Below are 140,997 nucleotides of genomic sequence, written 5' to 3'. Positions count from 1 at the left end.
GAGCTCTGCAGAGGGACCTTGACAGGCTGGACAGATGGGCAGAGTCCAACAGGATGGCATTCAACAAGTCCAGGTGCCAGGGGCTGCACTTTGGCCACAACAACCCCATGCAGAGCTACAGGCTGGGGTCAGAGTGGCTGAGAGCAGCCAGGCAGAGAGGGACCTGGGGGTAGTGGTTGATAGTAGGCTGAACATGAGCCTGCAGTGTGCCCAGGTGGACAAGAAGGCCAAGGGCATCCTGGCCTGCATCAGGAACAGTGTGGCCAGCAGGAGCAGGGAAGTCATTCTGCCCCTGTACACTGCACTGGTTAGGCCACACCTTGAGTCCTGTGTCCAGTTCTGGGCCCCTCAGGTTAGGAAAGATGTTGAGCTGCTGGAAGGTGTCCAGAGAAGGGCAACAAAGCTGGGGAGGGGCTTGGAACACAGCCCTGTGAGGAGAGGCTGAGGGAGCTGGGGTTGCTTAGCCTGGAGAAGAGGAGGCTCAGGGGAGACCTTATTGCTGTCTACAACTACCTGAAGGGAGGTTGTAGCCAGGTGGGGGTTGGTCTCTTCTCCCAGGCAAGCAGCACCAGAACAAGAGGACACAGTCTCAAGCTGTGCCAGGGGAGGTTTAGGCTGGAGGTTAGGAAGAAGTTCTTCCCAGCAAGAGAGATTGGCCATTGGAATGTGCTGCCCAGGGAGGTGGTGGAGTCCCCATCCCTGGAGGTGTTCAAGAGGGGATTGGATGTGGCACTTGGTGCCATGGTTTAGTAGTCATGAGGTGTTGGGTGACAGGTTGGACTTGATGATCTCTGAGATCTTTTCCAACCTTATTGATCCTATGATCCTATGATTCTCTCTGTCCCAGCCAATTCAGCAGATGATTGAAGCACTCAGGAGCAGGAGCAGGCCCACAGGAGGCCATGAAGAACACCTCTCATGTGAGGTTGTACAGAATGGAGAAGAGAAGGCTCCAGAGAGACCTTCTGGTGGCCTTTCATGTGAGTGGTGGGAGAACAGGACTAAGAGCAGGACTCTGCCTGGTGCCCAGGCAGCAGCCCACCCATTTTTAACCACTTTCCCTCATCATCTCCTTTCCCTCACTTTAGCTTCTTTGGATTTTGCCCTCTCCATCAACCAAGTTGTCTTTACCTCTCCTATTTCATTCCTGTTTCACAGAATGGTTTGGGTGGGAAGGGACCTTGAGGATCATCTAGCTCCAACTTAAAGATGTAAATTAAAGCCCAGCTAGTTCCAAAGCCCTGCAGTGGGGAGGGACATCTGCAACCAGAGCAGGCTGCTCAGAGCCCCACACAGCCTGACCCACAATGGTTGCAGGGATGGGAGCATCTACCACCTCACTGGGCAACCTCAGTGGCAAACATTTCCTCCTTCTCTCCAGCCTGAATCTCCCTCTTTCAGCTCAAACCATCAACCCTTGTCCTGTCACAAGAGGCCCTGCTCAAAAGTCTGTCCCCAGCAAACCTTGTGAGGAGAGGGGAGAAGCTGCTCCTGCATCCAGCTGCTGGTGCTGCTGCAACCTGCAAGGAGTTCATGGCCCAGGAATGTGCCTGCCAGGAGGTCATGGCCAGGCAGGGAGCCTGGAGGTGGCTGAGAGCTCTCAGCTGCCATGGATGTGGGGAGCTGTTGCCTATCTGAAGAGGGCAGTGAAGCTGGGGAAGAGTCTGGAGAGCAAACCTTGTGAGGAGCAGCTGAGGGAGCTGGGGTGGTTTAGTCTGGAGAAGGGGAAGCTGAGGGGAGGAATCATTGCTGTACAGAGCTCCCTGAAAGGAGGTTGGAGCCAGGTGGGGGTTGGTCTGTTCTCCCCTAGTATCAGGTGATGGGATGAGAGGAAATCCTGGAATGGTTTGGTTGGGAGGGACCTTAAAGATGAAAACCTCTTGCCATGGGCAGGGACACCTTCCCCTAGGCCAGAGTGCTCAGGGCTCATCCAGCCTGACCTTGAACACCTCCAAGGAGGTGGCATCCACAACCTCCCTGGCCAGCCTGTTGCAGTGTCTCCCCACTTTCAGTGGCAAACATTTCCTCCTTCTCTCCAGCCTGAATCTCCCTCTTTTAGCTCAAACCATCACCCCTTCTCCTGTCACTGCAGGCCCTGCTCTAAAGTCAGTCCCCAGCTTTCTGCTCAGCCCTTTGAGCACTGCCAGGCCACCAGAAGGTCTCCCTGCAGCCTTCTCTTCTCCAGGCTGAACAAGCCCAACTCCCTCAGCCTGGCCTCACAGCAGAGGGCTTCCTCTGATCATTTTCCACTGAGTTTCTACAGGAACTTCTCGCTTCCAAGCCCTTATCTCTGCTTTCCCCCCCTTCCCTATGGCAAGCTTAGCAGGCAAACTCAAAATGAAAGCCATTGTGTGAGGATTGCCAATTGCAGCCAGGTTCTGCCATCCTGTTTTGAGAGGGTTTGCATTTGTCTTCAGAGGTTTCTGCCAAGAGAGCAGAGCAGCACTTCAGCAGACAACCTGCAAGCAGCCCCAGCATTAACTCTGCAGCAGAGGTTGCTGTAAGGCAAACCAAGGCACAAAGCAGCAAGGCAGCAGTTTCCAACCCCCCAGCACATATTCCTGCAAGCTGGAAAGACTCCTTCCTGCAGTCCTAGGGGGGAGAGAGAGGGAGGTTGTTCTCCTTTTTGGTTTTTTTTCAGTCAGGAAGCTTGGTCAAGCCCCACTAACCCCCCCAGCAGAGACACTGGGAGGAGAGTCAGAGCCACCTAGAACCATACCCCCAGAAAAGCCACATTTTAGCCCTCTATTTAGACTGGAGATTAGGAAGGAAGTCTTTCCAGGGAGGCTGGGGAGACACTGGAACAGGTTGCCCAGGGAGGCTGTGGATGCCCCCATCCCTGGAGGTGTTCAAGGCCAGGTTGGATGAGGCCTTGAGCAGCCTGGGTTGGTGGAAGGCATCCCTGCCCACGGCAGGGGGGTTGGAACTGGATGAGCTTTAAAGGTTCCTTCCAACCCAAACTATTCTATGATTGTGTTCCTCTTCTCTCTGGACATTTTTGCAGCTCTTGTGGGCTGGGCAGCTTGGGGATGAGGAAAAACCCAAAGGCTGGGGGGCAGAGGACACAGGAGGATGGGCAGAGGGCACAGAAGGATGGGCAGGGGACACAGGAGGACGGGCAGGGGACACAGGAGGATGATCAGAGGACACAGAAGGACGGGCAGGGGACACAGGAGGATGGGCAGGGGACACAGGAGGACGGGCAGGGGACGCAGGAGGATGGCCACCACCCAGCTGCCAGCACCCACATCAGTGGCACAGCTCACAGATGGCATTTTCCTTTGCCTCACACAAAGGATGCCCAGGATGCAAGGCCAAAGCTTGCTTTGTCCGAGCTGCTGCTGCTCTGGCAGCCTTCCCTCAGCTCCTCTCTGCTTCTGGCTATTTTTAAACAGCTGCAAAACCTTCACCCATCTCTCACTCCAGCACCACCAGCACAAAGCTCGGTGGTGAAGCTTCTCTTTCACGTAGAGTTCAAGCTGCTCAGGATGGGTTTGGTTTGGGTTTGGTTTGGGGTTTCTTTTGGGAGCCACACTGAAGTTTGAAGCTCTAACTTAGACAATTAAAGGGCTGGTTTCCAAATTTGGCATGGAAAATAATGGATGTGGAGGCTCTAAAGCTCTTCAAGAGCCACCTTAAATGTGCCAGTCCAACCTCCCCCTTATCAGGCTGGTCACACAAAGCAGTTGGAGGGGTCACCCTGGTGACCAGATAATTGCTTACCAGGCTAATTGGACGTCATTCAATTAACTGCCTGGACTTGTGACAGCAGGAAACAACCAGGGCTAGCTGGGGAGCAGCAGAACTGGGATGCCAGCTGGCTGCTCAGAAAGGAAAGCCCTGCACAGCACCCACCCTGAGGGCTGGGCACCCACAACGCTTGCTGAGCCTCTCTTGGAGGGCCGGGTGCCCATGTCTCCTTGCAGAGCACCCACTTCGAGAGCTGGGCACCCACATACCTTTCTGAGCACCCACCCCAAGGGCTGGGCACCCACATACCCTCCAGAGCACCCACCTGAAGGGCTGGGCACCCACATACCCTCCAGAGCACCCACCTGAAGGGCTGGGCACCCACATACCCTCCAGAGCGCCCACCCCAAGGGCAGAGCACCCTAATCCCCTGCAGAGCACCCACCCTGCAGCCTGGGCAACCATCCTGAGGACAGAGCACCCACATGCCCTGCAAAGTACCCACCCTGAGAACTGGGCACCCACATACCCTCCAGAGCACCCACCTGAAGGGCTGAGCACCCATATAACTTTCTGAGCACCCACCCCAAGGGCTGGGCACCCACATACCCTCCAGAGCACCCACCTCAAGGGCTGGGCACCCACATACCCTCCAGAGCACCCACCTCAAGGGCTGGGCACCCACATACCCTCCAGAGCACCCACCTCAAGGGCTGGGCACCCTAATCCCCTGCAGAGCATCCATCACGAGGGCAAGGCACCCACCCCAAAGCCAGGGCACGCACATCCCCTTGCCACAGCACCCAACCTTGAGGGCTGGGCACCCACATCCCTTGCAGACCACCCCCTCCAGAGGGCAGAGCAGCCACCCTGAAGGCAGGACACCCACATGCCTGGATACATCAAACATCAGCCAAGCCGTCCCCTTCCAACCCCTCCACATTTAGTCCAGCTCCCCTACGGCTACGTGGGGGATGTGTGGCAAGATCTCCAACCAAGCCCCAGCTCCCCCCCTCGAAATCCAGAGCCATCAGCCGGAGTTTGAAACATCTGCCCCGCGGCATCCTGCTTCCCGTGAAGCTCACGCACTGGATCGCTAAAGTTCTGCCCGGGTGGCCCCACCGTCGCCCCCTCCCCCCCAAAAAAAAAGCCCAGAAATCATAGCCTGGGAGAATTGTTAGGGCTTGGAAAAGAGCTCCGAGATCATCCCGAGCCACCACCAACCGGAGAGCTTCCTTTCCAAATGCAGCCTGGGGGGAATCCAAGCTGCAAAGTATTGATGCCTCGGAGAGATCTGGTGCTTTCTAGCACCATGGAAGCGTAAACCCAGGGCGGGATGTGAAGGGTTCCCCTCCAAAGCTGCTGCTGAATCAGAGGGTTGAGCATAAATCCGGCGCCCCACGGCAGAGCTCGGGGACATGCAGGGAGCCCCAGGCAGGAGGGAGGGGTGGTGAAGGGTGCTCAAAGGGGCTGACAGCAGAGCTGGGGATCATGGAAGCATCGTAGAATCACAGAACGCTTTGGGTTGGAAGGGACCGCAGACATCTAGTTCCAACCCCCACGCCATGGGAATGGACTTTAAACACCGTCCAGTTCCAATCCCCCAGCCACAGGCAGGGACCCCTTCCACCAGCCCAGGCTGCTCAAGGCCACATCTAACCTGGCCCTTGAGCACCTCCTGGGAGGGGGCAGCCACAACCTCCCTGGGCAACCCGTTCCAGCGTCTCCCCAGCCTCCCTGGCGAGAAAGAAGGAAGGATGAGGACCGGGCCAGCAGGGGATGCGTTCCTCTGTGACCTGGGCTAGACTGCACGGTCCTGCTCTGGCAGGGGTGGGGGGGTTGGCCTCGACGATGCCTTTGGGTCCCTTCCGACCCCTGTCACGACCCTGTGATGTCCCGGGGAGCGGGCGGCGGCGGCGGCGGGACCCGGACTTACTTTGAGCAGCTTGCAGCGGATCTGCGCGGAGACCATGTGGCTGTTGCGGAGGTTGCCCACCCGGAACATGAGGGTCAGCTTGCCGTCCCGCATGGAGATGGCGGCGTGCTCGCTGAACATCAGCGTCTCAGCCCTCTTCTTGGGCTGGGACATCTTGATGAACATGCAGCCGATGAGGAAGGCATCCACGATGGAGCCCAGGATGGACTGGAAGAGGAAGAGGATGATGCCCTCGGGGCATTTGTCCGTGATGTAGCGGTAGCCGTAGCCGATGGTGGCTTCGGTCTCTATGAAGAAGAGGAAGGCGGAGGGGAAGTTGTAGACGTTGGCCACACAGGGGGTGTAGCTGTCATCGTGCGCCTTGTTGAGGTCCCCTCGCATGTAGGCGATCACCCACCACATGGAGGCCATGAAGAGCCAGGCCACGGTGTAGGTGAGGATGAAGATGAAGAGGTTCCAACGCCACTTGAGATCCACCAAGGTGGTGAAGAGATCCGAGAGGTAGCGGCTGGTCTCTCCGCCCAGGTTGCCGTGCTGCACGTTACACCGCCCGTTCTTGTCCACGAACCGCTGCCTCTTCCCCCGCGGGGCCGCCCGCGGCGGCGGCAGCCCCCCGCCGCTGGCCGAGGTGCTCACTACCTGGTAGTCATCCCCCAGCTTCCTCCTCAGAGCCGACATGCTCCGTCCCGCGACGCTCCGCCGAGCCCGGGCCCGGCGGCCCCGGCCCCGGCCCCGCCGCCGCCGCCTCTCTGCGGGCGCGGAGGCTCCGCTCTGCGCGGCCGCCACCCACGCGGAGCCCGGCGGCAGGGGCGGTGCGGCCCCGGGCAGGGCGACCCCGGCTCCGCCCTGCGATCAGCCCACACAGCCACCCCCGATCCGCCCCTCGATCCGCCCCGGATCCGCCTCCTCGCCGGCCCATCTCTGTGTACCCCCCGCCCCTCTTCCCCCCTCCCACCGCCCCCCCCCCGTGTCCTCTGCGCCCTCCGGGCGGGCGCCATTTTCTGTACCCTCCTCCGCGGGGGTACAGCCGCGGGGGCTTCTCGGGGGGGACAAGTAGACGCCCGCTGGGTGGAAGAGACCCTTTAAGATCGAGCCCGACCACGATCTGAATAACAAACAAAGCCCCTCTCCTGCTCACCCCTGTGCCTCAGCACCACCTTCCCGCGGCTCGCAAAAACCTCCGGGGATGGAGGGGTTTGAACCACCTCCCCGAGCAGCCTGTGCCAGGCGTTCAGAAGGGTCTCCTGCTGCCCAGTTCAAGCCTCCCCTGGTGGTGCAGCTGGAGGCTGTTTGCTCCTAACCCATCTCTAGTTCCCTGGGAGAGGTGTTTAGGAAGAGCCTGGCTGAGGCACTTGGTGCCATGGTTGAGTTGATGAGGTGGTGTTGGGTGATAGGTTGGACTCCATGATCTCAAAGGTCTCTTCCAACATGGTTCATTCCTATTCTATTCTATTCTATTCTATTCTATTCTATTCTATTCTATTCTATTCTATTCTATTCTATTCCATTCCATTCCATTCCATTCCATTCCATTCCATTCCATTCCATTCCATTCCATTCCATTCTATCCTATCCTATCCTATCCTATCCTATCCTATCCTATCCTATCCTATCCTATCCTATCTTATCCTATCTTATCCTATCCCCTACCTGGCTCCAGCCTCCTTGCAAGGAGCTGTAGAGAGCAATGAGGTCTCCCCACAGCCTTATCTTCCCCAGGCTGAACACCCCCCAGCTCCCTCAGCTGCTCCTCACCAGCCCTGTTCTCCAGACCCTTCCCCAGCTTCATCGCCCTTCTCTGGACCTGATCCAGTCTCTCAATGTCCTTCTTGGAGTGAGAGGCCCAAATCTGAACCCAGTACTGCAGGTGTAGTCTCACCAGTTCCCCTCACAGGGGCACAATCCCTGCCCTACTCCTGCTGGCCACACCATTGCTGATCCAGGCCAGGATGCTGGTTGTCTTCTAGGCCACCTGGGCACACTGCTGGGGCATCTTCAGCTGCTGTCAACCAGCACCACCAGGTCCTTTTCCACCAGGTGCCAGGTGGGGGTTGGTCTCTTCTCCCAGGCAACCAGCACCAGAACAAGAGGACACAGTCTCAAGCTGTGCCGGGGAGGTTCAGGCTGGATGTTAGGAAGAAGTTCTTCCCAGCAAGAGAGATTGGCCATTGGGATGTGCTGCCCAGGGAGGTGGTGGAGTCACCATCCCTGGAGGTGTTTAGGAAGAGCCTGGCTGAGGCACTTGGTGCCATGGTTTAGTTGGTGAGATGGTGTTGGGTGATAGGTTGGACTTGATGATCTCAAAGGTCCAACCTGGTTAATTTCTATTCTATTCTATTCTATTCTATTCTATTCTATTCTATTCTATTCTATTCTATTCTATTCTATTCCATTCCATTCCATTCCATTCCATTCCATTCCATTCCATTCCATTCCATTCCATTCTGTGATTCTGTGAGTGATGGAGTGGTCTTGGTGACATAAACCCTTGCTTGCTCTCCAGGAGAACCTTGTCTTGGTGTCAAGGGCTTGCTCTCCACAAAGCCCTGAGAAAAGTTCTTTCCTCCCAGCCAGGAGCCCCACGCTGCTGGAACTTCCTGCTCAGTTATTTGTTCTAACTGTGGGACAAAGTGAAGCCATCCAGAAACCAGCTGTCTCTTCACTTCCAGTGCCTCTTGATGTCCTGTCTGCTTCTCAGTTCACCCTAGCCCTCAGCAGCTACAGCACCCAGCAGGAAAAGCCCAGAACACTCTTCCCCATCCAAACCAGCAGCTGATTGATTTGCTTTGGCTCAGCAATTAGGTGTGCCACCAGGACAGGGAGGAAGTGAGGATGCCTGGTGGTGGAATGAATCCCTCCTTTGGATGCAAAGGCACTCAGGAAACCCATGTGGGGAGTTCCAATTCAAATTCAAATGGGGCTGCTGAACGTCCTCGGGTGGCAGAACAGCAAATTCCACCGTGAATCAGCACATCAGTTCATAAGCAAATGCAGCCCAAAATGAGGAGCACAGCTAACACACTGCTCACATGCCTGACTTCCTCTGGCCCAGGTGGCTTCTTTGGCCACACCTCAGGGCAGCCACAGAGGGATGGGACTGACCTCCATGTCCTCCCATGGCACCAGTTACGGTGGAGTTCAGCGTTAGTGGTGTTGGTGGCCAGCTCTCATGCTGTCAGAGCCGTGATGGCTCTGTGAATCACTGCCACCCACACTGGGATGCCACCAGCAAGAGAGAGATGGAACACAGTGTCACAGAGTCATTGAATCCCAGGCTGGAATGGGGCTCAAGAATCTGGCAGTGAGGAGAAAGTTCTTCCCAGAGAGAGTTGTTTAGCCATTGGGATGTGCTGCCCAGGGAGGTGGTGGAGTCCCCATCCCTGGAGGGGTTCAAGCAACCTGGGTGGGGTTGGGCTGATGGTTGGACCTGATGGTCTTAGAGATCTCTTCCAACCTAAACAATGCTGGGTTGCAGATGAGGGTGCCTTAAATGCTGCTCTGCCACCAGAGATAGAGAATGTTGTTCCCTCACCCATGAGCTGTCTCAGAAGGGTGTCAGGAGGGGGGCTGAGCTCTGCACACTGAGTTTCAAGCACAAAGAGTTCTACAGCTGGTGAAGGTTTCATAGAGGGGATTGGTTGTGGCACTTGGAGCCATGGTTTAGTAGCCATGAGGTGTGGGGTGACAGGTTGGACTTGATGATCTTTGAGGTCTTTTCCAAACTTATTGATCCTATAATTCTATGCTTCTATCTGGTTCAGCCTTTCTTGGCAAAGCCTGGTCTAGACAATATGACTGTCCAGCTGTGTCTTCAAAGTGCCCAGTGATGGGAAGCTCCACCATTTCCCAGTGCAGATTCCAGTGGCTGATTGTTCTCATCATGAAGCATAGACAGCAGGGCCAGGGAGGTGATTCTCCCCCTCCAAACTGCTCTGCTGAGACCCCACCTGGAGCACTGTGTCCAGTTCTGGAGCCCCAAGCACAGGAAGGATCTGGAGGTGCTGGAGGGTGTCCAGAGAAGGCCATGAGGATGAGCAGAGGGCTGGAGATGCTCTGCTATGAGGACAGACTGAGGGAGTTGGGGCTGTTCAGTCTGGAGAAGAGAAGGCTCCAAGGAGACCTCATTGTGGCCTTCCAGGATCTGAAGGGGGCTCCAAGAAAGCTGGGGAGGGACTTTTGAGGGTGTCAGCGAGTGATAGGACTGGGGGGAATGGAACAAAACAAGAAATGGGTAGATTGAGATTGGATGTTAGGAAGAAGTTGTTCCCCATGAGGGTGGTGAGAGCCTGGCACAGGTTGCCCAGGGAGGTGGTGGAAGCCTCCTGCCTGGAGGTGTTTGCAGCCAGGCTGGATGTGGCTGTGAGCAAGCTGCTGTAGTGTGAGGTGTCCCTGGCCATGGCAGGGGGTTTGGAACTGGCTGAGCCTTGAGGTCCCTTCCCACCCTGACAGTTCTGTGATTTGTGAGGTTTAAGGAGGCACAAGTGGGAGACAATGGCTTTAGAGAGTGCTTGGACTCATGGTCTTAAAGGTCTTTCCCCACCAAAAGGATTCTATGATTGAAGCTATGGAGCAGGCTGCCCAGGGAGGTGGTGGAGTCCCCAGCCCTGGAGGTGTTCAAGAAACCTGTGGCCATGGTACTTTGGGCCATGGTTTGATGGCCATGGTGGTGCTGGGTTGGAGGTTGTGATCCAACTCAGTTCTACAGAATCACTGCAGGACTTTTGGTAGCTCCATCCTTCATGGGAATTGGAGCTGTTGTGTCTGGGGTAAGCTCATCCTACCTCTGCTCCAAGGCCCCACAGGCCTGGGTTGCACAACTGAAAGCCTGCAGGGCTGTTTCTCCTTCTTTCCCCTTAGTTCTGTTTGGAGATAGGTGAGGAGAGGCTGAGGGCACTGGGGTCCCTGGGGAAAGGGAGGCTGAGGGGAGACCTCCTTGCTCTCTACAGCTCCCTGAAAGGAGGTTGGAGTGGGGTGGGGGTTGGTCTCTTCTTCCAAGCATCAAACAACAGGGCCAGAGGAAATGGCCTCATGTTGCCCCAGGTGGGAGGTTTAGGTTGGAGATGAAGAACAGTTTCTTCCACCAAATGTGTCAGGATGAGTTTCCTCCATGGAGAGGGCAGCAGCATTTGGCTGGAGGAAGCATTAAGGTTGCCTTCAGTCCATCACCAGAGCTATTGATTTGATTGCAGTGCCTGCACTGCCACTTGGGAACCTCTGCTCTGCTGATCAATGCTCATTTGCTGCTCTGATCTCACCACTCTCCAAAGGTGGGGGTGGGGGAGGGATTGGAAATGAAGCCCAAAGTGATTCTCCACAAACCTTTCCTCTCTGTGGGACTCCTCAGAAGGAGCTGAAATACATCTGGGTTAAATAAGTAGCAGGGGAACTTCAATGAAGAGCTCTTCCTGGAGGAGTGGGCACAGAAGTCATCTCCAATCACTGCTCCAAGGCAGAAGGGCTGGAGGTTCTGTCACCTTTTGGTGATTCATAAGAATCATGGAATGGTTGGGGTCAGAAGGTGTTCAGCAGGAGGCATAGCCTGAAACTACTACAGAAGGGACCTTTAAAGCCCATCCAGTCCAACCCCCCTGCACTCAGCAGGGACACAGAGTCATAGAGTCACAGAATTTCCTCTTGTCCTGTTGCTTGTTCCTTGGGAGAAGACACCAACCCCCACCTCACTCCAACCTCCTTGCAGGGAGCTGTAGAGAGCAAGGAGGTCTCCCCTCAGCCTCCTCTTCTCCAGGCTCAACTCCCCCAGTTCCCTCAGCTGCTCCCCACCAGCCCTGTTCTCCAGACCCTTCCCCAGCTTGGTTGCCCTTCTCTGGACCTGCTTCAGCCTCTCAATGTCCATCTTGGAGTGAGGGGCCCAAAACTGAAGCCCAGACTCGAGCTGTGGCTTCACCAGTGTGGAGCAGAGGAGGACAATCATAAATCAAGCAGCATCCTGAAGCATTGCTGTCAAGCAGGTTTTGAAGCATTATCTCTTCTAGGTTAAATAAATAAATTAAAAAGGCTTTTTTTTTGTTACTTAGCAGGCACTTAGAATCAGAGAATCACAGAATCAATACGGTTGGAAGAGACCTCAAAGATCATCAAGTCCAACCTGTCACCCAATACCTCATGACTACTAGACCATAGCACCAAGTGCCACATCCAATCCCCTCTTGAACCCCTCCAGGGATGGTGACTCCACCACCTCCCTGGGCAGCACATTCCAATGGCCAATCTCTCTTGCTGGGAAGAACTTCTTCCTAAGCTCCAGCCTGAACCTCCCCTGGCACAGCTTGAGACTGTGTCCTCTTGTTCTGGTGCTGGTTACCTTGGAGAAGAGACCAACCCCCACCTGCCTGCAACCTCCCTTCAGGGAGTTGTAGAGAGCAAGAAGGTCTCCCCTGAGCCTCCTCTTCTCCAGGCTGCACAACCCCAGCTCCCTCAGCCTCTCCTCACAGGGCTGTGCTCAAGGCCTGAGCCCTACGAGGGACATCTGCAACGGGAGCAGGTTGCTCAGAGCCCCACACAACCTGACCTGGAGTGGTTGCAGGGCTGGAGCATCTCCCACCTCTGCCTGCTTTTATTCCTTTTGTTAGGTGTGAGCCACTTTTGAACCCTTTCCATCAGTGACAGCAGCACCCACCTGCTCCTGCACTGCTTCACCTCCCCAGGCTCTGTGAGGTTCATTTGTGTTCTGCTCCTCACCCTGCCTCATAGAATGGTAGAGGTTGGAAGGGACCTCCAGAGGTCGCGTCCAACATCCCCTGGCAAAGCAGCAGCATCACCTTAGGCAGCTCACACAGGAATGCATCCGGACAGGTCTTGGGAGTCCCTAGAGGAGGGGACTGCACAACCTCTCTGGGCACCTGGAAGGACACATCCTGCTGCAGGGGCTTTTGCTTTCAGTGTGCAGGTGAGATGCCTCCAGTCTGGCAGTTCAGTGACAAGAGTCAAATAGAGAGGGCTGAGCATTCCCCCAGAATGCTGCATCAAGATGGGTTAGCTTGCAGAAGAGGAGGCTGGGAGGAGACCTCATTGCTCCCTACAGCTACCTGAAGGGAGGTTAGAGTGGGGCCACTGTTGGCCTCTTCCCCCAGGTAACTAATAACAGCACAAGAGAAAATGGCCTCAAGCACCAGGGGAGGTTTGGGTTGGAGATCAGGAAGAATTTCTTTGCTGCAAGAGTGGACAGGCACTGGACCAGGCTGTCCAGAGAGGTGGTGGAGTCACCATCCATGGAGGTGCTCAAGAAATTTGAGGACATGGCACTCTGGGACATGGTTTAATGGCCATGGTGGGGTTGGGTTGATGGTTGGACACAGTGATCTTAGAGGTCTCTTCCAACCCAACCAATTCTGTGATTATCTGATCACACCCAGCAGCCTCCAACAGCTCAGGCCATGAACATCAGGCTGGATTCTCATTTCCTTCTCTTCCTATGAAAGGATTGTGGGGACATGTTTTAAAGGCCATGGTGGTGTTGGGTTGATGGTTGGACTCCATGATCTTGGAGGTCTTTCTCAACCCAAACAGTTCCATGATTCTCTGATCACACCCAGCAGCCTCCAACAGCTCAGGCCATGAACATCAGGTTGGATTCTCTTTTCCTTCTCTTGCCATGGAAGGATTTTGGGGCCATGTTTTAAAGGCCATGGTGGTGTTGTGTTGATGGTTGGACACAGTGACCTTGGAGGTCTTTTCCAACCCAGGCAATTCTGTTATTCTCTGATCACACCCAGCAGCCTCCAGCAGCTCAGGCCATGAACATCAGGCTGGATTCTCTTTTCCTTCTTTTGCTATGAAAGGATTTTAGAGCCATGTTTTAAAGGCCATGGTGGTGGTGGTTTGAAGGTTGGACTCCATGATCTTAGAGGTCTCTTCCAACCCAACCAATTCTCTATGATTCTCTGATCACACCCAGCAGCCTCCAGCAGCTCAGGCCATGAACACCAGGCTGGATTCTCATTTCCTTCTCTTGCTATGACAAGATTGTGGGGACATGGTTAGGTGGCCATGGTGGTGTTGGGTTGAAGGTTGGACTCAGAGGTCTTTTCCAACCTTAATGACTCTGATCTTTTTAAGGTTCCTTCCCACCCAGCCCAGGTTTGTTGTGTTCCATGAGATAAACCTGGTTTGCATGGAGTTGGGGTTTGGGTTGGGTTTGCTGTGCAGACAGCTGGGTGATGAAGGAGAGAATCCCATCTGCTGTTATTCCATCTTCCAGCCCTGCTTTGAAGTCAGTGGCTGCCCCAAATTATCTCTAGGCTTGACCCAGGTCCTTTTGTGGGCTTGCTGAACAGTAATTCCCTATTGTAGCCCCCATCTGCTCAATGGGATCAGGCCAGCAGCAGCCAGCTGCAGGGATGAGGAGGGGGCTCTCACCTCCATTTGCATGAGATTAAATATGATTGGAATGTTGCAAAGCCCTGCTGAGAAGAGGGAATTACAAGAGCTTGCATTGCATTAAAGAGAGTGACCTCCACAAATACCATCACCCTCTGCTGCTGCAACATGGGTAATAGCCTGCAGCAGAGCCAGACTAACACCCACCCCTGCCTGGGATGGCTTCATGGAATCACAGAGTGTCAGGGCTGGAAGGGACCTCAAGGATCAGCCAGTTCCAACCCCCTGCCTGGGATGGGTTCATGGAATCACAGAGTGTCAGGGTTGGAAGGGACTTCAAGGATCAGCCAGTTCCAGCCCCCCTGCCATGGGCAGGGACACCTCACACTACAGCAGCTTGCTCACAGCCACATCCAGCCTGGCTGCAAACACCTCCAGGCAGGAGGCTTCCACCACCTCCCTGGGCAACCTGTGCCAGACTCTCACCACCCTCATGGGGAACAACTTCTTCCTAACATCCAATCTCAATCTAGCCATTGCTAGTTTGGTTCCATTCCCCCCAGTCCTATCACTGCCTGACACCCTAGAAGTCCCTCACCCATCCCATTTTCCCCCTTTTCCCCTCAAACCCAGAGCACCTGGGCTCCATTGGAGTCTCCTCCCACCTCAGCTGTGGCCACTTTGCCCTCCCCAGACTCTCCCCTATTTAATCGTGGCCAGGCAGGGCAGCAGCCCCAAGCTGAGCCCATCTGGGCTGAGGATCCTCCTCTCATCACTGGTGAGTGCCCATGGTGCACACTGGGTGATGGTGGTGGTGACTACAAAGGCCGGGGGGCCTGGTGGCCCCCCGGTTGTTAGGGCCAACATTGATTGCTGCTCCAATATTGATTGCTGCTCCAATCTCACCCACGGGTGCTGGCTGGGGCTGAGCTCCTCTGGGTGGTGTCTTGGCTGGCTGAGGGTCTTGCCCCTGCCTCTGGGAGGGGTGCAAAAGTGGCCTAGAGGAGCAGGAGCTGTTCAGTCCTATGATGTTATTCTAATTACACTGTTTTTACCTGGAGGCCCCTGGAGTCTGCTCTCATCATTCAACAAATCTCTGGACCTCCCAGGACAGCCTCAAGCAGATGAACCTTAATAAAAATAAAGAAATTCATAGAACTGTCAGGGTTGGAAGGGACCTCAAGGCTCAGCCAGTTCCAACCCCCCTGCCATGGCCAGGGACACCTCACACTACAGCAGGTTGCTCACAGCCACATCCAGCCTGGCTGCAAACACCTCCAGGGATGAGGCTTCCACCACCTCCCTGGGCAACCTGTGCCAGGCTCTCACCACCCTCATGGGGAACAACTTCTTCCTCACATCCAATCTCAATCTACCCATTTCTAGTTTGGTTCCATTCCCCCCAGTCCTATCACTCCCTGACACCCTCAAAAGTCCCTCCCCAGCTTTTTGTAGCCCCCTTCAGACACTGAAAGGCCACAATAAGGTCTCCTTGGAGCCTTCTCCTCTCCAGACTGAACAGCCCCAACTCCCTCAGTCTGTCCTCACAGGAGAGGAGCTCCAGAGAGAGGCTCCACCACCTCCTGAATGGCACAGTGGGATGAAGAGCACCTTCAGCAGGTTTGCAGGTGACAGCAAGGTGAATGGTGTCAGTGGCTTGCCTGAGGGAGGGGATCCCCCCAGAAGGATCTGGAAAAGCTTGAGGAGTGGGTCCAGGTGGACTTCATGAGGTTTAACAAGGCAACGTGCAAGGTCCTGCACCTGGATCAGGGTGAGCCCTGGTAGCAGTCCAGGGATGAAGAGATGGAGAGCAGCCCTGTGGTGGAGAACTTGGGGTACTGGTGGGTGAAAAGCTGGACTAGGGGAGGAACAACCCCCTGCACCAGTATACGTGAGGAGGTGACCTGCTGGCAGGCAGCTCTGTGGAAAAGGACCTGGGACTGCTGGTGGACACAAGTTCCCCATCAGCCAGCAACATGGCCTCATGGCCAAGAAGGCCAAGGGTCCCCTGGGGAGTGTGCAGATGAGTGTGGGCAGCAGGTCCAGGGAGTTATCCCCCAGGCTGAGCCACCTCTGTGCCCTCCCTCTTTGAATTCAAGTCCAGGCAGCAGAACCAGCCCAGCAGATAGCAGCAGCAGGCTGTGAAGGCTGTTGGCTTTGATCTGCTTGTCATCAACTCAGCTCCTGCTCTCCCTTCACCCTTCCACCACTCCTCTGTGCCTTACAGATATCAGGAGGTGACCTCTCGCAGCATGACAATGATTCACACAGGCTAAAAGATAATAGAGTTAACCAGGTTGGAAAAGACTTCAGAGATCATCAAGACCAACCTATCACCCAACACCATCTCATCAACTCAACCATGGCACCAAGGGCCCTGGACAGCCTGACATGGAATGGAATGAGAATGGAACAGAATAGAATAGAGTAATCCAGGTTGGAAGAGACCTTTAAGATCATCAAGTCCAACCTATCACCCAGCAGCATCTCATCAACTAAACCATGGCACCAAGTGCCTCAGCCAGGCTCTTCCTAAACACCTCCAGGGATGGGGACTCCACCACCTCCCTGGGCAGCACATCCCAATGGCCAATCTCTCTTGCTGGGAAGAATTTCTTCCTAACATCCAGCCTGAACCTCCCCTGGCACAGCCTGAGACTGTGTCCTCTTGTTCTGGTGCTGGTTGCCTGGGAGAAGAGACCAACCCCCATCTGGCTACAACCTCCCTTCAGGGAGCTGGAGAGAGCAAGAAGGTCTCCCCTGAGCCTCCTCCAGGCTAAGCAACCCCAGCTCCCTCAGCCTCTCCTTACAGGGCTGTGCTCCAAACCCCTCCCCAGCTTTGTTGCCTTTCTCTGGACACCTTCCAGCAACTCATTTCTAACCTGTGGGCCCCAGAACTGGACACAGCACTCAAGAGCCAGGCAAGCATCTGTCCTTGCACCTCTGTCTCCCTTTCCAAAGCTCTGGTGTCAGGGAAGCCAACCCAGGGTCACCTGGAGGCTTTTTGGGAACCTCTGCTGTGAAGTCTCAGATCACTCAGTTCTTGCCCCAGATAACCCCAGCAGCTCCTGCAAACACCCAGTTCTGTTTTCTGCTTGGAAGGCTTGGCACCTAAAAATAAACCCAATCACTTCTGCCTGAGATGGCAGCACAGACATGTCTGGGAATGACTCCCTTCCCCCACCACCTCCTAAATAACTCTGTGACACCACAGTGTCTGGAATAAAGTAGACCAGGTCTCCTGCAGCAGGGAAGTTCTCTCTGCTCCTGAAGCCTGGGAGAGAAGTGGATGGGAGCCCAGCTAGGGGGAAGGCTCCTCTGGGAAGCCTGAAGGGAGGAGGACACCTGGGAGTGCAGGTGGGCAGCAAGTTCTGCATGGGTCAGCAGTGTGCCCTGGGGGCCAAGAAAGGCCAATGGGATCCTGGGGTGCATCCAGAGGAGTGTCACACACACAGCATCACCAAGGTTGGAAGAGACTTCAAAGGTCATCAAGTCCAACCTGTCACCCAACACCTCATGACTACTAAACCATGGCACCAAGTGCCACATCCAATCCCCTCTTGAACACCTCCAGGGATGGGGACTCCACCACCTCCCTGGGCAGCACATTCCAATGGCTAACAACACTTTCTAGGAAGAACTTTCTCCTCACCTCCAGCCTAAACTTCCCCTGGTGCAGCTTGAGACTGTGTACTTTTGTTCTGGTGCAGGTTGCCCAGCAGATCCAGGGAGGTTCTCCTCCCCCTCCATCCTGCCCTGCTGAGACCTCACCTGGAGTATTGTGTCCAGTTCTGGGCTCCCCAGTTCAAGAGGGACAGGGATCTGCTGGGGTGAGTCCAACAGAGAGCTACCAGGATGCTGAAGGGACTGCAGCACTGCCCTGTGAGGAGAGGCTGAGAGCCCTGGGGCTGTTCAGTCTGGAGAGGAGAAGGCTGAGAGGGGATTTAATCAATGGTTATCAATATCTGAGGGCTGGGGGTCAGGAGGGAGGGGACAGGCTCTGCTCACTTGCACCCTGGGATAGGACAAGGGGCAATGGATAGAAACTCCAGCACAGGAGGTTCCACCTCAACATGAGGAGGATCTTCTGCACTGGGAGGGTCACAGAGCACTGGAACAGGCTGCCCAGAGGGGTTGTGGAGTCTCCTTCTCTGGAGCCTTTCCAGCCCCATCTGGATGTGTTGCTGTGTGACCTGTGCTGGATTCTATGCTCCTGCTCTGGCAGGGGGTTGGACTCAAAGATCTCTTTGGGTCCCTTCCAACCCCTGACATCCTGTGAGGAGGGTAAAAGAAGAAAAACCAAAAACCACAACAAAAAGCAGCTCAGCCTTAGCTTTGTCCTGAAGATAAGGACTTGGAAATGCTGGTGGAAGAGAAGCTCAGCAGGACCCAACCATATCCTGGGCTGATCCCCAGCAGTGTGGGCAGCAGGGGCAGGGAGGGGATTCTGCCCCTCTGCTGTGCTCTGCTGAGACCCCACCTGCAGGGAAGAAATTGTTCAACCTAAAGCTCCCCTGGTGCAACTTGAGGCCATCTCCTCTCATTCTATCACCTGATACTAGGGAAAAGACCCCAACCCCCACCTGGCTCCAACCTCCTTTCAGAGAGCAATGAGGTTTCCCCTCAGCCTCCTTCAGGCTGAACACCCCCAGTACTCTCAGCTGCTCCTCACCAGCCCTGTTCTCCAGACCCTTCCCCAGCTTGGTTGCCCTTCTCTGGACCTCCTCCAGTGTCCTTCTTGGAGTGAGGCTCAAAACTGGACAAAGCACTCCAGGTATGTCCTCACCAGTGCTGAGGAGAGGAGGACAAGAAGGCTGGGGAGGGACTGCTCAGGATATCAGGACTAGGGGGAATGGAATGAAGCTGGAGGTGGGGAGATTGAGGCTGGAGGTGAGGAGGAAGTTCTTCCCCATGAGAGTGGTGAAGCCCTGGAATGGGTTGTCCAGGGAGGTGGTTGGGGCCCCATCCCTGGAGGTGTTTAAGCCCAGGCTGGATGAGGCTCTGGGCAGCCTGATCTAGTGTGGGGTGTCCCTGGCCATGGCAGGGGGGTTGGAACTAGCTGATCCTTGTGGTCCCTTCCAACCCTGACTGATACTATGATACTATGACAAACATTTCCTTCATCCACAAAGAGCTGGCTCCACAAAAGCCCTTAAAGGTACCTGGAAAAGACACACACCCACCCCCCAGCCAGCTTCGAAGGGAAAGGAGGGTTGCTCCCTCACTAATCCCAGCTCCCTAATCACTCCTAATGATTAACATTTCTGAGGAATGCAAAACTAAAGCTAAATACCTCGGTGCCTGCCTTCATTAGGCACAAAGAGATCATTTCAGCATCCATTTAAACCATTCCCATCCTATAATTACCACGAGCTCGGCAGCTAATTGCCTCTTTACCAAACAGTGGAATAATCAGAGGAGGAATCTGTCAGGGGGTTGAAGCACAGACAGGCTGCCAGCCATGTTTGCCCTCTGCTGCAGCCCCCTCAGGAGCAAACACCCCCCCCACACACACACCCCCAGGTTCTCCCAGGGCAACCTCAGTAAAAAACAATATTCATAGGATTGTCAGGGTTAGAAGGGACCTGAAGGCTCAGTCAGTTCCAACCCCCCTGCCATGGCCAGGGACACCTCACACTACAGCAGGTTGCTCACAGCCACATCCAGCCTGGCTGCAAACACCTCCAGGCAGGAGGCTTCCACCACCTCCCTGGGCAACCTGTGCCAGGCTCTCACCACCCTCATGGGGAACAACTTCTTCCTCACATCCAATCTCAATCTACCCATTGCTAGTTTGGTTCCATTCCCCCCACTCCTATCACTCCCTGACACCCTCAGAAGTCCCTCCCCAGCTTTCTTGGAGCCCCCTTCAGATACTGGAAGGCCACAATGAGGTCTCTTTGGAGCCTTCTCTTCTCCAGACTGAACAGCCCCAGCTCCCTCGGTCTGTCCTCATAGGAGAAAGCTTTTGGGGAAGCTTTTGGCTTTGTTGGCTTTTTTTCCCCACCATGGTTGCCCAGCATCACAATGTCCAGCTGGGTCTGGAAGCTCCCCACAGAATAGAATAGAGTTAACCAGGTTGGAAAAGACCTCAGAGACCATCAAGTCCAACCTATCACCCAACACCATCTCATCAACTAAACCATGGCACCAAGTGCCTCAGCCAGGCTCTTCCTAAACACCTCCAGGGATGGTGACTCCACCACCTCCCTGGGCAGCACACCCCAAGGGCCAATCTCTCTTGCTGGGAAGAACTTCTTCCTAACCTCCAGCCTAAACCTCCCCTGGCACAGCTTGAGACTGTGTCCTCTTGTTCTGGTGCTGGTTGCCTGGGAGAAGAGACCAACCCCCACCTGGCTACAACCTCCCTGCAGGTAGTTGTAGAGAGCAATGAGGTCTCCCCTGAGCCTCCTCTTCTCCAGGCTAAGCAATCCCAGCTCCCTCAGCCTCAGCAGGAGACTCCACAACCTCTCTGGGCAGCCTGCTCCAGGCCTCCAGCACCCTCAGACCAAACAACTTTTTCCTGATCCTCAGCTGGAACCTCCTGGCTCCCAGTTTGTGCCTGTTGCCTGTTTGGTCTTTTTTGTCTCCCCTATGGTTGATGGAATGGTTGGGGGTTGGAAGGGAACCTCTGGAGAGCAGGGAGTCCAACCCCATCTGGATGCAGCTTGCTCTGGGAGGATGGACTCTCACTAAAGAAGGCATAAAGAGGTGGTGCTGCTGTGAATTAGGTGATCAAAGGATGCCTGCAGTGCCTGGAGAGGTGAATTAAGGCATTAAAAGAGCTGTTATTAAACCTCTGCTACCATCCTCAGGGTTATCACTGCTTTGTCAGGAGCTGGGAAGTGATGCAGATAAAGGGGATGGAATCTCCTGTCACACACAAGCCCAGCGTGGTGGGGGCTGGAAGAGACCTCTGGAGATCATCCCTGCTAAAGCAGGGCACCCACAGCAGCTTGCCCAGCAGCACAATGCCCAGGGGGGTTGGAAGCTCTCCAGAGAAGGAGACTCCACAACCTCTCTGGGCAGCCTGCTCCAGGCCTCCAGCACCCTCACACCAAACAACTTTCTCCTCATCTTCAGATGCAACCTCCTGGCTCCTAGTCTGTGCCCATTGCCCCTTGTCCTGTCCCTGGGCACCACTGCCAAGAGTCTGGCCCCAGCCTCTTGCCCCCCACAGCTCCTTTAGCTCTTGCTGAGCATTGCTCAGATCCCCTCTGGGGCTGCTCTTCTCCAGGCTCCACAGCCCCAGGGCTCTCAGCCTTTCCTCCTCACAGAGCTGCTCCAGGCCCCTCAGCAGCTTTGGAGCCTCCCCTGGACTCTCTCCAGCAGTTCCCTGTCTCTCTTCATAGAATCAATAAGGTTGGAAAAGACCTCAGAGCTCATCAAGTCCAACCTATCACCCAACACCTCCTGACAACTAAACCATGGCACCAAGTGCCACATCCAATCCCCTCTTGAACACCTCCAGGGATGGTGACTCCACCACCTCCCTGGGCAGCACATTCCAAGGGCCAATCTCTCTTGCTGGGAGGAACTTCTGTCCTCACCTCCAGCCTAAACCTCCCCTGGCACAGCTTGAGACTGTGTCCTCTTGTTCCTCCTGACCTGGGAAGCCCAGAACTGGCGCCAGGACTCCAGCTGGGGCCTCCCTAGGACAGAGTTTCCTGCACTGGGGATGTTTTCCAGGGGCCACCTGGGAAATAAAGCCTCCAATCCCCCTGGGCTACCTTGTGGGTTCAACCAAAGGTGTCACCAGCCAGGGCTCAATCAGCCCCAACCCCAGCAGCTCTGCTGCCTCTTTCTGGAGCTGCTGCTGGGAAGAAAGGCTCTAAAGTGCCAGGAGGTGAGGTGGAAAGTCTGGGTGGGGTGGTGTTGATGGAAGAAAAAGTCCCAAGACAGCAGGAGAAAACTAAACCAGTTTATTTTGAGTCTACAAAAGTGTATAAATATCTGAATGTACAGCAAGGAGAAGCAGAAGACCTCCCAGGAGGACCTGTTCAGGACATCCAGAAGCTGTCATTCTTGATCTGCAACCTTCCTCTTCCCAGGTCAGCTGAAATGTGGGGTCCCAGCTCTGGAGGCAGGGTTCTGGCTGGGCCTGGTTCCAAGTGGAAAGCCCAGGAGCATGGGAGCAGGTTGCTGGTGGTAATCCAACAGCACTGGGCAGCCAGGACCTCCTGGTTGCTAGCAGGTGACACAGGGCTCAGCAGCTCTGTGAGGTGTGGGGACACTACCCCAAGCATCCCAATGGTCACACCTGGGCTGGGGCTGCAGTGGCTCTGCCCAGCTCCTCTTCATCTCCCCACACAGTCCCAGCTTAAGCAGAGAATTGCCAGGGCTGGAAGGGACCTCAAGGATCAGCCAGATCCAACCCTCCAACCCCCCAACACAGGACTGAGCAGGTTGGAAAAGACCTCAGAGATCCTCAAGTCCAACCTATCACCCAACACCATCTCATCAACTAAACCATGGCACCAAGTGCCTCAGCCAGGCTCTTCCTAAACACCTCCAGGGATGGTGACTCCACCACCTCCCTGGGCAGCACATTCCAGTGGCCAATCTCTCTTGCTGGGAAGAACTTCTTCCTAACACCCAGCCTGAACTGCAGAATTGGTTTAGACTCAGAGAATTGTCAGGGTTGGAAGGGACCTCAAGGCTCAGCCAGGTCCAACCCCCCTGCCATGGCCAGGGACACCTCACACTACAGCAGGTTGCTCACAGCCACATCCAGCCTGGCTGCAAACACCTCCAGGGATGAGGCTTCCACCACCTCCCTGGGCAACCTCTGCCAGTCTCTCACCACCCTCATGGGGAACAACTTCTTCCTCACATCCAATCTCAATCTACCCATTTCTTGTTTGGTTCCATTCCCCCCAGTCCTATCCCTCCCTGACACCCTCAAAAGTCCCTCCCCAGCTTTCCTGGAGCCCCCTTCAGATCCTGGAAGGCCACAATGAGGTCTCCTCAGAGCCTTCTCTTCTGCAGGCTGAACAGCCCCAACTCCCTCAGTCTGTCCTCATAGCAGAGCAGCTCCAGCCCTCTGCTCATCCTCATGGCCCTTCTCTGGACCTTGCACCTTTTAAGGTCAGCTCAGGTGAGACTCTGTCCAGCACCCCTGAGGTGCAGCCCAAGGGCAGAGGATCTGATGAGATTTCTGCTTTGATGGCATCTCTGAGTGGTGTGGGTTGGAGGAGACTTTCCAGCTTCTCCAGTCCAACCCTTCACCCAGCACTGCCAGCTCACCACTCAACCATGGCCCCCAGCACCACATCTCAACAGCTTTGAAACCCCTCCAGGGATGGAGACTCCACCACTGCCCTGGGCCAGGCTTTGACAAGCTCTTCAGGGGAGATATGGGTCCTCATGTCCAACCTCAACCTCCCCTGGTGCAACCTGAGGCTAAGTCCTCTCACTATATCACCTGATACTAGGGAGGAGAGACCAACTCCCACCTGGCTCTAACCTCCTTTCAGGGAGCTGTAGAGAGCAATGAGCTCTCCCCTCAGCCTCCTCTTCCCCAGGCTGAACACCCCCAGCTCCCTCAGCTGCTCCTCCCCAGCCCTGCTCTCCAGACCCTTCCCCAGCTCTGTTGCCCTTCTCTGGACCTCCTCCAGCCCCTCAGTGTCCTTCTTGGAGTGAGGGTCCCAGAACTGGACACAGTACTCCAGGTGTGTCCTCACCAGTGCCCAGCAGAGTGAGAAGTCTTAACAGCAGGCCTATGAAATGTGAGAGCCAGCAGCACCTTCCCAGTGCACCCAAGAGACCTTCACCAGCTGCAGAACTCTTTGTGCCTGAAACTCAGTGTGCAGAGCTCAGTCCCCCTCCTGACACCCTTCTGAGACAGCTCATGGGTGAGGGAACAACATTCTCCATCTCTGGTGGCAGAGCAGCATTTAAGGCACCCTCATCTGCATCCCAGAGTTGTTTAGGTTGGAAGAGACCTCTAAGGCCATGAGGTCCAACCATCAGCCCAACCCCACCATGGCCATCAACCCATGGCCCACAGTGCCATGGCCACAGGTTGCTTGAACCCCTCCAGGGGTGGTGACCCCACCACCTCCCAGGGCAGCCTGGTCCAGGGCCTGACCTCTCACCTCAGCTCTCCATGAATGAGGCTGTTCTGCATCCACCTTTCAAGCCTAGACAGCTGCACTCCCAGCTTTCCTCCTGGAGGCTGAGGGGTTTTGCCAGTGATGTCTGCAGGCTTGCTTTGGGCAGAATCCCCACCCTGGCCTGCTTTCACAGAGCCACAACATGGTGTGGGGTGGAAGGGACCTTAAAGATCACCCAGCTCCAGTCCCCTGCCATAGGCTGGGGCACCTTCTACCAGACCAGGTGTTGCTCAAGGCCTCATCTAACCTAGCCTTGAACACATCCAGGCTTGGAGCCTCCAAAACATCCCTGGGCAGCCCTGTTCCAGCACTCCCCAGCCCCATGGGGAAGGATTTCTTCCTCATGGTTCATCTAAATCCAGCTGCTTCCATTACCCCTTGGCCTGTCACCCCACACCTTTGCACAGAGGTAATTTCCAGCTCTCCTGGAGCCCACTTCAAAGCCTGGAAGGCTGTTCCAATGTCTCCTTAGAGCCTTCTCTTCTCCAGGCTGAACAAGCCCAACTCTCTCAGCCTGGCCTCACAGCAGAGGGCTTCCAGCCCTGCCAGCATTGCTGTGGCCTCCTCTGGCCCTGCTCCATCAGCTCCCTGTCTGTGCTGTGCTGAGGACTCCAGAGCTGGCCCCAGCCCTGCAGGTGGGGTCTCAGCAGAGCACAGCAGAGGGGCAGAATCCCCTCCCTGCCCCTGCTGCCCACACTGCTGGGGCTCAGCCCAGGGCACAGCTGGGGCTGTGCTGGCAGCTCTCAGTGTCAGCTCATACAGAATAGAACAGAATTAACCAGGTTGAAAGAGACCTTTGAGAGCATCAAGTCCAACCTCTCACCCAGCACCATCTGATCAACTCAACCATGGCACCAAGTGCCTCAGCCAGGCTCTTCCTAGACACCTCCAGGGATGGGGACTCCACCACCTCCCTGGGCACCTCCAGCTGTGCACCCAGCAGCAACCCCCCCAAGTCCTTCTCCTCAGGGCTGCTCTCCATCCACTCACTGCCCAGCCTGGATATGTGCTTGGGGGTGTCCAGACCCACATGTATGACCTGGCTTTGTGGAGCTTCCTGAGGCTGGCACTGGCCCCCCTCCCCAGCCTGCCCTGGCCCCTTCCCTCCAGCACGTTCCCCACAGCACCCAGCTGGGTGTCCTCAGCAGCCCTGGCTGAGGGTGCCCCCATCCCAGTGTCCACATGGATGTTTTGCCAGCTTTTAGGTGCTTTTGTGGTGGTCTGGAGCTGAGGACTGAGGTGTCTGCCTGTGGTGGTTTGGAGCCTGAAGTGGGATTGAAGAGCTCAGTGCCTCCTCTGAGCAGGAAGGTTGGCCTAGAACTTCCAAGCCAAGTTCATCCCCCGCCCCCAAGTCCAGCTCCCTGCAGGCACAGCCATGACTTTGGTCCACCTGCATCACCTTCTGCTCTGCATTTCATGAGGTGCCTCGAGGAGATCTGCTCTGTTAAACTGTAGGTACAGAGAGTGAATTTAGAGTAGGTACACAAGGAGCCCAGAGCAGCCAGGACATCTCCCCTGGACTGACCCAGGGCAGAACCAGACCTCATGAGGAGCTCTGAGTGAAGCCAGGGGGAGACCTTTGCACCCCTTCCCCGTGCTGAAGGCATCCCATGGGCTGCTGCCCTGTGCTTCAGGCCTCCTGCACCCTCCAGGCAAGGAGAGGTCACAAACCATTGCCCCAGGCCCAACCCAGCACACCACAGATGCCTTCTGGGGAGCCTATGCTGCTGGGGGGGGGTCACCAAAGGAGGTGCCACCAGTAGCCCCAGAAGATGCCACCAGTAGCCCCAGGACCCTCCCCCAGGCCTCAGTGTGGTTCCAGCTGGGTCCCTTCATGACCACACCAACAAAAGGATGAAGCCACAGAGTTATGACAAATATAACTAAGCATCTGGAAGCAAGAACATCTGGAACCAGGCCTTGGGAGGGCCAGCCAAGGTGTGGAGGTGATCCAGGGGTGAAGCTCTTGCCCTGTGCAGGTGGGAAGCTTGTGCTAATGCCCAAGGGTGGCAGCTAAGGGTCGACAGAGTCCAGACCACCTCTCGGTGGCCTTCAGTTTTGGAAGCTCCATCTGCAACCCCCTCACATCTCCCCAGGGGTCAGCTGCAGTTTTTCCTCTTCCCACTGCAGAGGACAATCCATCCATGCTGGTCTGAGGCACCCACCTGTGACCCTCCTCCTCCTCCTCCTCCCCACTGCTGCTGGATCTCTTTTTCTCCTTTGAGTTCAGCGCAGTTTCTGAGTCCTTGCTCAGTTCTGCTGCCTTTCCAAACACTGGATCTCATTCTTCTTCCCTGTGAAGCTTTGTCTCTCTCTCTCTCTGGTGACCTTGCTGCTCAGTGTGGTTCTTCACCAAGTGCCAGGAGCACACCCAGCAAGGATCTGCACACCACCTTGCCCAGAGAGGCCCAGCAGCACCACAGCCAGCTCAGGAGACGCCTGCCAGGATGCTTCCCAGGGTCATAAGGCATTTTGGTTTGGGTCACTCCTCCATGGTGACCCTCATCAAATGCCCTCCATCCCCACCTCTTGGATGCAGGGTTCATAGGGGCTTCTCTGGAACCATTTCTGAGCACACCTGGGCTGCTACCACCCCGAGCTTGGACACCTCAGGAGGCTCAGAGGAGCTTCTTTTGCCTCGGAGAGCCACCAGCCCCAGCAAAGCTCCATCCAGTGACCTTGCTCCCACAGCTGGGGTTTGGAGAGGGCTTTCAGCACCACTGGCCTCGGGAAGGAGGAGGGGATGAGGAGGAGGAGGAGCAGATTCCAGCCAAGGCAGAGCAGGCCTGCAGCAGGCTCAGGCACCCAGGGTCATGTTGCGCAGCAGCCACTGCTGGGAGCGGCTCTCGGCGCACTCCCGCATGGTGGGAACCATCCTGTCCTCCTCTGAGGGCTCATCCAGGCACTGGTTGCTGTTGACATGCCTCAGGGTGAGCTTCTGCAACAGAGAAGGAAGAGTCAGAGCTGCAGCAAGGCCAGGACTGCAAAGCCAGCACTGCCTTTTAGAACAGAACAGAATGAATCAGGTTGGAGAAGACCTCAGAGATCATCCAGTCCAACCTATCACCCAGCACCATCTCATCAACTAAACCATGGCACCAAGTGCCTCAGCCAGGCTCTTCCTAAACACCTCCAGGGATGGGGACTCCACCACCTCCCTGGGCAGCACATCCCAATGGCCAATCTCTCTTGCTGGGAAGAATTTCTTCCTAACATCCAGCCTAAACCTCCCCTGGCACAACTTGAGACTGTGTCCTCTTGTTCTGGTGCTGCTTTCCTGGGAGAAGAGACCAACCCCCACCTGGCTACAACCTCCCTTCAGGGAGTTGTAGACAGCAATGAGGTCTCCCCTGAGCCTCCTCTTCTCCAGGCTAAGCAACCCCAGCTCCCTCAGCCTCTCCTCACAGGGCTGTGCTCCAGACCCCTCCCCAGCTTTGTTGCCCTTCTCTGGACACCTTCCAGCAACTCAACATCTTTCCTGAACTGAGGGGCCCAGAACTGGACACAGGACTCAAGGTGTGGCCTAACCAGTGCAGTGTACAGGGGCAGAATGACCTCCCTGCTCCTGCTGGCCACACTGTTCCTGCTGCAGGCCAGGATGCCATTGGCCTTGGTGCCATGGATTAGTTGATGAGATGGTGCTGGGTGATAGGTTGGACTTGATGATCTCAAAGGTCTTTTCCAACTTGGTTTATTCCATTCCATTCTATTCCATTCCATTCCATTCCATTCCATTCCATTCCATTCCATTCCATTCCATTCCATTCCATTCCATTCCATTCCATTCCATTCCATTCCATTCCATTCCATTCCATTCCATTCCATTCCATTCCATTCCATTCCATTCCTACTCTACTCTACCCTACTTTGCTCTACCCTACTTTGCTCTACTCTACTCTACTCTACTCTACTCTACTCTACTCTACTCTACTCTACTCTACTCTACTCTATGCTTTCCTCCTTTCAATACCAACCTCCAAGCTGCTGTTACAGGAAATAGTCAGTGGGGCTGTAAAAAACCTTTCTAAAGACCTCCAGCCTGCTGTAGTTCCTCAGCATCCAGCTCTGCAAGGGGCTGCCATTGCAGGCCTCCACGGTGGGCCCATGGGTGCCATCCTCTATCCTGCTGATGGTCAGGCAGGACTGGGTGATGATGTGGAGGAAGGTGTGGGTCTGCACGACAGAGGAAGGCTCACAATCAGCAGAGTGTCAAGGCCAGGTGGGCCTTGAGCCCCCTGGGCTGCTGGGAGGTGTCCCTGCCCATAGCAGGGCTGGGTTGGAACTGGATGATCTTTAAGGTTCCTTCCAACCCAAACCACTCTAGGAGTCTATGAACCAGGCTAGACTAAGACAAAGACCAAGACAAAGACCAAAAGACCAAGACAAACACCAAGGCCAAGGCTAAGGCAAAGGCAGAGGTGAAAACAAAGACAAAGGCCAAGACCACGACAAACACCAAGGTCAAAGCCAAGGCCAAGATAAAGACCAAGACAAAAACAAAGGCAAAGATAAAGGCAAAGATAAAGACTAAGACACAGATTAAGACAAAGACTAAGACTAAGACAAAGACAAGGAGGGGGAAGGGCAGAGGGGCTGGCTAGACAGCCATGGACCAAGAGAAACACCAAGGCCAAAGTCAAAGCCAAGGCCAAGATGAAGACCAAGACAAAAACAAAGGCAAAGACAAAGGCAAAGACAAAGAGTAAGACAAAGATTAACACTAAGACAAAGACTAAGACTAAGATAAAGACTAAGATAAAGACTAAGACAAAGTCTAAGACTAAGACAAAGATAAAGACAAGGAGGGGGAAGCAGCAGAGGGGCTGGCTAGACAGCCATGGAGCAAGACAAACATCAAGGCCAAGGTCAAAGCCAAGGCCAAGATGAAGACCAAGACAAAAACAAAGGCAAAGACAAAGGCAAAGATAGAGAGCAAGACAAAGATTAACACTAAGACAAAGATTAAGACTAAGATAAAGACTAGGACAAAGTCTAAGACTAAGACAAAGATAAAGACAAGGAGGGGGAAGCAGCAGAGGGGTGGCTAGACAGCCATGGACCAAGAGAAACATCAAGGCCAAGGTCAAAGCTAAGGCCAAGACCAAGACGAAAACAAAGCAAAGGCAAAGATAAAGATAAAGTCTAAAACAAGGATTAAGACTAAGACAAAGACTAAGACTAAGACAACAATTAGTAAGACTAAGACAACGATTAAGACAAAGACTAAGACAAAGACTAAGACTATACTATGATACTAAGACTAAGACAAAGAGCAGGAGGGGGAGGCAGCAGAGGGGCGGTCTGGGCAGCCATGGCAGTGAAGCAGATGGAGAGGAAAGGATTGCTGCTGGCTAATGGTGCCTGCAGATACTCTGATGTCAAGCTGGGGGCAGGTTGTGCCAGCTGGCACCCACAGAACCCAGGAACATTCATGACCTAGGCTTTATCCCCACCAAAACCTCCAACCTCATTGCCCTGCTCAGAGGGAGGGCTCCATCTGAAACCCATTCATAGACTCATAGAGCCACAGAACTGGAGAGGTTGGAAGAGACCCTTGAGGTCAAGTCCAGCCACTCCCCTGGAGCTCCCAGTCCTACCACTGCTGCTAAGCCACTGCCCCTAAACCATGGCCCTCAGCACCAGGTCTCCATGGCTTTTAAATGCCTCCAGGGATGGTGACTCCACCACTTCCCTGGGCAACCTGTTCCAGTCTCTCCCCACCCTCACTGCAAAGAGTTTGTTCCTACTCTCCACTCTCAATCTCCCCTCTCCCAGCTCAAAGTCATTGCCCTCATCCTGTCACTCCAAGCCCTTGTCAAAAGTCCCTCCCCAGCTCCCCTGCAGCCCCCTTCAGGTACTGGAAGGCTGCCCTAAGGTCTCCCTGGAGCCTTCTCTTCTCCAACTCTCAGCCTGTCCCCACAGGGGAGGTTCTCCAGCCCTCTGACCATCCTCATGGCCTCCTCTGGACCCACTCCAACAGATCTGTGCCCTTCTTGTGCTGGGGGGGAGCAGAGCTGGATGCAGTGCTCCAGGTAGGGGCCTCACCAGAGATGCTGCAGGCACCAGCATGCCCCCATGGGCACCAACATCAGCATCTAAGCACTTTGCTGGCATGAGAGCCCTGAATTCTTGGCCAGCACATATATTCTGTCTGTACCACTGGCAGGTGAGGGGATCCAGGGATGGAGGAGGCTGGGCAGGTGGGAGGAGTAGCCACAGGAAGGAGCTAAATGCTGTTGCTTGGCCACAGCATTGCTAGAGAAGCAGGAGATTGGCTGCTCTAGGGCTTGGCAGAGGGGGGGCAGCTCCCCAACTTACCTCAAAGCTATACTCCCATTTGCCAAAGTACTGATGGGAGGGGGATGAAAAGGGAACAGGGGTCAAGCAGTGACTCAAACCTCATGGATGTGAGGACCTGCATGTCTCCAGGGATGCTTTGCACTGACACTGCATTTGGTGACCAAGAGCAGTAAGTAAACCCTTCCCTGGAGGGGTTCAAGGCCAGGCTGGATGAGGCCTTGAGCAACCTGGGTTAGGGGAAGGTGCCCCAGCCCATGGCAGGGGGATTGGAACTGGATGATCTTGAAGGTCCCTTCCAACCCAACCCATTCCATGAATCCATGACCCTGTGGCATCCAGCTCATTCCCCTCAGCCTGCAGAAGACTAACTGTAGGCAGTGAGGTCACAGGATCACAGAATCACCAAGGTTGGAAGAGACCTCGAGGATCATTGAGTCCCAGCTGTCACCACAGACCCCATGACTACACCATGGCACCAAGTGCCACATCCAATCCCCTCTTGAACACCTCCAGGGATGGTGACTCCACCACCTCCCTGGGCAGCACATCCCAATGACAAACAACTCAAGCCTGGAGGTACAAGGAGAGATGCAAACAATCTTCCACCATGCTGAGGTGCTGGGATTTCAGGGAACACTAAATAAGGAACCAGCTGACACCAGGAGCAACAGCAGTGCTGATGGAGACAGACTGAGGGAGTTGGGGATGTTCAGTCTGGGGAAGAGAAGGCTCCCAGGAGACCTCATTGTGGCCTTCCAGGATCAGAAGAGGGCTCCAAGAAAGCTGGGGAGGGACTTTTGAGGGTGTCAGGGAGTGATAGGAGTGGGGGGATGGAACAAAACTAGCAATGGGTAGATTGAGATTGGATGTGAGGAAGAAGTTGTTCCCCATGAGGGTGGTGAGAGACTGGCACAGGCTGCCCAGGGAGGTGGTGGAAGCCTCCTGCCTGGAGGTGTTTGCAGCCAGGCTGGATGTGGCTGTGAGCAAGCTGCTGTAGTGTGAGGTGTCCCTGGCCATGGCAGGGGGGTTGGAACTGGCTGATCCTTGAGGTCCCTTCCCACCCTAACAATTCTGTGATGACCTTCAGCCTGCAGAACCCCTGGACAAGCTGTTTCCAAGGAGGATACCCTCAGCTCCTTCCCTTTCCAATGCAAACTGCTTTTAGACCTTTTTATCTTTCTGGCTGTTTCCCCATCTGGGCAGGAAATTGTTTTCCTTTGCTTCTTTCCAAGCCATTATTGAATTTTAATGCTTTTCTTCCCCACTTCTTGAAGACCACATTATGATTCCTGGCTCCTGCTCAAGCCTCCCATTACCTTGCAGGGCAGCTCCATAAATCAGCTGGATCGGGGACTTGCCAAGTCAGAATTCCCCCAGCTCTCCAAGGCTCCAAGAACCTATTTATGATGCATCAGAGCTCTGAGCTTTGGAATGGGGGTGGGAAAGCAGGCAGCAGAACAGCACAGGGCTGTCTGGGAGCTGTGGTGGGCTGGAGCCAGGGCTGCTCCATCAGTGTCTGAGCCTGCTGGCTCAAGAGAAAACAGAGGGAGCTGGGGTTGCTTAGCCTGGAGAAGAGGCTCGAGGCTCAAGGGAGACCTTCTTGCTCTCTACAACTCCCTGAAGGGAGGTTGTAGCCAGGTGGGAGTTGGTCTCTTCTCCCAGGCAACCAGCACCAGAACAAGAGGACACAGTCTCAAGCTGTGCCAGGGGAGGTTTAGGCTGGATGTTAGGAAGAAGATCTTCCCAGCCAGAGAGATTGGCCATTGGGATGTGCTGCCCAGGGAGGTGGTGGAGTCACAATATCACAGTATCACCAAGCTTGGAAGAGACCTCAAAGATCATCAAGTCCAACCTGTCCCCATCCCTGGAGGTGTTTAGGAAGAGCCTGGCTGAGGCACTTGGTGCCATGGTTTAGTTGATGAGATGGTGTTGGGTGATAGGCTGGACTTGAGGTCCTCTGAGGTCTTTTCCAGCCTGGTTGATTGTGTATGAAGGATGGGGATCCACTTGTCACCATGTCCCTTTCTCAGGGAAGCTTTCTGTAGAGGAGCGTGGCTGAGATTTCCAAGCCAGCTTGAGCTTCTTTTTCCCCTTCTGCATTTACCACCATGAAACACAACCTCCACGGAGAGGATGCAGTCTGTTCCAGCCTGGTTGCTGCTGTATCCTGCGTTGGGCAGGCAGGGCAGGCAGCCACATCCAGAGGCTGGGAGATGCCTCCCGGCCCACTCCGTTGATCTCTTTTTATCGAGCGCCACCTAGCGGCCGCCTATGGTTATTGCACCGCTGGCCCTGACGTGTTCCACTCCCCACTGCCTTCTGCTGCATTTCAGACTGAACCCCCGAGTGCTTCCAGCGTTAAAGGAGAAGAGATTGGGTAGATTTAGAGGGGAGATGAAGGAGAAATCCTTTCCCGTGAGGGTGGTGAGGCACTGGGACAGGTTTTGCCCAGGGAGGCTGGGGATGTCCCCTCCCTGCAGGCGTTCAAGGCCAGGCTGGATGAGAAAACTGATGGAAACTGGCCAACGTGGTCCCCATCCACAAGAAGGGTCGGATGGAGGAACCTGGAAACTACAGGCCAGTCAGCCTGACCTCAGTGCCAGGGAAAGTGATGGAGCAGATTATCCTGGCGGCAATAACTGCGCACCTGAAGGATGGCCAAGGGCTCAGGTCCAGCCAACATGGATTCAGGAAGGGCAGATCCTGCCTCTCCAACCTGATCTCTTTCTATGATCAGGTGACCCGCCTGGTGGATGTGGGGAGGCCTGTGGATGTGGTCTACCTAGACTTCAGCAAGGCCTTTGACACCGTCCCCCACAGCAAACTGCTGACTAAGCTGTCAGCCCGTGGCTTGGACCACTACACTCTGTGCTGGGTTAGGAACTGGCTGGAGGGCCGGGCCCAGAGAGTGGTCGTGAACGGTGCCGCATCCAGCTGGAGGCCAGTCACCAGTGGTGTCCCCCAGGGATCAGTGCTGGGCCCTGTCCTCTTCAACATATTCGTTGATGATCTGGATGAAGGGGTAGAGTCAGTCATCAGCAAGTTTGCAGATGACACAAAGTTAGGGGCAGATGTTAGTCAGTTAGAGGGTAGAAAGGCTCTGCAGAGGGACCTCGACCGACTGGAAAGATGGGCAGAGTCCAATGGGATGGCTTTCAACAAGTCCAAGTGCCGAGTGCTGCACTTTGGCTATGGCAATCCCATGCAGAGGTATAGGCTGGGGTCGGAGTGGCTGGAGAGCTCCCAGACAGAGAGGGACCTGGGGGTGCTGATCGACAGCCACCTGAATATGAGCCAGCAGTGTGCTCAGGTGGCCAGGAGGGCCAATAGCATTCTGGCCTGCATTAGGAATAGTGTGGCCAGCAGGAGCAGGGAGGTCATAGTGCCCCTGTACTCTGCTCTGGTTAGGCCGCACCTTGAGTACTGTGTCCAGTTCTGGGCTCCTCAGTTTAAGAAGGACATTGAGACACTTGAGCGTGTCCAGAGAAGGGCAACAAGGCTGGGGAGAGGCCTTGAGCACAGCCCTGTGAGGAGAGGCTGAGGGAGCTGGGATTGTTTAGCCTGGAGAAGAGGAGGCTCAGGGGTGACCTTATTGCCCTCTACAACTACCTGAAGGGTGGTTGTAGCCAGGAGGGAGTTGGCCTCTTCTCCCAGGCAACCAGCACCAGAACAAGGGGACACAGTCTCAAGCTGCGCCAGGGGAGGTTCAGACTCGAGGTGAGGAGGAAGTTCTTCACCGAGCAAGTCGTTCGGCATTGGAATGGGTTGCCCAGGGAGGTGGTTGAGTCATCGACCCTGGAGGCGTTCAAGGGGAGATTGGATGTGGCACTTGGTGCCATGGTCTAGTCATGGGGTCTGCGGTGTCAGGTTGGACTCGATGATCCTCGAGGTCCTTTCCAACCTAAGTGATACTGTGATACTGTGATAGATCTTGAGCAGTCCCTTCCAAACTGTTCTATGATTCCAGGAATTCAGCTCTCTGTGCAGGAAGGTCAAAGCAGCTCCTGCTAGGAGATGCTGCAAAGAGATTCACATTTTCCTACCTTTAGAGTCATAGAATCATAGAATCATTAAGGTTGGGCACAGGTTGCCCAGGGAGGTGGTGGAAGCCTCATCCCTGGAGGTGTTTGCAGCCAGGCTGGATGTGGCTGTGAGCAACCTGCTGTAGTGTGAAGTGTCCCTGGCCATGGCAGAGGGGTTGGAACTGGCTGAGCCTTGAGGTCCCTTCCAACCCTGACAGTTCTGTGATTTGTGAGGTTTAAGGAGGCACAAGTGGGAGACAATGGCTTTAGAGAGTGCTTGGACTCATGGTCTTAAAAGTCTTTTCCCACCGAAAGGATTCTGTGATTCAAGCTATGGAGCAGGCTGCCCAGGGAGGTGGTGGAGTCCCCAGCCCTGGAGGTGTTCAAGAAACCTGTGGCCATGGCACTTTGGGCCATGGTTTGATGGCCATGGAGGTGCTGGGTTGGAGGTTGTGATCCAACTCAGTTCTACAGAATCACTGCAGGACCTTAGGTAGCTCCATCCTTCATGGGAATTGGAGCTGTTGTGTCTGGGGTAAACTCATCCTACCTCTGCTCCAAGGCCCCAGAGGCCTGGGTTGCACAACTGAAAGCCTGCAGGGCTGTTTCTCCTTCTTTCCCCTTAGTTCTGTTTGGAGATAGGTGAGGAGAGGCTGAGGGCACTGGGGTTCCTGGGGAAAGGGAGGCTGAGGGGAGACCTCATCGCTGGAGGTGTTTGCAGCCAGGCTGGATGTGGCTGTGAGCAACCTGCTGTAGTGTGAGGTGTCCCTGGCCATGGCAGGGGGGCTGGGACTGGCTGCTCCTTGAGGTCCCTGGCAATTCTATGGTTCTGTGGTACCTCAGCATCATACTCCCAGAGCTGGTTGCCCCTCATGTGGTGGCACTTCAGCATGACCACCGGGCCGTTGAGCCGCGAGACGTCCAGGCAGAGGTCATCGGTGCGGATCTCCTTGTCAGCCGTGTAGGAGAACACCTGCAAGCACAACAGCATGACAGTGAGCAGCACCTAAGCACAAGCCTTAGTGGGGAGGAGAGGCTGAGAGCCCTGGGGCTGTTCAGTCTGGAGAGGAGAAGACTGAGAGGGGATTTAATCAATGCTTATCAATATCTGAGGGCTGGGGGTCAGGAGGGAGGGGACAGGCTCTGCTCACTTGCACCCTGGGATAGGACAAGGGGCAATGGATAGAAACTCCAGCACAGGAAGTTCCACCTCAGCATGAGGAGGAACTCCTTCACTGGGAGACTCACAGAGCACTGGAGCAGGCTGCCCAGAGGGGTTGTGGAGTCTCCTTCTCTGGAGCCTTTCCAGCCCCATCTGGATGTGTTCCTGTGTGACCTGTGCTGGATTCTGTGCTCCTGCTCTGGCAGGGGGGTTGGACTTGATGATCTTTGGAGATCCCTTCCAACCCCTAACATCCTGTGAGCCTGTGAACTGCTGAGCCAAGACATCCATGATCTTCACTCCAGTGCAGTAGAACTATTGTCTGCTCCAAGCACTGACTTGGATTTCACAGAACCAAAGAATCAGCCAGGCTGGAAAAGACCTCTAAGATCATCAAGTCCAACCTATCACCCAACACAATCTCATCAACTCAACCATGGCACCAAGTGCTTCATCCAGTCCCTTCTTAAACATCTCCAGGGATGGTGACTCCACCACCTCCCTGGGCAGCACATTCCTATGGTCAATCTCTCTTGCTGGGAAGATCAAGTCTAACCCTCTCCTGGCACAGCTTGAGATTGTGTCCTCTTGTTCTGGTGCTTCGTGCCTGGCAGATGAGACCAACCCCCACCTGGCTACAGCTTCCTTCAGGGAGTTGTAGAGAGCAATAAGGTCTCAAGCTGTGCCAGGGGAGGTTTAGGCTGGATATTAGGAAGAAATTTTTCCCAGCAAGAGAGATTGGCCATTGGGATGTGCTGCCCAGGGAGGTGGTGGAGTCACCATCCCTGGAGGTGTTTAGGAAGAGCCTGGCTGAGGCACTTGGTACCATGGTTGAGTTCGTCATGAGGTGTTGGGTGACAGGTTGGACTTGATGATCTCTGAGGTCTTTTCCAACCTTATTGATTCCATGATTCTATTCTATTCTATGCCCTTTGAGGGTCCTTTCCAACCTGATGCATTCTGTGAGGTGTCCTCAAACCCCCCCACAAAAGCACAGTCCCTGTGCTGCACTGAGGAGAGGTCTGAAGGTTCATCAGCTAGTGGTGACCACCTCATGGTCCTTCTGGAAATAAACCTAACCCCCAAATCAACCTCCTTCCAACACCTCCTTCCAGCAGGCAGTTTCTCAAGCTGGGGTTGAAAAACATGTCCTGTTCAGCAAGACAAATGAAGGCTAATTAAGGGAGTGTAGAACCATCAGGCTGGCATTTTGCTGCCACCCGGCTACAATTAGAGACATAATTATCCTGAGAGGGTGAGGAACCAGCCTGCATTTCACAGCTACTTAAAAGAGACCTCTCCACACCACACACACAGCACAGAATCCACACACAGCCAACCAGGTGGGAAGAGACCTCCCAAGATCTAAGTGCTGGCTTCTGCACATTGGCCACACCAACCCCAGGCAGAGCTACAGGCTGGGGGCAGAGTGGCTGAGAGCAGCCAGGCAGAGAGGGACCTGGGGGTGCTGGTGGATAGTAGGCTGAACATGAGCCTGCAGTGTGCCCAGGTGGCCAAGAAGGCCAATGGCATCCTGGCCTGCATCAGGAACAGTGTGGCCAGCAGGAGCAGGGAGGTCATTCTGCCCTGTGCTCAGCACTGGTTAGGCCACACCTTGAGTCCTGTGTCCAGTTCTGGGCTCCTCAGGTTAGGAAATTTGTTGAGATGCTGGAAGGTGTCCAGAGAAGGGCAACAAAGCTGGGGAGGGGTCTGGAGCACAACCCTGGGAGGAGAGGCTGAGGGAGCTGGGGTTGCTTAGCCTGGAGAAGAGGAGGCTCAGGGGAGACCTTCTTGCTGTCTACAACTCCCTGAAGGGAGGTTGTAGCCAGGTGGGGGTTGGTCTCTTCTCCCAGGCAAGCAGCACCAGAACAAGAGGACACACTCTCAAGCTGTGCCAGGGGAGGTTTAGGCTGGATGTTAGGAAGAAGTTCTTCATAGAAAGAGAGATTGGCCATTGGAATGTGCTGCCCAGGGAGGTGGTGGAGTCACCATCCCTGGAGGTGTTCAAGAGGGGATTGGATGTGGCACTCAGAGCCATGGTCTAGTAGTCATGAGGTGTTGGGTGACAGGTTGGACTTGATGATCTCTGAGGTCTTTTCCAAGCTGGCTGACTCTGTGATTCTGCAGGAGCTTGTGTGTTTGAGCTCACCTGGTTTCCTCCCATGCCATGGCAGTTGAAGATGCCCACTTTCTCATTCTCCTTGCGGCCCATGTTGTCCAGGCACTGGTTGGTCTCCACGTTCCTGATCTGAGGGCAGAAAGAGAGGAAATGAGAGGCTGTTTAGCCTGAGAGGGGAGCTGAGGACAACTGCAGCAGGGTAAGAATAGAATAGAATAGAATAGAATAGAATAGAATAGAATAGAATAGAATAGAATAGAATAGAATAGAATAGAATAGAATAGAATAGATCAGATCAGACCAGGTTGGAACAGACCTTTGAGATCATCGAGTCCAACCTATCACCCAACACCATCTCATCAACTAAACCATGGCACCCAGGGCCTCAGCCAGGCTCTTCCTAAACACCTCCAGGGATGGTGACTCCACCACCTCCCTGGGCAGCACATCCCAATGGCCAATCTCTCTGTGTGTAGATCTTATTCCTCACCTCCAGCCTAAACCTCCCCTGGCACAGCTTGAGACTGTGTCCTCTTGTTCTGGTGCTGATTTGCCTGGGAGAAGAGACCAACCTCTGCCTGGCTACAACCTCCCTTCAGGGAGTTGGAGAGAGCAAGAAGGTCTCCCCTGAGCCTCCTCTTCTCCAGGATAAGCAACCCCAGCTCCCTCAGCCTCTCCTCACAGGGCTGTGCTCCAGACCCCTCACCAACTTCGTTGCCATTCTCTGGACACCTTCCAGCAACTCAACATCAGGAAGAAGTTCTTCTCCATGAGGGTGGGGAGGCACAGGAACAGGTTGCCCAGAGCAACTGTGGATAGCTCATCCCTGGAAGTGTTTATGACCAGGCTGCGTGAGGCTTTGAGCAACCTGGGCTAGTGCAAGGCACTGGAACAGGCTGCCCAGGGAGGTGGTGGAGTCACCATCCCTGGAGGTGTTCAAGAAACCTGTGGCCATGGCACTTGGGGCCATGGTTTGATGGCCAGGGTGGTGTTGGGTTGGTGGTTGGACTGGATGACTTTAGAGAGCTTTTGCAACCCGAACAATTCAGTGAGGACTGAGCATCACATCCCCCTCTGCCAGGGCTGGGGTTTCAACCAGCTCCTTGAGCAGCCTGTTCCACTCTGAGAAGCCTTTCAGGGTAGCTTCTTTTAACACCCAACCTGAATCTTCCCTGCTGCTAGCTGAGGGCATGATCACCTCCTGCCTGGCCAAGAGAGCATGGGTGAGCCAGTGATCTCAGGTGCACCCACAAGTCAGAGGTTCATAGTATCATAGTATCAGCCAGGGTTGGAAGGGACCACAAGGATCATCTAATTCCAACCCCCCTGCCATGGGCAGGGACACCCCACACTACATCAGGCTGCCCAGAGCCTCAGCCAGCCTGGGCTTAAACACCTCCAGGGATGGGGCCTCAACCACCTCCCTGGACAACCCATTCCAGGGCTTCACCACTCTCATGGGGAAGAACTTCCTCCTCACCTCCAGCCTGAATCTCCCCACCTCCAGCTTCATTCCATTCCCCCTAGTCCTATCACTACCTGAGATCCTGACAAGTCCCTCCCCAGCCTTCCTGCAGGCCCCCTGCTGAAGGAGAGGAAAAGGCCTGAGATGGTTTAAAAATTCATAGAATCATAGAACTGTTTCACTTGGGAGAGACTTCCAAGATCATGGAGCCCAACCATCAACCCAACCCCACCATGGCCATCAAACCATGTTCCACAGTGCCATGGCCACAGGTTGAACACCTCCAGGGGTGGTGACTCCACCACCTCCCTGGGCAGCCTGTTCCAGTGCCTGACCACTCCTGCAGGGAAGAAATTGTTCCTCATCTCCAACCTAAACCTCCCCAGGCCACTTCCTCTCACTTCTCCAGGAGGATGCTGTCCATTCCTGCTGGTCCTTGAGCTTCAGGTCTACAAACCCCACTCTGCAGCTCAGCTGGCAGTCAGCAGCTGCAGCAGGCAGGTAGGAGTTTGAATCCCCAGCTCCTGCCTGAGCTGCTGTTTCCATGGAAACTGGGGGGGAAGAAATGAGGTGGTTTAATCACTGTTTGATTACTTTCTCCCACTTTTATTTCCCAGCCTGACAACCCCACACAGAGCCTTCTCAGCTGACACTTGGCAGAAGAGCTCTTTCCTTGCTGTAAAATCAGCTCTCACTGGTTGATGCCTGACCTGGAAGGCTCTCTGTGGTTTCTGTTTCTTCCCTAGAACTGCAAGCTTTGATGGGAAATTCCCTTCCTGGGTGCAAAACTGAAGCCCCTTTGCTTTGGCAGGAGGCTTGGACTCCATCCTCTCCAGAGGTCCCTTCCAGCTCCTACCATTCTATGGTTCCATGGCTCTTCAGACCATTGAAGAGCTCTGGTGAGCCACAGCTTCACAGAATGGTTTGGGTTGGAAGGAACCTTGAAGGTCATCCAGTTCCAACCCCCCTGCCATCCAAGGAGTCCTTTTGACCATATCTCCACTTGATGAGGGAGGCTTTGGCTCATGCCACATCTGCTAAAGAGCAGAGGAGAAGATGCAGGCCCTTAGAGACCATTCCCCTGTCTCTTTCAGAGGTAAGGTCCATCCCAATCTTCACCATCTTCCTCATTTTGACTCAGGAGATGGAAGTGTTGGCATTTCAGTGAGGTCAGGGTTGAAGATCATACAGTCAGAGAATGGGTTGGGTTGGAAGGAACCTTAAAGATCATGCAGTTCCAATCCCCTGCCATGAGCCCTTCCACTAGCCCAGGTTGCTCAAGGCCTCATCCAGCCTGGCCTTGAACTCTTCCAAGCTGTGGCAGTTCAGGCTGGGTGCCTCCTGCTGCTGCTGTTGCCACACAAGATACACCTCTGGCTGTCCAGCCCAGTGGGTGGACACAGGAAGCTGTGCGTTTCATCCCCATCATGTCCTGCTCCCTATAAAGCCATCTGCAAGGTCTCACACTCCCTCCTTCTTCCCTCACTGCTCCCATGGGAGATGCTCCCTATCTGCTAATGGAAGGGGAGTTATCTCAAGGCCTCTTGGGTCTGGCTAAGCCTAATGCCAGGAGGAGAAGGGGGAAGGGCAATCTCAGATCTGGCCAGCTGAGATTAGCCTAACAGTGGAGGGGGGGAAGAAAGAGCGGGTAGTTGTGATCCAAGTGCAGCACTTGACAGTTGAACCTCATCCCATTAGAATAGAATAGGGTAGAGTAGAATAGAATAGAATAGAATAGAATAGAATAGAATAGAGTAGAATAGAGTAGAATAGAGTAGAATAGAATAGAATAGAATAGAATAGAATAGAATAGAATAGAATAGAATAGAATAGAATAGAATAGAATAGAGTAGAGTAGAGTAGAATAGAATAGAATAGAATAGAATAGAATAGAATAGAATAGAATAGACCAGACCAGACCAGACCAGACCAGACCAGGTTGGAAGAGACCTTCAAGATCATCAAGTCCAACCTATCACCCAACACCATCTCATCAACTAACCCATGGCACCAAGCACCCTATCAAGTCTCCTCCTGAACACCTCCAGTGATGGGGACTCCACCACCTCCCTGGGCAGCACATTCCAATGGCCAGTCTCTCTTGCTGGGAAGAACTTTCTCCTCACCTCCAGCCTAAACCTCCCCTGGCACAGCTTGAGACTGTGTCCTCTTGTTGTGGTGCTGCTTGCCTGGGAGAAGAGACCAACCCCCCCCTGGCTACAGCCTCCCTTCAAGGAGTTGTAGAGAGCAAGAAGGTCTCCCCTGAGCCTCCTCTTCTCCAGGCTAAGCAACCCCAGCTCCCTCAGCCTCTCCTCACAGGGCTGTGCTCCAGGCCTCTCCCCAGCTTTGTTGCCCTTGTCTGGCACATTCAAGTGTCCCAATGTCCTTCTTAAACTGAGGAGGCCAGAACTGGACACAAGCTACATGAAGCTTCTCCCAGTTTGAAGCCTTTACCCACCCCAGTTTGAGTCCAGGCCAAGGTTCCTACCTCACCCAGGGAGTAGTAGCGCCGCGGGATCTGGGAGTCTGGGTAGATGTTTTCCAAGTACCAGGAGAAGGGTTTGCACTTCAGGTTCTCTCTCAGTGCCTTTCTGACAGACACATCACCATAGTCCACCTTCACCACACCTGGAATTGTCAAGAGAAGAGGCAGAGGATCAGAGCATGGGGTGTGAGAGAGCCCTGGAGGAGCAATCATCCCATCGGTCACATCCAGCCCCTCTGGTTTTCACCATTCCCTTCTCCTCCATGCCCAGCTGCTGGCCACTGCAGGCAGGGCACTGGTGGCAAGGCTCCCCTGAAGGGAGATGCTGTCATAGCATCATAGAACCATTTGGATTGGAAAAGACCTCTAAGATCACCAAGTCCAACCATCAACCCACCACCATCATGGCCACTGAGCTATGTCCCCAAGTACCATGCCTACACCTCTCTTGAACCCCTCCAGAGATGGTGACTCCACTACCTCCCTGGGAAGCCTGTTCAGTCCAGTGTCACAGTCTAATGCAACTTAGAGGTAGAGATGGGGAGTCTTTGGTGCCTGTGGCATGCCCACCTCACTGGGGTAGGTTTATAACAGAATCACCAAGGTTGGAAGAAGCCTCAAAGATCATCCAGTCCAACCTGTCACCCAGCACCTCATGACTACTAAACCATGGCACCGAGTGCCACATCCAATCCCCTCTTGAACACCTCCAGGGATGATGACTCCACCACCTCCCTGGGCAGCACATTCCAGTGGCCAACAGCTCTCTCAGTGAAGAACTTTATCCTCACCTCCAGCCTAAACTTCCCCTGGTGCAGCTTGAGACTGTGTCCTCTAAAGGCTTTCCAGGTCTTGGGATCCCACAAGAGATGTAGAGAGCATGGTCACTGTGTCCCCTCAGCACAGTGGTGGCACAAGTTTCCAAGCACAGAAGCCAGCTGTGTCCTGGGCTGATCCCCAGCAGTGTGGGCAGCAGGGTCAGGGTTCTGCCCCTCTGCTGTGCTCTGCTGAGACCCCACCTGCAGGGCTGGGGCCAGCTCTGGAGCCCTCAGCACAGCACAGACAGGGAGCTGATGGAGCAGGGCCAGAGGAGGCCACAGCAATGCTGGCAGGGCTGGAAGCCCTCTGCTGTGAGGCCAGGCTGAGAGAGTTGGGCTTGTTCAGCCTGGAGAAGAGAAGGCTGCAGGGAGACCTTCTGGTGGCCTTGCAGTGCTTCAAGGGCTGCTCAGAAAGCTGGGGACAGACTTCTGAGCAGGTTCTGTTGTGACAGTTTGACCATGACCATGAAATGTCCTTTCCAACCCAAACCATTCCATGAGATGACCATGAAAGGTCCTTTCTGAACCAAACCATTCCATAGTTCCATGAGATGACCTTGAAAGGTCCTTTCCAACCCAAATCTTTCCATGCTTCTATGAGATGACCTTGAAAGGCCCTTTCCAACCCAAACCATTCCATGAGATGACCATGAAAGGTCCTTTCCAACCCAAACCATTCCATGAGATGACCTTGAAAGGTCCTTTCCAACCCAAACCATTCCATGAGATGACCATGAAAGGTCCTTTCTGAACCAAACCATTCCATAGTTCCATGAGATGACCTTGAAAGGTCCTTTCCAACCCAAATCTTTCCATGTTTCTATGAGATGACCTTGAAAGGTCCTTTCCAACCCAAACCATTCCATGAGATGACCATGAAAGGTCCTTTCCAACCCAAACCATTCCATGAGATGACCTTGAAAGGTCCTTTCCAACCCAAACCATTCCATGAGATGACCATGAAAGGTCCTTTCCAACCCAAACCATTCCATGAGATGACCATGAAAGGTCCTTTCCAACCCAAACCATTCCATGGGACGACCCTCAAAGGACCCTTGCAATCTAAACCACTCTATGAGATGACCTTGAAAGGCCTTTTCCAATCCAAACCATTCCATACTTCTATGAGATGACCTTGAAAGGTCCTTTCCAACCCAAACCTTTCCATGTTGCTATGAGATGACCTTGAAAGGTCCTTTCCAACCCAAACCTTTCCATGTTGCTATGAGATGACCTTGAAAGGTCCTTTCCAACTCAAACCATTCCATACTTCTATGAGATGACCTTGAAAGGCCCTTCCAACCCAAACCTTTCCATGTTGCTATGAGATGACCTGGAAAGGCCTTTTCCTAGCCAACCCATTCCATGTTGCTATGAGATGACCTTGAAAGGCCTTTTCCAACCCAAACCATTCCATACTTCTATGAGATGACCTTGAAAGGTCCTTTCTAACCCAAACCATTCCATGAGATGACCCTCAAAGGACCCTTGCAATCTAAACCATTCCATGAGATGACCTTGAAAGGACTTTTCCAACCCAAATCTTTCCATGTTGCTATGAGATGACCTTGAAAGGCCCTTTCCAACCCAAACCTTTCCATGTTGCTATGAGATGATCTTGAAAGGCCTTTTCCAACCCAAACCACTCCATACTTCTATGAGATGACCTTGAAAGGCCCTTTCCAATCCAAATCTTTCCATGTTGCTATAAGATGACCTTGAAAGGACTTTTCCAACCCAAACCATTCCATGAGATGACCATGAAAGGTCCATTCTGACCCAAACCATTCCATACTCCCATGAGATGACCTTGAAAGGTCCTTTCTGACCCAAACCATTCCATACTTCTATGCGATGACCTTGAAAGGTCCTTTCCAACCCAAACCATTCCATGAGATGACCCTCAAAGGACCCTTGCAATCTAAACCATTCTATGAGATGACCTTGAAAGGACTTTTCCAACCCAAACCATTCCATGAGATGACCATGAAAGGTCCATTCTGACCCAAACCATTCCATACTCCCATGAGATGACCTTGAAAGGTCCTTTCCAACCCAAACCATTCCATGAGATGACCCTCAAAGGACCCTTGCAATCTAAACCATTCTATGAGATGACCTTGAAAGGACTTTTCCAACCCAACCCATTCCATGTTGCTATGAGATGATCTGGAAAGGTCCCTTCCAACCCAACCCATTCCATGTTGCTATGAGATGACCTGGAAAGGCCTTTTCCAACCCAACCCATTCCATATTGCTATGAGATGACCTTGAAAGGTCCCTTCCAACCCAACCCATTCCATGTTGCTATGAGATGATCTGGAAAGGTCCCTTCCAACCCAACCCATTCCATATTGCTATGAGATGACCTTGAAAGGTCCCTTCCAACCCAACCCATTCCATGATCTCCCTGCAGGCTCCATGGGATCAAGGAATTTCTCCTGGCTTTGGTGTGCTTGCAGCAATCCTCCAGCACTGAAATGCTGTGACTGGAGGAGGGGAAGAGCAAAAAATGTTTATCAAGAGCTCTTCCTTCCTAAATTGATGGAGTCATTAGCAACCTAATTAAATAATTACACTTGAAAGGAGGCCCTGCACATCAGCTGCTGAGTACAAGCCAGGCTCTTCTCTTGGAATCCTAACTTCAAGCCAGCAATTAGTTCAACTCTCACCCAGGCTTCACATAAAGTGCTGGGGAAATGATGGAATTTCACCTTTTAGCCTCAATTGCAGAGGGCAGGGAGGGGCTGGCAGCTGAGCAGGAAAGGATGTTTAAGAGCTGAGGAGGCTTAGAGAAGCACTAAGTGGTCATAAACTCAACCCTGAAGTCCATTATCTCTACAGATGACTCTGCCTCAGCCTCTCCTCACAGGGCTGTGCTCCAAACCTCTCCCCAACTTCGTTGCCCTTCTCTGGACACCTTCCTGCATCTCAACATCTTTCCTAAACTGAGTGGCCCAGAACTGGACACAGGACTCAAGGTGTGGCCTAACCAGTGCTGAGCACAGAGCAGGATGACCTCCCTGCTCCTGCTGGCCACACTGTTCCTGATACAAGCCAGGATGCCTTTGGCCTTCTTGGCCACCTGGGCACACTGCAGGCTCATGTTCAGCCTACTATCCACCAGTACCCCCAGGTCTCTTTCTGCCTGGCTGCTCTCAGCCACTCTGACCCCAGCCTGTAGCACTGCATGGGGTTGCTGTGGCCAATGTGCAGCACCTGGCACTTGGACTTGTTGAATGCCATCCTGTTGGACTCTGCCCATCTGTCCAGCCTGTCAAGGTCCCTCTGCAGAGCAATCCTACCCTCTGACAGATCAACTCCTGCCCCAACTTGGTGCCTTCACCAGAAGCTTTCCCTGCCTGAAGGGATCTCTGTTAAGATGCCAGGCTGCTGAGCTGTGGGTCATTAACAACAGCCCTGCTTTGCTCTCTGTGCTCAGGAGAGGAAATGCAAATGGCCTACAGCAAGTCTTGGTGTTTTTATAGTGGCAGAAGAGATGTCACCTCACCTTGGAAACCAGCTGATGAAACACAGGCTGGAAAGCCCAAGATTGGAAATCCAAGTGAAAAAAATGCTGCTGACAAACAACAATCCTCCCCCACTGCTGCTGCTGCTGCTGCTGAAACCAAGGCAACTGGAAAGGCAGCCACCACATGGAGCATTTAGAATCACAGAATTGTTAGGGCTGGAAGGGACCTCATGGATCAGCCAGTTCCAACCCCCCTGCCATGGCCAGGGACACCTCAGGAAAGGCTGAGAGCCCTGGGGCTGTGGAGCCTGCAGAAGAGCAGCCCCAGAGGGGATCTGAGCAATACTCAGCAAGAGCTAAAGGAGCTGTGGGGGGCAAGAGGCTGGGGCCAGACTCTTGTCAGTGCTGCCCAGGGACAGGGCAAGGGACAGTGGGCACAGACTGGAATTAGAATTTTAGAATTAGAATTAACCAGGTTGGAGGAGACTTGCTGGGGTGCTTGGTGCCATGGGTTAGTTGTTTAGGTGGGTTGGATTGGTTGATGGGTTGGACATGATGATCTTGAAGGTCTCTTCCAACCTGGTTTATTCTATGTATTCTAAGAAGAGACCTTTGAGGTCATCAAGTCCAACCTATCAGCCAACACCATCTAATCAACTAAACCATGGCACCAAGTGCCTCAGCCAGGCTCTTCCCAAACACACCTCCAGGGATGGTCACTCCACCACCTCCCTGGGCAGCACATGCCAATGGCAAATCTCTCTTGCTGGGAAGAATTTCTTCCTAACCTCCAGCCTAAACCTCCTCTGGCACAGCTTGAGACTGTGTCCTCTTGTTCTGGTGCTGCTTGCTTGGGAGAAGAGACCAACCCCCACCTGGCTACAACCTCCCTTCAAGGATTGTAAACAGCAAGAAGGTCTCCCCTGAGCCTCCTCTTCTCCAGGCTAAGCAACCCCAGCTCCCTCAGCCTCTCCTCACAGGGCTGTGCTCCAGACCCCTCCCCAGCTTTGTTGCCCTTCTCTGGACACCTTCCAGCATCTCAACATCTTTCCTAACCTGAGGGGCCCAGAACTGGCCACAGGACTCCAGCTGTGGCCAGGAGGTTCCCCCTGAGGAGACTCCTCTAGTTCCAACCTTTGCCTCCACATCCAGCAGGTATCTACAGACATCTCCACTCACCTGCCTGTGCCTTACACTCCCCTTTCCTGTGTTCAAGACACCTTCAGGCACCAGAGGCTCCCAGAACACTTTCTCACCTGGGGATATTATATAGAAGAAGTCCTTAAACTCATCCATCCAGACCTCTGCCAGCCTCCTGTTGTTCTTGTTGATGACGTGGCCCGTGCCCCCCGGGAAGGTGTACGGTGTCGCCTTGCGGAACACGTGCCCCACGTGGGAGCAGGTGACGATCTCCAGGGAGCCACCACACTGCCAGATCTGAAACCAAGACAGGCACAAGACAGGCACTAAAGCAGAGAGCAGGAGGGGCTGGCAGGCAGCTTGGCAGTCCCTTCCTGATTCATCTCCCAAGGTCACCACCCGACGGGGAAATCCAACCGCAAGTCGGAGGGTGACACCAAGGGCGCAGCTCTGGGTGGCAATGGAGGTGCAGAGGCTTGAAGAGCAACATGAGCAGCTCCTGGTCATCTGCTCCTCAGCCCTCATAGCATAAACATCCCCAAAGCACCACCTTAGAAAGGTGTCTTGCTCCAGCTTGGGCCTTTCACTCCAAAGCAGGACATGGAGAGGCTGGAGCAGGTCCAGAGAAGGACAACAAAGCTGGAGATGGGGAACAGGGCTGGTGAGGAGCAGTTAAGGGAGCTGGGGGTGTTTAGAATGGAGAAAATGGCAATGGAAGTGCAGAGGCTTGAAGAGCAACATGAGCAGCTCCTGGTCATCTGCTCCTCAGCCCTCATAGCATAAACATCCCCAAAACACCACCTTAGAAAGGTGTCTTGCTCCAGCTGTGGCCCTTCACTCCAAAACAGGACATGGAGAGGTTGGAGCAGGTCCAGAGAAGGGGGACCATCAGTCACCATCAGTGGAGGTGTGTAGGAGGAGACTGGATGGGGTGCTTGGTGCCATGGTTGAGTTGATGAGATGGTGTTGGGTGATAGGTTGGACTTGATGATCTCAAAGGTCTTTTCCAACCTGCTCTGGTCTGGTCTATTCCATTCCATTCCATCCTATCCTATCCTATCCTATCCTATCCTATCCTATCCTATCCTATCCTATCCTATCCTATCCTATCCTATTCTTCATCACAGAACAGTAGAGGTGGGAAGGGACCTCTGGAGATCATCCAGTCCAACCCCCCTGCCAAGGCAGGGTCACCTACAGAAGGTCCCACAGGAACCACTCCAGGTGGGTTTGGTATGTCTCCAGAGCAGGAGACTCCAGCACCTCTCTGGGCAGCCTGCTCCAGGGCTCTGTCACCCTTAAATTCAAGAAGTTCCTCCTCCTGTTTAGAAGGAACTTCTTATGGGCAAGTTTGTGCCCACTGCCCTTTCTCCTGCCACTGGGCACCACTGATAAAAGCCTGGTCCCATCCTCCTGACCTCCACCCTTAAGGTACTGCTCAACATTGATGAGATTCCCCCCTCAGGCTGCTCTTCTCCAGACTGTACAGCCCCAATTCTCTCAGTCTTTCCTCATCACAGAGCTGTCCCAGTGCCCTCAGCATCTTTGGAGCCCTTTGCTGTACCTTCTCCAGTAGTTCCTTGTCCTTCTTGAACTGGGGAGCCCAGCACTGGACACAATACTCCAGATGTGGCCTGACCAGGGGAGAGCAGAGGAGGGAGGAGAGCCACCCTTGACCTGCATGCGTTTATGCAATATCCAGCAGCAGCAGCAAATGGCTTTGAGGTTACCCTTGTCAGGGTTAAATCAGAGACTCAGAGAGTGGTTTGGGTTGGAAGGGACCTTACAGATCATCTAGTTCCAAAGCCCTTCCTCTGGGGGTGGAACTGCTTTGAAGCACATGAAAGTGCTCTGGGCAACACCCCAGCCACAGCTTGCAAGTTCCTGAGCACACAGAGGTGTGAAAACAGAGATCTGATTTTCTTCTTACACTCTAGGACTTCATAGCTTCTGTCAGGCCAAGGGCTGGGTCCTGCACTTAGTATCATAGTATCATTCAGGGTTGGAAGGGACCACAAGGATCATCTAGTTCCAACCCCTCTGCCATGGGCAGGGACACCCCACACTACATCAGGCTGCCCAGAGCCTCAGCCAGCCTGGGCTTAAACACCTCCAGGGACAGGGCCCCAACCACCTCCCTGGACAACCCATTCCAGGGCTTCACCACTCTCATGGGGAAGAACTTCCTCCTCACCTCCAGCCTGAATCTCCCCACCTCCAGCTTCATTCCATTCCCCCTAGTCCTATCACTACCTGAGTTCCTGAGCAGTCCCTCCCCAGCCTTCCTGTAGCCCCCTTCAGATCCTGGAAGGCCACAATGAGGTCACCTGGGAGCCTTCTCTTCTGCAGACTGAACAGCCCCAACTTCACTTGGGTCACAGCATCCCCAGGAATGCTCCAGGCTTGGGGCAGAGTGGCTAGAAATTGCCCAGCAGAAAAGGACGTGGGGGTGCTGGCTGACAGCAGCTGAAGATGAGCCAAGATGTGCCCAGGTGGCCAAGAAGGCCACCAGCATCCTGGCCTGGATCAGCAATGCTGTGGCCAGCAGGAGCAGGGCAGGGATTGTGCCCTGATTTGCTGGGCACTGGGGAGGCCACACCTTGAATCCTGTGGTCAGTTTTGGGTCTGTCACTCCAAGAAGGACATTGAGAGGCTGGAGCAGGTCCAGAGAAGGGCAACAAAGCTGGGGAAGGGTCTGGGGAACAGGGCTGGTGAGGAGCAGCTGAGGGAGCTGGGGATATTCAGCCTGGAGAAGAGGAGGCTGAGGGGAGACCTCATTGCTCTTACAACTGCCTGAAAGGAGGTTGGAGCCAGGTGGGGGTTGGTCTCTTCTTCCAAGAAACAAGAGACAGAACAAGAGGAAATGGCCTCAAATTGCCCCAGGAGAAGTTTAGCTTGGAGATGAGTAACAATTTCTTTGCTGTGAGAGTGGTCAGGCACTGGAACAGGCTGCCCAGGGAGGTGCTGGAGTCCCCAATCCCTGGAGGGGTTCAAGAATGTGGCCATGGCCATGGTTTGATGGCCCTGGTGGTGTTGTCTGGAAGATTGGGCTGGCTGACCTTAGAGCTCTTTTCCAACCCACCCAATTCTATGATTCTTTGATTTATTCATTACCCCCTCCCCCAGAGCTTTACACCTTCTTGCCCTTAGCTACCATCTTCAGTGGCTCACAGAAGGGCCATGCCAGAAAGCAGAGAGTTACTCAAGCACATCACCTTGAGAGGCTCCAACAGTCAGAGCAGGCTTCATGCAGCAAAGGAAAACCACAGAACAAAAAAACCCAAGGACCAAACCACTCCAAGGAGCCACCCCCCACCCCCGCCCCCCCAAACACCTTGAGGGCTTTGCTCAGCCCACAGCTTGCAGAGCCAGCCCTGCCTGCAGCACAGGGAGGGGGGGCTTGGTGTTGGTTTGTTTGCCACAGCACAGGTCTGAGAGTGGTGAGGGGAGGAAAATGAAGGAAAATTTACCCTAAAGGACATCTCAAGATTCTCTCCACCCCAGATATCCATTCCTGCATCGTAAGTTCCTATCTCTTCAAAGTAGTTTCTGTCAATAGAAAATAGGCCACCAGCCATAGTTGGGGTCCTAGTTGGGAAACAAAAGAGAACAGGACAAAAGGAAACAGCAAAACAGAGACAGAAAGGAAAGGAAAAGAAAAGGAGAGAGAGAGAGAGAGAAAAAAAGAAAGAAAGAAGAAAACCAAAAGGAAGAGGGAAAAGCAAAGCACAAAGACCTTTTGAAAGACACTGTGGCAGTTTTGTTGTGACACTACAGCACATTTCCCTCCCTCAAGGCATTGTTCTGACTGCAAGCAGCTCCACAACACAAAAGCTCTTCCCAAAGACAAGCACAGGTTGCACTGGCAAACCTTGAGGCCTTCAGGCAGAGCCTCCCCCCCACCCCACCCCCAACCCCTGAAGCTGAGAGGAGAGGCTGAGGGAGCTGGGGTTGTGCAGCCTGGAGGAGAGGAGGCTCAGGGGTGACCTTCTTGCTGTCTACAACTACCTGAAGGGAGGTTGTAGCCAGGTGGGGGTTGGTCTCTTCTCCCAGGCAGCCAGCACCAGAACAAGAGGACACAGTCTCAAGCTGTGCCAGGGGAGGTTTAGGCTGGAGGTTAGGAAGAAGTTCTACACAGAGAGAGTGATTGCCCATTGGAATGGGCTGCCCAGGGAGGTGGTGGAGTCACCATCACTGGAGGTGTTCAGGAGGAGATTGGATGGGGTGCTTGGTGCCATGGGTTAGTTGTTTAAGTGGTGCTGGATGACAGGTTGGATGTGATGATCTCAAAGGTCTCTTCCAACCTGGTTTGTTCTGTTCTATTCTATTCTATTCTATTCTATTCTATTCTATTCTATTCTATTCTATTCTATTCTATTCTAATCTATCCTATCCTATCCTATCCTATCCTATCCTATCCTATCCTATCCTATCCTATCCTATCCTATCCTACTCCATTCCATTCCATTCCATTCCATTCCATTCCATTCCATTCCATTCCACCCTATCCTATCCTATTCTACCCTATCCTATCCTATCCTATCCTATCCTATCCTACTCCATTCCATTCCATTCCATTCCATTCCATTCCATTCCATTCCATTCCATTCCATTCCATTCCATTCCATTCCACCCTATCCTATCCTATTCTACCCTACCCTATCCTATCCTATCCTATCCTACCCTATCCTATCCTATCCTATAGAGAGCCCTGCCTGAGTCAGAGCAGCAGGGCTGCTTCCTAGCCCCCCTCCCCACCCCCCCCTCCCCAAATCCCATTTCCATAGGTGTATTCCAGGAGCCTTGTGATGGTAAAGTGGATGGACTGTTGGCCTTCTGCATCCAGAGCAAATCCAATCTGAGATGCTGAGCAAAGAGACTTCATTGCCTTGGGCTCTGCTGTGGAGGGAGGCCTGGGTGTGCATACAAATTACCAGGCATAATCTCTCCTAACCGGATTGTGACTCCTTACAACAGGCAAATCCAGTCAGAGTGCAGCTCCTCCTCGTCTGGGGGTGTCCTGCTGCCCTGGAACCATCTGCTTGGTGTGTTGTCAAGCATTTCAAATGTACCTGAGGCTGCAAAAGCCTCACCCCAACCAGCAGGAGCCCAGCCCTGAGGTTCACAGATTGCAGCAGGTTGGAAGGGACCTTCACAGGTCTTCTTGGCCAACCCCCCTGCGGTCAGCAGGGGCACCTCCAACTACAGCAGGTTGCTCAGGGCCACATCAAGTTTGGTCTTGAATGTCTCCAGGGATGGGGCCTCCACCACATCTCTGGGCAGCCTGTTCCAGTGTTTCACCACCCTCACCGTGCAGAACTTCCTCCTGCTGTCCATCCTGTATCTTCCCTGCTCCAGTTTCCAACCACTGCTCCTCATCCTGTCCCCACAGGCCCTTCTGAACAGTCCCTCCCAAGCCTTCCTGAAGGTCCTCTTCATATACTGAAATGCAGCTATGAGGTCCCCCTGGAGCCTTCCCTTCTCCAGGCTGAACAACCCCAACCCTCCCAGCCTGGCCCCACAGGAGAGGTTCTCCAGCTCTCTGATCATCTTCCTGACCTCCTCTAGACCCACTCCAGCAGGTCCATGTCTCTCTTGTGTTGGGGGCTGGTCACACCACTCTAGGTGAGGTCTCAGCAGAGCAGAGCAGAGGGGCAGGATCCCCTCTCTCCATCTGCTGGCCACAGTTCCTTTGCTGCAGCCCAGAATGCCACTGGCCTGCTGGGCTGCAAGTGCCCACTGCTGGCTTCTCATCCAGAACCACCCCCAAGTCCTTCCCTGCAGGACTGCTCTCAATCTCCTCATCCCCCAGCCTGGATAGATATTGAGTGTTGTCCCAACCTAGCTGGAGGACCTTGCACTTGGCCTTTTTCAACCTCCTGATGTTCTCCCCAGTCCACTTCTCCAGCCTGTCCAGGTCCCTCTGGATGGATCCCATCCTTCAGCCTTCAGCATTTTCACCACTCAGCTTGGTGCCATCAGCAAACTTGCTGGGGGTGCACTCAACCTCACAGTCTACATCACTGCTGAAGGCACTGCACAGCACTGGCCCAAGTACAGATGCTTGGGGGGACACCACTTGTCACCCACCTCCACCTGAACATCAAGCCAGTGACCACTTACCCCTTGGATGTCATCATCTAACCCATCCACTGCACAGCCCACCCAGCAAGTCTGCATCTCTCCAGCTCCAGAGAGAGAGGATGTTGTGGGGGAGGCTGCACAGCCCAAACCTCAAGTCTGCATCTCTCCAGCTCCAGAGACAGAAGGATGTTGTGGGGGAGGCTGCCCAGCCCACCCCTCAAGTCTGTACCTCTCCAGCTCCAGAGAGAGAGGATGTTGTGGGGGAGGCTGCACAGCCCAAACCTCAAGTCTGCATCTCTCCAGCTCCAGAGACAGAAGGATGTTGTGGGGGAGGCTGCCCAGCCCACCCCTCAAGTCTGTACCTCTCCAGCTCCAGAGAGAGAGGATGTTGTGGGGGAGGCTGCCCAGCCCACCCCTCAAGTCTGTACCTCTCCAGCTCCAGAGAGAGAGGATGTTGTGGGGGAGGCTGCACAGCCCACCCCTCAAGTCTGCATCTCTCCAGCTCCAGAGAGAGAGGATGTGGTGGGGGAGGCTGCACATCCCACCCAGCAAGTCTCTATCTCTCCAGCTCCAGAGACAGAAGGATGTGGTGGGGGAGGCTGGTTGCCCCCCAAACCCACATAAGATCACCTCAACTCATGTCCTCCAACCTCCCCAAGCACTCAAAAGGGCTCAAATCACAACAGAGACATCCCCGAGGAACAAGACCAGGATTTGAAGAGCTTGGGAGAAGACTTTGACACCAAGTTCCTATCCTCTGTCCTTCAGCCAGGCAGCAACAGCTAGTCAGCTCTCAGCTTCCTCAGCCAGAAGAAGCAGAAGAAGACAAATCAAGCACGCTCCTAACCCTTGCTTTTGCCTTTTCCCCCCTCTCAGTAACTCATTTAATATCAAGAAGAGATTTTCTCATGGCATAAAATAATTATTACTATTAGTATTCCTGGAGTGTCCTCACCTGAAAACTAAAAGCTGAAGGGCAAGGAGGGAAGGCACAGGAATGGGCTGGGGAGGGACAGGAACTGCCCAGCACACCACCACCTCCTGGGTTTAATGCTGCAGGCGTGAGGAGCCCAGATGTGAGCCAAGATCAGGTCACAGGCAGCTTCCCTTCTTAGCCCTGCAGCTTCAGAAGCTTGCTGGAGGCAGAAAAAGGGAGGAGGGGAAATGAGTCTGCTCCAAGCCAAGAGGCCTTCTGCAGCCTACAAACCTTGTGCAAGGATTTGTGCAAGGATCTTCCAGTGGCAGGAGAAGACTGAAAGGTTCCATCAGGCTGTGGGCTTCAGCTGGCTGCACCCATGGGCATTCAGCACCAACCTGAGCTACATTTGGCACTGGCACTGCCCAGGAATGGCTGGGCTTGGCACTCCCAGCCTCCAGCACTGCATCCAACACCTCCAGTTGCCATCACTGCAGGTGTTTAGGAGGAGCCTGGATGAGGCCCTTGGTGCCATGGTTTGGTTGATGAGATGGTGTTGGGTGATAGGTTGGACTTGATGATCTCAAAGGTCTTTTCCAACCTGGTTAATTCTATTCTATTCTATTCTATTCTATTCTATTCTATTCTATTCTATTCTATTCTATTCTATTCTATTCCATTCCATTCCATTCCATTCCATTCCATTCCATTCCATTCCATTCCATTCTTAATCCATTCTATCCTATCCTATCCTATCCTATCCTATCCTATCCTATCCTATCCTATCCTATCCTATCCTATCCTATCCTTGGGGGTTGCTGTACCTTCAGCACTGGTTAGGCCACACCTTGAGTGCTGTGTCCAGTTCTGGGCCCCTCAGTTTAAGAAGGACATTGAGACTCTTGAAGGTGTCCAGAGAAGGGCAACAAGGCTGAGGAGAGGTCTGGAGCACAGCCCTGTGAGGAGAGGCTGAGGGAGCTGGGGTTGCTTAGCCTGGAGAAGAGGAGGCTCAGGGGAGACCTCATTGTTCTCTACAACTCCCTGAAGGGAGGTTGTAGCCAGGTGGGGGTTGGTCTCTTCTGCCAGGGAACCAGCACCAGAACAAGAGGACACAGTCTCAAGCTGTGCCAGGGGAGGTTTAGGCTGGAGGTTAGGAAGAAGTTCTTCCCAGCAAGAGAGATTGGCCATTGGAATGTGCTGCCCAGGGAGGTGGTGGAGTCACCATCCCTGGAGGTGTTTAGGAGGGGATTGGATGAGGCACTTGGAGCCGTGGTTTAGTTGTCAGGAGGTGTTAGGTATTAGGTAACAGTTTGGACTTGATGATCTCTGAGGTTTTTTCCAACCGGGCTGATTGTATGATGCTGTGATTCAGGGTGAGCAGCACAGCCCTAAAGCAACAACTTGGAAGGCTGCAAGCTCCACAGCTCATCTGCACACACAGCCAGACTTCAGATTGGATTCCTGCAAACACACCTGAAAAATGTTTGAGCTGATCCTAGCAGACCTGAGAATTCAATGTTTGCCTTGACCAGCTCTGTCTACAGGAATGACCTTTTCTTCAAGGATTTCCTCTCAGTGTCCTTTTCCCTGGTCTCATTTCATCCTTTCACTCCTAGCATCATGAACTGTGATTCTCTTCACAGAATCCCAGCATGGTGGAGGTTGAAAAGGACTTCTAGAGATCATCCACTCCAACCCCCCTGCTACACCAGAGGCACCCACAGCAGCTTGCCCAGCAGCACAATGCCCAGCTGGGGTTGGAAGCTCTCCAGAGAAGGAGACTCCACAACCTCTCTGGGCAGCCTGCTCCAGGCCTCCAGCACCCTCACACCAAACAACTTTCTCCTCCTCTTCAGGTGGAACCTCCTGGCTTCCAGTTTGTGCCCATTGCCCCTTGTGCTGTCCCTGGGCAGCACTGAGAAGGGTCTGGCCCCAGCCTCTTGCCTCCCTCAGGTCCTTTAGCTCTTGCTGAGCATTGCTCAGATTCCCTCTGGGGCTGCTTCTCTCCAGGCTCCACAGCCCCAGGGCTCTCAGCCTTTCCTCCTCACAGAGATGCTCCAGGCCCCTCAGCAGCTTTGGAGTCTCCCCTGGACTCATTCCATCAGTTCCCTCTCTCTCTTGAACTGGGGAGCCCAGAACAAGATTCCAGGTGAATCCTAACCAGGGCAGAGTAGAACTGATAAGAGATTGAGAAAGGGAAGGAGAAGAAAATGAGAACAAGCAAAGGGACATCAGGCTGGAGGTAAGAACCAGAGGAAGAGCACAAGGGACAGAAGTGGTAGGGACTGGTGTGTGAAGAGCATCCCTCAATGCTTCTGGGATCAGAACCTGATCCATCCAAGGCAAGACATCACTAATTGGTATGAGAGGCACCTACAGCTCCTCACCAAGCACTGTGTTTGCTACAACCCCAAGCTCACTTCTGTCATGGCTGTGGGCAGGAGAAGCCTTTGGCAGGTGCTCTGCATGCCAATGAGCGCTGGGGTTGCCACAGCAGAGTCACTGACTTCATTTTAGAGGGTAGGAGAGCTCTGCAGAGGGACCTTGCCAGGCAGGACAGATGAGCAGAGTCCAAGGGCAGGAGATTGAACACATCCACGTGCTAGGTTCTGCACATTGGCCACAGCAACCCCATGCAGTGCTACAGGCTGGGGTCAGAGTGGCTGAGAGCAGCCAGGCAGAGAGGGACCTGGGGGTACTGGTCGATGGTAGGCTGAACATGAGCCTGCAGTGTGCCCAGGTGACCAAGAAGGCCAATGGCATCCTGGCCTGCATCAGGAAGAGTGTGGCCAGCAGGAGCAGGGAGGTCATTCTGCCCTGTACTCAGCACTGGTTAGGCCACACCTTGAGTCCTGTGTCCAGTTCTGGGCCACTCAGTTCAGGAAAGATGTTGAGTTGCTGGAAGGTGTCCAGAGAAGGGCAACAAAGTTGGGGAGGGGTTTGGAGCACAGCCCTGGGAGGAGAGGCTGAGGGAGCTGGGGTTGCTTAGCCTGGAGAAGAGGAGGCTCAGAGGAGACCTTATTGCTCTCTCCAACTCCCTGAAGGGAGGTTGTAGCCAGGTGGGGGTTGGTCTCTTCTGCCAGGCACCCAGCACCAGAACAAGAGGACACAGTCTCAAGCTGTGCCAGGGGAGGTTTAGGCTGGATGTTAGGAAGAAGTTCTTCCCAGCAAGAGAGATTGGCCATTGGAATGTGCTGCCCAGGGAGGTGGTGGAGTCCCCATCCCTGGAGGTGTTCAGGAAGAGCCTGGCTGAGGCACTTGGTGCCATGGTTTAGTTGATGAGATGGTGCTGGGTGATAGGTTGGACTTGATGATCTCTGAGGTCTCTTCCAACCTGGTTAATTCTATTCTATTCTATTCTATTCTATTCTATTCTATTCTATTCTATTCTATTCTATTCTATTCACCTTTCACCCCTAAGTCTGGAGATTCCAGCAGAGGCAGAGGTTTCACCTGCCTCAAATCCCTTCCTCAGGAATTCCACACTTCCTCTTAAGTCCCCAGACAAAGAAGGAAGCAGAGCTTCACACCTAGCAGCTAGAACCCCAAGCACTTTCTCCTGAGGGATGTTGTTGACCTTCTGCCTTTAGCTCCATCGGGGTTAATGGTCATCATAGGTGATGGCTGAAGCTTTTGAGAGCTCTTAGCAGCCTGAGCTTGCCATTAAACCACTTCTCCAACACCACAAATTATGCATGAAAGAAAGGAGCTTGGAGCCAGGTAGGGTTTGGGCTCTTCTCCCAAGGAACAATGACAGGACAAGAGGAAATGGCCTCACATTGCACCAGGGGAGCTTGAAGTTGGACTCCTTCACTGCAAGGGTTCTCAAACACTGGAGCAGGCTGCCCAGGGGAGGTGGTTGAATCCCCATCCCTGGAGGTGGTTCAAAGAGGCAGGGATGTGCTGCTGAAGGCCATGGTTTAGCACCACCCTTGACAGAGTCAGAGGATGGTTGGGCTGGATGATCTGGAAGGTGTCTTCCAACTAAAACAAATCTCTGATGCTACAAGCAAGCTCTGGGAGGCTTCTCTTTGCCCAGGCCCTGCCTTCCCTGGTGCTGTGACCCTGTCCCTCAGCTGGCTCTCCCTTTATCTGCCTGTTGCAGGGAATGCAGGCCTGGAATTCTCTCCACTTCATCATGGCTCTCTCAGAGGTCTGAAACCATTCCCTGTCTCTTGCACAGGTTTGAAACCATGACACCCCCTGGATGAAAGCTTTCTTTTTTGGGGTGGGCTTGAGCTTTTCAGGAGGAGGGCAGAAGCTTTTAGAGCTGAGCAACTAACCCACTGCTGGGGAAGTTTCTCTTTGCTGTGCCATCTCTTGGCTTTCAGCTTCATTTAGAGAGCTTCCAGAGGTTGGTGGTTTGAGCAATTAAATGGAGGAGGTCAGGAAAGAGCAGGAGAATTGAGGACATGCTCTTAGATCATTTTAGACTCAGTGTACAATCACTAATTTTATCTTCTAGGGAACAGAAGGAGGTATTTAAAGGGCAAATCATCACAACCAAGGACCTCAAATCAGGCACAGATTGCATCAGATTGGAGGTGACCCTCTAAAGGTCATCTTGGCCAACCCCCCTGCAGTCAGCAGGGAGATCCCTAACTAGATCAGGTTGTTCAGGGTCCCAGCAAGTTTGTCCTTGAATGTCTCCAGGGATGGAGCTTCTACCACAACCTGTTGCAGCTCCCAGCAAGTTTCCCCTTGAATATCTCCAGGGATGGGGCTTCCACCCCAACCTGTTGCAGCTCCCAGCAAGTTTCCCCTTGAATGTCTCCAGGGATGGGGCTTCCATCCCAACCTGTTGCAGCTCCCAGCAAGTTTGCCCTTGAATATCTCCAGGGATGGGGATTCCACCCCAACCTGTTGCAGCTCCCAGCAAGTTTGCCCTTGAATGTCTCCAGGGATGGGGCTTCTACCCCAACCTCCTGCAGTTCCCAGCAAGTTTGCCCTTGAGTGTCTCCAGGGATGAGGCTTCCACCCCAACCTGTCACAGTGTTCCACCACCCTCACTGTGAAGAACTTCCTCCTGATGTCCATCCTAACCCTACCCTGCTGCACTTTCAGACCGCTGCCCCTTGCCCTATCACGACAAGACCTGAAGTTGTATCCTCTACACCAGCAAGCCCCTGGTTGAGCCAAACAGCCCAAGGCTGCTGCTTCACCCTCCTTACCTGACAGGCAAGGTCCTGTCTCCTTTCCTCCTGTCCATCTCTCTCTGGGGAACCGGGTACCAGCGGAAGTTGAGTTTCCAGTTGAAGCCTCCGTACGTCATATCCGATCCCGCCATGTACTCGAAGGTGTCGTCACTGATCACATCAATGATTGGGCAGACAACAGTTTTCCTGGCAGGAAGAACAAAAACAACCAAAAAAAAAACAACCCCAAAGCCAAGTTTTTTTAAAAGCACAGCATTTGGGCATCTTCAGGCAGAGCTGGTGAGGCTGGCAGAGATCTCTGAGATCATCAAGTCCAACCGCTCGTCTGGAGCTCACAATCCTACCACTGCTGCTAAGCCACTGCCACGAAGCCATGGCCCTCAGCACCACATCTGCAGGGCTTTGAAACCCCTCCCAGGGATTCCACCACTGCCCTGGGCAGTCTGTCCCAGGGCCTGAGAACCCTTTCCGTGAAGAAACTGTTCCTCATGTCTAAACTAAACCTCCCTTGGTGCAACTTGAGGCCATTTCTTCCTGCTCTGTCACTCTCTACAACTCCCTGAAGGGAGGTTGCAGCCAGGTGGGGGTTGGTCTCTTCTCCCAGGCAAGCAGCTCCAGAACAAGAGGACACAGTCTCAAGCTGTGCCAGGGGAGGTTTAGGCTGGAGGTGAGGAGGAAGTTCTTCCCAGCAAGAGAGATTGGCCATTGGGATGTGCTGCCCAGGGAGGTGGTGGAGTCACCATCCCTGGAGGTGTTCAAAAAGGGATTGGATGTGGCACTTGGTGCCATGGTTTAGTAGTTAGGAGGTGTTGGGTGACAGGTTGGACTTGATGATCTTTGAGGTCTTTTCCAACCTTCCTGATCCTATGATTCTATGATTCATTCCTTGGGAGAAGAGACCAACCCACACCTTACTCCAATCTCCTTTCGGGGAGCTGTAGAGAGCCATGAGGTCTCCCCACAGCCTCTTCTTCTTCAGACTAAACACCCCCAGTTCCCTCAGCTGCTCCTCACCAGCCCTGTTCCTCAGACCCTTCCCCAGCTTTGTTGCTATTCTCTGGACACCCTCCAGCCACTCAATGTCTAGAATAGAATAGACTAGACTAGACTAGACTAGACTAGACTAGACTAGACTAGACTAGACTAGAATAGAATAGAATAGAATAGAATAGAATAGAATAGAATAGAATAGAATAGAATAGAATTAACCAGGTTGGAAGAGACCTCAGAGATCATCAAGTCCAACCTATCACCCAACACCATCTCATCAACTAAACCATGGCACCAAGTGCCTCAGCCAGGCTCTTCCTAAACACCTCCAGGGATGGTGACTCCACCACCTCCCTGGGCAGCACATTCCAATGGCCAATCTCTCTTGCTGGGAAGAACTTCTTTCTATGAAGAACTACTTTCTATCAAGAACATCTTCCTAACATCCAGCCTAAACCTTTTTGGAGTGAGGAGTTCAAAACTTAAACCCAGACTCAAGGTGTGCCCAGCACAGCAGGGCACAATCCCTGCCCTACTCCTGCTGGCCACACTACTGCTGATCCAGGCCAGGATGCTAGTGGCCTTCTTGGCCACCTGGGCACATCTTGGCTCATCTTCAGCTGCTGTGAGACAGCACCCCCAGGTCCTTTTCCACCAGGCAGTCTCCAGCCACTCTGCCCCAAGCCTGGAGCGGTCCTGGGGTTGCTGTGACCCAAGTGCAGGACCCAGCCCTTGGCCTGACAGAAGATATAAATTCCTAGAGTGTAAAAAGAAAATCAGATCTCTGTTTTCACACCTCTGTGTGCTCAGGAACTTGCAAGCTGTGGCTGGCTCAGAGTTTGTTACAAGCATCAGAGCTTCTGCTCCTGATAAGTTAAAGAAGACAGCTCCACAAGATCCAGAGCCACGACCTGGTTTCATTTCTGCTCTTTAGCAGCTGGTGAAGCCAAGGCAGGGACTGGAGGGCAGGAGTAGACCCCCCCCAGCCCATACCTGTCCTCCTTGATGCGGGCCAGCAGTGGCTCCAGCCAGCCCAGGGTGCACTCGCAGTGGGCATCCAGGAAGGTGATCACCTGGCCCTTGGAGGCGGCGGCCCCCCGCAGCCGCGCCCGGATCAGCCCCGACCGCTGCTCCATCCGGATGATCTTGATGGACACCTCCAGGTGCTTCACATAGTTCTCTAAGGAGGCCTTCAAAAACTCTGCCAAACAGAAGGGAAACCAAGGTTAACAGCTCAGGGGTGAACCTCTGGGAAAGCAGCTGCACAGAGCTCCACAGGATCAGAGGATGTTAGGGCTTGGAAGGGAGTTCCGGAAATCATCGAGTCCAAACCCCCTGCCAGAGCAGGGCCATGGAGTCATGGAATCACACTACCAGAGCATCATAGTATCATAGTATCAGCCAGGGTTGGAAGGGACCACAAGGGTCAGCTAGTTCCAGCCCCCCTGCCATGGGCAGGGACACCCCACACTACATCAGGCTGCCCAGAGCCTCATCCAGCCTGGGCTTAAACACCTCCAGGGATGGGGCCTCAACCACCTCCCTGGACAACCCATTCCAGGGCTTCACCACTCTCATGGGGAAGAACTTCCTCCTCACCTCCAGCCTGAATCTCCCCACCTCCAGTTTCATTCCATTCCCCCTAGTCCTAGCACTACCTGAGATCCTGAGCAGTCCCTCCCCAGCCTTCTTGTAGCCCCCTTCAGATACTGGAAGGCCACAATTAGGTCACCTTGGAGCCTTCTCTTCTCCAGACTGAACAGCCCCAACTCCTTCAGTCTGTCCTCATAGGAGAGCAGCACTATGGCTCCAAGTGCCACTTCCAATCCCTTTATGAATACTTCCAGAGATGGTGACTCCACCACCTCCCTGGGCAGCACATTCCAATGGCTAATCTCTCTTGCTGGGAAGAACTTCCTCCTCACCTCGAGCCTAAACTTCCCCCTGCACAGCTTGAGACTGTGTCCTCTTGTTCTGCATTGGTTGCCTGGGAGAAGAGACCAATCCCCACCTGGCTACAACCTCCCTCCAGGTAGCTGTAGACAGCAATAAGTGTTCAAGGCCAGTCTGGATGAGGCTTTGAGCTCCCTGGTCTAGTGGCAGGTGTCCCTACCCATGGCAAGGGGGTTGGAACTAGATGATCCCTGACCTCTAAGCCACAGCATTCCATGATGTGCAGAGAGCAGCACTGAGCCTACAGCTCAGCTCAGCTCAGCTCTCAGGTGGAACATTCCAGTATCACCACCTTCCAGTATCTGAAGGGGGCTACAAGAAGGCTGGGGAGGGACTGCTCAGGATCTCAGGTAGTGATAGGACTAGGGGGAATGGAATGAAGCTGGAGGTGGGGAGATTCAGGCTGGAGGTGAGGAGGAGGTTCTTCCCCATGAGAGTGGTGAAGCCCTGGAATGGGTTGTCCAGGGAGGTGGTTGAGGCCCCATCCCTGGAGGTGTTTAAGCCCAGGCTGGCTGAGGCTCTGGCCAGCCTGATCCAGTGTGAGGTGTCCCTGCCCATGGCAGGGGGGTTGGAACTAGCTGATCCTTGTGGTCCCTTCCAACCCTGACTGATTCTATGACACTATGATTCACAATGAATCCAACCGCGGGGGAGCCGCTGAGCGAGAGCTGCAGGTCCGCTTCGTCCCCAGCCGCGGCAGGCACACTCCACAGCCCTTCCTGCAGGCTCCCCAGAGCTCCAAGAGCGCTGGGTGTGGTGGGAGCCCCCTCCCCCAGACCCACCTCTCTCGCTGGCATCATCCACCAGGATGATTTCGGAGAGCAGGCGGTGCGGGGAGCGGTTGATGACGCTGTAGACGGTGCGCAGCAGGGTGCTCCAGGCCTCGTTGTGGAACACGATGACCACGCTGGTGTTGGGCAGCTCATCAGGGTACACTTTGGTCTTGCACCTGCCAACAAAGCACAGAAAACAGAGGGAGAGAGAGGGGTTAATCTCTTCAGATCACCCTGAAGGGTTCAACCAAAGGGATGAGCTGGGAAAGGGTCTTCAAGCCTGCTGAGCGGGACACGTTGCAGAGCTGCTGTTGCCCTCTTCAAGCTTCAAATCTCAGGATCAGAGGATGTTAGTAGTTGGAAGGGACTCAAAGAGATCATCAAGTCCAACCCCCCTGCCAGAGCAGGACCATACAATCTAGCTCAGGTCACACAGGAGCACATCCAGCCAGGTCTTGGAAGTCTCCAGAGAAGGAGACTCCACAACCCCTCTGGGCAGCCTGCTCCAGTGCTCTGTGACCCTTACGGTAAAGAAGTTCCTGCTTGTGTTGAGGTGGAACCTCCTGTGATGCACCTTACATCCATTGCTCCTTGTCTTGTCACAGGGTGCAAGTGAGCAGAGCCTGTCCCCTCCATCCTAACACCCAGCCCTCAAATCTGAAGCCCAAAGACTGGAAGCTCAGCTCACAGAATGGTTTGAATTGGAAGGGACCTTAAAGATCATCTAGTTCCAAACCTCTACCATGGGCAGGGACACCTTCCACCAGCCTAGGCCACTCAAGCTGGCCTTGAACACCTCCAGGGAGGGGGCACCCACAGCCTCCCTGGGCAACCTGTTCCAGTGTCTCACCACCCTCACCAGAAGGAATTTCTTCCTCATCTCCACTCTAAATCTACCCTCCTCAAGATTCAAACTGCTGTTTTCTTGCTAAGAACATTCACAGCTCCTTTGGATTCCTGATCTCCTCACCTGTCCTTGGCTCACCAGCATCCAGCATCAATGTGTCCCAGCATCACAAGCTGAACACTGCAGGGTTCCCACAGGATGTGAGATAATCAATACAAAATAAGAGTGATGTCTTGGCTTCCTCCCTGTCCTGCTCTGAGCCAGAGCAGAACCAGTTCTGGTCAGGGCTGAGACTTCCCAGCTCAGGCTCTGTTCACGGAGGCACTTGATGAAGTCCAGGGCAGGGTGGCACAGCCAGGGGCTGCTTCTAGCAGGCAGAAGCTGCTGGGGAGAGTTCCTGCCAAGGGCTGCCTGCAGAAAGGCTCTGCCTGAGACTTGATCCTCTGCACACCAAGGGCACTGCCACAGCTTCTGCCACACCTTGGGGGGCAGCAAGGCAGAGGTGGCAGCTGTGGGGAGGAGCAGCCAGGACAGGTGACCCCCAAGTGCCCAACAAGGGATTGCAGCCCATGGAGGGCATCTTCAGGAGCAAGCTGAGGGCTGCCCAGGGCCAAGCCTCTTCTTCCCTGGCTGGTGTCCCAGCAGGACTCTGTCCCTTCTGCCTTCCATCCCCATCCCTCTGTTCCTGAATTCACTTCCACAATCCAGCTCCTGAATCTGGTTGCCATCTGCTGCTGAGTCCAGGCTGGGACTTGCCAGTGCCTGCCCCCAGCATCAGTGGTGCCAATGGTGCCCTCACTGCCATCAGGGGTTGGGTTCCCTGTTGGTTTGTGTCTCTTTGTCTCTCTCCCATGGCATTGTTCTTCATTCCACCCCAGCTGGTTGTGTTTCTTTCCCAGCCCATCAGCCTCTCTCCCTTCTTCCCCTTCTCTTCCCTTTGTGAAGGCAGGGTGCTTCCTGGAGAGCCTCTGGCACTGCTCTGGTGGCCAGCCCTGCCCTGGCCCTTGACACTTCCAATTCCTGAATTCCCAGCAAGAAACCAATGGCAAGAAATCAGCCAGAGACCCTTTCCAGCCTGCCCACACAGCCACATCATTTTTATGTGCAACAATAATGCATCAATTTTTAATAGACTTTATGGGCTGAGGCTGAGAGCAGCTGAGCTCTCTGAAGGAGAGCACATAACCAACTCAGAGACCAAGCTTCCATCAGGAAGGACATAAAACCTGGGCATGAATTACCCAAACTGCCTCCTTTCTGGCATTTTCACAACCATTTGAGATCAGCCTTTTGTAACACAGTAAAATGTTCTCTACAAGCAACCTGGAGCAGCAGAAGGTGGCCCTGCCCAGGGCAGGGAGGGTGGAACTGGATGGTTTTTAAGGTCCCTTCCAACCCAAACCATTCCTTGAGTCCATGAACCCTGCCACAGAAGTGGAGCACATAGCTTAAAAAGAAGTTGTCCAGTGCTACATCCACCATAACCAGAGACAGCAGAACAGGCACACACCAAGGCAGTGGTCAAAGCTGCTTCTGCAGGGGCAGGATTGCCAGGGACAGATCACAGAATGCCAGCTTGGGGGGGTGGGGGTAACAGAATCAGAGAATTGTCAGGGTTGGAAGGGACCTCAAGGCTCAGCCAGTTCCAACCCTCCTGCCATGGCCAGGGACACCTCACACTACAGCAGGTTGCTCACAGCCACATCCAGCCTGGCTGCAAACACCTCCAGGCATGAGGCTTCCACCACCTCCCTGGGCAACCTGTGCCAGGCTCTCACCACCCTCATGGGGAACAACTTCTTCCTCACATCCAATCTGAATCTACCCATTGCTAGTTTTGTTCTATCTCCCCCAGTCCTATCCCTCCCTGACACCCTCCAAAGTCCCTCCCCAGCTTTCTTGGAGCCCCCTTCAGATCCTGGAAGGCCACAATGAGGTCTCCTCAGAGCCTTCTCTTCTCCAGACTGAACAGCCCCAACTCCCTCAGTCTGTCCTCACAGCAGAGCAGCTCCAGCCCTCTGCTCATCCTCATGGCCCTTCTCTGGACACCTTCCAGCACCTCCAGATCCTTCCTGTGCTAGGGGCTCCAGAACTGGACACAATGCTCCAGGTGGGGTCTCACCAGAGCAGTTTGGAGGGGGAGAATCACCTCCCTGGCCCTGCCGGCTCTGCTTCTCTTGATGCATCACTTGTTCCTTGGGAGTACAGACCAACCCCCACCTTGCTCCAGCCTCCTTTCAGGGAGTTGCAGAGAGCAATGAGTGCTGCCCTCAGCCTTCCTTTCTCCATGCTGAACAACCCCAGGCCCCTCAGTTGCTCCTCACCAAACCCTTCACCCTTCCATGCCCTTCTCTGAACTTGCTCCAGCCACTCAATAGGATAGGATGGGATAGGATAGGATAGGATAGGATAGGATAGGATAGGATAGGATAGGATAGGATAGGATAGGATAGAATAGAATAGAATAGGAATAGGAATAGGAATAGGAATAGAATTAACCAGGTTGGAAAAGACCTCAGAGATCATCAAGTCTAACCTATCACCCAACACCATCTCATCAACTAAACCATGGCACCAAGTGCCTCAGCCAGGCTCTTCCTAAACACCTCCAGGGATGGGGACTCCACCACCTCCCTGGGCAGCACATCCCAATGGCCAATCTCTCTTGCTGGGAAGAACTTCTTCCTAACACCCAGCCTGAACCTCCCCTGGCACAGCTTGAGACTGTGTCCTCTTGTTCTGGTGCTGGTTGCCTGGCAGAAGAGACCAATCCCCACCTGACTACAACCTCCCTTCAGGGAGTTGTAGACAGCAATGAGGTCTCCCCTGAGCCTAGTGTTGGGTGATAGGTTGGACTTGATGATCTCAAAGTTCTTTTCCAGCCTGGTTAATTCTATTCTATTCTATTCTATTCTATTCTATTCTATTCTATTCTATTCTATTCTATTCTATTCTATTCTATTCTATTCTATTCTATTCTATTCTATTCCATTCCATTCCATTCCATTCCATTCCATTCCATTCCATTCCATTCCATTCCACTCTGTTCTATTCTATTCTACTCTATTCTGTTCTACTCTATTCTATTCTACTCTATTCTACTCTATTCTACTCTTTCTCATTTTCCTCTTCAGACAGATGCTTTCTGGAGCTGTTCTGTGTGCAGGGAGCATTAAATTGTTCTGAAAGGCAATTGATTATGCTCTGCTCTTATGGGTGGCTGTGATTTTATGGGGGACTACATTTAGTGCCTGCCAGAAAGGCAGATCTTTATTGATGTGGGAGATGGAAGCCATCCGGTGTGGGGTAGGTTTCTTACTTGCTGTGTGCCTTCTGCCTGGGAAATGCAAGGCTTGGAAATTTCCTCAAAGATGAGAAGGAAATGAAAGCTGTTCCTGCTGGATGTGCTGCCTGGAGGGAACTTCTTACCAAGCCACCTAGCTGCGGCTGTCTCGCTAAGAATCATCGGCTGATGGAAGCATCGGCGGTGCCAGGGCTGGGCAGCGTGCTCCAGGCTTGGGTCACAGTGGCTGCACACTGCCTGGTGGAAAAGGGGATGGTGGTGGACAGCTGGCTGAAGATGAGCCAATGTGTGTCCACATGGCCAAAGCCACCAGGCCCCTGAGCAGTGTGACCAGCAGGACCAGGACAGGGATTGTCCTCCCCTGTGCCCAGCACTGGTGAGGCCACACCTTGAGTGCTGGGTTCAGTTTTCAGGCTCTCACTCTAAGAAGGATAGGTGAGGGGTTTGGAGCACAGCCCTGTGAGGAGAGGCTGAGGGAGCTCAGGTTGCTTAGCCAGGAGAAGAGGAGGCTTAGGGGAGACCTTCTTGCTGTCTACAACTCCCTGAAGGGAGGTTGTAGCCAGCTGGGGGGTTGGTCTCTTCTCCCAGGCAAGCAGGCTCTGCTCACTTGCACCCTGGATAGGACAAGGGGCAGTGAATAGAAACTCCAGCACAGGAGGTTCCACCTCAACATGAGGAGGAACTTCTGCACTGGGAGGGTCACAGAGCACTGGAGCAGGCTGCCCAGAGGGGTTGTGGAGTCTCCTTCTCTGGAGCCTTTCCAGCCCCATCTGGATGTGTTCCTGTGTGAGCTGTGCTGGATTCTATGCTGCTGCTCTGGCAGGGGGGTTGGACTTTGATGATCTCTGGAGGTTCCTTCCAACCCAACATCCTGTGAGCCTGTGAAAGGCCACTCTCCTCCTTGCCACAACCCAACCTGATTGCTGCAGGTTGACCAGGGCATGAACATTGGTGATGCAGCAACTCTCATCCTGGGAAAGTTGGTGTGAGAAGCTCTTCAGCTGTCACCGAGGACTCACCCATCTAACCTCACGTCGGGCAAGCTTCTGTTCAGGGCAATCAGGTCACTGGCCATCAGGTTAAACTGGTTGATCTTGAACAGCTCCTTCATCTTCTCCTGGTCATCCTTTGGAATCAGCACAGCCTTGCCCATCTCTCCAGGCCCATCTTGGTTACGAGAAATAACAGCTGGAAGACACAACAGCAACAGCCAAGTTTCACTCCTTGGGCATCAACACTCCTGTGGCTCACCACCTGGGCTCCAGAATGTCTTGGTGTTCCACAAGGAATGCTAAAAAGAACTCAGTGCACCAAAACCTTCCCTGTGCTCCACTGGGAGGTTTTCATAGAATCATAGAATCAACAAGGTTGGAAAAGACCTCAGAGATCATCCAATCCAACCTGTCATCCAACACCATCTCATCAACTCAACCATGGCACCGAGTGCCACGTCCAACCCTTCTTTGAACACCTCCAGGCATGGTGACTCCACCACCTCCCTGGGCAGCACATCCCAATGGCCAATCTCTCTTGCTGGGAAGAACTTTCTCCTCACCTCCAGCCTAAACCTCCCCTGGCACAGCTTGAGACTGTGTCCTCTTGTTCTGGTGCTGGTTTGCCTGGGAGAAGAGACCAACCCCCACCTGGCTACAGCCTCCCTTCAGGGAGTTGTAGAGAGCAAGAAGGTCTCCCCTGAGCCTCCTCTTCTCCAGGCTAAGCAACCCCAGCTCCCTCAGCCTCTCCTCACAGGGCTGTGCTCCAGACCCCTCCCCAGCTTTGTTGCCCTTCTCTGGACACCTTCCAGCACCTCAGCCTCCTTCCTAAACTGAGGGGCCCAGAACTGGACACAGGACTCAAGGTGTGGCCTAACCAGTGCAGTATACAGGGGCAGAATGACCTCCCTGCTCCTGCTGGCCACACTGTTCCTGATGCAGGCCAGGATGCCATTGGCCTTCTTGTCCACCTGGGCACACTGCTGGCTCATGTTCAGCTGCTGTCAACCATATCCACAGATTCATTGAATAGGTTAGGTTGGAAGGGACCTTCAAGATCATCCAGTTCCAAGCCCTCTGCCATGGGTAGGGACCCGTCCCACTAGCCCAGGTTGCTCAAGGCCTCATCCAGCCTGGCCTTGAAGACCTCCAGGGAAGCAGCATCCAAGAACCTCCTTAGATGCCTGCAGGCACGATGCTGCTCCTCTGTAGCAGCTTCACCTCACTCCCAGAGCTGCTGGAAACCAGCCCTGCCCACAGACAGACACAATCCCAGGGTGCATCTGCTGCTAAATTCCACCCAGAAGATTTCAGGAGGGATTATTTATGTCTGGTCTAAGGGGAGCATCAAAATATTGGTGACTAATGGCTGGTGATGAAACTCTGCTCCATCATCACTTTCTGGAGACAGGCTGAGACTCCTCAGAGAGTGAGCTCCTCAGGCTGCAAATGCTGTTTATGGACATAAATCCTGCTTGCTTTGTGCTGCAAGAGGCAGAGGGCACCACATGATCTCAGCAGCAGCAAGGAGAAAAAAAAGAGCCAGGCTGACTGCTTGAACCCATGGGGAAAAGCAGGTGAGAAGAACAGAAAGGAGCTTGGCTGGTGTCATCCTCCCCAGGGAACACAACAGCAATGGAAATGACCTAGGAAAGGATTTGAAATGATCTAGGCATGAAATAAATGGAATTGATCTAGGTGAGCCTGCTGAGGGGGTCTGGTGAGGAGAGGCTGAGGGAGCTGGGGTTGCTTAGCCTGCAGAAGAGGAGGCTCAGGGGAGACCTTCTTGCTCTCTACAACTCCCTGAAGGGAGGTTGTAGCCAGGTGGGGGTTGGTCTCTTCTCCCAGGCAAGCAGCACCAGAACAAGAGGACACAGTCTCAAGCTGTGCCAGGGGAGGTTTAGGCTTAAGGTGAGGAGAAAACTTCCCAGCAAGAGAGATTGGTCATTGGAATGTGCTGCCCAGGGAGGTGGTGGAGTCCCCATCCCTGGAGGTGTTTAGGAAGAGCCTGGATGTGGCACTTGGTGCCATGGTTTAGTTGTCAGGAGGTGATAGGTATTAGGTAACAGGTTGGACTTGATGATCTCTGAGGTCTTTTCCAACCTGGTTGATTCTATGATTCTATGATTTCTGAGCCCCAACAACAGGGGAAGAGCTGCAGAGGATGTTCTGCTGGAGTGTAAGCTCACAGGAGGTGGTGGAGCCTGCATCTCTGGAGACATGCAAAGCCTGCCTGGATGTGTTTCTGTGTGACCTTCCCTAGGTAATCCTAGAGGCAGGGAGCTTGGACTCCATGATCTCCAGAGATCCCTCCCAACCCCTACCACACTGTGCTGCTGTCAATCCATCAGGAGCCCCCAGCTCATCTGAGGTGTCTCACCACAAGGACTGGGATCCACCTCAGCCCCAAAACTCCTCTTTATTGTGCTGGAGAACCTAGAGATAGATTCATAGAACGGTTTGGGTGGGAAGGGACCTTAAAGATCATCTAGTTCCAAAGCCCTACCATAGGCAGGGACACCTCCCACCAGCCCAGGTTGCTCAAGGCCTCATCCAACCTCAGCTTGAGCACCTCCAGGGAGGGAGCACCCACAGCCTCCCTGGGCAACCTGTTGCAGTGTCTTGCCACCCATCACCTGCAAAACTGATTTCCTCTGCAGGACTCTGAGCTCTCCTCTTGTTTCCTCAGGTCTATCAAGATAGAACTTCAAGGAGATGTGGGGTTTTTTTTTTCCCCTCTCCTGCAGTTTAATATCAAACTAATCAGAAATTTCCCAAGCAGCCTTTCCACTCTCAGGGTTGTTATCAGATTGCATTTCAGTCATGGCTTTAGACACAGCTCTGATGGCAAAACATCTTTAATTCTGCTCTGGTTGAAATGCAGCAAGCTCAGCTTATCAAATCTTTAGAGGAGGTGGCCAGAGCTTCTGAATTCCCAACCAGACATACAGAGCTGTAACTGACTCCCTACCCAGGACCATCTCCTCTAGCATTTTCTCTCCCAGATGTCAGTAAGTGGTGTGCCTCAAGGATCAGTGCTGGGCCCTGTGCTCTTTAACATCTTCATTGATGATCTGGATGAGGGCATTGAGTCCATCAGCAGTAAATTTGCTGACGACACCAAGCTGGGGGCAGGAGTTGATCTGCTGGAGGGTAGAGAGGCTCTGCAGAGGGACCTCGACAGGCTGGACAGATGGGCAGAGTCCAAGGGCAGGAGATTGAACACATCCAAGTGCCAGGTTCTGCACATTGGCCACAGCAACCCCAGGCAGTGCTACAGGCTGGGGTCAGAGTGGCTGAGAGCAGCCAGGTAGAGAGGGACCTGGGGGTAGTGGTTGAGAGGAGGCTGAACATGAGCCAGCATTGTGCCCAGGCAGCCAGGAGGGCCAATGGCATCCTGGCCTGCATCAGGAACAGTGTGGCCAGCAGGAGCAGGGAGGTCATTCTGCCCCTGTACACTGCACTGGTTAGGTCACACCTTGAGTCCTGTGTCCAGTTCTGGGCCCCTCAGTTTAGGAAGGAGGTTGACTTGCTGGAATGAGTCCACAGAAGGGCAACAAAGTTGGTGAGGGGTTTGGAACACAGCCCTGTGAGGAGAGGCTGAGGGAGCTGGGGTTGCTTAGCCTGGAGAAGAGGAGGCTCAGGGGTGACTTTATTGCTCTCTACAACTACCTTAAGGGGGGTTGTAGTCAGGCAGAGGTTGGTCTCTTCTCCAGGCAGCCAGCACCAGAACAAGAGGACACAGTCTCAGGCTGTGCCAGGGGAGGTTTAGGCTGGAGGTCAGGAGGAAGTTCTACACAGAGAGAGTGATTGCCCATTGGAATGGGCTGCCTGGGGAGGTGGTGGAGTCACCATCACTGGAGGTGTTCAGGAGGAGACTTGCTGGGGTGCTTGGTGCCATGGGTTAGTTGATTAGGTGGTGTTGGGTGATAGGTTGGACGCAATGATCTTGAAGGTCTCTTCCAACCTGGTCTATTCTATTCTATTCTATTCTGAGAATGTTTTAACCTCAGAGAGTCCACAAGGAACAGTCCTCAACCATCTCCAAGCCAGCAGATGCAAAGCACACAGCCAGCCAACCCAGATTCAAGTTAGGAATCAGCAAATCCCAGCATGGTGGGGGTTGGAAGGGGCCTCTGGAAGTCATCCAGTTTGACCCCCACCCCCCTGCTAAAGCAGGGGCAGCCACAGCAGCTTGCCCAGGATGACAGAACCATAGAATCACAGAATGGATTGGCTTGGAAGAGATCTTGAACAACATCCAGTTCCAACCCCCTGCCATGGGCAGGGACACCTTCCACCAGCCCAGGTTGCTCATCCAACCTGGCCTTGAGCACCTCCAGGGACACAACCTCCACAACCTCCCTGGGCAACCTGTGAGAATGGAATGGAATGGAATGGAATGGAATGGAATGGAATGGAATGGAATGGAATGGAATGGAATGGAATGGAATGGAATGGAATGGGATGGAATGGGATGGGATGGGATGGGATGGGATGGGTTGTTCCTCATGTCCAACCTAAACCTCCCCTGGCACGATTTCAGGCCACTTCCTCTCATTCTGTCTCCTGATATGAGGGAGAAGAGACCAACCCCCAGCTGGCTCCAACCTCCTTTCAGGGAGTTGCAGACAGCACTGAGGTCTCCCCTCAGCCTCCTCTTCTCCAGAATAAACACCCCCAGTTCCCTCAGCTGCTCCTCACCAGCCCTGTTCTCAGACCCTCCTCCTCTGCTTACACTTGAGAAGAGCATGAGAGAAGTTCACAGATTCACAGGCTGCATTGGGCTGGAGGGGACCCTCAAAAGTCATCTTGTTCAACCCCCCTGCAGTTAGCAGGGACACCTCCAAGTAGATCATGCTGCCCAGAATGTTCCTTTGCCGAGGTGAGGGCTGGACCCAGAGGGCTGTGTTCCAGAGATCACCACCAGTCCCATTTCACATCCCGTTCTCTTTCTGCCAGTGACCTGCATGACTTAGCACTGCTGGCAACCAGCACAAGAAAAGGGTCCCATTTATTTGCTCTGGATTTGTTATTTCACATTTTATTGGTTTTGAGCTCAGGAGCCACACTGAATCCCTAATCATCCTCCTCTGCCTCTTTTATACCTTTACAAATCCTCACTTGATCCTCCTTGGCTTCCTGCTTCTCCTAGCAGCAGCAGCATCTAATTTGGTCTCTTCCCTGCAGAGAGGCCAAACACAAATCACCCTCCCATGCCTTTAAACTCCTGCTTTCACTCAAGCAAATTCAGTTTGGTTTCCATCAAGCAGCAGAGAGTTTTGTCCTTCAAGGGGATAAACCCCAATGCCTCCAGCAAATGGAATGAGGCAGCTTTCATCTGCAGGACAGCTCTCCTGTGATCATCTTGAAAGGTCTCACCAGCACAGCTGAGGGAGTGACCTGCTGGAAAGCAGACTCACAGGAGAGGATCTGGGGGGTGCTAGTGGGGAACAGGTCACCCATGAGGAGCCAGCAATGTGCCCTTGTGGCTAAGAATGCCAGTGCTCTACTGGGGTGCATGAAGAAGAGTGTGGCCAGCAGGTTGAGGGAGGTTCTCATCCCCTTTACTCTGCCCTGGTGAGGGCACATCTGGAGACTTGGGTCCAGTTCTAGGCTCCCCAGTTCAAGAATAAACCTTTATTTAGAATAAACCAGACCAGGTTGGAAGAGACCTTCAAGATCATCGTGTCCAACCCATCAACCAATCCAACCCAGCCAAACAACTAACCCATGGCACCAAGCACCCCAGCAAGTCTCCTCCTGAACACCTCCAATGACGGCGACTCCACCACCTCCCCAGGCAGCCCATTCCAATGGGCAATCACTCTCTCTGTATAGAACTTCTTCCTAATATCCTACCTGAACCTCCCCTGGTGCAGCCTGAGACTGTGTCCTCTTGTTCTGGTACTGGGTGCCTGGGAGAAGAGACCAACCTCTGCCTGTCTACAACCTCCCTTCAGGTAGTTGTAGAGAGTGATAAGGTCACCCCTGAGCCTCCTCTTCTCCAGGCTAAGCAGCCCCAGCTCTCTCAGCCTCTCCTCACAGGGCTGTGTTCCAAACCCCTCACCAACTTTGTTGCTCTTCTCTGGACACCTTCCAGCAAGTCAACCTCCTTCCTAAACTGAGGGGCCCAGAACTGGACACAGTTCTGAGAGACAGGGAACTACTGGAGAGAGTCCAGCAGAGGGGTGCAAAGATGCTGAGAGGCCTGGAGCATTTCTGTGAACAGCAAAGGCTAAGAGCCATGGGGCTGTGGAGCCTGGAGAAGAGCAGCCCCAGAGGGGATCTGAGCAATGCTCAGCAAGAGCTAAAGGAGCTGTGGGGAGCAAGAGGCTGGGGCCAGACTCTTGTCAGTGGTGCCCAGGGACAGGACAAGGGGCAATGGGCACAAACTGGAAGCCAGGAGGTTCCACCTGAAGATGAAGAGAAAGTTGTTTGATGTGAGGGTGCTGGAGGCCTGGAGCAGGCTGCCCAGAGAGGCTGTGGAGTCTGCTTGTGTGGAGAGCTTCCAGCCCCAGCTGGGCATTGTGCTGCTGGGCAAGCTGCTGTGGGTGCCCCTGGTGTAGCAGGGGGGTTGGAGTGGATGATCTCCAGAGGTCCCTTTCATCCCCTACCACGCTGAAACCAAAGCAATCCACAGTTCTCTAGAGAGCTCTACACCTCCTCACCCTGACCTAACTGCAGAAGGAGCTGGTGCTGGATTCAGCCCTGGCTGTGCCTCAGGGTGCTTCTCCATCTCATGGCTGCAATGGAGGAGGAGCAGTGAGTCAGCAGTTTCACTTCTTAGCATCCCTGCAGCAGATTTCCAATGGTTTTGATGTGTTCTTTTCTTTTTCAACAAAGGAAGCTTCTTTCTCAAAGCAAGCTTCACCTCCCAGCACCACAAGCAACACCTCACCTCTCCAGTGGCCAGCTCAGGCACCCACAGGGATGATGGACCTCACACAAAGCACAAAAGAGGAAGAATAAAATGTCCTCTGTCTCCAGCACCCTGCCTGCAGGCACTGTTCATCCTCTGTCAGCAGAGAGAGGCCTCCTCTGGAAATGAGAACAACTCCCTCAGGAGGCATCTTAGGTCTTTGGTGCAGTGGAGAAGAGGAAGCACAACATTCAGGATGAAGAAAAAAGAGGGAGGGGGCAGGAAAGTAAAGCTCAAGACATTTCAAAGCACTGGATGTATTTAAGAGTCAGGGGGTTGGAGAAGGCCTCTAAGATCATGGAGTCCAACCATCAACCCAACCCCACCATGGCCATCAAACCATGGCCCATAGTGCCATGGCCACCTCATGACTAACTAAACCATGGCTTCAAGTGCCACATCCAATCCCCTCTGGAACCCCTCCAGGGATGGGGACTCCACCACCTCCCTGGGCAGCCTGTTTCAGTGCCTGACCACTCTCACAGCAAAGAAATTGTTCCTCATCTCCAACCTAAACCTCCCCTGGGGCAACTTCAGGCCATTTCCTCTTGTCCCTGTCAACATCTTCAACTAGACCAGGTTGCTCAAAGCCCCATCCAACCTGGCTTTGAAGACTTCCATGGCTGGGGCATCCACACCAGCCCTGCCTCCCAGTGCTGCCAGCCATGCTGACACAAAGCAGCATTTATCCCAAGCTGGGGAATAGCCATCACAGCCTTCACTCTGACTTCAGAAAACAAACCACAGTGAGGATAAAAGAAATTCTATGCAGTGAGGGTGGGGGACCCTGGAACAGGTTGCCCTGGGAGGCTGGGGATGTCCCCTGCCTGGAGGTGCTCAAGGCCAGGCTGGATGAGGCCTTGAGCAACCTGGGCTAGTGGGAGGTGTCCCTGCCCATGGCTGGGAGGTTGGAGCTAGATGATCTTTAGGCTCCCTTCCAACCCAAATCATAGAATTGTTAGGGTTGGAAGGGACCTCAAGGATCAGCCAGTTCCAAACCCCCTGCCATGGCCAGGGACACCTCACACTACAGCAGGTTGCTCACAGCCACATCCAGCCTGGCTGCAAACACCTCCAGGCAGGAGGCTTCCACCACCTCCCTGGGCAACCTGTGCCAGGCTCTCACCACCCTCCTGGGGAACAACTTCTTCCTCACATCCAATCTCAATCTACCCATTGCTAGTTTGGTTCCACTCCCCCCAGTCCTATCACTCCCTGACCACCCTCTAAAGTCCCTCCCCAGCTTTCTTGGAGCCCTCTTCAGATCCTGGAAGGCCACAATGAGGTCTCCTGGGGGCCTTCTCTTCTCCAGATTGAACAGCCCCAACTCCCTCAGTCTGTCCTCATAGCAGAGCAGCTCCAGCCCTCTGCTCATCCTCATGGCCCCTTCTCTGGGCACCTTCCAGCCCCTCCAGATCCTTCCTGTGCTAGGGGCTCCAGAGATAACTCTGTGAATCTCTGAACAAGAAAATGTTCCTGCTCCATCCCCCAAAGCACACATCCAGCTTCACAGGCAGCTTAGGTTGACTTGGTTTATTAAAGCTGAACCCTGAGCAAATAATTCCTGGTTGTATCTCCTCAGCGGATGGAAGAGATTTTTATCCCCTACAATTTGTGGCCATAAACTGCACACAGAATCCAATAAACCAAAAAGGATCAATTTACAGTCTCTGGCCATTTAGAAGATGTATCTCTGCTGTTTGGAGCTCCTCACAGAGTGATCTTACCCCAGATCATCACCAAAATGAACCAAAGCCAAGAATCCAGTTCTAATGATGTGGCAGCAATAAGTCCCAGGAAGCTGTCATGAACATCATTAAATAGATCATCCTGGGATCATCCAGATTATTGAGCAGGACCTGGGGGTGCTGGTTGACAGCAGCTGAACATGAGCCAGCAGTGTGCCCAGGTGGCCAAGAAGGCCAATGGCATCCTGGCCTGCAGCAGGAACAGTGTGGCCAGCAGGAGCAGGGAAGTCATTCTGCCCTGTGCTCAGCACTGCTTAGGCCACACCTTGAGTCCTGTGTCCAGGTCTGGGCTCCTCAGGTTAGGAAAGATGTTGAGTTGCTGGAATGTGCCCAGAGAATGGCAACAAAGCTGGGGAGGGGTCTGGAGCACAGCCCTGTGAGGAGAGGCTGAGGGAGCTGGGGTTGCTTAGCCTGGAGAAGAGGAGGCTCAGGGGAGACCTTCTTGCTCTCTACAACTCTCTGAAGGGAGGTTGTAGCCAGGTGGATGTTGGTCTCTTCTGCCAGGCAAGGAGCACCAGAACAAGAGGACACAGTCTCCAGCTGTGCCAGGGGAGGTTTAGGCTGGATGATAGGAAGAAACTCTTCCCAGCAAGAGAGATTGGCCATTGGAATGTGCTGCCCAGGGAGGTGGTGGAGTCACCATCCCTGGAGGTGGTTAGGAGGAGACTGGATGGGGTGCTTGTTGCATGGTTTAGTTGATGAGATGGTGTTGGGTGATTGGTTGCATGCAATGATCTTGAAGGTCTCTTCCAACCTGGTTTATTCTACTCTGGTCTAGTCTATCTGCTTCTCAGCTATTCCTCAAGCAAAGGGGGCCATGATTCTGAGAAGGAGGGGAAAGAAATAAGCAACAAGAAATGGCTGTTGCTATTCCAGTGCCAAAAGCATCAGAACTCACAGGAACTTCTGTCAGAAATAGCCTTTTTTTTTTTCCCCTTTTCCTTTTTAGCATTTCTGCTACATGTTGTCTAGAGACACACCACACCACACAGCCCACACTGACTTCTGCTGCTCAGTGCCTCCAGGCAGCAAGCCTAAAGAGGTACAAAGAGGTCTGGAGTGAGAGACTAAACTGAACAGCAGACTGCAAAAGAAACTCCCATTCAGGAATTATGTGGAGTCTGCTTGCAGATACCAGCCTCCACTTCACAGAATCCCAGCCTGGTGAGGGTTGGGAGGGACCTCTGGAGATCATTCTGGTGCTGGTGGACGAGAAGCACAACAGTAGCTCTCAGTGTGCACTTGCAGCCCGCAAAGCCAAGCAGATCCTGGGCTGCATCAGGAGAAGTGTGGCCAGCAGGGCAAGGGAGGTGATTCTCCCCCTCTGCTCAGCTCTGCTGAGACCCCACCTGGAGTACTGCCTCCAGTTCTGGAGCCCCTAGCAAAGAGGGATCTGGAGGTGCTGGAAGGTGTCCAGAGAAGGGCCAGGAGGATGAGCAGAGGGCTGGAGCTGCTCTGCTGTGAGGACAGACTGAAGGAGTTGGGGCTGTTCAGTCTGGAGAAGAGAAGGCTCCCAGGTGACCTCATTGTGGCTTTCCAGTATCTGAAGGGGGCCTACAGGAAGGCTGGGGAGGGACTTGTCAGGATCTCAGGGAGTGATAGGACTAGGGGAATGGAATGAAGCTGGAGGTGGAGGAGCATGGAGGTGAGGAGGAAGTTCTTCCCCATGAGAGTGGTGAAGCCCTGGAATGGGTTGTCCAGGGAGGTGGTTGAGGCCCTGTCCCTGGAGGTGTTTAAGCCCAGGGCTGGATGAGGCTCTGGGCAGCCTGATGTAGTGTGGGGTGTCCCTGCCCATGGCAGGGGGGTTGGAACTAGATGATCCTTGTGGTCCCTTCCAACCCTGACTGATACTATGATACTATGATTCCTGTGAGGACTGTCCTAAGTGATCCTGCTTTGGTAGGGGGCTTGGACTCAGTGATCTCTTGAAGTCCCCTTCCAACCTCTAATGTACTGTGAGATAGTGTGTCCTCATGGCATGGCCTGGTGTGAGCCAGAGCAGAACAAATTCGGCTCAGGGCTGAGACTTCCCAGCTCAGGCTCTGCTCACTGAGGCACCTGCTGAAGTCCAGGGCAGGGTGACACAGCCAGGGGCTGCTTCTAGCAGGCAGAAGCTGCTGGGAGAAGTTCCTGCCAAGGGCTGCCTGCAGAAAGGCTCTGCCTGAGACTTGCTCCTCTGCACACCAAGGGCACTGCCACAGCTTCTGCCACAAACCTAACCTTATATCCAACCTAAACCTCCCCTGCTGCAACCTGGAGGCCATTTCCTCTTGTCCCCTGGGAGAAGAGACCTAATTTACTCTCAGTTCCTCATGCACAAGGACACAAGTTGGTCTCCTGGCCAAGCAAAAAAAACTAATAAATGACTAAATGAAAAGCCAAGACTTATTATTAGAGGATCAGACAAGTTATATTTAGATCTTATTAATATTAGACAAGGAAATAAATTGGAGGTCGGATTAATCAGATTGAAATTTCCCCATCAAAGCTGGAGTAAGCCTTCTTCTAATTACCAGGGAGGGAAAGGCAGGTCCCCAGGGCATCCACCTCTCCCCAGCATGAGGCAGGGCAAGCAGCCACTTCAAACTGGTGCCTCTGCCACGGTGCTTTGATGTGCTGGAGCCCTTCACAGGAGCGCAGGGCTGGGCTGCAGCTTCATTGGTGGCACCTCCCGGCGTGCATGTGCTTGTTGGATCTCACAGGGAGCCAAAGATGGGGCACTTGCTGTCCTGTGGGCAGTGTCAGTGCTCACAGAGTCACAGAATGGGTTGGAAGGAACCTTTCAAGGTCACCTACTCCCAATCCCCCCTGCATTCAGCAGGGACATCTGCAACTAGAGCAGGTTGCTCGGAGACCCAAACAACCTGACCTGGAATAGCTGCAGGCAATGGGGGCATCTACCACCCCTCTGGGCAACATGGGACAGGCTCTCACCACCCTCACTGTCAAACATTTCTTCTTCTCTCCAGTCTGAATCTCCCTTTTTCAGCTCAAGCCACCACCTCTTGGCCTGTCACAACAGGCCCTGCCCAGAAGTCTGTCCCCAGCTTTCTGAGCAGCCCTTGGAGCACTGAAAGGCCACCAGAAGGTCCCCCTGCAGCCTTCTCTTCTCCAGGCTGAACAAGCCCAACTCTCTCAGCCTGGCCTGTCTGGAGAAGAGAAGGCTCTGAGGAGACCTCATTGTGGCCTTCCAGGATCTTCACATCCTGAGACTTTAGGGTGTCAGGGAGTGATAGGAGTGGGGGGAATGGAACCAAACTAGAAATGGGTAGATTGAGATTGGATGTGAGGAAGAAGTTGTTCCCCAGGAAGGGTGGTTAGAGCCTGGCACAGGTTGCCCAGGGAGGTGGTGGAAGCCTCATCCCTGGAGGTGTTTGCAGCCAGGCTGGATGTGGCTGTGAGCAACCTGCTGTGGTGTGAGGTGTTCAGTCTGAACAAGCCCAACTCTCTCAGCCTGGCCTGTCTGGAGAAGAGAAGGCTCCAAGAAGACCTCATTGTGGCCTTCCAGGATCTGAAGGGAGCTCCAAGAAAGCTGGGGAGGGACTTTTGAGGGTGTCAGGGAGTGATAGGACTGAGGGGAATGGAACCAAACTAGAAATGGGCAGATTGAGATTGGATGTGAGGAAGAAGTTGTTCCCCATGAGGGTGGTGAGAGACTGGCACAGGTTGCCCAGGGAGGTGGTGGAAGCCTCATCCCTGGAGCTTTTTGCAGCCAGGCTGGATGTGGCTGTGAGCAACCTGCTGTAGCTGGCCACGGCAGGGGGGTTGGAACTGGCTGATCCTCGAGGTCCCTTCCCACCCTAACACTTCCATGATTCTATGACTCTGCATTCTGAGCTGGAAGAACTCGAAAGCAAAGAGGGCTCCACAGCCCAGGAGTCCACGTGAGGCTGCGTGCGGGTGGGCAGCAGGGAAGCAGCCATTTCTCCACAAGCTCAGCTTAATTATGTTTTGAAGATGTGCTTCTAAGCCTCAGCAGAACCTATTTTCAGCCCAGTGTGGAGTCTGCAGGCAAACAGACTGGCTGCATTTAGCAGCTACATAAATATGTTGATTCTTCCCAAGGGGGTTCTGTGGGAGTGGTGACACCTCGTGTGTGTGTGTGTCTCAGCAGCTCTGAGAGGTTGCAGCAGAGGAGGGAAGTGTCAATTTTTGGAAAGGATTCACTCAATTAGGGAATGTGTCAGCACCAGCATCATGGCAGGGTCCAAAGATTAAAGAAGACTTAGAAGAAACTTCATGACATCAGCTCCACAAGACCTAGAAAGAGATAACCAGCAACCAGGGCGAGGGGTGGGCGTCCCTGCTCATGGCAGAGGGGTTGGAACTACATGAACCTCTACTCTCCCCCTCCAAACTGCTCTGGTGAGACCCCACCTGGAGCACTGTGTCCAGTTCTGGAGCCCCTAGCACAGGAAGGATCTGGAGGGGCTGGAAGGTGTCCAGAGAAGGGCCATGAGGATGAGCAGAGGGCTGGAGCTGCTCTGCTATGAGGACAGACTGAGGGAGTTGGGGCTGTTCAGTCTGGAGAAGAGAAGGCTCCCAGGAGACTCCATTGTGGCCTTCCAGGATCTGAAGGGGGCTCCAAGAAAGCTGGGGAGGGACTTTTGAAGGTGTCAGGGAGTGATAGGAGTGGGGGGAATGGAACCAAACTAGAAATGGGTAGATTGAGATTGGATGTGAGGAAGAAGTTGTTCCCCTTGAGGGTGGTGAGAGACTGGCACAGGTTGCCCAGGGAGGTGGTGGAAGCCTCCTGCTTGGAGGTGTTTGCAGCCAGGCTGGATGTGGCTGTGAGCAACCTGCTGTAGTGTGAGGTGTCCCTGGCCATGGCAGGGGGGTTGGAACTGGCTGAGCCTTGAGGTCCCTTCCAACCCTAACAATTCTTAATCTTAAAGTCCTTTCCAACCCAAACCATTCTATGATTGTATGAACACAGAGAGTAACTGCTTGGGCTCCTTGAACATAATCATTGTAAGAGACTTTCATAGAATCACAGAATCCTTTAGGCTGAGAAAGGTCCTTTAAGAACATCAAGCCCAACCATTAACCCAGCACTGCCAGCTCACCACTAAACCATGGCCCTCAGCACCACAGCTTTGAAAGCCCACCAGGGATTGGGACTCCACCACTGCTCTGGGCAGCCTGGTCCAGGCCTTGACAACTCTTCTGGAGAAGAAGCTGTTCCTCCTGGCCAACACAAAGCTCCCCTGAGGCAATTTCAGGCCATTTCTTCTTGTACCTAGGGAGAAGAGACCAACTCCCACCTGGCTCCAACCTCCCTTCAGGGAGCTGGAGAGAGACAGAAGGTGTCCTCTCAGCCTCCTTCTCCCCATTCCTGGAGGGGTTTCAAGTCTGTGGAGGTGTGGTGCTGAGGGCCATCATTTAGTGGTCACCAGGCAGTGCTGGGTTAATGGTTGGACTGGGTGATCTTGAAGGCCTTTTCCATCCTTGATGCTTGCATCATTAAGACTTAAAAATGAACCTGATTGTAGCTACAACTGAACTGAATGACTCAAGGTGTTCCACATGTACTCTGCAAACCATCATTTAGGAATAGAATAGAATAGAATAGAATAGAATAGAACAGAACAGAACAGAATAGACCAGGTTGGAAGACAACCTTCAAGATCATCGAGTCCAACCTATCATCCAACACCACCTAATCAACTAACCCATGGCACCAAGCACCCCAGCAAGTCTCCTCCTGAACACCTCCAGTGATGGTGACTCCAACCACCTTCCCTGGGCAGCACACTTCCAAAGGGCAATCACTCTCTGTATAGAACTTCTTCCTAACCTCCAGCCTAAACCTTCCCTGGCACAGCTTGAGACTGTGTCCTCTTGTTCTGGTGCTGCTTGCCTGGCAGAAGGAGACCAACCTCTGCCTGGCTACAACCTCCCTTCAGGGAGTTGGAGAGAGCAAGAAGGTCTCCCCTGAGCCTCCTCTTCTCCAGGCTAAGCAACCCCAGCTCCCTGAGTCTCTCCTCACAGGGCTGTGCTCCAGACCCTCCCCAGCTTTGTTGCCCTTCTCTGGACACCTTCCAGCAACTCAACCTCCTTCCTAAACCTGAGTGGCCCAGAAACTGGACACAGGACTCAAGGTGTGGCCTAACCACTGCTGAGTATCAGGGGCAGAATGACCTCCCTGCTCCTGCTGGCCACAACTGCTCCCTGATGCAGGCCAGGATGCCATTGGCCCTCTTGGCCACCTGGGCACACTGCAGGCTCATGTTCATCCTACCATCAACCAGCACCCCCAGGTCCCTTTCCTGCCTGGCTGCTCTCCAGCCACTCCTGCCCCCAGCCTGAGCAGCACTGCATGGGTTCTTCCTGCTTTTCCCACCTTCCTGGTGCAACAATCCTGACCACAAAAGCAGAAGGAAGCTGAAGACAGAGAGCTGGGGAGCTGCAAGCTATCAAGGACTGCCTGACATTCCCCTTGTTGCAGGTCTCCTTGGCATAATCATTCAAATTAGCAATTACACTTTCATCCTGGCAGCAGGTTTTAATTAGACCCTTCCAATATGACAAAAGGAATAGGCTATTAACTTCTACTCCTCAAATTGCTGCCTCTTTTGAATTTTGCTCTAGAAGAGGCCCAGGCTCTCTCTTGTTTACCAGAAGCAGCTGGAAGTCTTCAGAAGAGGAGCTCTGCACTTCTCTAAAGCTCTTTATCTTCTCAGTTTTGCATTCAGTTGACCTTTCAACTGTTCTTTTTGTCACCCCTCTCCCACTTCCATTTTTTTCCTCTGATAGCAAAAGAAGCAGAGAATTAAAACTGGAAGACAAGTCATGCTAAGATGAGAGGGAATGGATGGAAGTGTGTTCCAATGCCTGACCACTCTTGCAGCAAAGACACTGTTCCTCACATCCCTTTTATTCTCCTCCCCTAATATCCAAAAGGACACAGCTGGAAATGGAAAGGATTGCAGCTGGCAGGCTGACAGCTGCTTCAAAGAACAGAACTGGCTGGCTGGTGGACATCCACCCAGTCCTCCTGCAGAGCTCTGCAGAGATCAACAGCCTAAAGCTGCCAGCTGTTACTGGAATTTCATGACTCGGATCCCAGATGGGTGGATGCCCATCCTGGAACCACTCCAGGTCAGGCTGGATGGAGCTCTCAGCAACCTGCTCTAGTTGCAGATCTGTGGTCCAGAGGGAATGGATTGAAGCTGGAGGAGGGGAGGTTCAGACTGGAGATTAGGAAGAAATTCTTTCCAGTGAGGGTGGGGAGACACTGGGACAATGGGATGGTTTGGCCCACCAGCATTAACAACTGAAACTGTCACAAACAGGTTGCCCAGGGAGGTTGTGGATGCTCCATTCCTGGAGGTGTTCAAGGCCAGGTTGGATGAGGCCTCGAGCAACCTTGATCTAATAGGAGGTGTGCCTGCCCATGGCAGAGAGGTTGGAATCAGATGATCTTGAAGGTCCCTCCCTGGAGGTGTTCAGGGCCAGGCTGGATGAGCCCTTGAGCAACCTGGTCTAGTAGGAGGTGTGCCTGCCCAAGGCAAAGAGGTTGGAACTAGAAGATAGGCCAGGCCAGGCCAGGCCAGCCAGGCCAGAATAGAATAGAATAGAATAGAATAAGAATAGAATAGAATAGAATAGAATAGAATAGAATAGAATGGAATGGAATGGAATGGAATGGAATGGAATGGAATGGAATGGAATGGAATGGAATGGAATGGAATGGAATGGAATAGAATGGAATGGAATGGAATGGAATGGAATAGAATAGACCAGGTTGGAAAGGACCTTTGTGATCATCCAGTCCAACCTCTCACCCAACACCATCCTATCAACTAAACCATGGCACCAAGGGCCTCAGCCAAGGCTCTTTCCTAAACACCTCCAGGGATGGGGACTCCTCCCACCCTCCCTGGGCAGCACATTCCAATGGCCAATCTCTCTTGCTGGGAAGAACTTCTTCCTCACCTCCAGCCTAAACCTCCCCCTGGTGCAGCTTGAGACTGTGTCCTCTTGTTCTGGTGCTGCTTGCCTGGCAGAAGAGTCCAACCCCCCACCTGGCTACAGCCTCCCTTCAGGGAGTTGTAGAGAGCAAGAAGGTCTCCCCTGAGCATTCCATGAATCAAAGGGCATGGCCCATGTTGGGGCTGACTCCTTGAAGCAGCACAAATGGGACAGGAGGAGGCCCTTTTTTTTCCTGTTGTTCTTGTTTTGACTCCACAAAGGTCTGGCTCTGTTTTGAAGGTTAAAGATCAGTCTGGGCTGATCAACCTTTCAGTCAAGCATTTCATTGAATTTCCTCACAAGGCTGCTGGATCTGATGGTATTTATTATTTAGGCACCCATGTCCTCCTGAGCATCAGGTACTTTCATCCTTATTAGGTGACATGACAGGACCATGAAAGTGAAAGATCTGCTGTGCAAAAAACATTCATATTGAATGGCAATTGCCAGCCCTCCAGAATCTCCCAGCTCTTTGTTTCAAGGGTGAATAATTAGGTTGCTGTGTGTCAGAGGCTGCTGAGCTGGGGAGGCTGAAGGGAGGCCTCATTGATGATCTCAAAGGTCTCTCCCAGACCTGGCTTTAATTCTATTCTACTCTACTCTGATTCTCTTTATATTCCACTCCTCTTCTCTTCTCTTCTCTCTCTCTTCTCTTCCTCTTCTCTTCTCTTCTCTTCTCTTCTCTCTCTTCTCTTTCTCTTCTCTTCTCTTCTCTTCTCTTCTCTTCTCTTCTCTTCTCTTCTCTTCTCTTCTCTTCTCTTCTCTTCTCTTCTCTTCTCTTCTCTTCTCTCTCTCTCTTCTCTTCTCCTTCTCTTCTCTTCTCTTCTCTTCTCTTCTCTTCTCTTCTCTCTCCTCTCCTCTCCTCTCCTCTCCTCTCCTCTCCTCTCCTCTCCCTCTCCCCCTCTCCTCTCCCTCTCCCCCTCTCCCCTCCTCCCCTCTCCCTCTCCCCTCTCCCTCTCCCTCTCCCTCTCCTCTCCTCTCCTCTCCTCTCCTCTCTCCCCTCTCCTCTCCTCTCCTCTCCTCTCCTCTCCTCTCCTCTCCTCTCCTCTCCTCTCCTCTCCTCTCCTCTCCTCTCCTCTCCTCTCCTCTCCTCTCCTCTCCTCTCCCTCTCCCTCTCCCTCTCCCTCTCCCTCTCCCTCTCCCTCTCCCTCTCCCTCTCCCTCTCCCTCTCCCTCTCCCTCTCCCTCTCCCTCTCCCTCTCCTCTCCTCTCCTCTCCTCCTCTCCTCTCCTCTCCTCTCCTCTCCTCTCCTCTCCTCTCCTCTCCCTCTCCCTCTCCCTCTCCCTCTCCCTCTCCCTTCTCCCTCTCTCCCTCTCCCCTCTCCCTCTCCCTCTCCCTCTCCTCCCCTCTCCCTCTCCCTCTCCCTCTCCTCTCCTCTCCTCTCCTCTCCTCTCCTCTCCTCTCCTCTCCTCTCCTCTCCTCTCCTCTCCTCTCCTCTCCTCTCCTCTCCTCTCCTCTCCTCTCCTCTCTACTACTCTATCCTATTCTATTATTCTATTCCATTCCATTCCATTCCATTCTATTCTTCTATTATATTCCACTCTATTCTATTCTACTCTACTCTATTCTGTTCTATTCTATTGCTCTCTACAGCTCCCTGAAAGCAGGGTGGAGTCCCATGGGGGTCAGTCTCTTCTCCCTAGCATCAGGCGATAGAAGGAGAGGAAATCATAGAATGGTTTGGGTTGGAAGGGACCTCCAAAGGTCATCTAGTCCAACACCCCTGCAGTGAGCAGTGATATTCTCCATTAGATCCCTTGAGCCTCACCCTGAGGAAGTCCAAGGATAGGGATTCAACCACCCTCCCTGGGCAACCTGTGCAGTGTTCCACCCACCCTCATGGTAAAGAACTCTCCCCCTAACATCCAATTTAAATCTCCCCTTCTCTAATTTCATATCATTGCTTCTCCTCCTGTCACTGCAGGCCTTTGCAAACAGTCCCTCTGCAGTCTTCATGTAGCCCCCCTTCAGGTACTGGCAGGCTGCTATTAGGTCTCCCCAGAGCCTCCTGTTCTCCAGGCCTGAACACCCCCAGCTCCCTCAGCCTGTCCTTGTAGCAGAGGTGCTCCAATCCCCTGATAATTTTTGTGGCCCTCCTCTGTACCTCTCCAGCAGGTCCATGTCCTTCCTGTGTTGAGGGGCACCAGAGCTGGACACAGTACTGCAGGGGAGGTCTCACCAGAGCAGAGCAGAGTGGCAGAATTCCCTCTCAACATCTGCTGCCCACACTACTTTTGCTGCAGCCCAGGGTGCCATTGGCCTGCTGGGCTGCAAATGCTCACTGCTGGCTCATGTCTAGCTTCTCACCCACCAGAACCCTCAAGCCCTTTCCTGCAGGGCTGCAGGCATCACCTCATGCCCCAGGACTGTATTGGTAGGGAGAACTGTCCTGCCTCAGTTGCAGTGGCTGAGGAGAGACCTCATTGCTCTCTACAACTTCCTGAAAGGAGGTTGGAGCCAGGTGGGGGTTGGACTCTTCTCCCTCATATCAGGGGATAGAATGAGAGGAAGTGGCCTGAAATTGTGCCAGGGAGGCTTAGGTTGGAGATGAGGAACAATTTCTTTGCTGCAGGAGTGGTCAGGCATTGGAACAGGCTGCCCAGGGAGGTGGTGGAGTCACCATCCCTGGAGGGGCTAAGAGGGGACTGGACATGGCACTTGGTGCCATGGTCTAGTCATGAGGTCCGTGGTGACAGGTTGGACTCAATGATCTTTGAGGTCTCTTCCAACATTGGTGGTACTGTGAAACTGTGGTCTAATGGCCATGGTGGTGTTGGGTTGATGGTTGGACTTGGTGATCTTAGAGGACTTCAAGCCAATCAATTCTCTGATTCTGTGAAGAGCTGTGTCTGCTCTTTCCTGCCATCGTCTCTCAGCTGCTCTGAGCCAGCCACTGTACCAGCCCAGGCTCCTGTCCTCCTCTCTCTGACAGGATTTAGAATAAACCTTTGTTTAGAATTTAGAATAAACCAAACCAGGTTGGAAGAGACCTTTGAGATCATCACATCCAACCCATCTAACCAATCCAACCCACCTAAACAACTAACCCATGGCACCAAGCACCCCAGCAAGTCTCCTCCTGAACACCTCCAGTGATGGTGACTCCACCCACCTCCCCCGGGCAACCCATTCCAATGGGCAATCACTCTCTCTGTATAGAACTTCTTCCTAACATCCAGCCTAAACCTCCCCTGGCACAGCTTGAGACTGTGTCCACTTGTTCTGGTGCTGCTTGCTTGCTTACCTCCCTTCAGGTAGTTGTAGAGAGTGATAAGGTCACCCCTGAGCCTCCTCTTCTCCAGGCTAAGCAGCCCCAGCTCCCTCAGCCTCTCCTCACAGGGCTGTGCTCCAAACCCCTCACCAACTTTGTTGCCCTTCTCTGGACTTGTTCCAGCAAGTCAACCTCCTTCCTAAACTGAGGGGCCCAGAACTGGACACAGGACTCAAGGTGTGGCCTAACCACTGCTGAGTACAGGGGCAGAATGACCTCCCTGCTCCTGCTGGCCACACTGTTCCTGATGCAGGCCAGGATGCCATTGGCCCTCTTGGCTGCCTGGGCACACTGCAGGCTCATGTTCAGCCTACCATCAACCAGCACCCCCAGGTCCCTCTCTGCCTGGCTGCTCTCAGCCACTCTGACCCCAGCCTGTAGCACTGCATGGGGTTGTTGTGGCCAATGTGCAGAACCTGGCACTTGGATGTGTTCAATCTCCTGCCCTTGGACTCTGCCCATCTGTCCAGCCTGTCGAGGTCCCTCTGCAGAGCCTCTCTACCCTCCAGCAGATCAACTCCTGCCCCCAGCTTGGTGTCATCAGCAAACTTACTGATGATGGACTCAATGCCCTCATCCAGATCATCAATAAAGATGTTAAAGAGCACAGGGCCTAGCACTGATTCCTGGGGCACACCACTGGTGCCTGGCTGCCAGCTGGCTGTGGCACCATTCACCACCACTCTCTGGGGCTCAGCCTCCAGCCAGTTCCTAACCCAAAGCAGTGTGCTCCCGTGCAAGCCATGGGCTGACAGCTTGGCCAGGAGTTTGCTATGGGGGATTTGGTGCCTTGTGATTCAGTCAAAGCCTTCCCCAGGTGGACACAAACCAGGGAAAGGCTTTTGGGGCTGGGTTTGCTGGATTAGACCAGGAGCAACTGGAGGATGGAATGGCCACGGTGGTGTTGGGTTGCCGGTTGGAGCCAATGACTTTGAAGCCAATGATTTTAGCATCCTGAAGCCAATGATTTTAGAGTCTATGACTCTATGATTCCCCCACACTGCTGATGACTAAACAAGCTCCACATAAACACTTTGCTCCAATTAAAAAGCCATCCAAGACCGCCAGAATGCTGCTACCAAGCACTAGATCCGCCCGAGGCCGAGTGATGGCACATTCGACTCGGGATGCTGACTTCCACTGAGGAGTGGAAAATGAGGCAAATTGACATTTTATGGAGTTGAAAATGGGATCATTTAATGCTGTGAAGTTTTAAGACCATCCAAAGTGGAGCCAACTGCTGAACTTAAGTCCCACGACACCCTACTTAAGCTTCTGATTTCCACTGGAGCGGCAAACGAAGGAGGCGACTGCTGGAGAGAGTCTAAAGCAAAGGGAAGTTCACGTGGTGCAGTCATGCCTAAAGCATGGCAGGCTGACAAGTTTTCATTACAAAGGGCTCTGACCACTTACTGGAGGAAGGATAGGATAGGATAGGATAGAATTCATCAGGTTGGAAAAGACCTCTGAGATCATCAAGTCCAACCTGTCAACCAACACCATCTCATCAACTAAACCATGGCACCAAGGGCCTCAGCCAGGCTCTTCCTAAACACCTCCAGGGATGGGGACTCCACCACCTCCCTGGGCAGCACATCCCAATGGCCAATCTCTCTCAGAGCTATGATGAACATCTTCCTAACCTCCAGCCTAAACCTCCCCTGGCACAGCTTGAGACTATGTCCTCTTGTTCTGGTGCTGGTTGCCTGGGAGAAGAGACCAACCCCCTCCTGGCTACAACCTCCCTTCAGGGAGTTGGAGAGAGCAAAAAGGTCTCCCCTGAGCCTCCTCTTCTTCAGGCTAAGCAACCCCAGCTCCCTCAGCCTCTCCTCACAGGGCTGTGCTCCAATTCCCTCACCAACTTTGTTGCCCTTCTCTGGACACCTTCCAGCAACTCAACATCTTTCCTAAACTGAGGGGCCCAGAACTGGACACAGGACAAATGCTGGTGGCCTTCTTGGCCCCCTGGGCACACTGCTGGTTCATCTTTAGCTGCTCTGGATCAATACACTTTTATGGTATTTTTTTAATGTGGAAATTCATCTTTTTTATCTCATGACTTTATTGATCTGTTGGAACTAAACTGGAAGTATTTAACTCCTAAATAGCTCAGTGTTGCAAGAACTGGTCTGGATGACATTTAAAGGCCCCTTCTAACCCAAACCCTCCTGTGATTTTCTGCCATTACATTGCTGAGTGCATCTGCCCAACATTTATCTCTTCCCTTCCTGCCCCTTCCTTTAGGCGGGGGTTGGTCTCTTCTGCCAGGCAACCAGCACCAGAACAAGAGGACACAGTCTCAAGGTGTGCCAGGGGAGGTTCAGGCTGGAGGTGAGGAAGAAATTCTTCCCAGCAAGAGAGATTGGCCATTGGAATGTGCTGCCCAGGGAGGTGGTGGAGTCCCCATCCCTGGAGGTGTTTAGGAAGAGCCTGCTGAGGCACTTGGTGCCATGGTTTAGTTGATGAGATGGTGTTGGGTGATAGGTTGGACTTGATGATCTGGAGGCCTTTTCCAACCTGGTGAATTCTATTCTATTCTATTCTATTCTATTCTATTCTATTCTATTCTATTCTATTCTATTCTATTCTATTCTATTCCCTTCAGAGGAGGATGTTGTAGGTGCCTCTCATGCCAATTAGTGATGCCTTGCCTTGGGTGGATCAGGTTCTGATCCCAGATGCATCAAGGGATGCTCCTCACACACCAGTCTCTACCACTTCTGTCCCTTGTGTTCTTCCTCTGGTTCTTACCTCCAGCCTGATGTCCCTTTGCTTGTTCTCATTTTCTTCTCCTTCCCTTTCTCAATCTCTTATCAGTTCTACTCTGCCCTGTGAGACATCACCTAGAGTCTTTTGCTGGGCTCCCCAGTTCAAGAGAGACACAGAACTACTGGAGAGAGTCCAGCATGGGGGTACAAAGCTGCTGAGGGGCCTGGAGCATCTCTGTGAGGAGGAAAGGCTGAGAGCCCTGGGGCTGTGGAGCCTGGAGAAGAGCAGCCCCAGAGGGGATCTGAGCAATGCTCAGCAAGAGCTAAAGGACCTGAGGGGGGGCAATAGGCTGGGGCCAGACTCTTGTCAGTGAGAGGATGAGGGGCAATGGGCACAAACTGGAAGCCAGGAAGTTCCACCTGAAGATGAGGAGAAAGTTGTTTGGTGTGAGGGTGCTGGAGGCCTGGAGCAGGCTGCCCAGAGAGGTTGTGGATACTCCTTCTCTAGAGAGGTTGTGGAGTCTCCTTGTGTGGAGAGCTTCCAACCCCAGTTGGAGATTATGCTGCTGGGCAAGCTGCTGTGGTGCCCCCTGCTTTAGCAGGGGAGTTGGACTGGATGATCTCCAGAAGTCCCTTCCAACCCCCCCCATGCTGGCATCCTGTGTTTTCACATCACCCTAAACAAGCTCCATGTTGATGGCATAAGTGTGGGGCCTGTTTCCTCCCCCAACAGGATTCTGCTCCAGCCTTCCATGAGAGGCAGGAACTTATGGCAAACAGCAACTGGTGGAACCATTCCTAGTGAAAAACTTTGGCTTTGCCTTCCAGTAATTTCCTTTTCTCCTGTGTTTTCACACAGCTTGCTGTTGAATGTTAGAGAATTTCCATTCCACTCATCTGGAGAATGTTTTTACATGCTGAATGCCTCCTTCTGCTCTTGGATTACAGCACTGTGAGGCATAAGAGAATCTCAGGAAGATTGATTGGTCTTAATTTAAGCAGCAGCTTGTCAAAAGGAGTGGTGAAACTGCAGTGGTCAGCAGCAGCAGCTGATCTACTACACTGAAAGATGAACATCTCTCAGAAGGAAACACCTCTCACTCCAAGAAGGACATTGTGGTGCTGGAAAAGGTCCAGGGAAGGGCAATGTAACTGGGGAAGGGTCTGGAGAACAGGGCTGGTGAGGAGCAGCTGAGGGAGCTGGGGATGTTGAGCCTGGAGAAGGGGAGGCTGAGGGGAGACCTCCTTGCTCTCTCCAGCTCCCTGAATGGAGCTTGGAGCCAGGTGGGGGATGGCTTCTTCTCCCAAGGAACAAGCAGCAGGACAAGAGGAAATGGCCTCAAGTTGCAGCAGGGGAGGTTAGACTTCAGAAGAAACTTCTTCACTGAAAGGGTTCTCAAAGCCTGGAACAGGCTCCCAGGAGAGGTGGTTGAATCCCCATCCCTGGAGGTGTTTAAAAGCCCCAGAGATGTGGAGCTGAGGGCCATGGTTTAGCAGCAGCCTTGGTAGAGATTGAGAATGGCTGGCTTCAATGATCCTAAAGGTCTTTTCCAAGCCACATGACTCTGTGATTCTGCCATGCTTCAATTAAACACAGCCAATGTTTAGAGTGAAAAACACTGCAGCTACGTCAGGAGAGTCAATTAGGAGAGGGAGAGCAAATGAGAGAGCTCATTAATGACAGCAGCTCCTCTGAGCATGGGGAAAATGCCTCTCTGTGTTCTGCTGCCACTCACTGACCCCTCCAGTGAGGGGGTTGGAAAGGGGAGAAGATGAATATTCATGGCCTGATGTCTACAACTACCTGAAGGGAGGTTGTAGCCAGGTGGGGGTTGGTCTCTTCTGCCAGGCAACCAGCACCAGAACAAGAGGACACAGTCTCAAGCTGTGCCAGGGGAGGTTTAGGCTGGATGTTAGGAAGAAGTTGTTCCCAGCAAGAGAGATTGGCCATGGGAATGTGCTGCCCAGGGAGGTGGTGGAGTCACCATCACTGGAGGTGTTCAAAGAAGAGCCTGGCTGAGGCACTTGGTGCCATGGTTGAGTTGATGAGATGGTGTTGGGTGATAGGTTGGACTTGATGATCTCAAAGGTCTTTTCCAACCTGTTCTATTCCATTCCATTCCATTCCATTCCATTCCATTCCATTCCATTCCATTCCATTCCATGCCATTCCATTCCATTCCATTCCATTCCACTCCACTCCACTCCACTTCACTCTATTATTCTATTCTATTCTATTCTATTCTATTCTATTCTATTCTATTCTATTCTATTCTATTCTATTCTATTCTATTCTATTCTATTCTATTCTACTCCACTCCACTCCACTCCACTCCACTCCACTCCACTCCATTCTGTTCTATTCCAAGGAGAATGCTGAAAGCAGAGCAACACTCATTAGAAAAAGGAAACAAACCCACAAATACCATGAAAAAGGTGTCAAGTTAGAGAAGGCTGCAGAAAGACTTTAGAGTAGCCTTCCAGTGTCTGAAAGGGGCTACAGGAGGGCTGCAGAGGGACTTTTGACAAAGCCATGGAGCGACAGGACAAGGGGTGATGGCTTCAAACTGGACTAAGCTGGGCAGAGATGAGACCCAAGGAAGAAATTCTTCCCCATGAGATTGCTGAGACACTGGAACAGGTTGCCCAGAGAAGCTGTAGATGTTCCCTCCCTGGAGGTGTTCAGGGCTAGGCTGGATGGGGCCTTGAGCAAGCTGGGCTGGTGGAAGGTGAGGTTGTAGCTAGGGGGAAGGGGGCCTGGAGCTACGCTGATCTTTAAGGCCTCTTCCAAGCCAAACCATTCTATGATTTCTCTGTCTGGCAACTCAGGGGAGACCTTCTTGCTGTCCACAGCTACCTGAAGGGAGGTTGCAGCCAGGTGGGGGTTGGTCTCTTCTCCCAGGCAACCAGAACAAGAGGACACAGTCTCAAGCTGTGCCAGGGGAGGTTTAGGCTGGATGTTAGGAAGAAGTTTTTCCCAGCAAGAGAGCTTGGCCATTGGGATGTGCTGCCCAGGGAGGTGGTGGAGTCACCATCCCTGGAGGTGTTCAGGAAGAGCCTGGATGGGGTGCTTGGTGCCATGGTTGAGTTGATGAGATGGAGTTGTGTGACAGGTTGGACTTGATGGTCTTTGAGGTCTTCTCCAACCTGGTTCATTCTGTATTCTGTATTCAAGGGTAGAACCTGCATTGGTTTGTGTTTGCCTGAATCCAGAGCAGCAGCCCAAGGACAAGGAGGATGACATTGGAATGAATTTCACTCGGCTTCTTCCCTCTTTATTATGCAAATGGCTGCTGGCTTCAGCTTGTCAGATTTGGCAATCAAGGCCCTGGAGAATGTCTGTAAGCTGCAAATTTTCATTACAGCAAATAGTGTGATGACATCTCCTAAAAGAAGCCTCCAAGGACAGCATTCAGAGGCAGAAACAATCAGGGCTCCACAATGGATAGGATGGCTGCTGATTATTATTCCAATTCCATGCTGCACCACTGCTGACAAACACCACTTGAGAAGATTTCTGACTGATAAAAATCAATTATTGTGCACTGCAGAAGTTTCCCCCCCAAAAAAAACTCCCTAGCATCCTGCTTCAGACACAAGAATAGAGCAGCAGTCAGAAAAATGGTGCTTGGAAGGTGGCACAAACCCAACCTCTCTCTACCTGCAAGACAGAAGAGTTACAGCGTGCCACAATCACACAATCCCAGAACTGTTTGGGTTGGAAAAGACCTCCAAGAGCACAGAGTCCAACCTTCAACCCAACCCCACCATGGCCATCAAACCATGGCCCCAAGTGCCATGGCCACAGGTTTCTTGAACCCCCCCCAGGGATGGGGACTCCACCACCTCCCTGGGCAGCCTGGTCCAGTGCCTGACCACTCCTGCAGCAAAGAAATTGTTCCTCATCTCCAAACCCAATCTCTCCTGGCACAATTTCAGGCCATTGCTTCCTGTTCTATCATCTGATAGGAGGCAAAAGAGGCCATCCCCCACCTCTCTCCAACCTCCTTTCAGGGAGCTGTAGAGAGCAATGAGGTCTCCCCTCAGCCTCCTCTTCTCCAGGCTGAGCACCCCCAGCTCCCTCAGCTGCTCCTCACCAGCCCTGTTCTCCAGACCCTTCCCCAGCTTGGTTGCCCTTCTCTGGACCTGCTCCAGCCTCTCCATGTCCTGTTTTGGAGTGAAGGGCCACAGCTGGAGCAAGACACCCTCCTAAGGTGGTGCTTTGGGGATGTTTATGCTATGAGGGCTGAGGAGCAGATGACCAGGAGCTGCTCATGTTGCTCTTCAAGCCTCTGCACTTCCATTGCCATCTTGTGCAGACTAAACACCCCCACTTCCCTCAGCTTCTTCTCACCAGCCCTGTTCTGCAGTCCCTTTCCAGCTTTGTTGTCCTTCTCTGGACCTGCTCCAGCCTCTCAATGTCCTTCTTGGAGTGAGGACCCCAAAACTGAACCCAGGATTTGATGTGCAACCTCACCACTGCCCAGTACAGGGGAACAAACCCTGCCCTGCTCCTGCTGGCCACACCATTGCTGGTCCAGCCCAGGATGCTGCTGGCCTCCTTGGCCATCTGAGCACACTGCTGAATCATCTTCAGCTGCTGTCAACCAGCATCTCCAGGTCCTTCTCTGCTGGGCAGTTTCCAGCCACTCTGCCCCAAGCCAGGAGCATTCACGGGGCTGTTGTGGCCTAAGCATGGCACCCAGCACTTGGAATGTTAACTCCAATCCCACTGACCTCTGCCAGCCTCACCAGGTGCCTTTGTGTAGATGCTGAGGGCCTTGGAGCATCTCTGTGAGGAGGAAAGGCTGAGAGCCCTGGGGCTGTGGAGCCTGGAGAAGAGCAGCCCCAGAGGGGATCTGAGCAATGCTCAGCAAGAGCTAAAGGAGCTGTGGGGGGCAAGAGGCTGGGGCCAGACTCTTGGCAGTGGTGCAACAGCACAAGAGGCAATAATTTAGGACAGAGCATAGAAAACCTTTGCAAGCTTTCCACATCAATAATTCACTTCTGAAACATCAACCAAAAAGCTGAAAGGCATCAATATAAAACCCTTGATGCATCAGGAGGAGAAAAACCCATCAATCACACTACAGTGAGGGTGGGGAGACATTGGAACAGGTTGTCCTGAGACACTGATGATGCCCCTTCCCTGGAGGTATTCAAGACCAGGTAGGATGAGGCCTTGAGCAACCTGGGCTGGTGGGAGGTGTCCCTGCCCATGGCTGGGAGGTTGGAGCTAGATGAACTTTAGCATTCTTTCCAACCCAAATCATAGAATCAGAGGATTGTCAGGGTGGGAAGGGACCTCAAGGCTCAGCCAGTTCCAACCCCCCTGCCATGGCCAGGGACACCTCACACTACAGCAGCTTGCTCACAGCCACATCCAGCCTGGCTGCAAACACCTCCAGGCAGGAGGCTTCCACCACCTCCCTGGGCAGCCTGTGCCAGTCTCTCACCACCCTCATGGGGAACAACTTCTTCCTCACATCCAATCTCAATCTACCCATTGCTAGTTTGGTTCCATTCCCCCCAGTCCTATCACTCCCTGACACCCTCAAAAGTCCCTCCCCAGCTTTCCCCCTTCAGATCCTGGAAGGCCACAATGAGGTCTCCTGGGAGCCTTCTCTTCTCCAGTCTGAACAGCCCCAACTCCCTCAGTCTGTCCTCATAGGAGGGGAGCTCCAAGGGTGTTGGACCTGGATGATCTTGAGGGTCCCTTCCAACCCAAGCCATTGTGTGATTGTAAGCCACAATGCAGGGACTGAGAAGTGCAGGTTATTCCACAGCTATCAACTGCAGCCCTACCACATCCTGCACCGGAGCTATCTGACTGCTGGCAGCCAGGGAAAAAACATCATCTCATTTTTGTCACTAGCATGCCATTTTTCTGTCAGCTGCTACAGACCTAAAGCACTTCTGACACCTTCCAATCTCTCTGTGTTTACTGCTGAGGTGCAGTGAGTACAGTTCTCAAAATCCACTCAATTCCCTCAGCTCTCTCCCTGCTGGAACTCAAACCACCACTCAGGGCACACAGAAGAGACAAGGTGTGCTGCACAGAAAGAGAGGAAAAATACTTCAACATTAAAAACCTGAACTTTTTGGTTTCATCTACTGATTAAATGGCAAGGGGCAGGGCTGGGCTGGCCAGCAGAGCAGAGCAGAGCAGTGCCAGAGGCTCTCCAGGAAGCCCTCTGCCTTCCCAAAGGGAAGAGAAAGGGAAGAAGGGAGAGAGGCTGATGGGCTGGGAAAGAAACACAACCAGCTGGGATGGAAAGAAGAACAATGCCATGGGAGAGAGACAAAGAGACACAAACCAACATGGAACCCAACCCCTGATGGCAATGAGGGCACCATTGGCACCACTGATGCTGGGGGCAGGCACTGGCAAGTCCTAGCCTGGACTCAGCAGCAGATGGGAACCAGATTCAGGAACTGGATTCTGGAGGTGGATTCAGGAGCAGAGGGATGGGGATGGAAGGCAGAAGGGACAGAGTCCTGCTGGGACACCAGCCAGGCAAGAAGCAGCTTGGCCCTGGGCAGCCCTCAGCTTGCTGCTGAAGATGCCATCCATGGGCTGCAATCCTTTGTTGGACACTTGAGGGTCACCTGCACAGGAGCCACCTCTGCTTTGCTCACCCCTGCAAGGACGGGGACAAGCTGTGGCAGTGCTCTGGGTCTGCAGCAAGGTGGAAGGCAGTAAATAGAGAGTTCTCCTTGGACACTGGCCAGGGAAGAAGAGGCCTGCAAAATTCACTGTAAAATGGAACCTTGGAATCTGAATCCTTGTATTTCGAGGAGAGGAAAGGAGGAAAAGACCTCTGAGATCATCAGGTCCAACCTATCACCCAACACCATCTCATCAACTAAACCATGGCACCAAGTGCCTCAGCCAGGCTCTTCCTAAACACTTCCAGGGATGGGGACTCCACCACCTCCCTGGGCAGCACATCCCAATGGCCAATCTCTCTTGCTGGGAAGAACTTCTTCCTAATATCCAGCCTAAACCTCCCCTGGCACAGCTTGAGACTGTGTCCTCTTGTTCTGGTGCTGGATGCCTGGGAGAAGAGACCAACCCCCACCTGGCTACAACCTCCCTTCAGGGAGTTGTAGACAGCAAGAAGGTCTCCCCTGAGCCTCCTCTTCTCCAGGCTAAGCAACCCCAGCTCCCTCAGCCTCTCCTCACAGGGCTGCCATTGTTAGCCCAGAAAACTCCAAAGCATCAGGAGGAAAGCTGAGGGGGAAAACATGTTGCCATGGAAACCACCCAAATTATGCTGTGTTTGCTAAACCTTGGCCACAACCCCAAAACTTTTCTGACAGCATCCAAATGTTTCATTCATTTGCTTTCTCTCATCACAACACAGAATTCTGGCTTTCAAATAAAATCCCCAGATCCCCCCAGGCTGTGGGCTGGAAGGGACCTCTGGAGATCATCCACTCCAACCCCCCTGCTACACCAGGGGCACCCACAGCAGCTTGCCCAGCAGCACAATGCCCAGCTGGGGTTGGAAGCTCTCCAGAGATGGAGACTCCACAACCTCTCTGGGCAGCCTGCTCCAGGCCTCCAGCACCCTCACACCAAACAACTTTCTCCTCATCTTCAGGTGGGACCTCCTGGCTTCCACTTTGTTCCTGTGCTGCTGGGAACCACCACAACTTCAATACACAATGACCCTGAATAAAATCCCCTGAGTACATTTAATGATTTGAATAACTGAATGTCCCCCTGACACTGAGCTGCCTTCAAAAGAGCAGTGTACTAATATCCACTGATTTCATGGGCAGCCCTGGTTGTACCACTTGAGCTCTTAATTAACAAGCTCCCCAGCAGCCAGCAATGTGCCCTCATGGCCATGAAGGCCAAAGGTCTCCTGGGGTGCCTTCAGAAGTGTGTGGTCAGCAGACTGAAGGAGGTTCTAGTGAGGCCACAGCTGGTGTACTGGGTGCAGTCCTGGGCTCCCCAGGTCAAGAGAGACAGGGAACTGCTGGAGAGAGTCCAGGGGAGGCTGCAAAGCTGCTGAGGGGCCTGGAGCATGTCTGTGAGGAGGAAAGGCTGAGAGCCCTGGGGCTGTGGAGCCTGGAGAAGAGCAGCCCCAGAGGGGAACTGATCAAGAGCTAGAGCTAAAGGAGCTGTGGGGGGCAAAAGGCTGGGGCCAGACTCTTGGCAGTGGTGCCCAGGGACAGCACAAGGGGCAGTGGGCACAAACTGGAAGCCAGGAGGTTCCATCTGAAGATGAGAAAGTTGTTTGGTGTGAGGGTGCTGGAGGCCTGGAGCAGGCTGCCCAGAGAGGTTGTGGAGTGTCCTCCTCTGCAGAGCTTCCAAAGCCACTTGGCCATTTTGCTCCTGGGCAAGCTTACTGTGGGTGCCCCTGCTTTGGCAAGGGGCTTGGACTGGATGATCTCCAGTTTGGTGTGAGTGTGCTGGAGGCCTGGAGCAGGCTGCCCAGAGAGGCTGCTTTGCCTGGAAGAGACCTTTAAGATCATGGAGTCCAACTATTAACCCAGCACTGCCAGACCGTGTCCCTCAGCACCACATCTCCAGGGCTTTTCAGTCCCTCCAGGGATGAGGACTCCACCCCTGCCTTGGGCAGCCTGGGCCAGGTCTTGACAACTCTTCTGGGGAAGGAATTGTTCCTCATGTCCAACCTAAACCTTTCCTGAGGCAACTTGAGGCCATTTCCTCCTGTGCTATCAGCTTGTTCCTTGGGAGAAGAGACCAACACCCACCTGGCTCCAAGCCAGTGACAGGATGAGGGGCAGTGGGCACAAACTGGAAGTCAGAAGGTTCCCCCTGAAGTTGAGGAGAAAGTTGTTTGGTGTGAAGGTGCTGGAGGCCTGGAGCAGGCTGCCCAATGAGGGCTCTCTGCAGAGCTTCCAACCCCAGCTGGGCATCGTGATCCTGGGCAAGCTGCTGTGGGTGCCCCTGCTCCAGCAGCGGGGGCAGGACTGGATGATCTCCAGAGGTTCCTTCCAGCCCCCAGCATCCTTGTTATCAGCAACAACAGGGAAACAAAACCCTCCATAAGATCTTCAGGTACCACAGTGACACTAGAGATGGGTCAGCACTGCAGGAAGCCGTAGAGCCCACCAGGACATTGCCAAGCTGCTCCAACCTGTCACTCAGCGCTGCCAATTACAACCCCAGCTCATTACTCATCTCCCCTCCCTTTCATTAATCACATTTCCTTTACAATCACTGCTTCCAGCATGCCACATGCCCCCCATGTTGTTATTTAGGGAGCAATATTTTCCTTCCCACCCCCAAGCTCGCTGCAGATTTTATTCTTCATCTGGAGAGAAAATAGTGCCACCACCAACAACTGTCTCCAGAGCTTCCCAAACAGCAAAAGACTGCTTTTAATTAGCATATTTGGGTGTGAAATTGAAGAGTAATGGGTTTCCTGCAATAAAGTGCTCTTTTCTTTGCATTTCCTCACTAGGAATGAAGGGAGAAGCCCTCAAATGAACACAGGAAAAAAGCCCTCTGACATTGGAATGGGATAGGGTAGGGTAGGATAGGATAGGATAGGGTAGGGTAGGATAGGATAGGATAGGATAGGATAGGATAGGATAGGATAGGATAGGATAGGATAGGATAGGATAGGGTAGGAGAGAAGAGAAGAGAAGAGAAGAGAAGAGAAGAGAAGAGAAGAGAAGAGAAGAGAAGAGAAGAGAAGAGAAGAGAAGAGAAGAGAAGAGAAGAGAAGAGAAGAGAAGAGAAGAGAAGAGAAGAGAAGAGAAGAGAAGAGAAGAGAAGAGAAGAGAAGAGAAGAGAAGAGAAGAGAAGAGAAGAGAAGAGAAGAGAAGAGAAGAGAAGAGAAGAGAAGAGAGAAGAGAAGAGGAATGGAATAGGATAGGATAGGATAGGATAGGATAGGATAGGATAGGATAGGATAGGATAGGATAGACCAGACCAGACCAGACCAGACCAGACCAGACCAGGTTGGACAAGACCTCAGAGATCATCAACTCCAACCTGTCACCCAACACCATCTCATCAACTAAACCATGGCACCAAGTGCCTCAGCCAGGCTCTTCCTAAACACCTCCAGGGATGGGGACTCCACCACCTCCCTGGGCAGCACATTCCAATGGCCAATCTCTCTTGCTGGGATGAATTTCTTCTTAACCTCCAGCCTAAACCTGCCCTGGCACAGCTTGAGACTGTGTCCTCTTGTTCTGGTGCTGCTTGCCTGGCAGAAGAGACCAACCCCCACCTGGCTACAACCTCCCTTCAGGGAGTTGGAGAGAGCAAGAAGGTCTCCCCTGAGCCTCCTCTTCTCCAGGCTAAGCAACCCCAGCTCCCTCAGCCTCTCCTCACAGGGCTGTGCTCCAGACCCCTCCCCACCTTTGTTGCCCTTCTCTGGACACCTTCCAGCAACTCAACATCTTTCCTAACCTGAACTGAGTGGCCCAGAACTGGACACAGGACTCAAGGTGTGGCCTAACCAGTGCTGAGCACAGGGCAGAATGACCTCCCTGCTCCTGCTGGCCACACTGTTCCTGATGCAGGCCAGGATGCCATTGGCCCTCTTGGCCACCTGGGCACACTGCAGGCTCATGTTTAGGCAGCTCTCAATCAGGTCTTGGGTGACAGGTTGGACAGTTGGATGATCTTTGAGGTCTCTTCCAACCTTGGTGATTCTGTGATACTGTGAGAGAGCTGAAGGGCTGCCCAGTGTTCATTTGGGGATGTCAGTCTGAGAAATCAATGCTCTTTCTACCATCAGTGGCACAAAAACAGATGCAAGGAGAGGAGCTGAGTGAACGCCAGCTCGGGGTCGCTGTGAGGAACACAAGCTTGAAGCACAGCCATGAACCCAGCCCAGGCACAGCTCATTTGGTTTCTCCCCACACTCAGCTTTCACACTTGTCATTTGGGCACTTTCAGAGATGGACAGGGAGGCCATCAGAAGGGATTTCTGACAGCATGTTCCTGTCTGTGGGCTGTCAGCTGCTCACAGTCCAAAATCTACTGCTCAATCTTAACAAAGGCTTGCAGTGATAGGATCAGGGGGAATGGATTGAAGCTTGAGAAGGACAGATTTAAACCAGAGATTAGGAAGAAACACTTGACAGTGAGGGTGGGGAAACACTGGGACAGGTTGCCCAGGGAGGCTGTGGATGCCCCTTCCCTGGAGGTGTTCAAGGCTAAATTGGATGGGGCCTTAAATGACCTGCTCTGGTGGGAGGCATCCCTGCCCATGGCAGGGGGGTCAGAACTGGGTGATCTTTAAGGTCCCTTCCAACCTAAATCATTCTGTGATTCTATGAAAAGAGGCTGGCCCCAGCCTCTGGCCTCCCACAGCTCCTTTATCTCTTGCTGAGCATTGCTCAGATCCCCTCTGTGGCTGCTCTCCTCCAGGCTCCACAGCCCCAGGGCTCTCAGCCTTTCCTCCTCACAGAGATGCTCCAGGCCCCTCCCTCAGCAGCTTTGCAGCCTCCCCTGGAGTCTCTCCAGCAGTTCCCTGTCTCTCTTGAACTGGGGAGCCCAGAACTGGACTCAGTACTCCAGATGGAGTAGGGCTGAGTAGAGCAGGAGGATCTTCCAACTGTGGCCTCTCAGGGGCAGAGCAAATAGGGAGGACCTTCCAGTCTAGATCTCCATTCAATATCACTGGAAGTGTTTAGAATGGGGCACTTGGTGTCATGGTTTAGTTGATTAGATGGTGTTGGGTGAGAGGTTGGACTTGATGATCTCCAACCTGGTTAACTCCTATTCTATTCTATTCTATTCTATTCTATTCTATTCTATTCTATTCTATTCCTATTCTATTCCTATTCCTATTCCTATTCTATTCTATTCTATTCTAATTCCTATTCCTATTCCATTCTAATTCTATTCTATTCTATTCTATTCTATTCTATTCTATTCTATTCTATTCTATTCTATTCTATTCTATTCTATTTATATTTATATTCCTATTCCATTCCATTCCATTCCATTCTATATTCCATTCCATTCCATTCCATCCTCTCTCTGTATTTGCCATGAAAACTTATCCCAGCTAAGTAAAACATTCCATGTCCATACTGAGAGAGAAGAAAGGAGCCTGGTGGTGGTTGGGTAGCTGCCGCTGATCACACCCCAGCCCTGAGCAACAGCAGGCAGCAGCAAAAGAGGCTTGAGCAACCTGGGCTAGAGGGAGGTGCTCTTGCCTGTGGCAGGAGGGTTGGAACTGGATGATCTCTAAGGTCCCTTCCAACCCAAAGCATTCCATGATTCTAAGAGCTTATCTTCACCACTCACTCAGAACCTCCTAACTAAAGAGGCAAGCTTGCCTCTTTCACATCTCTCCACACCAGGCTGCAAGCAGCAGAATCCTTCCTCTCTCATTAATGCTGAGGGTGATGGATTAAGTTGGCTTCCAATAGTGGATTCCCACCTCCCATCTCAATTCCTATTAGCATATTGATTTGTCTGGTGTCTTTTCTCCCTTCTTCTTCAAATCTCCTGCTGGAAATCCTGTTAATTATGAGGCTTTTGATGTTTACAGAGAATCTGCAGCCTCAATTAGAGGCAATCAGGGACTGACAAACAGCATATTAAGAAGACAAAGGTGATGGCTCCCCTTGCAGGCTTTGCAGAGCATAAAAAGCACTGCTACAATTCATTTTCCATACCTGACAGCTCAGGGCACTACATGTGAACAGGTCATAGGAGGCTGCTGGACTGGAAGGTCCAGAAGTTAATGAGTTCAACAGGGGACAAGAGAGTTTCTGCAGAAATAAATGAAGTTGTTCTGCTAAATCATCAAGTCATTCAATCCCAGACTGGTTTGGCTGGAAAGGGAACTTTTAAGACTCATCCAGTCCAACACTGCTGCAGCCAGCAGTGTGCCCAGGTGGCCAAGAAGGCCAATGGCATCCTGGCCTGCAGCAGGAACAGTGTGGCCAGCAGGAGCAGGGAGGTCATTCTGCCCTGGACTCAGCACTGGTTAGGCCACACCTTGAGTCCTGTGTCCAGTTCTGGGCTCCTCAGTTTAGGAAGGAGGTTGAGTTGCTGGAAGGTGTCCAGAGAAGGGCAACAAAGCTGGGGAGGGGTCTGGAGCACAGCCCTGTGAGGAGAGGCTGAGGGAGATGGGGTTGCTTAGCCTGGAGAAGAGGAGGCTCAGGGGAGGCCTTCTTGCTCTCAACAACTCCCTGAAGGGAGGTTGTAGCCAGGTGGGGCTTGGTCTCTTCTCCCAGGCAACCAGCACCAGAACAAGAGGACACAGTCTCAAGCTGTGCCAGGGGAGGTTTGGGCTGGATGTTAGGAGGAAGTTCTTCCCAGCAAGAGAGATTTGCCATTGGGATGTGCTGCCCAGGGAGGTGGTGGAGTCACCATCCCTGGAGGTGTCTAGGAAGAGCCTGGATGAGGCACTTGGTGCCATGGTTTAGTTGATGAGATGGTGTTGGGTGATAGGTTGGACTTGATGATCTCTGAGATCTTTTCCAACCTGGTAAATTCTATTCTAGTCTAAGTATCTCTTAAAAGCAGTGCTCCAGCCAGAGTTAAGGGTTTAAAAGCAAGCTGTCAGAGCTTGCTCTTCCACAGAGGAAGAAACAATCACAGACCATCAATTCTCTTGGAGGTCAAGTGATGTTCTTAATGTGTTTACTTTGGTTTCCTCTTCCATGCATCAGAGCCATTTAATAATAGCATGGCTGAAGAAAACAGAGGAGGCTCAAGCTTGGTTCTGGCAAAGGTTAAACATGAAGTTAAGTGCCATCAATTCAGAAACCACTAAAGCACTCCAGAAACTAAACTTCTTCAGCTCCTGCTGTTTTGCCTGCTCAAATTAGAAACATTAATTTAGGGAGCACAGAGCCCACATCTAGGAGGCCATACACTTCAAAACCCCAAATCTATGACCTTCAAAGGCAGCTTAGGTGTGGCACTTACCCCTCAGAGCAGGCAGCAGAGACCTCTCCTTCTTGTCATCACATTTGTTACACTCACTGAAGTAGAGAAGCAAAAAGACATCCACCAGCACCCACATGAGGGAAGTGGCCAGAACCACCTTGCAGTAGACAAATCTCCTCATTGCTTTGCTTGGGGTCTTGCTCAAGCTCTGAGGAAAGGCAGCAGCTCCTGAGGGCTATCAAACTCCCCCAGCTCAGCTCCAACATGGAAGCAAAGACAAGCATCCCCCTGCAAGCACAGAACAAAGATCCCAGTTAGTCAAGGGCATACAGGGTTCCAGCTGGAAAATGGGACAGCAAATACCATGTGGAGCTGTTTGAAGTGTCAGCCAGAGAAGCCAGTGGAGGCTCCTGGAAGTGTTCAGGGCCAGGCAGGATGGGGCCTTGAGCAACCTGGTCTTGTGGGAGCTCTCCCAGCCTATGGATGATAATCTTTAAGGTCCCTTCCAAGCCAAACCAGTCAATGATTCAGCATATGGAGGCTGTCCTAATCTGAGCTAGGCCACAAGTAACTGAGTGATTTGAAGGCTCCAGGAGGACCTTCTCGTGGGTTTTCAATGCTTAAAGAGACTGATCAGAAAGCTGTTGAGCAGGGCCTGTTGTGCCAGGCCAAGGGGTGATGTTTTAACTAAAAGAAGAGCCTGGATGAGGCACTTGGTGCCATGGTTTAGTTGATTAGATGGTGTTGGGTGGTAGGTTGGACTTGATGATCTCAAAGGTCTTTTCCAACCTGGTCTATTCTATTCTATTCTATTCCATTCCATTCCATTCCATTCCATTCCATCCCATTCTATCCCATCCTATCCCATCCTATCCTATCCTATCCTATCCTATCCTATCCTATCCTATCCTATCCTATCCTATCCTATCCTATCCTATCCTATCCTATCCTACCCTATCCTATCCTATCTCCCTCCTAAAAGAGGGAGATTCAGACTGGAGAGAAGGGAGAGATTTTTGACACTGAGGGTGGTAAGACTCCAGAACAGCTTACCCAGAGTGATGGGAGATGCCCCATCCCTGGAACCATCCCATGTCAGGCTGTCTGGGGCTCTGAGAACCTGCTCCAGCTGCAGATTTCCCTGCTGAGTGCAGGGGGGTTGGACTGGATGAGCTTTAAAGGTCCCTTCCCACCAAGACCAGTCTGGGATTCTACTAGCTCCAGATATATCTTCCAGTAGAACACTGAAGTCACTACATTACATTCATCCTCCTGCCTGCAGCAGCTGTGTCAACAGAAGCTAACTGTGAGGGCCTCCACATCTCCACAGTGATCTGAAAGGAGGCTGGAGTGAGGCTGGTGTTGGCCTCTTCTCCCAAGCAGCTAATAATAGGACAGGAGAAAATGTCCTCATGTGTCACCAGGTGCAATTGAGGTTGGAGATGAGGAACAATTTCTTTGCTGCAAGAGTGGTCAGGCACTGGAACAGGCTGCCCAGGGAGGTGGTGGAGTCCCCATCCCTGGAGCTGTTCCAGCAATCTGTGGCCATGGCAGTCTGGGACCTGGTTTAATGGCCATGATGGTCATGGTGGTGCTGGGTTGATGGCTGGACTCAATGATCTAAGAGGTCTTTTCCAACCTTAGTGATGCTCTGATTCTCTGATCTATTCTCAGTGCAGATCTGTAGAGAATAGAATAGAATAGAATAGAATAGAATAGAATAGAATAGAATAGAATAGAATAGAATAGAATAGAATAGAATAGAGAAGGTTGGAAAAGACCTTTGAGATCATCAATGAGGCCTCCCTTCAGCCTAGAATAGAACAGAACAGAATGAATAGAATTAATAGGATAGGATAGGATAGGATAGGATAGGATAGGATAGGATAGGATAGGATAGGAGAATAGAATAGACTAGAATAGACTAGACTAGAATAGAATAGAATAGAATAGAATAGAATAGAATAGAATAGAATAGAATAGAATAGAATTAACCAGGTTGGAAAAGTCCTTCGATATCACCCAACACCATCTCATCAGCTAAACCATGGCACCAAGTGCCTCAGCCAGGCTCTTCCTAAACACCTCCAGGGATGGGGACTCCACCACCTCCCTGGGCAGCACATCCCAATGGCCAATCTCTCTTGCTGGGAAGAACTTCTTCCTAACATCCAGCCTAAACCTCCCCTGGCACAGCTTGAGACTGTGTCCTCTTGTTCTGGTGCTGCTTGCCTGGGAGAAGAGACCAACCCCCACCTGGCTACAACCTCCCTTCAGGGAGTTGTAGATAGCAATGAGGTCTCCCCTGAGCCTCCTCTTCTCCAGGCTAAGCAACCCCAGCTCCCTCAGCCTCTCCTCCCAGGGCTGTGCTCCAGACCCCTCCCCACTTTTCACTGCGTTTCAGGCCCTACACTTACCATGGAAAGCTGCATTCCACATCAAGATCAGGAGTTCAGCTCCAGCCACGCTCCAAGAACTCAACCACTGCAGAATTTTCCAACAGCCTATAAAAGACAACAGAAAAAACTCCTTTAGCACTTGACTGACCTTCCTCACACCCAAAGCTTTTGGACCTTAAAAAAGCCCTCATAAATTTTCTCCCCAGTCTACCTTCCCTATCTTATTAATTGGCATTTTCACCATAAAGCTTTTTTATCTTAGCACTGAAACCCCTTCAGCTTTCCAACCCAGCAGGATCCCAACTGGCAACCTCAAGAATCATAGGGTTGTTTGGGTTGGAAAAGACCTCCAAGATCATTGAGGTCCATCAAACCAACACCACCATGGCCATTAAACCATGTCTCCAAGTGCCATGTCCACATATTTCTTCCTAAACACCTCCAGGGATGGTGACTCCACCACCTCCCTGGGCAGCACATTCCAATGGCCAATCTCTCTTGCTGGGAAGAACTTCTTCCTAACATCCATCCTACACCTCCCCTGGTGCAGCTTGAGACTGCACAGGGCTGTGCTCCAAACCCCTCCCCAGCTTTGTTGCCCTTCTCTGGACACCTTCCAGCAACTCAACATCTTTCCTGAACTGAGGAGCCCAGAACTGGACACAGGACTCAAGGTGTGGCCTAACCAGTGCTGAGCACAGAGCAGAATGACCTCCCTGCTCCTGCTGGCCACACTCTTCCTGATGCAGGCCAGGATGCCATTGGCCCTCCTGGCTGCCTGGGCACACTGCTGGCTCATGTTCAGTCTACTATCAACCAGTACCTCCAGGTCCCTTTCTGCCTGGCTGCTCTCAGCCACTCTGACCCCAGCCTGTAGCACTTCATGGGGTTGTTGTGGCCTGCATCTCTTTGGGATGTGTGGTTCAGTACTGGGAAGCAACAAGGTCTCCCCTGAGCCTCCTCTTCTCCAGGCTAAGCAACCCCAGCTCCCTCAGCCTCTCCTCACAGGGCTGTGCTCCAGACCCCTCCCCAGCTTTGTTGCCCTTCTCTGGACACCTTCCAGCACCTCAACAGCTTTCTAAAAAAATATCCTCACCCCCACCAGCTCTTCTCCCCTCATTTCTTTCTGTCTTTCTCTTGCTGGAAGTGATTCACAAGGAACTGATTGCAAACTCCAAGGGCTCCAGCAGCCACGTCCCTGGTTCTCACGATTCATTTCCACGCTAGTCACCAGGAGCAGTTTAATTATCAGATGAAAATTACAAAGCGGTGGGGGGGAGGGAGGGCATAGAACAAATGAGGAGAGATCTTTATTAGAGGAGAGCTGAAGTGTTTACCCTCCCCACTCAGGCTCTGTCTCCATGGTGGCTCCAATTAGCTGAGCAGAAGAGTTATTTGTTCAGCACCAGCTGAGACACAAAGGTTCTTCCTCCCTGAGCTCTGCAGAACACCCAGGAAGTTTCTTTTTTCCCCCATCCTCAGCTCTTGTTTGAATAGAAGGGAGTGAACTTAAAAAGAGCAGAAATCATAGAATCATAGAATCAGTAAGGCTGGAAAAGACCTCAGACATCATCAAGTCCAACCTGACACCCAACACCTCATGACTAACTAAACCATGGCTCCAAGTGCCACATCCAATCCCCTCTTGAACACCTCCAGGGATGGGGACTCCACCACCTCCCTGGACAGCACATTCCAAAGGCCAATTCCTCTTTCTGGGAAGAACTTTCTCCTCACCTCCAGCCTAAACCTCCCCTGGCACAGCTTGAGACTGTGTCCTCTTGTTCTGGTGCTGGCTGCCTGGGAGAAGAGACCAACATTCACCTGCCTACAACCTCCCTTCAGGGAGTTGTAGAGAGCAAGAAGGTCTCCCCTGAGCCTCCTCTCCCCCAGGCTAAGCAACCTCAGTTCCCTCAGCCTCTCCTGTGGGCACATCCTTGCCCTTCTCCAGCCAGCAGCAAGGTTCAGGAGCTGGGGCATGATGAAGTACAGCTTTATCTACCCTGTATGACAGGAACTGGCCCAGAACTCGAGGGGGAACATCTCAGCTCCTTCCTTTGCCAGCTGTAGCCACATCTGCATGCACACAGCAAGCTGCATCACAGCATCAGCCAGCAGTTGCCTAGCAACTGTGGGGGCTGCTCCTCTGGGTACCAGGCTCTACTGAAAGCCTTGCAAGGTGCCAAATCACTCCCTGGATTCCCAACATGCTCCTCATGACACCAGCATGGCTTGCCAGAACACAGGGAGCTTGGGAGCTTACTTAGGCTCCTGTTTTGTTTTGATTTCCAGCTCCTTCAGGCTCTCCTGCACCTGGAGCCAGCTAGGAGGAACCAGCTCCAGCTCCAACAGACCAGCTGGCAGGGAAGGCCATGCAATGGTCAGTAACTGAAGAAAAGGACTTGGGGGTGCTGGGGGTGAGAAGCTCAACAGGAGCCAGCAGTGAGCACTTGCAGCCCAGAAAGCCAACCAGAGCCTGGGCTGCAGCAAGAGAAGCAGAGCCAGCAGGGCCAGGGAGGTGATTCTCCCCCTCTGCTCCACTCTGCTGAGACCCCACCTGGAGCACTGTGTCCAGTTCTGGAGCCCCTAGCACAGGAAGGATCTGGAGGGGCTGGAAGGTGTCCAGAGAAGGGCCAGGAGGATGAGCAGAGGGCTGGAGCTGCTCTGCTATGAGGACAGACTGAGGGAGTTGGGGCTGTTCAGTCTGGAGAAGAGAAGGCTCCAAGGAGACCTCATTGTGGCCTTGCAGGATCTGAAGGGGGCTGCAAGAAAGCTGGGGAGGGACTTCTGAGGGTGTCAGGGAGTGATAGGAGTGGGGGGAATGGAACAAAACTAGAAAAGGGTAGATTGAGATTGGATGTTAGGAAGAAGTTCCCCAGGAGGATGGTGAGACACTTGCAGGAGAAGGAAAAGGAGGTCTCCCTCCTTCTCCTGGTCACCATACACTCAGCTTAATTTTGCTAGGTGCTGGAAGAGCTTCAGGGGAAGCAGAAGACATGGAGACACCTGCATGGACACCACAGTATTGGTTGCTTCTGAGGAGAGGGAACAGAGCTCTGCTTCCAAACCACATCAGGATTCTTACTGCAGCTCAGCAGCACACATGTCATGCTGATGTGTGGACACTGAGACACTTGAATGTGTCCAGAGAAGGGCAACAAGGCTGGGGAGAGGCCTTGAGCACAGCCCTGTGAGGAGAGGCTGAGGGAGCTGGGGTTGCTTAGCCTGCAGAAGAGGAGGCTCAGGGGAGACCTTCTTGCTGTCTACAACTCCCTGAAGGGAGGTTGTAGCCAGGTGGGGGTTGGTCTCTTCTCCCAGGCAACCAGCACCAGAACAAGAGGACACAGTCTCAAGCTGTGCCAGGGGAGGTTTAGGCTGGAGGTGAGGAGAAAGTTCTTCCGAGCAAGAGAGATTGGCCATTGGAATGTGCTGCCCAGGGAGGTGGTGGAGTCACCATCACTGGAGGTGTTCAAGGAAGGATTGGATGTGGCACTGGGTGCCATGGTTTAGTCATGAGGTGCTGGGTGACAGGTTGGACTTGATGATCTTTGAGGCCTCTTCCAACCTTGGTGATTCTGTGATTCTGTGTGATGCCTCTCAGCTGAAAAGCAGAATCCAAAATGCCTGTTCCTGATCACCTCTGGTTTCTCCTGGGGTCTGATAGTCCAGATTTGATACTGGTTCAGTATGAAATATACATCTACAGACAGCTTCCACAGAGACTACTTCTCCAGCACCTGCACAGAACCAAACTCCACAAACACCACTCCTCAAATTCTTATTTCAGTTTTGAGGCCCTCACTCCCAGCAAGACATGGAGGGGCTGGAGCAGGTCTAGAGAAGGGCAACAGAGCTGGGGAAGGGTCTGGAGAACAGGGCTGGTGAGGAGCAGCTGAGGGAACTGGGGGTGTTCATCCTGGAGGAAGGAAGCCTGAGAGGAGACCTCATTGCTCCCCACAACACCCTGAAAGAAGGTTGGAGCCAGGTGGGGGCTGATCTCTTCTCCCAGGGGACAACTGGACAAGGGGAAACAGCCTGAAGTTGCACCAGAAGAGGTTTAGGTTGGACATGAGGAACAATTTCTTCCCCTTGAGGGCTGTCAAGCCCTGGCCCAGGCTGCCCAGAGCAGTGGTGAAGTCTCCATCCCTGGAGGCATTTGAAAGCAGTGGAGATGTGGTGCTGAGAGCCTAGGTTTAGAGGTGACCTGGCAGTGCTGCATTAACAGCTGTACCCAATGACCTTCAAGGTCTCTTCCAGCCAAAGCAACTCTGTGATTCTCTCCTCTTTTACACCTCTGCACTACCAGTAATGAGGGGAGAAAGAATGATGCTGAAGGGGAGCAGAAAGCTGCCTTGGTTGACCCTTTGGGGTCCACATCCCTAACTGCACACAACCCAGCCTCAGCCAGCAGGCACATGAGGAAGATGGTGAAGTAGCTGAAGTTCCAGGCCTGGGGTGACTGCAGGGGGAGTCTCCTGCCTCTCCATGGTTAAACTGAGCCCATGCTGCATTTCCTGGCTGTGATTTGTCACATGGGGACCATCCTTTAACATATGCAACTTAGCAGCTCAGGCAGGGCTGAAATTCATCCTGGCTGACATCTGGCTATGTTAGCAAGCAGCTCAATTCACAGCCTTTCAAGGCTTCCCCTCACACAGCCTGGGAACAATTTAGGCTACAGGCAAGCAACTTCAAGGAAACTTTCAGATCACTGTAGGTGTTGTCAGGGGAATCACAGGGTGTCAGGGCTTGGAAGGGACCTAAAGAGATCATTGAGTCCAACCCCCCTTTGCCAGAGCAGGACCACACAATCTAGCTCAGGTCACAGAGGAAAGCATCCAGACAGGCCCTGAAAGTCTCCAAAGAAGGAGACTCCACAGCCTCTCTGGGCAATCTTCTCAATGCTGACCAGCACAAGCTGAAAGAGAGACAAAGAATCCTAAAATGCTCTGGACTGGAAAGGATTTCTGAGGACATTGAGTCCAAACAGCCTCAGGATGCAGGAAGGGAGGTTTGGGTTGAGGATCAGGAGAAATTTCATCACCAAAGGGGTCATTGGGCACTGGAACAGGCTGCCCAGGGTGGTGGTGGAGTCACCAGCCCTGGAGGGGTTTCAAAGCCCTTGGGATGAGGAGCTGAGGACAAGGGCAATCAGGGCAGTCCCAAGCACTGATATAGGCTGGGCAGGGACTGGCTTGAGAGCAGCCCTGAAGAAAAGGACTTTGGTGTGCTGGGGGATGAGAAGCTCAACAGGAGCCAGCAGTGAGCACTTGCAGCCCAGAAAGCCAACCAGAGCCTGGGCTGCAGCAAGAGAAGCAGAGCCAGCAGGGCCAGGGAGGGGATTCTCCCCCTCTGCTCCACTCTGCTGTGACCCCACCTGGAGCACTGTGTCCAGTTCTGGAGCCCCTAGCACAGGAAGGATCTGGAGGTGCTGGAAGGTGTCCAGAGAAGGGCCATGAGGATGAGCAGAGGGCTGGAGCTGCTCTGCTATGAGGACAGACTGAGGGAGTTGGGGCTGTTCAGTCTGGAGAAGAGAAAGCTCCCAGGAGACCTCATTGTGGCCTTCCAGGATCTGAAGGGGGCTGCAAGAAAGCTGGGGAGGGACTTCTGAGGGTGTCAGGGAGTGATAGGACTGGGGGGAATGGAACCAAACTAGGAATGGGTAGATTGAGATTGGATGTGAGGAAGAAGTTGTTCCCCATGAGGGTGGTGAGAGCCTGGCACAGGTTGCCCAGGGAGGTGGTGGAAGCCTCATGCCTGGAGGTGTTTGCAGCCAGGCTGGATGTGGCTGTGAGCAACCTGCTGTAGTGTGAGGTGTCCCTGGCCATGGCAGGGGGGTTGGAACTGGCTGAGCCTTGAGGTCCCTTCCAACCCTAACAATTCTCTGATTCTAAAACAATTTTGCAGTTCAGGCTGGATGGTAGGAAGAAGTTCTTCCCATCAAGAGAGATTGGCCACTGGGATGTGCTGCCCAGGGAGGTGGTGGAGTCCCCATCCCTGGAGGTGTTTATGGTTCTCTGGTCTAACAGTTGTGTAGAGGGAGATGTTAGGTTATGGTTGGACTCAGAGATCTGAAGGTCTTTTCTAAGGAGATGAGTATGTGAGTGTGTGAACAGTTTTTGAAGCAAGGTTGCATTTCTTGGGCCCTTCATGACACCTCTCATAGCAACTCTGCTCAGTTTCATGTGTAATGCAAAGCAGGACATTTCACCCAGAGCTTAAGCAGTGGGCTGCAGCTCCCTGGTATCAGGTGACAGAATGAGAGGAAATGGCCTGAAATTGTGCCAGGAGAGGTTTAGGTTGGAGATGAGGAACAATTTCTTTGCTGCAGGAGTGGTCAGGCACTGGACCAGGCTGCCCAGGGAGGTGGTGGAGTCTCCATCCCTGGAGGTATTCAAGCTACCTCTGGCCATGGCTCTTGGGGACATGGTTCAATGGCCATGGTGGTGTTGGGTTGATGGTTGGGACTCCATGATCTGGGAAGTCTTTTCCAACCCAAACAATCCTATGGTTCCATGAGATCCTATTACACATGTGAAGGGCCTGGAGAATAGTATCATAGTATCACAGTATCCTAGTATCATAGTATCAGTCAGGGTTGGAAGGGACCACAAGGATCAGCTAGTTCCAATCCCCCTGCCATGGGCAGGGACACCCCACACTAGATCAGCCTGGCCAGAGCCTCAGCCAGCCTGGGCTTAAACACCTAATAAATCTCCTGAAGAGCAACTGAAGGGGCTTGGGCTGTTTAGATTGGAAGATAGGAGCCTGAGGGGAGACTTCATTGCTCTCTACCTGAATGGACACTGTAGAGAGGCTGCTGCTGGTCTCTTCTCACTGGTAATCAGTGATAGAACAAGAAGAAACAGCCTCAAGCTGCAACTGGGTAGGTTTAAACTGGATGTTAGGAAACAGTTTGGCAGGGACAGAGTGGTCAGGCACTGGAAAGTGCAGCCCAGGGAGGTGGCTGAGTCACCCACCCTGGAGGTGTTTAAAGGTGGTTTGGATGTGGTGCTTGGGGCTATGGTTTAGGGGTGAGCCTTGGAGAGCAGGCTTCTGGCCTAGACTTAGTGATCCTGAGGGTCTTCTCCAACCTGAATGCTTCTGTGATAGCAGCCACAGTGCTTTGTGCATGGAGTCGTGCTAGTTCCTGCTGGCTCATCACCCTTCTGTGCAGCACTGCCTGCCCCAACCCTCAGTCTGCAGCAGAAATAGCAAATCCTTCTGGGGCCAGAGCTTAAATCTTGCTGTTGCCTGGTTTTCGCTTCCAAGAGCTGCAGTGGATCCCAGGAGAATCACCCAAAAGCAGTCACATCCCTCCCTTGACTGATGGGAGGTGAAGGCTGGAAAGGGATGGGAGGTTGAGCTGAACTCTTCCTCTGCCTTTCTTAGGTGTCAAAAAGCCCCTTTGGGATGGGTTTGATTTCTGCTGGGGACTTTCTCCCAGCAAACTTCTGCTGACTCTTCAGCTGACCTCCTTGTCTCCTGCAGAGGTTCTGCCAGGGCAGAGGTGCTGTAGACCCAGAGAATCAGAGCATCGCTGCGGTTGGAAAAGACCTTTAAGATCATCCAGTCCAACCGTAGATCAGATCTGAAGGGCTGAAACACAACTAGAGGGCTTTATGGCTGCTTTTACTGCTCAGCTCCCTTCATTTTCTTTAAAATCAAGCACTCTGCTGCTCTCCTGAGCTCAGTGTTCATTACTGTGGACATCACTTGAGTGGCAATCGTGGCATCGTAGCGAGGATTTGCCACGGGCAGTAATTTAATGTCTGAATTAACTGGCTGAGGAAATGAGCTGATGTTCTTCTAGAGAGTGCAGGATCTCAGCATGGTGGGGGCTGAAAGGGACCTCTGGAGATCATCCACTCCAACCCCCCCTGCTACACCAGGGGCACCCACAGCAGCTTGCCCAGCAGCACAATGCCCAGCTGGGGTTGGAAGCTCTCCAGAGAAGGAGACTCCACAACCTCTCTGGGCAGCCTGCTCCAGGCCTCCAGCACCCTCACACCAAACAACTTTCTCCTCATCTCCAGATGCAACCTCCTGGCTTCCAGTTTGTGCCCACTGCCCCTCATCCTGTCACTGGCTTGGAGCCAGGTGGGTGTTGGTCTCTTCTCCCAAGGAACAAGCTGACAAGACAGGAGGAAATGGCCTCAAGTTGCCTCAGGAAAGGTTTAGGTTGGACATGAGGAACAATTCCTGCCCCAGAAGGGCTGTCAAGACCTGGCCCAGGCTGCCCAAGGCAGGGGTGGAGTCCTCATCCCTGGAGGGACTGAAAAGCCCTGGAGATGTGGTGCTGAGGGACATGGTCTGGCAGTGCTGGGTTAATAGTTGGACTCCATGCTGTTAAAGGTCTCTTCCAGGCAAAGCAGCCTCTCTGGGCAGCCTGCTCCAGGCCTCCAGCACACTCACACCGAACAAGTTTCTCCTCATCTTCAGGTGGAACCTCCTGGTTCCAGTTGTGCCCCTTGTCCTGTTGCTTGGCACCACTGACATGAGTATAGCCCCATCCTCTTTCTCCCCACCCTTTAGCTCTTGATCACAGAATCACAGAATGAGAAGGGTTGAAAGGGACCTCTGGAGATGAAGTCCAAATCCCCTGCCAAGGCAGGTTCACCCAAAGGTCACATAGGAACAGTCCCAGGTCTCTCAGCCTTTCCTTCTGGAAGAGATGCTCCAGTCCCCTCAGTGCTGCTTCACACTGCAGTGTCTGAACTCAAGCCAGCGTTGCTCAGGTGGCCAAAAAGGCCACCAGCACCCTGGTTTGCACAGTGTGGCCAGCAGCAGCAGGGCAGGGACTGTGCCCCTGTACTGTGCACCAGCAAGACCTCTCCTTGAATCCTGGGTTCACTTTTGGAGCCTTTACTCCAAGAAGGACATTGAGGGGCTGGAGCATGCCTAGAGAAGGAAAAGGAAGCTGGGGAAGGGTCTGGAGAACAGGGCTGGTGAGGAGTAGCTGAGGGAGCTGGGGGTGTTCAATGTAGAGGAGGCTGAGAGGAGACCTCATTGCTCTCTCCAGCTCCCTGCAAGGAGGCTGGAGTGAGGTGGGCTCAAGCCTCTTCTCCCAAGGTACAAGAGGCAGGACAAGAGGAAATGTCCTCAAGTTGCACCAGGGGAGGTTTGGGTTGGTCATGAGGAACAATTTCTTCCCCAAAAGCCTTGCCAAGGCCTGCCCCAGGCTGCTCAGGGCTGCAGTAGTGGAGTCCCCAAGCCTTGAGAGGTTTCAAAGCTGGGGAGATGTGGTGCTGAGGGCCATGTGGTTTAGTGGGGAGCTGGCAGTGCTGGGTTAATGGTTGGACTTGATGAGCTCCAAGGCCTTTTTCAGCCTAAATGGCTCTGTGATCCTCTAACTGCCCATCTCCAAGATCAATACAGGAAGCTCCTTCACATTTAGTAAGGATTAATGAAAAGGAAGAGGGGTGGGGTGGGGGGAATATGGACAGAAATAATCAGGTGTGCCTCTAGGTGGGAGTTCTCCAGTGTTATGTGTTTCAAGAATGAGTTTCCCCCCCCTCTCCCTCCCCCCTTTCCAGAAATAGGCTGCTTGACATTTAATAATAGCCCTGTTCTTCAGCTCAAAATGCATTTCCCTGACTCAGAAATTAAAGTGGAAAAGACTTATTCCATCATCTAACCAACCCCTTTTGTAACAGAAGCCCTGCCCTGCATTCTGCCTTGCCTGCTTCAGCCAGTCACTGCCACCAGCTTCCCCCAGGCCCCATGCCTCCAAGCACCACATCCCCAACACCCAGCCAAGGAAAGCTTTTCTCTGCTTGCAGCCACCTCACCCTAAGCCACTTAAGCTTGCCAATGATGCCACATTTGGGAGAAACTAAATGGGGTTTACTCCCTCCTTGGAAGTCCTGGACTTCACAGAATCACAGATGTGTTTGGGTTGGAAGAGACCTCTCAGATCATCCAGTCCAACATCAACCCAACACCACCATGACCATTGAACCAGGTCCCCAGGTGCCATGGCCACAGGTTTCTTGAACCCCTCCAGGGATGGGGACTCCACCACCTCCCTGGGCAGCCTATTCCATTCCCTGACCACTCCTGCAGCAAAGAAATTGTTCCTCATCTCCAACCTAAACCTCCCCTGGCAGTGCTACAGGCTGGGGTCAGAGTGGCTGGAGAGCAGCCAGGCAGAAAGGGACCTGGGGGTGCTGGTGGATAGTAGGCTGAACATGAGCCTGCAGTGTGCCCAGGTGGCCAAGAAGGCCAATGGCATCCTGGCCTGCAGCAGGAACAGTGTGGCCAGCAGGAGCAGGGAAGTCATTCTGCCCCTGGACACTGCACTGGTTAGGCCACACCTTGAGTCCTGTGTCCAGTTCTGGGCCCCTCAGGTTAGGAAAGATGTTGAGTTGCTGGAAGGTGTCCAGAGAAGGGCAACAAAGCTGGGGAGGGGTCTGGAGGACAGCCCTGTGAGGAGAGGCTGAGGGAGCTGGGGTTGCTTAGCCTGGAGAAGAGGAGGCTCAGGGGAGACCTTCTTGCTCTCTCCAACTCCCTGAAGGGAGGCTGTAGCCAGGTGGGGGTTGGTCTCTTCTCCCAGGCACCCAGCACCAGAAGAAGAGGACACAGTCCCAAGCTGTGCCAGGGGAGGTTTAGGCTGGAGGTTAGGAAGTTCTTCCCAGCAAGAGAGATTGGCCATTGGGATGTGCTGCCCAGGGAGGTGGTGGAGTCCCCATCCCTGGAAGTGTTTAGGAAGAGCCTGGCTGAGGGACTTGGTGCCATGGTTTAGTTGATGAGATGGTGTTGGGTGATAGGTTGGACTTGATGATCTCTGAGGTCTTTTCCGACCTGGTTAATTCTATTCTATTCTATTTCCTCTCATCCTGATGCACAGGGAAATGGAATTCAATTGTCCAGATTTTGGACAAGATCCAGACATTGGACAATCTGAAAGTGTGCAGATACTAACCTCATGCTAAACCAGGATGTTTCTAATAACTCCTTGGCACAAAGCACCAACTAAAATCTCAAACCACCTAAAGGAAACAAAGATCTGTAACAACTGTGGCCATAAACTCAATAACCAATCATCAGAAGACAGTCCCTGATGCCACACCATGTTGGAAGTCCATGAAAGAAATGCAAGGTCCTCCTCTTAGCCCTTTTTGTCCCATTTTCTCCTGCCAAGCATGCCCCATAACAAAGAATCATAGAATTGTTTGGGTTGGAAGAGACCTCTAAGATCATTGAGCCCAACCACTGACCCAACACCACCATGGCAGCTAAACCACTCCCTCCTTTGCACTCCTAGCCTTCACAGAATCACAGATGTGGTTGGGTTGGAAGAGACCTCTAAGGTCATCCAGTTCAACAATCAACCCAACACCACCATGGTAGCTAAACCACTCCCTCCTTTGCAGTCCTTGCCTTCACAGAATCACAGATGTGGTTGGGTTGGAAGAGACCTCTAAGGTCATCCAGGCCAAGCATTGACCCAACACCACCATGGCAGCTAAACCACTCCCTCCTTTGCAGTCCTTGCCTTCACAGAATCACAGATGGGATTGGGTTGGAAGAGACCTCTAAGGTCATCCAGGCCAACCATTGACCCAACACCACCATGGCCACTAAACCACTCCCTCCTTTGCAGTCCTTGCCTTCACAGAATCACAGATGTGGTTGGGTTGGAAGAGACCTCTAAGGTCATCCAGGCCAACCATTGACCCAACACCACCATGGCCACTAAACCACTCCCTCCTTTGCACTCCTAGCCATCACAGAATCACAGATGTGGTTAGGTTGGAAGAGACCTCTAAGGTCATCCAGACCAACCATCACCCCAACACCACCATGGCCACTTCACCACTCCCTCCTTTGCAGTCCTTGCCTTCACAGAATCACAGATGTGGTTGGGTTGGAAGAGACCTCTAAGGTCATCCAGGCCAAGCATTGACCCAACACCACCATGGCCACTAAACCACTCCCTCCTTTGCAGTCCTTGCCTTCACAGAATCACAGATGTGGTTGGGTTGGATGAGACCTCTAAGGTCATCCAGTCCAACAATCAACCCAACACCACCATGGCAGCTAAACCACTCCCTCCTTTGCACTCCTAGCCATCACAGAAACACAGATGTGGTTAGGTTGGATGAGACCTCTAAGGTCATCCAGGCCAACCATCACCCCAACACCACCATGGCCACTAAACCATGTCCTCAAGAGTCATGGCTACAGGTTTCTTGAACCCCTCCAGGGATGGGGACTCCACCACCTCCCTGGGCAGCCTGTTCCAGTGCCTGACCAAAGAGAGCTCAAATGACTCTGGTTACCACCTCAGAGGTTCCTCCTCAACTTGACAGTTAAAAGCTGGCATCTCCCCCCCACTCCCCCTCTCTCTCTGACCCCCACCCCCAGTGGGTGATAAGCAGGTATCTCCTTGCAAGCTGCTGCAGCACCTCATCACAGCTAATTAGCAGCTGAACCTGCCTATATTTATGCTGTTTTCAGATGGTGGGTGCTCTCCCACACACCACTTGCAATTAAAAAGTAACAAGTACTCCAGTGGTATTGACAACTTGACAGAGAACCACCCCGGGGACCAGGCTTTTTTAGCTCTTCTAAACAAGATGCAGAATTGCTGGAGGGACCAGGCAGTGGCACAGGGACCAAGGGAAGGCCTGCAAGACAAGTATCCAAGGATGAACTGAGCCCACCAGGCTGGAGCCCTGTCCCACAGGGCTTCCCCAAGAACCTCTGACAAATGTGTGGCTTCCCAGTACTGAGCCATGCATCCCAAAGAGATGCAGGCCACAACGACCCCAGGCAGTGCTACAGGCTGGGGTCAGGGTGGCTGAGAGCAGCCAGGCAGAAAGGGACCTGGGGGTACTGGTCGATGGTAGACTGAACATGAGCCTGCAGTGTGCCCAGGTGGACAAGAAGGCCAATGGCATCCTGGCCTGCATCAGGAACAGTGTGGCCAGCAGGAGCAGGGAGGGCATTCTGCCCCTGTACACTGCACTGGTTAGGCCACACCTTGAGTCCTGTGTCCAGTTCTGGACCCTCAGTTTAGGAAAGATGTTGAGGTGCTGGTAGGCGTCCAGAGAAGGGCAACAAAGCTGGGGAGGGGTCTGGAGCACAGCCCTGTGAGGAGAGGCTGAGGGAGCTGGGGTTGCTTAGCCTGGAGAAGAGGAGGCTCAGGGGAGACCTTCTTGCTCTCTACAACTCCCTGAAGGGAGGTTGTAGCCAGGTGGGGGTTGGTCTCTTCTCCCAGGCAAGAAGCACCAGAACAAGAGGACACAGTCTCAAGCTGTGCCAGGGGAGGTTTAGGCTGGATGTTAGGAAGAAGTTCTTCCCAGCAAGTGAGATTGGCCATTGGAATGTGCTGCCCAGGGAGGTGGTGGAGTCACCATCCCTGGAGGTGTTTAGGAGGAGACTTGATAGGGTGCTTGGTGCCATGGTTTAGTTGATGAGATGGTGTTGGGTGATAGGTTGGACACGATGATCTCAAAGGTCTTGTCCAACATGGTTAATTCCATTCCATTCCATTCCATTCCATTCCATTCCATTCCATTCCATTCCATTCCATTCCATTCTTCTATTCTACTCTATTCTAAAAGCCCCTAACTGTGTTTTCCTACATTGAGAAAAGGGATGGACAGCTCAATGCAGCCCCATGCTCTGGAGCTCACCTAGTAACATGCAAAACCCACTAGAATTGTGTTTTCCACAGAAAACCCAAGAGTTTAAGGTTTCCTATTTTCTTCTTTCCCAGCAATTCTGCTTTTCTTCTCCCACCTTCCTTTTTCTGTCAGCTGACAGTGGGCTTTGGTAGGCTCTCGACTGCATTCTGCCTCAACCCAAACCAACTGCACTGAACATCAGGAGGGAAATAATTCAACCTGATTCTGCATATTCCCAATATAAACTGGTCATGAGCTTTTCCTCTGGCTGATGCATGATGTTCTCACAAGAACTGCTCTCCACCAAGGCCACTGGTCTCCTGGGGTGCAGGAAGAAGAGTGTGATCAGCAAGGTAAAGGAGGTTCTCCTCCCTGTCTCCTCTGCCCTAGTCAGGCCACATCTGGAGTCCTGGGTTGTGGTCTGGGCTTCCCAGTTCAAGAGACATAGGGAACTGCTGGACAGCGACCAGTGGAGGTCCCAGAGATGCTGAGGGGCCTGGAACATCTCTGTGAGGAGGAAAGGCTGAGAGCCCTGGGGCTGTGGAGCCTGGAGAAAAGCAGCCCCAGAGGGGATCTGAGCAATGCTCAGCAAGAGCTAAAGGACCTGTGGGGGGCAAGAGGATGGGGACAGACTCTTGTCAGTGGTGCCCAGGGACAGGACAGGGGGCAATGGGCACAAACTGGATGCCAGGAGGTTTCACCTGAAGATGAGGAGAAAGTTGTTTGGTGTGAGGGTGCTGGAGGCCTGGAGCAGGCTGCCCAGAGAGGTTGTGGAGTCTCCTTGTCTGGAGAGCTTCCAAAGCCAGCTGGGCATTGTGATGCTGGGCAAGCTGCTGTGGGTGCAGCAGGGGGGTTGGAGTGGATGATCTCCAGAGGTCCCTTTCAACCCCCAGCATGCTGGGATTCTCAGAATAGGTTCTTGGTGGTATGGATGGTGGGAACAGATTTGTCACCTCTATTCCTCATGAACATTCAGGAAGAATCACTTCTTCTCCCAGGGTGGGCGGGAGGCAGGTGTTCAGAGCCATAAATCCCAGAGCCATGTAGGCTTCCAGCCTCCCCTCCAGCCTCCCTTCCTGCCTGAAAGGCAGGGCTGTTTGCACTCCTAATTTTCTCCTAGCTCAGCAGCAGCCACCGAGGAGCCTGCCAGTCTGCCTTCCCACCCTGTTCCACCACCAGCAGCATCTCCCATCCTGCACGCTCAGCCTCAGCAACTTGCAAACACTTCCTCAGCAGCAGGAGCACAGAGACAGGAAGACCCAGCACATGCTTCCCTTCCCTGAAGCAGCCTTCTACGAAACAATCCCTTCCAAACCTCAAAAACCCTAACCCCAGGAGAGCCCAAACCCACACTGGGTTGCACCACCTCACTTCAATGCCCTCAAACCCCAATTGTTTTTCCCCCCAACACCAGCAACAAAAAAAGTCCTTAATTAGCAAGCCTAGCTGAAATTTCTCAGAAGATAATGATTCTGGGGTTGGATTTTCCCTAAGCCAGAGCAATGTTTGCATGTCTCCTCATGAGGCTCAGCACCTTTGCTTAGTTGCACTGAACAAAACCAGAGCACCCAGCTCGGTGGTAACCAGGTCTGCTGGCAGCCAAGGGCACAAGAAGGGAAACATTAAAAGACTAACTGGAAAACAATACCAGCTTTCAGGCCTCCTTTTTCTTCCTCCTCCAAGCCCAGCAGCCACCAAGCAGTTAAAATAATCTCTTGTCTCTTCCTTTCCTTGGCATAATTCTGAGCAGGTCTTAATCTCTCATTAATCTTTCCTCTTACTATTCCCAGCCACCCAGGAGCACCCAAATATTCTCATTTAGCACCATGGAAAAGGAAAGAACAGCAGCTCCAGCAGGGGTTTGGGGTGGGTATTTTTTGGGGGGGTGGTCTTTCCTATTGATAAAATTTCTTATCAAAACTGTAAAATCATTTTCTCTTAGGTCTGCAGAAGTTTGGGGTGTTTTTATTTTACCCAATGCCTGACAAAACAGCTGGCATCCCAACTTCAAAATGCTCTGAAGAGAAAAAAAACCTTAGCAGTGCCAAACCTCATTTAGGCTGGGTTTTGACTGTTTGTGCTCCAAAAGAAAAACAAACCAAGGAAGAAAAGAGAAAACCCAACAGAAGCAGCTGGCAAAACCCCAGCAGCGCTTCACAGCGAGCCCGGAGCTGTGCAATGGAGACGGCAGAGGGGGGCGGGGAAATGGGAACGAAACGGGATCAGGGAGCTTGTTGAAACTACAGCCCAAAACCTTATTCCATCTCTACCAGAAACAGACTCAAATCTCGGCTTCTCCTCATCAGCTCAGGAAGCAAAGACACGGGTTCAGGAGGGAGAAACCTGCCTGCTACAGGACTGGGATGGAACGAATCCCACTTTGTCACACACCGCTGCCTAGAGATGGTGCTTCAGGTCAGGATTATCCTTGCTTAAAAAAAAGCCTCTCGCGGCAAATCCTGCCAGGAATCAGCAGGAAACGCAACGGGAATGGGATAAGGACAGCCTGATGCCCGCAGCCAGCGCACCGCCGCCCCGCTATCGGCCCCGGCAGCTCCCCCACCGGCCCCCGGAGACCCCACGCAGCTCCTCGCCAGCCCCACGCAGCCCCGCAGCAGCCCCTCGCCGGCTCCCGGCTGCTTCCCTCCGGCCACGACGGCTCCCTCCCGGCCCCGACAGCTTCCCCACCGGCCCTCAGCAGCACCACCGGCCCCCGACAGCTCCCCCCCGGCCACGACAGCTTCCCCACCGGTCCCTGACAGCTCCCCACTGGCCCCCGACAGCTCCCCCCCGGCCACGACAGCTTCCCCACCGGTCCCTGACAGCTCCCCACTGGCCCCCGACAGCTCCCTCCCGGCCACGACAGCTTCCCCACCGGTCCCTGACAGCTCCCCACTGGCCCCCGACAGCTCCCCACCGGCCCCGACAGCTCCCCCCCGGCCAAGACCGCCCCACCGCCAGGTACCGAAAGTTGCCCAAGGATCAGAAGCTGAGATGAAGGGGACGACCCCCCCTCCTCCTGTCAGCCCCGCGTCCCACTCGATCTGGGCACTCCTCCGGCTGCTCACCGCGGCTGGACGCCGAGCCCCGCAGCGCCGTCCCCGCCGTTCAGCACCGCCGCCGCCGCCCGCCCGGGGCAGAGCGCGGGGCCGCCGTTCTCCTCCTCCTCATGGCCGCCGGGGCACGACGGGACAGCGGCCCCCCCTCCTTTCCTCGGCTCGGCTCTGCGTTCCTGCCTCTCTCCCCGCCGGGCTCGGCGGCCAGGCGCTCAGCCACCGCCGCCGCCGCGCCTCCGCCGCCGCTGCACCGCCCAATGGCTGCGGCGGCGCGGGCAGCGCCCGGCTCCCGCGATACTTGCGGGGAGGCCCCGGCGGAGCGGGGGTGAGGGGATGCGGGGGGTCCCTGCGGCGGGCACCGAGCCGGCTGCCACCGGCGAGGCAGGGAAGGAGGGGGCGCGCAGGTGCGGGGAGGAGGCTCCTCCTCGGAGCGGCTGCCGGGAGCGGGCAGGGAGGCGGCGCTGAGCCGAAAGGGGGAGAAAGGGAAGGAGAGCTGAGGGGAGCGGGTAGGGGGGAAGGGGAAAGAGGGAGCGGGCGAGGGGAAGGGGCCCTGAGATCCCTACCACCGTGTCTGGCTCAGCCCCGGGGAGCCGTGGAGACCTCCCCTGGCCAGAGCTTTCCGCTTGAGCCTGGTAACCTGTTAGTCACGGGTGGGTAGATGGAAGCGTGGAGGAAAAACCCCAGTAACAGGCACAATCTCCCCCTGTTAAAGTCATGAAAAGTGTTTGTACTCCATGTTGCTGGGTCAGGAGATGAAGCCAGGTGGATCCTTCACCAAGATGCTGAGCTTTTGGTTGGTTCCTCAGCCTCAAGGGATGGCTGCCGGCTCCTTACTGCCAGCCAAAGCCTTCAGGGAAGTCAGGTGATTTGTCTAGATGAGCTTTGAGGTCCTTTCCAACCCCAACCATGCTATGATTCTATTAGAATTGACTCCTGATCATGTTTTCAGGGGGAAACACAAGCACTCAGTTACTCCAAACCACTCCTGCCCTCTGATCCCAGCCCTGGTTACCAGGTCCTGCAGGAGAAGCCGTCATAAGTTACAGCTCCATGTCAAAATGTTGTGTTTCTCCATTTAAAAATCAATAGCTCGCTGAAGCCTTGTTAGAACATGTGCCCTGCAGGAAATCTATGTTGCCATTCTGCAGGTGAAACCCAGCAGAAGCTTCTGCCACCCCTCCCAAGGAGCCTTCCCCTCCCAGCAGAGGAGTGCTGGCTCCCTGCACCTTTCAGATCATCACCCCCGGATCTTGGAGGTCCTCCCTCTGGTATCCAGAGTGTCAGCACACTTCCAGCACTGCCTCAACTGTTACTGGCTGAACCAAGTCACACTCAGAAAAGGAAGGCAAAGGACAAGAATTTACCCATCCTGTTTACTTGAGCAGCTGGGGAAAGACTCCACAGAGATTTATCTTTTTCTTTTAATGCAATTTGGTTTTAATTTAGTGTGGACAGTGGATAAAAGCTCCAAGGTGGTTTGGGTTTTGAGACAGTCTCAGCTCCCTCCTTTCCCCCTCCTCCTGTTGGTTTGTGACCAGACTTGGCAGCGCTGAAGCAAAGTGAAGAAGAGCTTTGATTTGTAACCTTTCATTGTCAGCTGAGTAATATCTCTTTTGACACTGAAAACTGCCTGAATAACCAGGCTGCCTTGAAACAAGGATGAGGAACCTCTTGGCACTTTATGTTTCTTCTTACCCTTAGAAAATGGTTACTACAAAAGCATTTCACAGTCTGTCCTAAAGTGGTATCTTAGATGAGTGTGGCCAGCAGGTCAAGGCAAGTTCTTCTCCCCCTCTACTGAGGATACATCTGGAGTACTGGGTCCAGTTCTGGGCTTCCCAGTTCAAGAAGGTCAGGGAACTACTGGAGAGAGTCCAGTGGAGGCTCCAAAGATGCTGAAGGGGCTGGAGCATTGCTGTGAGGAGGAAAAGCTGAGAGCCCTGGGGGTGTGGAGCCTGGAGAAGAGCAGCCCCAGAGGGGATCTGAGCAATGCTCAGCAAGAGCTAAAGGAGCTGTGGGGGGCAAGAGGCTGGGGCCAGACTTGTCAGTGGTGCCTAGTGACAGGACAGGGGTCAATGGGCACAAAGTGGAAGCCAGGAGGGTTCACCTCAACATGAGGAGGAAGTTGTTTGCTGTGAGGGTGCTAGAGGCCTGGAGCAGGCTGCCCAGACAGGTTGTGGAGTCTCCTTCTCTGGAGAGCTTCTAAACCCAGCTGGACATTGTGATCCTGAGCAAGCTGCTGTGGGTGCCCCTGCTTTATTTAGCAGCGATGTTGGAGTGGATGATCTCCAGAGATCCTTTCCACCCCTCACCATGCTGGGATTCTGGGGTTTAATAAGTGATTTGATGCTTTCTGTTTCTCTTCTCAAAACACCCTGAATGATTCCCTCGGAATGCTTTCACCTCTCTTTTGGGGCACAGAGCCCGCTCAGTGCACATGATCTACACCACGTAAAGCAGGCTGATTGCTAAGGTGGAGAACTTGGTGTGGTGCTGGAGTGCAGGACTGGGAAGCCCCAGTTGTGTGCTTCTGTGAGGGTGAGCGAGTCAATTCCTCTGCATTGCAGTTTTCTTATCTCTAACCCCACCCGGGCCTTGTGAGCATTAATTGCTTCCTGTAAAGTATGTTAGGATGCAGGGATGGATGTTGCCTGCAGAAGTGCCAAGTAGTCTTTCTCTCTTCAGTCTGAACACTAAGAGGAAGGTATTTGTTCCAAAGAGGAGGAGGTGAGCGAGCATGGGAGGAGAAAAGAACAATCCACAGGAGTCAGGCACCCCTTGAAAGCCCTTCCAAAGTAATAAATACAAAAGAAACAGCAACATTCAGGAGGTGCTTTACCCATTCAGTCCCAGTGCTGTGTCATGGTTGAGGGTGATGCCACCTGTTGCAGCTGACACCCAGCTGTGGGCAGGAGTTGATCTGTTAGAGGGTTGGAGAGCTCTGCAGAGGGACCTTGACAGGCTGGACAGATGGGCAGAGGCCAAGGACAGGAGATTGAACACATCCAAGTGCCAGGTTCTGCACATTGGCCACAACAACCCCAGGCAGAGCTACAGGCTGGGGTCAGAGTGGCTGGAGAGCAGCCAGGCAGAGAGGGACCTGGGGGTACTGGTTGGTAGTAGGCTGAACATGAGCCAGCAGTGTGCCCAGGTGGCCAGGAAGGCCAATAGATCCTGGCCTGCATCAAGAATAGTGTGGCCAGCAGAAGCAGGGCGGTCATTCTGCCCCTGTACACTGCACTGGTTAGGCCACTTAAATGTGCTGCCCAGGGAGGTGGTGGAGTCACCATCCCTGGAGGTGTTCAAGAGGGGATTGGATGTGGCACTTGGTGCCATGGTTTAGTAGTCATGAGGTGTTGGGTGACAGGTTGGACTTCATGATCTTTGAGGTCTCTTCCAGCCTTATTGATTCTATGATTCTGTATTCTGAGCAGTTTTTCAGGGGGTTTTGAGAGGAGAAACAGAAAGCATCAAAGCATTTCTTAAATCCCCCAAATGCCAGCATGGGGGGGTAGGGGGTGGGGGGTGTTGGAAGGGAGCTCTGGTGATCATCATGAAATGGTTGAAGTTTGAGAAGGGTATATTCAGACTGGATATTGGGAAGAAATTCTTTCCAGTGAGGGTAGTGAGACACTGGAACAGGTTGCCCAGGGAAGTTGTGGATGTCACCTCCCTTGAGCTGTTCAAAGCCAGGTGGGATAAGGCCTTGAGCAAACTGGTTCTAGTGGAAGATGCCCCTGCTCAAGGCAAGGGGGTTGGAACTAGATGGTCTTTAAGGTCCTTCAAGGAACTGTCCAACCAAATCATTCTATGAATCTAGGAGTCCAGTCCAGCTCCACTGCTAAAGCAGGGACACCCACAGCAGCTTGCCCAGCATCACAATGCCCAGGGGGGTTAGGAAGCTCTCCACACAAGGAGACTCAACATCCTCTCTGGGCCGCCTGGTCCAGGGCTACAGCACCCTCACACCAAACAACTTTCTCCTTCTGTTCAGGTGGAACCTCCTGGCTTCCACTTTGTGCTCATTGCACCTTGCCCCTTCACTGGGCACCACCCAGAATAATCTGGCTCTGACCTCCTGCCCCCCACCCTTTAGATATTGATAACTCTCTCTGTCTTACGAACTTAAAGGAAATCTCTCCTCAGCAGTGAAGATTTCTGCTGCAGGAAAATGTGTGGTTACTGGGCAGTGGCAAAGGAAGGTCTTTCCAGGAGATGAAACCAGCTCTGGACTTGCTCTTTAGAATGGAATGGAATGGAATGGAATGGAATGGAATGGAATGGAATGGAATGGAATGGAATGGAATGGAATGGAATGGAATGGAATGGAATGGAATTAACCAGGTTGGAAAAGACCTTTGAGATCATCAAGTCCAACCTATCACCCAACACCATCTCATCAACTAAACCATGGCACCAAGTGCCTCAGCCAGGCTCTCCCTAAACACCTCCAGGGATGGTGACTCCACCACCTCCCTGGGCAACACATTCCAATGGCCAATCTCTCTTGCTGGGAAGAACTTCTTCCTCACCTCCAGCCTAAACCTCCCCTGGCACAGCTTGAGACTGTGTCCTCTTGTTCTGGTGCTGGTTGCCTGGGAGAAGAGACCAACCCCCACCTATTAAAAACCTCCCTTCAGGGAGTTGTAGAGAGCAAGAAGGTCTCCCCTCCAAGAAGGTCTGAGCCTCCTCTTCTCCAGGCTAAGCAACCCCAGCTCCCTCAGCCTCTCCTCACAGGGCTGTGCTCCAAACCCCTCCCCAGCTTTGTTGCCCTTCTCTGGTCACATTCAAGAGGCTCAATGTCCTTCAATGTCCTACTGTTGATGGACTCAGTCCCCTCATCCAGATCATAGTATCATAGTAGTATCATAGTAGTATCAGTCAGGGTTGGAAGGGACCACAAGGATCATCCAGTTCCAACCCAACTGCCATGGACAGGGACACCCCACACTAGATCAGGCTGGCCAAAGTCTCATCCAGCCTGGTCTTAAACACCTCCAGGGACGGGGCCTCAACCACCTCCGTGGACAACCCATTCCAGGGCAGGATGGGGCCCAGCCCTGATCCCTGGGGGACACCACTAGTGCCTGGCTGCCAGCTGGATGTGGTACCATATTTTAAACCTCTCTTTGGGGTACAAAGTCTGGATGATCTCCAAGCCCTCCAGCATGACCTGCCATGCCAGGAGTTAACCCTTCCTTCTTCTGGAGGACAAACAGATGCCTTTGCATTTCCCCTGGGAGCTCCTTTGGCTCGTGTGTGAGGACGGCAGGCTACGCTGGAGGAAGCAGCAGCCAATTCATTTTCATCTGGCTTTTCACATCAACAATTACCCCAAAATGCTGAGCTCCTTCCCACCAGCTCCCAGAAAGGGGCTGATAGATACCAGGCTGACAGCTCTTGCCTGCCAGCCTCCTTTGTTTCCTATTTTCCCCGAGCTAACAGCAGCCCCGCGCCGCGCTCCTCTCACTCAGTTTTATTGCTGCTGCTGCTGCTGGATTCCCTCTTCAAATGCAGAGCCACAGGTAAACCAGATGTAGCTATTCATCAGCCCATGAAGTGTCATTTGTAACATTAAAAGCAATCTCAGCTAATGCAGCAGTTAATCCCAGCCCTCCTCTTGTGGAGGCTCCCACGCGGCTACGCCGCCCTGGTTGCGCCGGTGGAAGAGAAATTGGATAACCTTGGAGATAAATTTCCCCTGCCCTGTGGAGGGGAGGTTGAAATATCCTGGCATTTAAATACTTTATGCTCCCTACTCTCTTTATGTCTGGCAGACAAATCTTGGGGCTGTTTCCAAAGGCAGCTGTGACAGCTCAGCTGATGGAGGAGGTGTGGGGAGTGATGAATGGGGGACGTTTGGCAGGCGTTCAGTTACTCCAGACTCAGAGCTTCTTCAGGACTCTGGGACAACTGTCACCTGGGCTTGCTGATTTCATTTCCCCCTTCTTTGGCACATCCTAGGCACTCCTTGTGTCTTGCCTTCCTTATTTGTAGAGGGTGAGCCTGGAGCTGCTTCATGCCAGTCCTGTCTTGCTATCATCATTTAACACTTCTTCTCTTTCCCAACAGGAAAGAGAACAGGACTGTCCTGATCTGAGCCAGAGCAGAACCAGTTCTGGTCAGGGCTGGGACTTCCCAGCTCAGGCTCTGCTCACTGAGGCACTTGCTGAAGTTCAGGGCAGGGTGGCACAGCCAGGGGCTGCTTCTAGCAGGCAGAAGCTGATGGGAGAGTTCCTGCCAAGGGCTGCCTGCAGAAAGGCTTTGCCCATGGATGAAATCTTCAGGAGCAAGCTGAGGGCTGCCCAGGGCCAAGCCTCTTCTTGCCTGGCTGGTGTCCCAGCAGGACTCTGTCCCTTCTGCCTTCCATCCCCATCCCTGTGTTCCTGAATCCACTTCCACAATCCAGCTCCTGAATGTGGTTCCCATCTGCTGCTGAGTCCAGGCTGGGACTTGCCAGTGCCTGCCCCCAGCATCAGTGGTGCCAATGGTGCCCTCATTGCCATCAGGGGCTGGGTTCCATGTTGGTTTGTGTCTCTTTGTCTCTCTCCCATGGCATTGTTCTTCTTTCCATCCCAGCTGGTTGAGTTTCTTTCATAGCCCATAAGTCTCTCTCTCTTCCTTTTCTCTTCCCTTTGGGAAGGCAGAGGGCTTCCTGGAGAGCCATGGACACTCCTCTGGTGGCCAGCCCTGCCCTGCCCCTTGACCACTCCTCCTTCATACTGACTATCCCATGGAATTTTGGCATTTTGGGTGCAGAAAGAGAAATGTCCTTCAGAATTCCATTTGCTGGGAGAAAGGCTGCTCGTGAATGAAGCACTGAGATAAAGGCTCCCTGAATCACCACTGGGGTGATAGAGGAGTTAGAGGGTTCTGGATCAAAGGAGCAGTCCCCTCAATCTTCTGGGCTGTGGGGTTTATTCCAGAGCAAATGAAGAGAGTGAGGTTTTACTCCAAAGCAAATGAAAAGAGTGGGGCAAGATTATGGAACAGGTCATCTTGAGTGCAATCACACAGCACTTACAGGGTGGCCAAGGGATCAGGCCCAGCCAACATGGATTTAGGAAGGGCAGGTCCTGCCTGACCAACCTGATCTCCTTCTATGCCCAGGTGACTGTCTGGTGGATGTGGGGCAGGCTGTGGATGTGGTCTGCCTGGACTTCAGCAAGGCCTTTGACACTGTCCCCCACAGCAAGCTCCTGGCCAAGCTGTCAGCCCCTGGCTTGGACAGCAGCACTCTGAGCTGGGTTAGGAACTGGCTGGAGGCTGAGCCCAGAGAGTGATGGTGAATGGTGCCATAGCCAGCTGGCAGCCAGGTACCAGTGGTGTGCCCCAGGGATCAGTGCTGGGCCCTGTGCTCTTTAACATCTTTATTGATGATCTGGATGAGGGCATTGAGTCCATCATCAGTAAGTTTGCAGATGACACCAAGCTGGGGGCAGGAGTTGATCTGCTGGAGGGTAGAGAGGCTCTGCAGAGAGACCTCAACAGGCTGGACAGGTGGGCAGAGTCCAAGGGCAGGAGATTGAACACATCCAAGTGCCAGGTTCTGCACATTGGCCACAGCAACCCCAGGCAGTGCTACAGGCTGGGGTCAGAGTGGCTGAGAGCAGCCAGGCAGAGAGGGACCTGGGGGTGCTATTTGATGGTAGGCTGAACATGAGCCTGCAGTGTGCCCAGGCAGCCAAGAGGGCCAATGGCATCCTGGCCTGCATCAGGAACAGTGTGGCCAGCAGGAGCAGGGAGGTCATTCTGCCCTGTGCTCAGCACTGGTTAGGCCAAACCTTGAGTCCTGTGTCCAGTTCTGGGCCCCTCAGTTCAGGAAAGATGTTGAGTTGCTGGAAGGTGTCCAGAGAAGAGCAACAAAGCTGGGGAGGGGTCTGGAGCACAGCCCTGTGAGGAGAGGCTGAGGGGGCTGGGGTTGCTTAGCCTGGAGAAGAGGAGACTCAGGGGAGACCTTATTGCTGTCTACAACTCCCTGAAGGGAGGTTGTAGCCAGGCAGAGGTTGGTCTCTTCTCCCAGGCAGCCAGCACCAGAACAAGAGGACACAGTCTCAAGCTGCGCCAGGGGAGGTTTAGGCTGGAGGATAGGAAGAAGTTCTACACAGAGAGAGTGATTGCCCATTGGAATGTGCTGCCCAGGGAGGTGGTGGAGTCACCATCACTGGAGGTGTTCAGGAGGAGACTTGCTGGGGTGCTTGGTGCCATGGGTTAGTTGTTTAGGTGGGTTGGATTGGTTGATGAGTTGGACACGATGATCTGGAAGGTCTCTTCCAACCTGGTCTGCTCTATTCTATTCTATTCTATTCTATTCTATTCTATTCTATTCTATTCCATTCCATTCCATTCCATTCCATCCCATTCCATTCCAAAGCAAATGAACAGAGTGAGGTTTTACTCCAAAGCAAATGAAAAGAGTGAGGTTTTATTCCAAAGCAAATCAACAGAGCAACTAACTCACCTTCTGTCTACCACCATGAAGGCAGAAATATCACCTGGGGAAAGGAAGAAATCTCCACAGAACTTTTCCCTTCCACCACAAATGAGGGGTTTGGGGTCTTGGGTTTTTTTTTAGCTTAATTGCCTTCATGTGTTTTTCTGCCCTCCCTGGTTTTTAGCCACAAGTCCAAATGAACCTACTTCTGGCCTGAAAAATTGATGGGAAGTCACAGGTAATGGTAAATCTGTGCTTCAGACACTCCCCCCACGAAGCAAACAGCTTCACTGAGGAGGAGAGAGAAGTAATAAACTCGTAATAAATGTCAGGAAGATGCAAGCCCTTTAGTAGGGGGGGGGGGGGGGGGGGAAGCCCAAGCCTCCTCCTGAGCTGCTTTTAACAAGTGGAGCTGTCAGTGATATAAATGATAATGTGCACAGAGGGAAAGGAAGGCATAAATCCTCCCCTTCTGAAATAAAATTTTATCAAACAGGAAGAAATGTGCTGATGACAAAATTAATTCCCTGGTAATGGCCAAGGGAGAGGCAGCTGGGTGAGAGTGGTGTGAATTTGGAGCAAAAACAAAAAGGGGATTTCCCTCAGTGTTTTCCCACATAGGATCACAGAATTGTCAGGGTGTGAAGGGACCTCAAGGCTCAGCCAGTTCCAACCCCCCTGCCATGGGCAGGGACACCTCACACTGCAGCAGGTTGCTCACAGCCACATCCAGCCTGGCTGCAAAAGCCTCCAGGGATGAGGCTTCCACCACCTCCCTGGGCAACCTGTGCCAGGCTCTCACCACCCTCATGGGGAATAACTTCTTCCTAACATCCAATCTCAATCTACCCATTTCATCACAAATGGTCCTTTTGATCACCCTCAAACCTTAAATAAAACCCCAAAACAACAGCTCTGGAGAAATATTTTTAATCTCCCTAACTGGTACTGAGCAGAGATTTGGCTGCTGCTTCCAGCATGCACACCGTCAAGCACCAGGAGGTTGCATTCAGATGAAGGGAATGGAATGGAATGGAATGGAATGGAATGGAATGGAATGGAATGGAATGGAATGGAATGGAATGGAATGGAATAGAATAGAATAGAATAGAATAGAATAGAATAGAATTCACCAGGTTGGAAAAGACCTTTCAGATCATCAAGTCTAACCTATCACCCAACTCCATCTCATCAACTAAACCATGGCACCAAGTGTCTCATCCAGGCTCTTCCTAAACACCTCCAGTGATGGGGACTCCACCACCTCCCTGGGCAGCACATTCCAGTGGCCAATCTCTCTTGCTGGGAAGAATTTCTTCCTCACCTCCAGCCTAAACCTCCCCTGGCACAGCTTGAGACTGTGTCCTCTTGTTCTGGTGCTGGGTGCCTGGGAGAAGAGACCAACCCCCACCTGGCTACAGCCTCCCTTCAGGGAGTTGGAGAGAGCAATGAGGTCTCCCCTGAGCCTCCTCTTCTCCAGGCTAAGCAACCCCAGCTCCCTCAGCCTCTCCTCACAGGGCTGTGTTCCAAACCCCTCCCCAGCTTTCTTGCCCTTCTCTGGACACCTTCCAGCATCTCAACATCTTTCCTAACCTGAGGGTCCCAGAACTGGACACAGGACTCAAGGTGTGGCCTAACCAATGCTGAGCACAGGGCAGAAGGACTTCCCTGCTCCTGCTGGCCACACTGTTCCTGCTGCAGGCCAGGATGCCATTGGCCTTCTTGGCCACCTGGCCACACTGCAGGCTCATGTTCAGCCTACTATCGAGCATGAGCAGAACCAGCTCAGCGCAGCCTGGTTGCTTCTCTGGGTAAATTCAGACTTTGGGGTTGTTCAGCACCAGCTTCTCACTGGACCTGAAGCAGAGGTCACTGAGATTTGAGATTCTGAGCCCACAGCTGTAGGAAGAGACTCAAATCCAGCATAAATGTTCAGAGTGTGCTCTGGGTGATTTGCAGTGCTACTGATATTGCCCATCTTGAATTTGAAGCAGCCTGTGACAAGGCTAAAGAAAAAGAAAAGATGGGACAGTGTTAATGCTAAAGGCTTCATTCTCCTCCAGTAACAGAGACAGGTTTTCTTCTCAAGGGTCAGAGCTGGGCTGGCCATGAGAGCAGTGTCAGAGGCTCTCCAGGAAGCCCTCTGTCTTCCCAAAGGGAAGAGAAAGGGAAGAAGGGAGAGAGGCTGATGGGCTGGGAAAGAAACACAACCAGCTGGGATGGAAAGAAGAACAATGCCATGGGAGAGAGACAAAGAGACACAAACCAACATGGAACCCAACCCCTGATGGCAATGAGGGCACCACTGGCACCACTGATGCTGAGGGCAGGCACTGGCAAGTCCCAGCCTGGACTCAGCAGCAGATGGGAACCAGATTCAGGAGCTGGATTCTGGGAGTGGATTCAGGAACAGAGGGATGGGGATGGAAGGCAGAAGGGACAGAGTCCTGCTGGGGCACCAGCCAGGCAAGAAGCAGCTTGGCCCTGGGCAGCCCTCAGCTTGCTCCTGAAGATGCCATCCATGGGCTGCAGTTGGGCACTTGGGGGTCACCTGTCCTGGCCTCTCCTCCCCACAGATGCCAACTCTGCCTTGCTGCCCTCCAAGGAGTGGCAGAAGCTGTGGCAGTGCCCTTGGTGTGCAGAGGAGCAAGTCTCAGGCAGAGCCTTTCTGCAGGCAGCCCTTGGCAGGACCTCTCCCATCAGCTTCTGCCTGCTAGAAGCAGCCCCTGGCTGTGCCAAGCTGCCCTGGACTTCATCAAGTGCCTCAGTGAGCAGAGCCTGAGCTGGGAAGTCTCAGCCCTGACCAGAACTGGTTCTGCTGTGGCTCACAGCAGGACAGAGATCAGCCCAGGACAGCTGGTCCCAGTTGCCAAATCTCAGTACCAATGTTCATAGAATCATAAAATGGTTTGGGTAGGAATAGCCCTCAAAGCTCATTGACTCCAACCGTCAACCTAAGCCCACCAAGGCCATTAAACCACGTCCCAAATTGCCCTGCCCACACCTTCCTTGAACACCCTCAGGGATGGTGCTGGTGGGCAAGGTCTGTAGGGCACTTCAGGGCTGAGATTCCCCAAATATTCCTGCTTGCACCTCTCCAAACTCTGGAAATGGCTGAAGGGAGGTTGTAGCCAGGTGGGGGTTGGTCTCTTCTCCCAGGCAACCACCACCAGAACAAGAGGACACAGTCTCAGGCTGCACCAGGGGAGGTTTAGGCTGGAGGTTAGGAAGAAGTTCTACACAGAGGGAGTGATTGCCCATTGGAATGGGCTGGCCAGGGAGGTGGTGGAGTCACCATCATTGGAGGTGTTCAGGAGGAGACTTGATAGGGTTCTTGGTTGCATGGTTTAGTTGATGAGATGGTGTTGGGTGACAGGTTGGACTTGATGATCTCAAAGGTCTCTTCCAACCTGGTCTGGTCTATTCTATTCTATTCTATTCTATTCTATTCTATTCTATTCTATTCTATTCTATTCCATTCCATTCCATTCCATTCCATCCTATCCCATCCTATCCTATCCTATCCTATCCTATCCTATCCTATCCTATCCTATCCTATCCTATCCTATCCTATCCTATCCTACTCCACTCTACTCTACTCTACTCCACTCCACTCCACTCCACTCCACTCCACTCCACTCCACTCCACTCCACTCCACTCTACTCTACTCTACTCTACTCTACTCTACTCTACTCCACTCCACTCCACTCTACTCTACTCTACTCTACTCTACTCTACTCTACTCCACTCCACTCTACTCTACTCTACTCTACTCTACTCCACTCCACTCTACTTTACTCTACTCTACTCTACTCTACTCTACTCTACTCTACTCTACTCTACTCTACTCTACTCTACTCCACTCTATTCTATTTTATCCTATTCTATCCTATTCTATTCCCAGCCTCACAAGGTGGCAGGTCCAGCCAAAATACTCTCCAAACTCTGCTTTTGCCTGCAGAGCCTGGATTTGGTTGGTTTGAGGGTGGCAGTGCCTGTGCTGCTGTGCTGGTGCTGATTTGCCACCCCTCCAAATCAGCAGGTCCAAGTCCAAGGCCCTGCTTTAAAGGCTCTTTAACAAGAGAAAATGAATATTGATTGGAGGCAGGCTCAGGACCCAACTGCCCACAGCATCACCCTGCCTCCTTTCTGGCCCAATTAATACTTAATGATTCTGCAGAATGTGATATGGGCTTAATAGGGTGGACAGAGAGACATTTCCTTCCTGCCTCATTAGCCAGCAGCCTCCACGCTCCCGTGGGAGAGGGGGAGCTGATGCTTGAAGTTTTCCCAGGCAGGAGGGGAAATTAAATTCCACAGCCCTCACAGCCTGTGTGGGCACTGCAGCCACTGAACTGGGGCTGTGCCAGAGGCACCAGTGGCACCTGCTCCCCAACAGGCAACACCACCAGGTGCTTGGTGTGACTCGTAGCAAATGCTCTGCTGCTTGGTGTGGAGCATGTTAGTGTGTGCTCAGTGTTGGCTGCTTTAATTCCAGAGAGCTTTTCAGGGAGCATGGCTTGAGCCACAGAACTGGTTAGGCTGGAAAAGACCTTTAAAGTCATTCAAGTCCAACAATTAACCCAGCACTGCCAGGTCACCACAAAACCATTGCCCTCAGCACCACGTCTACATGGTTTTGAAACACCTCCAGGGATGGGGACTCCACCACCACCCTGGGCAGCCTGAGCCAGGCCTTGACATCTTTGTTTGGGGAAGAAATTGTTCCTCATGTCCAGCCTAAAACTTTCCTGGGACAGCTGGAGGCCATTTCCTCTGGTCCTGTCACTTGTTCCTTGGGAGAAGAAACAGACCTTCCACCTGGCCTCCAACCTTCTGGAGAAGAGCAGCCTCAGAAGTGATCTTCTCAATGCTCAGCAAGAGCTAAAGGACCTGTAGGGGGCAAGAGGCTGGGGCCAGACTCTCCTCAGTGGTGCCCAGAGACAGGACAAGGGGCAATGAGCACAAACTGGAAGCCAGGAGGTTCCACCTGAAGAGGAGGAGAAAGTTGTTTGGGGTGAGGGTGCTGGAGGCCTGGAGCAGGCTGCCCAGAGAGGTTGTGGAGTCTCCATCTCTGCAGACATTCCAACCCCTGCTGGCCATTTTGCTGCTGGGCAAGTTGCTGTGGGGGCCCCTGGTGTAGCAGGGGGCTTGGAGTGGATGATCTCCAGAGGTCCCTTCCAACCCTACCATGCTGAGATTCTGGGATGTGCTGAAACCTTTAATGGATTGATGAATAGGAAGAAAAAGTCTGCAATGAAGCAATTGCTGGTTGTAAATAACAGCCTTTGTTTCCTGCCAGCTCAATCAGAAGTGTTTTCCCTTTCAGCTGCAGAGCACTCATAATTCTATTAGGGAGTCTGAAATAAATAGGCTGAGAATTGGGCAGCTGTTCACAAATTAGAGCTGTCACAGAACTCAACTTTCTAAAAGCCTCTTATTATGCAGATTCAAGATTTATTTCCACTCGCTCCTTTAACTCCTTCTTGGCTCCATGCTGCTTGAACCTACCCAGAAACACAGTGTCTGCTGTGAGCAGAGGAGGATCAGGGAAAGAGAAGAGAAGAGAAGAGAAGAGAAGAGAAGAGAAGAGAAGAGAAGAGAAGAGAAGAGAAGAGAAGAGAAGAGAAGAGAAGAGAAGAGAAGAGAAGAGAAGAGAAGAGAAGAGAAGAGAAGAGAAGAGAAGAGAAGAGAAGAGAAGAGAAGAGAAGAGAAGAGAAGAGAAGAGAAGAGAAGAGAAGAGAAGAGAAGAGAAGAGAAGAGAAGAGAAGAGAAGAGAAGAGAAGAGAAGAGAAGAGAAGAGAAGAGAAGAGAAGAGAAGAGAAGAGAAGAGAAGAGAGAGAAGAGAAGAGAAGAGAAGAGAAGAGAAGAGAGAAGAATTAACCAGGTTGGAAGAGACCTTCAAGATCATCAAGTCCAACCTATCACCCAACACCATCTCATCAACTAAACCATGGCACCAAGCACCCCATCCAGTCTCCTCCTAAACACCTCCAGTGATGGTGACTCCACCACCTCCCCAGGCAGCCCATTCCAATGGGCAATCACTCTCTCTGTGTAGAATTTCCTCCTAACATCCAGCCTAAACCTCCCCTGGCACAACTTGAGACTGTGTCCTCTTGTTCTGGTGCTGCTTGCCTGGGAGAAGAGACCAACCACCTGGCTACAACCTCCCTTCAGGGAGTTGTAGAGAGCAAGAAGGTCTCCCCTGAGCCTCCTCTTCTCCAGGCTAAGCAATCCCAGCTCCCTCAGACAATGGTTTGGGTTGGAAGGGACCTTAAACACCATCCAGTTCCAACCCCATGCCATGGGCAGGGACACCTCTCACCAGACCACGTTGCTCAAGGCCTCTTCCAACCTGGTCTTAGCTACCTCCAGGGAGGGGGCATCCACAACCTCCCTGGGCAACCTGTTCCAGTGTCTCACCACCCTCACTGGGAAGAATTTCTTCACAGTGTCACAGTACATTAGAGGTTGGAAGGGAACTCCAGACGACGAGTCCAACCCCCTGACAGAGCAGGATCACCCAGGGCAGTCTGCACAGGAATGCATCCAGGTGGGGCTGGAAAGTCTCCAGAGAAGGAGACTCCACATCCTCTCTGGGCAGCCTGCTCCAGGGCTCCAGCACCCTCACACCAAGCAAGTTTCCCCTCATGTTGAGGTGAAATCGATGTTCCAGCTTGAACCTCTTGTTTCTTGTCTTATTAGTGCACACCACCGAAAAGAGCTTGGGCCCCTCCTCTTGACACCCACCCCTCTTCCTAATCCCCAGTCTCAATCTCCCCACTTCCAGTTTAGATCTATCCCTCCCTCATCCTATCAGGAAGTAAGATTACTCCTCTTGGTGGAGCTATAAAGATCCCTGAGGGCAGGAGAGCTCCATGGCTGACAGCGGTGTTGCCACGCACGGAACTCTGACAGCAGCTCTGAAGGAGGCAATTAAAGCACTTCCAGGTTTGAATGGCACTCAGAGGCTGACTACAACCCAGCAGATGCTTTCCTCAGGTGTGGGTGGCATCTTCCCACCAGCAGAAGAGGATTTCAATGAATGGCAACAGTTTCAGCTGGATTCCTAGAATGCCTTGCAAAACGAAAACCAGATGAATGCACTTCATGGCAAGGGGATGAAAACATGAATGGCAGAGGAGCAGGGAAGCATTTGGGTTGGAAAAAGACCTCTAAGATCAGCCAGTCCAACCACCAGCCTAAGACCATTAAGGCCATGTCCAGGTTTCTTGAACACCTTTGGGTGATGCCTCAGGAAAGCATTTGGCAAGATTGCTTAGGGAAACAGGCAGCGCCGTGGCAGGGAGGCTGGAGTAGATGATCTCCAAGCTCCCTTCCAACCTACAGTGGGTTAGGAACTGGCTGAAGGGCTGAGCCCAGAGAGTGATGGTGAATGGTGCCACAGCCAGCTGGCAGCCAGGCACCAGTGGTGTGCCCCAGGGATCAGTGCTGGGCCCTGTGCTCTTTAACATCTTCATTGATGATCTGGATGAGGGCATTGAGTCCATCAGCAGTAAATTTGCAGATGACACCAAGCTGGGGGCAGGAGTTGATCTGCTGGAGGGTAGAGAGGCTCTGCAGAGGGGACCTGGACAGGCTGGGCAGATGGGCAGAGTCCAAGGGCTGGAGATTGAACACATCCAAGTGCCAGGTTCTGCACATTGGCCACAACAACCCCATGCAGAGCTACAGGCTGGGGTCAGAGTGGCTGAGAGCAGCCAGGCAGAGAAGGACCTGGGGGTGCTATTTGATGGTAGGCTGAACATGAGCCTGCAGTGTGCCCAGGCAGCCAGGAGGGCCAATGGCATCCTGGCCTGCATCAGGAACAGTGTGGCCAGCAGGAGCAGGGAGGTCATTCTGCCCCTGTACACTGCACTGGTTAGGCCACACCTTGAGTCCTGTGTCCAGTTCTGGGCTCCTCAGTTTAGGAAGGAGGTTGACTTGCTGGAAGGTGTCCAGAGAAGGGCAACAAAGCTGGGGAGGGGTTTGGAGCACAGCCCTGTGAGGAGAGGCTGAGGGAGCTGGGGTTGCTTAGCCTGGAGAGGAGGAGACTCAGGGGAGACCTTATTGCTCTCTACAACTACCTGAAGGGAGGTTTTAGCCAGGCAGAGGTTGGTCTCTTCTGCCAGGCAAGCAGCACCAGAACAAGAGGACACAGTCTCAAGCTGTGCCAGGGGAGGTTTAGGCTGGAGGTTAGGAGAAATTTCTACACAGAGAGAGTGATTGCCCATTGGAATGGGCTGCCTGGGGAGGTGGTGGAGTCCCCATCACTGGAGGTGTTCAGGAGGAGACTTGCTGGGGTGCTTGGTGCCATGGGTTAGTTGATTAGGTGGTGTTTAATGATAGGTTGGACTCGATGCTCTTGAAGGTCTCTTCCAACCTGGTTTTATTCTATTGCTCACGTGCTTCTATTCTATTCTAAGCCATTCTCTGATGAAATCTAGTTTCTCTTTTTATAGTGCACTTCATTTCCTTGCATTCCTCCTCCCAAGGAACAAAGAAAGTGCAGACAGGCACAAGTTGCCCCAAGGGAGGTTTAGGTTGCACACAAGGAACAATTTCTTGCCTGAAAAACGTTGTCAGGGCCTGGCCCAGGCTGCACAGGAAGTGGTGGATTCCTCATCCTTGGAGGGGGTTCAAAGCCATGGAGATGTGATCCTTGTGGTCCCTTCCAGCCATGACTGATACTATGATACTATGATGCTAAGGCTTGGACTTCATGATCTTTGAGGTCTCTTCCAACCTTGGTGATACTGTGATACCGTGATGAGGGCCATGGTTTAGTGGTAACCTGGCAGTGCAGGGCCAACAGCTAGCACTGATGATCTGAAAGGTCTCTTCCAACCAAAGCAATTCCATGATCATAGAATCACAGAATTATCAGGGTTGGAGGGGACCTCAAGGCTCAGCCAGTTCCAAC

The 140,997-nt window shown here is 53.0% G+C and overlaps 2 protein-coding genes across 4 annotated transcripts in view; both read right to left on the bottom strand.

Annotated features, from left to right (window-relative positions):
- Positions 1-6,412, bottom strand: part of KCNJ3 (potassium inwardly rectifying channel subfamily J member 3) — a 14,271-nt gene extending 7,859 nt beyond the window's left edge. The window contains exon 1 of the mRNA XM_068166790.1: positions 5,627-6,412. Within this exon, the coding sequence (XP_068022891.1) occupies positions 5,627-6,304 (678 nt within the window). The 5' untranslated portion in view covers positions 6,305-6,412. The remainder of the gene's footprint in view (positions 1-5,626) is intronic.
- A 15,458-nt stretch (positions 6,413-21,870) lies between these two features.
- GALNT13 (polypeptide N-acetylgalactosaminyltransferase 13) lies at positions 21,871-123,889 on the bottom strand. Of its 3 annotated transcripts, none has more exons than XM_068166757.1 (15): positions 123,649-123,889; positions 106,965-107,051; positions 104,587-104,835; positions 68,104-68,272; positions 62,943-63,109; positions 61,201-61,408; positions 59,233-59,403; positions 50,532-50,649; positions 47,178-47,358; positions 41,635-41,774; positions 37,712-37,810; positions 35,239-35,373; positions 30,397-30,426; positions 28,053-28,251; positions 26,936-27,016 (listed from the first exon to the last, which is right to left on the bottom strand). In XM_068166757.1, the coding sequence occupies exons 3-14, from the start codon at positions 104,726-104,728 to the stop codon at positions 28,066-28,068; spliced, it is 1,746 nt and encodes a 581-aa protein (XP_068022858.1). In that variant the 5' UTR covers positions 104,729-104,835; positions 106,965-107,051; positions 123,649-123,889; the 3' UTR covers positions 26,936-27,016; positions 28,053-28,065. The 3 variants fall into 3 exon arrangements, with proteins under 3 accessions (XP_068022860.1, XP_068022858.1, XP_068022859.1); XM_068166758.1 differs by having other exon boundaries at positions 68,113-68,272; XM_068166759.1 differs by lacking the exons at positions 28,053-28,251; positions 30,397-30,426 and having other exon boundaries at positions 21,871-27,016.
- Positions 123,890-140,997: the final 17,108 nt, after the last annotated feature.

The sequence above is a fragment of the Melanerpes formicivorus genome, unplaced genomic scaffold (genome assembly GCF_026170545.1).
Source record: "Melanerpes formicivorus ecotype bairdi unplaced genomic scaffold, bMelFor1.0.p_v2 SCAF_106, whole genome shotgun sequence".
Taxonomy (NCBI): Eukaryota; Metazoa; Chordata; class Aves; order Piciformes; family Picidae; genus Melanerpes; species Melanerpes formicivorus.
Note: the sequence above shows the minus strand (reverse complement) of the source record. Positions and strands in the feature narration are given on the sequence as shown.

Coding starts and splice junctions, on each gene's coding strand:
- GALNT13 (XM_068166757.1), bottom strand. CDS start 104,728: ATGAGGAGATTTGTCTACTGCAAGGTGGTTCTGGCCACTTCCCTCATG. Junction 68,273..104,586: donor TCTGCTGCCTGCTCTGAGGG/GTAAGTGCCACA, acceptor TGTGTCTTCCAG/CTGTTATTTCTCGTAACCAA. Junction 63,110..68,103: donor CCCGACGTGAGGTTAGATGG/GTGAGTCCTCGG, acceptor CTTTGTTGGCAG/GTGCAAGACCAAAGTGTACC.